The 144,179-nt window shown below is 36.0% G+C and overlaps 3 protein-coding genes across 3 annotated transcripts; 2 read left to right on the plus strand and 1 right to left on the minus strand.

Annotated features, from left to right (window-relative positions):
- Nucleotides 1-4,713: 4,713 nt before the first annotated feature.
- On the minus strand, nucleotides 4,714-6,827 carry LOC134844227 (mannose-P-dolichol utilization defect 1 protein homolog). The gene has a single exon (XM_063860810.1). It carries the CDS (start codon nucleotides 5,630-5,632, stop codon nucleotides 4,940-4,942), a length of 693 nt encoding a protein of 230 aa, XP_063716880.1. The 5' UTR covers nucleotides 5,633-6,827; the 3' UTR covers nucleotides 4,714-4,939.
- A 13,683-nt stretch (nucleotides 6,828-20,510) lies between these two features.
- On the plus strand, nucleotides 20,511-83,319 carry LOC134843544 (E3 ubiquitin-protein ligase MARCHF6-like). The gene is made up of 13 exons (XM_063859652.1): nucleotides 20,511-20,523; nucleotides 48,784-48,928; nucleotides 58,937-59,429; nucleotides 59,797-60,071; nucleotides 60,228-60,586; nucleotides 61,106-61,232; nucleotides 63,442-64,068; nucleotides 70,053-70,208; nucleotides 73,077-73,234; nucleotides 73,554-73,716; nucleotides 78,688-78,802; nucleotides 79,075-79,601; nucleotides 82,245-83,319. Exons 2-13 carry the CDS (start codon nucleotides 48,797-48,799, stop codon nucleotides 82,830-82,832), a joined length of 3,720 nt encoding a protein of 1,239 aa, XP_063715722.1. The 5' UTR covers nucleotides 20,511-20,523; nucleotides 48,784-48,796; the 3' UTR covers nucleotides 82,833-83,319.
- A 13,758-nt stretch (nucleotides 83,320-97,077) lies between these two features.
- LOC134844508 (uncharacterized) lies at nucleotides 97,078-98,440 on the plus strand. The gene is made up of 2 exons (XM_063861219.1): nucleotides 97,078-97,718; nucleotides 98,069-98,440. The coding sequence occupies exons 1-2, from the start codon at nucleotides 97,109-97,111 to the stop codon at nucleotides 98,290-98,292; spliced, it is 834 nt and encodes a 277-aa protein (XP_063717289.1). The 5' UTR covers nucleotides 97,078-97,108; the 3' UTR covers nucleotides 98,293-98,440.
- Nucleotides 98,441-144,179: the final 45,739 nt, after the last annotated feature.

Here is a 144,179-nt window from a genome sequence, read left to right on the forward strand (position 1 = left end):
AAAATTTGGAAACAATTTTGAAAGAACCATAGACTGAAAATTTTGATAAAAATTGTGATAAATTTGTTTTATGCACGCATGGAATCCCATAAAGTTGAAATATTTGTTCAGTGTTTTGATGGATAAATCGCGTGATTGTCAAAAAATACAGACAAAAAATGTGCAAATTTGTTGGTTAATGCGTTTATAGGACAAGTTTTGAAGGTTTCTTTAAGAAAAATTATTTGCCTTCAAATAAAATTTAAAAAGCACTTTTTCTGGTCAAAAACTCATTTTTCTTTTCTCGCTCACAGCAGATAAATACATTGCTACGTAGATAGTGACAAAGAATGCATAAACTTACTTTTTATCTTTGAACAACTTCTTAAAAAATTTTCAGTTAAAAAAATTCCTTCTTATGACAAAGAGGACAGGCAATTTCGATACAAAATATGAAAACCTTAAGCGACGAAATTCGCATTTTTACACTGTTTTGAATCAATATGTATGCAAAAAGATGTCCAGTTTTACCCACTATTTCTTGCAAATAAAACAAAAGCTTGCCTGGAGGAAAGTGCAAAACAACATTGAATGGTAATTCGATACGTGTGAAAACACGTTGCATCAACGTTGTTTGCAATATATTCCCGGGTTGACCTCCATAGACCAAAAATGCTAATCATACAATTCCATAAACTAACTCTATGAAAAAATACTAATCATGCAAATTTCATACATTTTGCTAAAATGGTGTCGTCGAATTTTTGAAAAACTTTTCTCTTGTTTTGGCATAAAATTCGGTGTATCGTACTAAATAAAAAAGAAAAACTTTTTCTCAAAAAAAATGCTGATCATACAATTTCCATATATGGAAAATGAATGACTAGCATTTTTTTGATGGCGACGACAAAAATTTTTCAAAATATTTTTGAAATTGCCCACAAAAATTTTTTTTGTGTTTTTTTTTTCAACCGCAAATTGATTTTCGTACTCAAACAAACACTTTTTAAAAAAAACTTTTGCATTCAAAGTTTAATTTTTTGTGTGTATAACGTAGTCCTGGATATGCTAATATTGGATTTTTTTCCTTTTTTCTTCATAATTTTTTTCAAAAGCGCTTAAAATTTTTCTTTCTTTTGTATGACATGTTTTTGTATGCCTTGATGAATGTCTGGTAAGTAAAAAATTCAAATTTTAGAAACAATCATTTTTGAAAAATTTTGAAAAGCATTTTTGGTCAACCCGGGTATACAGTGCTGATTTAAATTATCCGGGCAAAACGGACAACACGTTTTTCTCAAATTGGACCAATTTAGACAAAAGAGAACAAGATTTGTTAGAAGTTTATCAGAAGTAATGTGGAGCAATTTTTTCTCCGAAATTTTCAAGCATAATTTAACCCCAAAAATGGGTCATTTTGGCTTTTTAATTAATCAAAAATTAAGCTCTACAATGTTCATTGATGCGAAACATATATCACAAAAAGCCTCTTACAGAGCTAACAAAGTTCCTGAAAAATTACATCTTCAAAAACATGAGTGAATTGCTTAAAATTTGTTTTTAAGCAAAGATTTTGGGTTTTATTTTGTAAAAATTACATTTCTTGACTATCAATCAAAATATTTTTTCTTATACGGTTTAACCTTCCCAAAACTTTTTTGGGCTCTGTAGCAAACCTATGTTGATAAAAATTCATCGTATGTTAACAATGTAGTTTCAGCATAATTCTTTGTTAATTGAAGAAAGACAAAATGACCCATTTTTGGTGTAAAATTTTTTGGAGAAAAATTTCGAAAAATTGTGTAGAAAAAATTACAAAATAAAAATTCTGATGAAAATCTAAGCAACTAATGTTCTCTCCACTTTTTGTCTAATCTTAACCCAATTTGAGAAAAATGTGATCGAAATTTCAAGTTTTGTTAGTTTTTTTATCCGGAATAAATTTCGTCCTATTAAAACGTGCAAAATTGGATCATTCAACTGAGTTGAATCAAGCAATTTGTTCTTATCAATACGTAACCAGATGCTAACCCCTGGTTGAACTAACATCGATTTTCATCGCTCATTCATTGTTTTTCATAACTGAAGTTTTCAGAGATGAATCAGCGATGACTCATCGATGATCCAGCGCAGAAAAGTTTAATTTTTATCAGCGCCCAATAGCGATGAATCAGTAATGAGTCAGCGCTTTTGGATAGATGTTTTGGATTACTAATCGCACTGTTAGTTTAAAATTCAAATATATTTTACAACAAAATCTTTTTTTTTTTGATTTCATAGATAAAATATGGTCCTGCTCATGTTATAGAAATCTGAAAAAAATAGCTCAGTGATCAATGTAGCGTGCTTAAAAAGAAATCAAACTTAACCAAACTCAAAAATGTCGCTATTTTTGATAATTTTGTTGATAAACGGCCATTTAGCATAAAAACTAAAAAATCGATAAGAATCACCTTTAGTTTTTATTGTTTGCACCTGCCCGTGCCAAGGTCGGGAATTTTTTTTTCTCTGAGTTCAACCCGGTAAGAGATCAATTTTTTCATGGCTAGGGACAGATAATTAAAAAAAATGCAATAGTTTCAATTTTTTTCTTATAAAAATTTTTCGTACAAAAACTTTTTGTCGAAGTTTAAGGGCAGTCAGAATATTCAAAGTTTTGACCTGATACGAGCAGTCTCGTTCAAGAATATAGAAATGTTTTGTCACTATGTCCGCCAGCGAACAAGGCCTAAGAGCAATGATAATTGGGGACGTTCTTTGATTGATGAGGGAACTAATCGGCCAAATTCCTACGAGTGACTCACAAACGCTACATTCTACCTGAAGGCTAATCTTTTTTGACCCGTAGCTGCTGAAATTAACATTACGCAGTCTAAACCAAATTAATTGGATAATATAAAAGTTTGTTTGATGTTTATTTTGTCAATTCTCCTCGTTGTAGAAACACTTTTCACCTGATCGCGATTTCAGTTATCAAATCAAGCTTAGCTACGTGATGTTCTCGAAGCACTTACTGAAGCTCACCTATCGCTTGTATAACAATTGGCCATGTAGATTAATTATTCTCTGATTATTATTTTGAGCTTGTTAGTTTAACTAACTTGTGTTTATAACTTGGTGCGATTGTAAAATTGGTAATAATGGCTGCTGGCATAATGCAAATTGAGCAATCAGAGAGAGCTCTGATGTGCTTTTGTTGGTTTGTTGGACTGTTCTGCGTTGTGTTGTTTTGTTGTAGTTGGTAAGTGGCTGATATGCTCGCAAGGAGTTGAGATGTGCGGCTGCCGCTAATTGGGCATAATGAATTAGCAATAGAGTGGTGCTCATTATGTTTGTAATCGCATCTCAGAACCAGCAATCATAGAAGCAACATCATCGTCGGCACCAGCTCCTTCACCACACAAGGCGACGAGAATACTGCTCTGGCTGGTAGAATGAAAGAGCTGGCATTTAACTGACGATTACAGCTACAACGACAACAATTACAACTCTGTCTCGCTTAATCTAATTAATGGTCGTCGCCGCGATGCCAGTGGAGATTGACTTGATTGGTGCGGCAGAGCAGTTGATCTGCTAATTGGGCTGCAGAGAATGAGAAAGAAAAGATTAGATGAAAAGAAAAGAAAAGAAAAGAAAAGAAAAGAAACGATCGTTTTGAGTTTTACTGCTGACGATAAAACTAAAATCACAGAGCACTCTGCGAACATGAGTGAGCTGTTGTTTTACATCTTGTCATCTTTACTCTCAACCACTTTCAAACCATGCCTGGGGGGCCACAGAAGACACAAGACACAAGCCAGCAGAAGAGAAGTTGCTGCTGCAAATAAAAATAGTAATAACAAAAACAACAGCTGCCGGCCATGCTCCAATCTAAACACATGCTTTGAAGAACAATCTTCACAAAGGATAATCAGGATAGGATAGCAGACAAAACCAAAAAAAAAAAAACATCAAAACTCACCCTCGCTGAAAACTTGGCTCAGATTCGAGCTAGCTCAAAAAAAATCCAAAAAGTCAAAAGGTTCAGTACATGTGTTTAAAGATACTTCTTGAAGAGATTCAACTGATTAACTTGTTACAAAATCCTCTTAGAAACATGTGCGGGTTTGGGGAGGGGGGGGGGCGCACGCCCCCTTCAGGGATTCGACCCCCTGCCGACCCAATGGGTCCCCCCTTTGTACTATTTTGATATATCCATTTTTGGTGACAGACCAAAAATTTTCTAAAGGCGCCTCTGGCGCCAATATATACTTATTTTGAGGGGGGTGCGCGCGCCGAAAAAACGTGATTTTTGGTGAATTTTTTTTGTGAAAAGTGGCTAAAAACACCTTTTTCGGCTTGTTTTTTCAAAATTTTGCCTGAGCCGCAGTAAATTTGGCCAAAACAGAGTCTTTTCAGTCTTTTTAAGGCTTGGGGAGAGCTCAAAAAATCCATATGGTCGACCTAAAATAACCGACAAAATTTTCGGAAATCTGCCCCCTCCCCCCCTCAAGAAAATCCTAGATCGGTTCCTGCTTAGAAACATGCTTTTCTTGTATAAACATCCAAGAAGTGATAGAAAAAGTACATTCCCCGGAGAAAGCGTAGCAGAATTATTTTGCATGTTATGTTTAGTCTAAGATTTCTGCAGATCTGGAAAACTGTAAGATTGACGCAAAGTTCTTTTAAAATTATTAAGTACATTTGTATCTTTCGTAAGTTTCTGGAGTTCGTATCTTTAAAATATGTCCACAATCTAAATTAAAATTGATAATTCAAAATTTTTAAATTTTTTTCTTTATAAATATTCATAAATTTCATTCGATGTATAGTTTTTCGCTCTTGGAGCTTCTTGTCAATTGCTTGCAAATCCGCTACTTCGTTTTAGGTGAGGTTATATAAGGCGTGATTTGGTTCGCTTTTCCCCAGTAATTTGGAACCAAGGACTTTTCGTGAATGAGTCGGATGAGTTCAGCTCAGATTAGAGGCCTTTCGTGTTTTGGGAACCACTGCTGCTGCGGCTGTGGTTTATTCTTCGCTGAGTGGCGTCCCAGTAGTACAAAACCTGCAGGAAGAGGAGACAGTTGGCAAAGGATGAGATTGCATACGTCACAGTTACCAAAGTGTCTCCGGTCTCTTTAAGTGTTGTGAACACTCTGGCCAGACTTCCGAGCATCAGAATAGAGATGGTGACCAGGGACAGTTGTCCGGTGTGTCCGTTGCGTACGTTGGTCGCCGCCTGGGTCATTTTACCCGAGAGAATGAGAGGCACGTTGCACATCTGGTAAGTGGCCAGAACCCACAGGGGGACGAGTCCGCTGCCGGCCAGGAACCAGAGAACGAGGAGGTACACGGCGACGAACAGGGTTCCCTCCGACATCTGACCTCGGAACAGGAAAATGAGGTAAACTATTGCGACATTTTGCATCCCCACAAAGAACGTGTCCCCCCAGGCTGTGAAGGGATACCCCTGTGCGAAGTTGTAACACACACTGGAGGTCATGGCAAACAGTTCCAGCACGGCGGCTGACAGACTCAGTCCCTCCGCACTCCCGCTCCTGATGATCTTGAGAATTTGAGGGAACTTGACGAGGAACGCGAGACCGATGAGACAGGTTCCGAGCACTTTGCTAACTAATACACCCACGCTTAGCTGCGCATCTGGCGACGACATTGTTGCTGTAATGCAATGAATTATTTAACTATTTATCGGCAAAAATTAAGAATCACAGGAGGGAAGTTCCCCTAGTAAAAATATGGGAGCCCAATTAGTAAATACAAATGGACCCTTTAGGACAGTGATACTAGTTTTTAGAGCAGAACAAGGAAAGTAAATGGACGTTTAGGTCAGCTGAGCAGCGAATACATCTGAGAAGGGAAGTTTCGAGTGGTTTTTAGAAAGAGGAGGTTGCAAAATAGTCAATCAAACAAGGAGTTATGAGGATAAGGGGCTGATTCTCAATCGAATGCAGATTAAGTCGCTCTTTCGAGAGTTGAGGAGGAATTGGAAAGGCTAACCACTCAAAACCACACCACAACTATTACACACTTTCCTACCTCAAATCGAATTGCCAATATGCCATCGCTATAATATTTAGAAAATAAGTATGAAACAACACTTGTGTTTAATAAAGGTACAAGTAACATAAAAGGGGTCCAAGACGTCAATAAATGTAAGTAAATTTTTCGAAAAAGAAGAAAAAAATGATCGGTGGAAAAAGTGGGAATAAGCTAGAAGTAGAAAACGAATCCGTAAATCGGTAAGAAACGAATGAATTTCGATTGACGAATTTCGCTCAGCATTAAGAGACTGTGAAAACAAGTGAAATTATGGTTCTGGACTGAGACTGAAAACACAATAGTGTGACCTCAAACCAGTGGAACTAGACCAGGAATACTTCTGTCTGCACAGCAGTATAGCCCTTAGGATGCATCACTTCCGTGGGGCTGAAAAGTCTGTTTTGTCTACGCTTAGTGTGGCATATATATCGCTTCTACCTATTTGACACATCAATAAAACTAGCGGCCGATCGGAGCTTCGGAAGTGTGTTGTGTGCCTCTGTGTGAAATGAGGCGAAGGTGTCACTCGAACAGAAACTGAAACTTATTCTGTCCAAATAATCAAACTTTTATGCCTTCAGGGTGCAAATTGAACAGAAGTGAGTGAAGGAATGTTTACTGTTGAATTGGTATCTCTGCAAGCAATCTCTGGAAGCAATCTCTGGAAGCAATAATGAAGCAATCTGATTCAAAGGAGCTTTGCCATGATTTTCTATCTTGCTTTCCCAGAAGACAGTCTGTGTTTGAAAAAGCATAGCTGACTTCAGTTCCAACACTTATTTGCACAAAACGTATAGCTGATCTGTAATAGCTACCAATGACTATCAAACAGCTACGGGTTTATGTTCAATCGATCCAACTGGTTCCAATTTACAAGAATTTCCACAAGAACAAAATGAGGTCATTCAAAATGCAATTTTATTGAGACTCTATCCTGTTAAGGCATGTAATGGACATATCTTCATGCTGAATTAATACAAGAGTTCGAACCATGTTTTGTTGTTCCAACTTTCAAACAAGAAGATGAAGTAGCTACCCGGGTTGACCAAAAAGCTTATCAGGTAACTTCATACTATGGAACAATGTTTCTCATACAGTTTCATGCGCAAAAAAAATGAAAATAGCATGGTAAGCATTTTTTCTTTACAATGAAAATTTATAATAATATGTTTTTCACACTTGGGATTTGAAAAGAAAAATTGCCACACTTTTGATCACTCCAAGTGTATGAACTAGCATGAGGTACTTTTTCTATACTATGAAATTGTACGATAATCATTTTCTCCATACTATAAAATTGTATGCCAAGCATTTTTTTCATAAATTTTAATGCTTTTCGTTTTAAGATTTTGTCCAAATAATAAAAAAAAAAACCAAGAATTTTCAATGAGTGACAATTATCGCCTTGATAAACTGCATCTTATGATGATCAATGTACGCTAATGTTTTGACATTCACGCAGAAATTTCTACAAAAAAAATAAGTTTTCATATGGCTAGAAAGCTTATACTTTGATAACTAAGTGATTGAGAAAAGTGGCATTTGTTTCTCAGCTTAATGGTTATCCTAGCATACAAAGCAAAAACACTAAATTTTATTTAAAAAGTTAATTGCATGCAATTTCCTGATTTTTTTTGCAGTGAATATGAACACTCAGCCAGAGCTACATTTTAACATGAAATATCAAATTTGCATGCAATTTTTTTTCCCGTAAAATGTTTATTTGAGATCAGCAAATTGAATAAAAATAGAAAAAATATTGACTTCAATTTTAATTACGTTCTTCGGAAAAACGCATATTTCAACTTTCAAAGTTTAGAAAACATGCTAAGCATTATTTTGCTCAAAAGTTTTTTGAAATACCAAGGTTACTCTAATAGATTGAAAACTGCGAGAAACTTTTAGTTTTGTTCAGACAATCTTGAATTTAAACACATTTCATATAAATTTTGGAAACAAATATACGATTAAAAATTCTATCTTAACTTTTCCTTCTATGGGAGTTGTATGAATTTTTGCTCTCTTATAGAAATTTTTGCGAGTTTCTCTTCAAAACGAAATTTAACTTGCAATTTTGTTTCTAAATTTATAAGGACTCCAACAAAAGTTGATCTAGGCTAGGAAACAACTGGTAAACAGAATACGAGAAACACCCGGTGATCACAACCAGTAGTCAGTGGCAGGTGCAAGCATTTTTTGATAGAAGGGAGGGGCATTTTTTATCAAAAAACTTGTCAAACGTGTTGTTTGCCGTCACAATATTCTTTATTTTGGCAAAACTTTTTTTGAGAGCAAATTTGATTTTTTTAGCATAAACCCCAAAAGAAAACGATTGGAATAAATTTAAGGTCATTAATGCGCGCTATTTACTATTTTTTTGTTAGCATAACAATAATTGGTTGCAAAGCATTGTAATGAGAATACTTTGCTTAGCAAATCATTATGTACGCAAATCCCCTCTAGGTATGGTCATTTGGCTGCTGCATGTTGCAAAATCAATTTATGTCGCATTATTGAAACAATTAATATGAAATTTCTCATCGACAAATTCTCGTCTTTTCAAATGCTACCAAGTGTCGCCTGCGACCAGTTGACGCTTTCGACCAATTGTTGCCTCAAATCAGGAGCGAATCAAAATGGTTCTGGTGCAATAATTCTGCAGTGCTAAGTAAAAACGGCAAATGTTTTTTGTTCCGACTTTCGATACGAAAGTAACGGAATATTTGTGCTCGGGGTGGGTTTTTTTTTCTTCAGACAAATTTCGACTTTTTAACTAGCCATTTTTGACGGAATATTTTTATATCATTCAAAAGGTATTGTTGTCCTGAGCTCAAATTTGAAAAGATATTTCACCTGTGATCATTTTTCGTAAAGTTATGAGGGTTTAAAGATTGCCATTTTGACCAATTTGGGACAATTAACGCGCGATATAATTCGCGCTATTAACGCGTAAGCGGAGAGTTAATCCGTCTTATAAATCGTTCCAAATTGGTTGAACGAAGCTTATTTGCCATATTTGATTTGTTACAAGGAACTAAATCTCTCTTTTTGTACTTTATATGGCGTGTGGGGAAAAGATTTTCATAAAAAATTTCAAATTTTAGAAAAAAAATTTTCGTTTTGTTTTATTTAATTTTTTTATGTTAATACTGTTGCTCCATAAACCTTGAAGGCAGTCGGAACATTCAGGGCTTCGCCCTGATACGAGCAGTCTTGTTCCAATTTGCGTTTCAGGCCAATTCAGTCATTCAAATTTTTTTTACTAAGTGAGAAATTTATAATGATATACTTGGCGAAGATTTACAAGAAATCATTTTTTTTGGATTTAATCATCTTTAACCAAAAAAAAATCTGCTAACCAAATAAAGAGCAGTTCGAACATTCGGGACATTCCAAATCAACAGCAAGAACATCAGCAAAAGTTTTTTCTGGCAATGTTTTCTGACAATTAAACTTTTCAGGCAATTTTTAATCCAAATTTTTCGGGCGAAACTTTATCTTTAATGCAGTTCCGATGAAAAATTTTGCCATTCGATAATTTTAACCAGTTTTTGACCAGAAACACTTGATCAGAAAGTATAAGTACCTGAAAGAGTTGACAAAAACAAATACCAAGTAAGCGAAAAGAGTGTCTTTACTCATTGTGGAACTGTGAATGATTTGCTTGAAACAATCATTACATGCAGCTGAATCGTTTGCTGTTAGGTCGCTCCTTCAGCTCTCTTGCAACTTTTACTAGCCTAGGTCGAAATTACATCGCTTCTCGTCATTCATTTTATGTTGCTTCTTCAATAAATTTTTCAGCGGTAAGTTACTTTTAAGGGCAAGCGGTCGAGATCGCGGTTTTATATTCAGTAGTCTTGATGAGTCTGAATCGATCCGCGTTAGAACTGAAAATTCACAGTCGCTACGCAGTCTAAAGTCTGCAAAATCTAAACAAGTCTGCAAAAAGTTGGTCTGAACATAAAACCAGGACCAAGACCCGGGTACTTACTTAGATGAACTTTTCACTTTCAAAGTCATCCTAAATGTATACTTTTTTTTACCTCTGGAGTACTAACTGGGCCTCTTAAGACAACTAATTTCGTTTTTGTTCCAAAGTTTTGATTAAAATTTGACGTTTCGCATGTGTCTTAGTTCTCCCCATTTTTTCACTGTTACAGCTTTGTTATCAGGAAAACCTCCAGAACTCTGCTTCCAACATTTAGACATCAAAAAGTTCACCCGACTCTTTGGAGTCACACCCAGCAACATGAATTTGGCGCTCGTAGAAATTTTAAATGATGACCTTAAGATATCCCAGTGATGAAAAACCAGGTGGCATAGTAAAAACTTGCGAGGCAAAAAAGATTTTAAACAGAGCGAAATCTAATACTTACGAGCAATGCTATTGAACATGGAAAATGAACTGGTTCGGAAGATGAGCTCAAATGGGCCAAGGGACACTTCGTGTAGGAAAAAAGCTGCGTTTTTATTAGGCCTTTTGCATCGTAGGAAAGTGTGCAACCATGATAATATTTGAACCTCTGATAAAAACAAAATAAATTGAGGTCACAGTACAAACAGTTTTTGAGGATAAATTTCAATAACTGTAAAAAATATTCAGTTAACGTCAACACCATGACTCCCTCCAGTTTTAGGTGAATTCGAATCAGGGGCGGATCTAGGATTTTCTCGAGAGGGGGCGGACTTTCAAAAAATACTAAAGTTCTGATTAAAAACTATTTATAAGAATTCTCTTTTTGCAATATCCCCGCCAGACTAATCCAAATTGTATTGGACAACTAATTTTTAAGGGTCAATCAATGATACAATGCCAGTATAATGAAAGCCTCATGCAGGGTTGCGATTATATAAGAATCATGTAATATCGGCTCCTCCCTCCCCCACTTGTGAATTCTTAAAAATTACTTGAATAAGAATTTTTACCTGCGAAAAAGAGCCGTTATATCTATTGAGGGTTAATTAGAATAAAGATTATGTAATATATCTCAATATCCAGGCAACAGAAAAGCCCACTCCAGGAAGAATGTAATACCACACTTAAAAGTTTATCTCTTGATTCGGATTGAATTTTATGAGAAAAAAAATATAAATTTTTTATTAATGAACAACGGCTTTTTTTATCTGCAGTTGCATAAAACAAGCCTAAATCGGAAAAACGAGTATAATGTTTTTTTACTCAATATCCAGGCAGATATTGAGACGTAAGTATTAGATTTCGCTCTGTTTAAAATCTTTTTTGCCTCGCAAGTTTTTACTATGCCACCTGATTTTTCATCACTGGGATATCTTAAGGACTAAAAAGACTAATTGATTTTTCGAGCTCTCTCAAAGCAGTGTTTTGTCCCTATTTTGGCCAAATTTTCTGCGGCGCAGGCGAAATTTTAAAAAACAGGCCAAAAAAGCGTTTTCAGGCACTTTTTGGAAAATTTTGACCAAAAATCACGTTTTTTCGGCGCGCGCTCCCCCCCTCATAACTAGTATATATTGACGCCAAAGGCGCCTAGAGAAAAATTTTAGGGTCCGTCGCCAAAAATGGATATCTCAAAATAGTACAGAGGTGGGACCCTTTGGGTCGGCAGGGGGTCCAATCACCAAGGGAGGGGTACCCCCCCCTAAATGCGCCCCTGATTCGAATCCTTCAAATTTCCGGAGAACGCAATAAAATATTTTGGGATCTAGTATCACCTCAAGAAGTAGAAGCAAAACTATCCTAAACGTCACGAAAGTCCACTAGGACAGATGAGGTAGTACAGAGGAGAAAACAGCTAGCCAAACATCCTAGCCCTGAAATCAAAACGATCCCGAAGAGGAAGTTTGAATCAAAAAATGAATTATCGAGACAACATGAAAAACCGATAGAAATAATTCTCCAAAATTCACACCGGAATCAGTACTAGTCTGCAAAAAACCACCATTTTGAGCAAGGCGGAGGCAAACAAAAATGTTTTTAAAAAGGAATACATATATTGTACATACAGATCCAAATCTGGTTTTCAGGTGCTTATTTATAAAGCAATGGTCAACGGCATCCATGACTGCAGTTTTTTTATTCAGACATTAAGCACTTAAATGATTATTATGGAGTCCTTTCTTTTCGTACGCAATTGCCTTCAATTTTATGGATGCCAAAACTCAAACAACGAACCTCAACCAACACAACAAAAAACAAATCATAACCAAAAGCTATCAAAACAGCATAAAAATCCTACATACAAACTGCAGATGTTTAGACAAAAAAGAACTAGTCTCGAGGAACTAGTAAAACAATTGGACTGGACATCATTTTTCGGTTCTCCGAGACATGGATTGATGACTCGGATCACATCAACTCATAGTCCACAGGTAGTGATCATTTTATCGCTTTCTGATTTGATAAATTAGCATTGGTAATCAAATGAGCAAAAACAGGAGGTTTAATGATGCTCATTTCCAAGATCTTGAAACCTAAACTACGCACAAAATTAAAGTTACTCCACCAACACTAAGGCATTTTGTGTAGAATTTAAAGCATTAAAAAACAAAACTGAGGAATGAAAATTTTTTCTTATATAATCCAATTAACAAATTTTGTCAAATAATTAGCTTTCACAGCTGATTTCGCGCAATCATAAACTCAAGTATTGTTCCCTCAAAAACCAGCATGCCTTACTGTTTAAATACTGAAGGAGGAGAGTCTTCAGATGCAATTTTAATGCTTTGTGACTTAGAGGTGGCCAATGTACGAGAATTTTGTTAAATACAAAATTAGTTCATTCAAATTGTTTTTGAAACTTTATACTGTTCAAGCATGCAACAGAAATAGATGCAGGCTCGACTCAATTACAACAAGAATTCGAACAATGTTTTGTTTTTACAACTTTAGCTTAAAAAGATGAAGTAGGTACCCGCCGGGTTGACCAAAAAACAATTTACCACAATATTTCATGCTATGAAGAAAATGTTTTTCATATAGTTTCATGCGCAAAAAAAAAATTAAAATTGCTTGATAAGAATTTTTTTATAAACAATGAAACTTGATAATAATATGTCTAACACTCTAATTTTTGAAATTTGAAAGAAGATTGCCATACTTTTGATCGTACCAATTGCATAAAACAGCATAAGCTACTTTTTCTAAACTATGATATTGTACAATAATCAATTTCTCTGATGTATAAAACTGTATGATCCACATTTTTTTTCATAAATTTTTAATGATTTCCTTTTTGGAGTTCTGAGTTTTGTCCAATTTTACTGAAAGAAACAGGTTTTTCTATATGCAAAAAAACGGTGGTTTGAGTTGCAATTATCGCACAGATAAACTGCATCTTGGGATGATCAATGTGGGCTTTTGTTCTGACTTTCAAGCAGAAACATGTGCAAAAAAAAACATAAATTTCAAGCGGCTAGAAAACTTATACTTTGAAATTTTAGTGGTTTAGAAAAGTGGCATGTTGTTTCATAGCTTTAGGTTTATTTAGCATAAAAAGCAAAAATTACAAAAATTCCATTGCGTTTCTTGGAACTTTTTGAGGTAAATACTCCGCCAGGAGTAAGTTTCAACACAAAAAATTAAATTTGAGCGCAACTTTTGCCCGTAAAAGCTTTATTTCAGATCAGAAGCGAATTTCTCTTAAAATAGAAAAAAAATCGACATCAATTTCGATTATGTTGTGAGGAAAAACGCGTATTTAAAAAACTATTCGATTCATTAAACTTTATGGCTTTATTGACTCAAAAACAGCAACTCGTAGGCAATAGTTAGTGATCATTTCATCGGTATCCAATTTATCGGTTTCCGCACAAAATTAAAGTTACTCCACCAATAGTAAGACAGTTTTTGCGTAGAATTTGAAGCATCAAAGAACAAAACCAGAGGATGAAAACTTAAAAAATTTTCTTATAATCCAAGCAAAACCAAAAAAAGATTTCCTTAAAAACTTTGCTTTCACTGCTGATTTGGCGCAACCTTGATCTCAGGTATACTATTTACTACGTAAGTGCAAGTCTTTGGAAACACTTAGGTGTTTGGTTACAAGTTGCCATTATTTTGGCAACTTTTAAGTCACAAGGTCTTACAGTTGTATCCAAATCTCAGTTGTTTCAGTATTTGAACAGTTCAGCAGGTAGTTTCACATAAAGAAACAGAAATTGAGATTATGATTCCGCAAAATCAGCAGTGAAATCAAAGTTTTCAACAAAAACTAATTTTTTCTGTATTTGCTTGGATTATAAGAAAAATATTTATGTATTCATCCTTCGGTTTTTTTCTGCGTTTATTTCTGCGAGTTTATTTCTGCGCGTAGGTTAGCTTTCATGATCTTGGAAGTGAGCATCATTAAACCTCCTGTTTTTGCTCATTTGATTACCAATGATGATTTATCAAATCAGAAAGCGATAAATTGATCACTACTTGTGGGCTATGAGTTGATGTGATTAGAGTTAAACCATGTCCCAGAGAACCGAAAAATGGTGTTCAGTCTACTTTTTTGACTAGTTTTTTGAGACCAGTCCTTTTTCTGTTTACACTTCTGCAGTTTACATGGAGGATTGTTATGCCGTTTTGATATATTTTAGTTATGATTCATTTTGCCGAGTTGGGCGAGTTACGGTTACGCTGTTTGAGTAAAATCGTATGTAAGTTTGAAGGCAGTTGTCCCAGAAAAGGACTCCGTAATATTCAGTGTAAGTCACAAGGCGTTAAAAATGTATCGATAGATTCATTTGCTTCAGTATTTTATCAGTTTAGATTGTAGTTTCTCATACAAACAGTACTGATACCAGCAAAATGAAACGTTGATAGACTAATTTTTCACAAACTTATACTTAACAAAACTGACTAAAAAAGTTTTAAATTTTTCTCTTTCCACTAAAACAGGCCCTTTAGTACCTTTTTGATATCCGACTTGGCATGCCATTTAACTGCATAACCTACGACAAATCAGAAATCTCAGAAAAATATTTTAATACTGTCGTAACAACACTTTGCTCGGTAATTTCCTTGCAGTTACACTAGCACAAAAAAGATCGAAATACACTTCTTTTTTGCTTTGTGAGTGTATTTTCAAAATGATAGAAAATTAATCAATTTTATTGCAAAAAATCTTCCAGTCTTTCTAATACTCCAGCTTGGGTTTAAAAAGATGGATGTAATGAATCATAGTCTCACCTCACTGCTCATTCCATTAAATATATGAAAACAAAGTTGTTCCCAACTAGTCTTCAAAAAGCAGTTGTTATCAAGAATTGACCCTAAAGTAGACGAGAATTATGAAAGTTTAATTATGGGGTTTTCTGAAACATCAATAGAAAAAATTTGCATTCTTACAGGCAAAAGGCAAGAAAAGTTAGTTGTACAAATTAAAGAACTCGATTTGGTCTCACCACATTTTTTTTGTGACACTTGTTGATTGTTTTACAAAATTGACACAAAGGAAAATTCAAACAAAACCTGCAAAGTGGTACAATATGCAGACGATACACTACTATTTCGCTGTGATTATAACGTTAAAAATGCTTAGAGCTATCTATCATAGGAGTTTTGCCAAAAAATGTTTCATTAGCATGCACGTCATTTTGGTAACTACAAAAAAACTGAAGTGGCCGTCCGTATTCAGTAAAAAATATCAAACGAAAGACAATGATAGAAAAATCATTATTTTACTAAAGATAACAAGATAAAAGATAAAACATAAAATAAATTTCAAGAGCATCTCTAGATTAATTTTTTACATTCAAGGAGATGTTAAAAATTTTTGGAGAAAATTGGCCTGCGGAATCGAAACTTCACAATGATAACAGTTGAAACTCGACTAAATAGAGATTGCTTTCGTCGTAATCCATTTGCACAACTCAACAAAATTTTCCAGCGGTATTAAAATGAATATTACATAACTTGGAACGAAATAAGGTGGGCTTTCAAAAATTTGACTTCTCGTCTAATCATACCCTGAAGTATTAAAATCTACCATTCACTTTTTTGGTTGAAATGTAGAAAACAAATCATAAAATACTACCAGCTTACTTGAAAACAAACGAGAACAACACATTTAATGGGACCTGAAAGCATGTAATACCAAAAAATGTTCAGCAGTCATTATATCAGTAACTGTTTTTTTTTCTTCAGAAAATCAGTTTTAGTTTAGAACCAAACTGAAATGCAAAAGAAAATATCACTGAATGCAGACCTGTCAGTTTTGCAATCAAAAAGATCATTTTGTAATTATTTTACATCTTTAAGTATTAAAATATATATCTTTTTGAAAAACGTGATCTTTTGACTTCAATAATTAGAGTGTTAAGTTGAACGTATCAACAAAAACTAACAATAAAATTGACTAAAAAATCATATATCATGTTTTCTTTTATGTTTTTTTTCATTCTGCTTTTTACATTCAAGGAGATGTTAAAAGTATTTTGAGAAAATTGGCCTGCGGAATCAAAACTTCACAATGATAACAGTTGAAACTCGACTAAATAGAGATTGCTTTAGTCGTAATCCATTTGCACAACTCAACAAAATTTTCCAGCGGTATTAAAAAGAATATTACATAACTTGGAACGAAATAAGGTGGGCTTTCAAAAATTTGACTTCTCGTCTAATCATACCCTGAAGTATTAAAATCTACCATTCACTTTTTTGGTTGAAATGTAGAAAACAAATCATAAAATACTACCAGCTTACTTGAAAAAAAACGAGAAAAACACATTTAATGGGACCTGAAAGCATGTAATACCAAAAAATGTTCAGCAGTCATTATATCAGTAACTATTTTTTTTTCTTCAGAAATTCAGTTTTAGTTTAGAACCAAACTGAAATGCAAAAGAAAATATCACTGAACGCAGACCTGTCAATTTTGCAATCAAAAAGATCATTTTGTAATTATTTTACATCTTTAAGTATTAAAATATATATCTTTTTGAAAAACGTGATCTTTTGACTTCAATAATTAGAGTGTTAAGTTGAACGTATCAACAAAAACTAACAATAAAATTGACTAAAAAATCATATATCATGTTTTCTTTTATGTTTTTTTTTCATTCTGCTTTTTACATTCAAGGAGATGTTAAATGTATTTTGAGAAAATTGGCCTGCGGAATCAAAACTTCACAATGATAACAGTTGAAACTCGACTAAATAGAGATTGCTTTAGTCGTAATCCATTTGCACAACTCATCAAAGTTTTGCAGCGGTAGTATAAGGAATATTACATAACTTGGAATGAAATAAGGTGGGCTTTCAAAAATTTGACTGTTCGTCTAATCATACCTTGAAATATTAAGTTCTACCATTCACTTTTTTTGATTGAAGTCTAGAAAACAAAACATAAAATACTACCAGCATACTTCATAATAAAACCCAAGAACAACACAATTGATGGGAACTGAAAAGATGTAATACCAAAAAATGTTCAGCAGTCATTATATCAATAACTGTTTTTTTTTCTTCAGAAAATCAGTTTCAATTTAGAACCAAATTGAAATGCAAATGAAAATATCACTAAACGCAGACCTGTCAATTTTGCAATCAAAATGTTCATTTTGTAATTATTTTAAACCTTTAAATATTAAAGTATAGAACTTTTTGAAAAACGCGACCTTTTGACTTCAATAATTAGTGTGTTAAATCAGGTTAAATCATGTGTGAAATAAGCCATCTCCCCAAACTGAATCTCTACAACTTGGCCCCAATGTAACATTTCCAGTTAATATGCCCGGATTACGCGAAGAAAAAGTCAAGACTCTTTCGAAAAGTTTCGAAAAATAAGCTATGAACCAACGCTGAACCAGCATTTTTTAAAATAAAAATGAGAGTTTTGCTGCAATAAGTTGAGCCAGTGCTGAATTAGGTTTTTTTTGCAGGGATATTTAAGCGAAAGATGAATGCCAGCAAAGTGTTTTATCTGAAGAATGAAAACGACCACTAAAATGAAATCAATAAACAAAAACTAACAAGGGTTTTCATAAACAAACAACAGACGGCTCTATAATTATAGTTAACCTCCATGTAGAAATTTGACTTCCAATAATTAAAAGTAAAATTTGGCATATGAAATTATAACATCAAAATAACCTTTGCTGTCAGTCTAGAAATTTTCTCTTTAAAAAGTTCATAAGTTGAAACTACTTGTTTCATTGCTGAAGTTTTCTATAAATTGATTTTGGCACTGACACTCAGTAAAACATTTAGTTCAATTTGCGATACTTTGGTTACCGTGTATCTGACGCCAATTTTTATTAACCACTCAAGATTTCTAATTTGGTACAGTGAAAACCAAATTTTAAAAATTCAGCTTCGGAAAGGATCAATAATCAGATTCGTTTGGATTCTGATTTGAAAAAAATAAATACAAAAAAAGCTCCGTCAGTATCCGATTTTTAAAAAAGAACGGATTAGACAGCTTAACTCCCAAAACAAGGATTGTGTTGCAAAAACAAACACGATTTTGGCTCAGAAATGAACACACTTTTTGGTGAAGTAGGGTTATGAAATGCGTTTCATGATGTAAAGATACGAGAGACACGGAATGAAGTGTTGCAAAAATGTGTACCTGGGTGTGATTGCAAAATGCGAGCATCCAAAAACATGTGTTTGATCCGAAAGAAATAACTCAAATACTTGAAATTTTTTTCCATGAAAAAGTTGTAAAATAGAAATATTTCGCATCAGCCCATAATTTTAAGAGTTTCATAGTTTCATAGTTTGGAAACCAGCCGACTGCTTCTTGGTTTGATTTCCAGAAGAAAGGCTAAAATAAGAAATAAATCAGAGTAAAAACAGCAACGTTTCTGTGTAACACACGTGCTTACTGAAAAAAAAGAGAAAAAATGGTTGAAAAACCTGTTTAAATGTGTTAGAATCTACCTGTTTTCACAAGTCACCTAACACCTTGCTGTCTTGTTTATTTGTCAGTTATAATGCGTCAATTTTGTCAGTTCTTGTCTCTTTAATTGGCTTACTTCAAATATAAAACTTTCATCAAACCTGAAGTAGGATTTAAAAACTTCCTTACATGCAAAAGTATTCAATTTTTTTGGGCTGAGACATTCCCGGGTTGAGCTCCATAGACCAAAAATACTATTCATACAGTTCCATACACGAAATTACGAAAAATACCAATTATTTAGATTTCATACATTTTGCTGAAATGGTGTCATCGAGTTTTTCTTGTTTTTCTTGTTTTTGGCAAACATGTCGGTGTCACGCGCTAATAAAACAGGAAAATGTTTTGTCAAAAAAATTGCTAATCGTACAATTTCCATATATGAAAATATTATCACTATCATTTATTTTGATGGCGACAAGAAAAATTTTTGAAATAATTTTGAAATTGCATCAAAAAATTGTTAAATTTTTCCAGAAAAGAATCTTTTTGCAGGCAAATTTTTTTGTGCATCATGTAGTCGTGGATACACAAAAATTGATTTTTTTTCCGTTTCTCAGAATAACTATTTTCAAACAAGCTAAAAAATTTTTTATTTTTTCTGTATGGAATGTTTATATATGCCTTGATCAATGTCTGATAATTTGAAAATTCAAATTTTAAAAATATTCAATTCAAAAATTCTTGGCAAACTTTAAAATTTGATGCTTTCAGTAAATGATTTGTGTAAGAAAGAGGTTCATCTACAATTTAGGTCGTTTCCAATTCATTGTAAATGCAAGACAATCAAAACTTTGCTATTTCTAGTTTTGAGTAAATCATGGTTTCTGTCACTTGTGTTTGGTGACAAACACATCTCAAAACTTTTGAGAAATTAATTTATAAAAAGTTATTTTTTTGGTTTATTCTAACATGCTAGTATCATTGAGCAAATTTTTGTGCTTATGGATTGCATGAAAAAATCTGATTACATGAATAATGTATGATATGCATTTTTGGTCAACCCGGGTTGATTAATTTCTTCAATTGATATCAATCTGCTGATGTGGAGTAGAAATGTTCATGTCCTACTAGCTTCGACAACCTTTTACTCAATTCATGAAGATTAAGCTCCTTGCTTAGAAAAAACTTTCTTTTTTTTCTCTGTTAAAAAAAATTCGTGAAAAATTATCAATTTTTGCATACCCACTTTATTTGCTTATCTTTCTAATAGTCTAACTCCACATTACATTACCGGCTCTTCATCTGATTTATAATGTCTAGCAAATTTTTTTTGATAAAGACATTCTGCAGAGATAAAGTTTGGCAATGAGCAAAGAGCAAAGAGAGTTTCTTGTTTACTTGAATTATTTGCTACTTTTAAAAAAAAATTTTTTAACTATAACTAAAAAAAAAATTAAAAACTGGCTCAAGATTTTTAATACTGATACTAGGAAATGGTTGCTTTCTTTCAAAAATAGCAATTTGCATTTTAAAAATTTAATCGTTTTTTTTTTGCTGTTTTCTATCCAGTTTTTAATTTTCTGCACGTCTCTATTCATTTCTAAGCCTGTTAAAAACGAGAATGAATCACTTGTTTTGCTTGCTCAAGTTAACTGTTACTTATTACTATTACTATTCTTCAAACTTATTAAATAGTAAACAAAATTGATTATGCATAACAGCAAAAATGTTTCCTCCAAATACTTGTTCGATAAAGTATACTGTTAAACTGCTGCTCGAGTTATTGAATTTAAGATATTTGTCGATGAATCTTCGATATATGTCTTAGATATTTGTCGAATTTTCTGAGGTCTAGTTCTTTTGTTGTTTCACTTGAATATCTAATTCGTCAAAAAAAAATTTATTCCTCGAAATAAGGAACAATTTCGGACTTACCTTTATCCGACTCTTTTTATGATTTCATTCTCGGCTTGTCAAATTGATTTGTCGACTTCAAGATTGTCTTTCAAAAATCACAATCAGGGAAATAATCAAGATATTCTGAAATAAACTTTTTTTTTGACATTTGAATCTTTAGAAGATCAGACAGTACTCATCATAAGTTTTATTGTTCATCAATACTAAGTGTTTCAACAATCAGAATTTGTTTTGTTTAAGAATTTGTTTTGTAAAATTTCCGAGACTGTTCTTGATTTGTTTGCTTAACTTTTGTTTTGGACAAACATTTTTATGTAGAGAAATATCAAAAAAAATCCAACGAAGGGGAAGCAACTGATTATTGGATTTCGCACCTAATTTTGAAAATTTCGCTATAAAGATTAACACTGTAAGTAAGAACTTGCCAATTTTGCAAGCTGTTTTTACGGCAGTTGAAGGTGGCTTAGAATTTTGTCCGCTTCTCTGCCGGTTGACCCGCTTTCTCATTCTCAGCAATGGGAAGCAAAAATCTACCCAATTTTTTGCTCGGAGCATGAATATGGAACAAACAACTAGGCTTTGTTTTTTTTCAATCCTCTAAAATGTGGAAACTGGATCACAAAAAAATTTTGTCCTCCAGTGCAAAACTTTGAGATTAAAACTGACAAATCAGAAATTCAAACAATTAGCATGCTTTGCAATTCAAATAACTTCAAATTGATTTTCTGAGTACTCCCAACCACTATAAGGACCCTACTTTGACCAATTTTCCTGCGCCGCAGGCGAATTATTTAAAAAAGGCCAAAAAAGACATTTTAAGGCACTGTTTGGAAAATTTCGACCAAAAAATTGCGTTTTTTCGGCGCGCGCTCCCCCCTCAAAATTAGTATATTGGCGCCAAAGGCGCCTTTAGAAAAATTTTAAGGTCAGTCAGCCAAAAATGACTATCTGAAAATAGTACAAAGGGGGGACCCTTTGGGTCGGCAGGGGGTCGAATCCCTAAGGAAAAGACGTCCATACCCCACCCCCCCCCCCTAAATCCGCTACTGGTGTACGTAACTAGGTCACTGAAGATGGAAGGCAAGAAAAGAGCTAAGAAACTAAAACCAAATAAATACTGTCCAACACAATTGACAGGGCACTGAAAGATGAAGCAGTTAGCCTATACTTACCCCTTATGTTTATATTAGGTGACTTTTCGAAAAAATGCCTTTAAAAAAGTTCGCTTAGCCTTTGAAAATCTTTCGTTACTTTTGAAAGTTCAAAACCATTTAGAAACTTATAATGTCAAAATGTCAAATTCTCAAAACAAACTAATAAACAAATGATGAATGCCACTCAACAGACAATCGTGGAAGCAAGACAAAAAATGGTTTTCAAGCACTTTTTCATTTGTAGATGCACAAGCACACCTAATGAACAACTTTGAAACTTGACAGGAACAATTTTTCATATAAAACATGACTAGAACGGCTCGTCTCAATCTTTCTGAAGCATCCACTGGTCACAAAAAATTGACTAAATTAGAAAAATTAAGATTCTAGAAAGTTTCCAACTACGTGAATGAACTCATCGTCACCAACGAAAGTACAATGAATTCAGTGAAACAATTTAAACTGAATTTGTATTGTTTTGTTGCAGGTTGTGACGCAAAATTTCATTCACTGGCATCACTCGTTTGAAAAGTATACTGAAATAATCTGAATCAAAAATTATCAGCCGCGTAGTATTTTTTGATACGTTGAAAATACCTAGTTGAAGATCGAAAAAGAAAGCTGTATACCGATCTGTCTGAAGGCTTGGACTTATGATTGATCAAAATGTTTTTTTTTAAAGAAAAGAATTGAACAATAAGCATTGAGCAATATTTTTAACAGATCTATACAAAGATAGACTACCAAACAACTCGTCGAACAAAACTGTCGAACAAATCAACTCAGCTTCACGCAGCGACATAGAATCACACGTTACGAAACAAAACAAGACTGCTCGTATCAGGGCGAATCTCTCAATGTTCCGACTGCCTTTTAAGGTTTATGGAGCAGTAATAACATAAAAAAGTTAAATGAAATAAAATAAAATGAAAATTTTTTTCTCTTAAATTTGAAATTTTTTATGAAAATCATCCCGCCACACGCCATATAAAGTACAAAAAGATAGATTTCGTTCCTTGTAACAAATCAATTATGGCAAATAAGCTTCGTTCAACCAATTTAGAACGATTTCTAAGACGGATTAAATCTCCACTTACGCGTTAATAGCGCGAATTATATCGCGCGTTAATTGTCCCAAATTGGTCAAAATGGCCAAAATGGCAATCTTTAAACCCTCATTACTTTACGAAACATGATCACAGGTGAAATATTTTTTCAAATTTAAGCTCAAAACAACAATAGCTTTTGAATGATATTAAAAAAATCCGTCAAAAATGGCTAGTTAAAAAGTCGAAATTTGTCTGAAGAAAAAAAACCCACCCCCAGCACAAATATTCCGATAATTTCGTATCAAAAATCGGAACAATCAATTACTTTACGAGTTCCATTCCAAAATGTAGCATTATATGAGAAAATGATGTTAGTCGTAGTGCTCTAAAACACAGTACCAGTGAAGTAAAAAGAAAAACATTTTTTCAAATGTTCTTTTCCTTAAAAGACGTGACCGCTCAAGTATTTTACCTTGTAAGAAAACCATTTTCATTTCGTTTTCTTAATTTCCTCGTATATTCATCAGTATTACCGTCTAAACCCGAAATAAATGTTTGATCATAAGAAAACAAACATGAACACTATAAACCAAATCTCGATTGCAAATAAAAACAAGACTGCTCGTATCAGGGCAAAGCCCTGAAATTTCCGACTGCTTTTTACCGTTTATGGAGCAGTAGTAACATAAACAACATAAAAAATTTAATGAAATAAAATAAATGAAAAACTTTTTTCTAAAATTTGAAAATTTTTCGATGAAAATTATCCCCCCACACGCCATTTAAAGTACAAAACAATAGATTTCGCTCCTTGTAACAAATAAATTATGGCAAATGAGCTTCTTTCAACCAATTTGGAACGATTTCTATGACGGATTAAATCTCCGCTTACGCGTTAATCGCGCGAATTATATCGCGTGTTAATTGTAAATTGGTCAAAATGGCAAAAATGGCAATCTTTAAACCCTCATAACTTTACGAAAAATGATCACAGGTAAAATATCTTTTCAAATTTAAGCTCAGGACAACAATAGCTTTCGACTGATATAAGAAAATTCCATCAAAAATGGCTAGTTAAGAAGTCGAAATTTGTCTGGAGAAAAAAACCCACCCGAGCCCAATTATTCCGTTACTTTCGTATCGCAAGTCGGAACAACAACGAAATAAAACAAATACTTTCACAAGACTTGAAGAGAGTTCAATCACAAAAGACTTTGAAGTATGACTCAAGGTGTATCTGCAATCTACGCGCCAACTGCAGAAAATTGTTTCTTTATACTGAGCAAGAAAGTGTCTCTACAGTGTGTATAGCAGTCTAAGCATGTACCAACTGGTATGGGTCTATCTTTAGACCAAAGAAACTGCAGAACTTCAGATGCTATGACAAAAACTTTTGATTTAAGGGTTCAGTTTTTGAGGTTGTGTCGAGATTACGTTTTTTATTGGAAATTTAGTTTTTTTAACTGTTAACTAATAGATAAAAACTAATCAGAAATCTTCAAAAGTATCATACGCGTCATTCATTCAAAAACTTAACCAAATATTAGTGGCGTTCCATATTATAAAGAGAGACGGGCAAATGAAAAGCGAGATGGGGTTAAAGATAAAGAGCTGACATTTTCTTGGATTGGGGACAAGCAGTGGGTATGAGGATAAGCGTGCTGAGGACTGTCAGCATGGACCCACAAATAATAATCATAGCCGGCTCGAATGATGACCTATGAATCAGAGAGCTGATGACTCGCCGCACGGATGGATCAGTTCCCAGTAATGTGGTCATGGAAGAGGCAAATATAACGCTACTTTCGGCCATGACCGAGGTGGAGACATCAGTGCAGCAACGTTTCACCGAAAATGTAGTGAAGATTATTTTTGTGCTGCAGCCTGAACCATTGCAGTTTGTGTACACGATGGTTACCAGGCTAGCGGAGGGACAATTCAACGTTTAAATTAAATTTTCTTGGCTAAAACCTGAATTGATGAATCCAACTATTGAAAAACTAGCAATAAATAAAAAAAAAATTAAAAAATCTCTCAGGCTAAACTTCGAAAAATTAGATCTTTTTTTCACATATTAGCAAGATTTTCATAAACGGACAATGCAAAAAACGGTTGATACATTTAAAATTTTAACGCCTTCTCAAATTTTTTAGAGGTAAGCTTCTAAAACTCGAAGTTACACTTTTCCTACAGTTTGCTGTGTTGTTAAATTTTTCTTGTTCTCAGTTGTATATTTTTTTGGTTCTTAGATGAATTTTTCTCTAATTTTCCCGGGTTGACCTCCATAGACCGAAAATGCTAATCATACAATTTCAAACACTTAGTCTATGGAAAAATGCTAGTCATACAAATTTCGTACATTTTTGCAAAATGAGTTTAATCGAATTTCAAAGGTATTTTATAGTTGTTTTGGTATCGAAATTGGTATCTCTTCATAAAAAAACAGGAAAAAAATGGTATGAAAAAAATGCTAACCATACAATTTCTATTTATGAAAATTGTATGACTAGCATTTTTTTGATGGCGACGACAAAAATTTTTCGAAGTATTTTTGAAATTGTCCCCAAAAATTTTTTGTTTTTTTTTCAACCGCAAATTGATTTTCGTATTCAAACAAACATTTTTTGAAAAAAAAATTTTGCATGCAAAATTTAATTTTTTGTATGTATAACGTAGTCCTGGATATACTAATATTGGATTTTTTTCCTTTTCTCTTCATAACTTTTTTCAAAAACGCTTAAAACTCCTCTTTCTTTTGTATGACATGTTTTTGTATGCCTTGATCAATGTCTGGTAGTTTAAAAATTCAAATTTTAGAAATAATCATCTTTGAAAATTATTGCCAAAATTTAAAAGTTAATTGCTTTCGTTATATTATTTGTCTGAAACGGAAGTAACACATATCAGGCTGTTTCCAATGCATTTTTAATACGAGACGGCCTAACCGTTGGTTACTACGTTTGAGTAATCAAGGTTTATGTCATTTGTGTTCGGTTACGAACACAACAAAAAAATTTTGAGAAATTAAAATGTAAAAAGTCAATATTTTTGGTTTATGGAAAAATCCTAGTCATACAATTTCCATATATGAGAAAATACAAATCATAGACCTTTCAGGCAATTTTCTGTACGTGTGGAATTGTATGGAAAGTGTATGACTAGCATTTTTCCATATATGAAAATTGTATTACTAGTATTTTTGGTCATCCCGGGTTATCAATAAAAACTGAAATGGTCCTCACTCTAATTGCCAGTTTTCTCCAAAACAACCTGGAACAGGTAAGCAATCCGGGGTAAAACTTCTACCCAAGATATTGGCTAGTCTTATCTCTCACTAAACCCGATCTTACTGAAGCCACAGAAAAATCTTCTCTCACAGGTACCTTAATCAGGAAAACGCCCGTTGATGGTGTGAAACGACATCATTATTAAAACTATCAACAGCCACCTTCACAGTGCAATCACAGAGTGGGCACTACAGAGAAACTGACAGAAATCCTAAAGACATGGACAAATATCAGTGCAATCATTTTATGTCAGAGAAACGGTACCCTAGATATCGGGACCCAGCTACCCATTACTAAGCTTAATACCCATTACTAGGCTTCTGATTTCAAAGGGGAAAGAAGTGCGGAGCTTGAGCTGATAAACGAGCTGGATAGTTCAATTTTGGAGGAATCACAGTCAGGCAAAATATACGGAGAAAGTTCGCAAGATCAAAATTGCACCGATACAATTGACTACACTTATAGTGCTAAACTGGGACCTTGTGTTCCTTATTCAAACTATTTTTCCAAAGAACCCAAAAAACGAAATGGTTCTCATAGGGTAGGAAAATGACTAGGCAGCCATCAATTACGAATCACTTGCATTAGAATAGCTGCACATTAAGAAAAAGGGGCCACAATTTAATACGCGCGCAAGTTTTGAAAACATGGAGCGGACCCAGCTGACGTTGAAATCTTTGTTCTGGAATCGAAAACTTCAAAAAAACAAGTTTTTGAAATATTTCACATTTCAGTGAAGAACTAAAAAATCAAAATTAAAAAAATTGAAAACTTAAAAAGGTAAAAAAAGTTAAATTTAATAAATGGTTGGCTAATAATCGTTGCATTAAATTTCGAATGAATGACGTGTATAACCTTTTTAATGATATTTTTAATTTCTATCTGATGTTTTTGTTCTTATTCGTTGAACTATTCAAAAAAATGCACAAAACTTGCTGGAAAGCTCGTTGGATTTACATTTTCAACGCAATCTCAAACTATTAAGATACAAAACTAATGTTTTAACCTTTGAAGAATGTGATTTAGGCAGAGGAAGTATTTAGATTGTTTAATATGGTGCGTTTGCTTACTTTACAGGGTCACAAAAACTTAACTGTTAATTGACTATTTAAGTCAATATCAAAACATCCAGCTTTTGCAATTCTAAAAAATAAGTTGAAATTATAAGTTTGATAGAGCAACCCTTGTAATTGTAAATATAAGGCGCATTCCGCTCAGTAATTCTGCTCAAATGATGCTCGATGATTCTCATTTAGCCTCTGAATGCAAATTAGCACAGAAATAAACGTTACAAAGTAGCGAAAAAACAAAGAAACTGATCAACAACCCAAATTAGTTCCATAAAATAAATGATATGAAATAGAGGAGCATTTTTCAAAAAAAATTGATTTTGCTTTTTTTTGGTTAAACTTCAACAACTAATTTTTTATTTTTTTTTCTTTGTTGACAATGTTCAATCAAAAATTTTGGTTGTTTTTCGCGGCGATTTTTATTTTTCGAACAAAAAGCTTTCAAAAGACAAAACCGTGATATGGTACTTCAAATCTCCATCAAATAACAATTGCAGCCCAAAGTTTTTTAAAAATAAAAAAACAGCGGCCATCAATTCCACTAACTCATGCCGCCATTTTTGCCGCATTACTCTCGGGAAGTAAGGATGAAAAAGTTAACGCAGGTCTTGTAGAAACAATTTAATTAGTCTTTGAAAATTTTCACAATTCAACCAATCAGCAGTTTCTCAGTACAAACTGTTGTCATTCGAAAGCGCATGCAGGTTAAAAACTTTCCTCACGACATGGGGACTTACAAATCAAAGAATTCTGAACGTGACTCCTAAATATCAGAAGTGTGACCCTCGTACATATGTGATGTTTAGATATGACATACAATGGGCGATGAACAAAAAGATGTTTTTTTTATATATACCAGTTGATTGGCCCCAAAATTGAGAAGCTAATTTAAAGTGCTTCTCAACCAAAATAAAGTCAGCGTGGGTTGAAGAAAAAAAACTTAATTTTGTTGTTTCCAGAAAGAATAAACTGGTCTTTAATTTGTTAGAACTCAATCAGAATGATTTTTTTTCGAGTTTCTTGAACAATTGACTTTGAATATTCATAATCTTGTTTCGAAATTATTTTGAAGAGTGATTACAACGTGAAAGTTTTAACGAATTGGAGATCAAACCTGTGGAATTTAATTTCGTTTCATATGGCTTAATCGAAGTTTTGTCCAAATGATGCAACACGAATCAGTGATTTGGCAAAGTGAAACAAACGGAATTAAAATTTGCTATGATACACCCAATCAAACAGATTTTTTTATTTACGTATTCTGGCAAACATTTAAAAAAAAGAAAAAGCAGTCCAAAAATATTTTAATTCAAAATAATAATAACAAAAATCGGTTTTTTTGCTCCATCCGTTCTTCCTTGGTTTCCTAATTAGACCCAAAAAACTTTGAAAAATGATGTTTTGTGTGATGTTAAATTTATGTTCTTATGCTCTTGCGCACCTTCCAACCAGCCAAAAAAAAATTGAAAGATTCAACACAAAAGAAGAGCGAAATAAGAATTGGTTCAGTCAGAGCGCGAAAAAAAATTGAAAAAAAACATTAAGAACTGAATTTAGATAAAGTAAATCAAAATTCAAAAAAACGTTGGCAAAAACTAATTTTTGCAGTGATTGAATTGGCAAAGTGTGTAATACTCGCCCGGAAATACATACCGACGGAAATTAAAGCTAGGCCCTAAAACGACTGGCTAGCATTTAAACACAGCTTCACATGCTTCTAACCGTCTCTACCAAAGCCAGTTCAATGTGTGGTCCATTAACATTGGGTCGACAAAGTCGTTACTCTTTAAGGTTATCGGCCAGATCGCGCAAACTAACTTAGTTACTTGTAAAAATAGTGAGTTCATGGCTAGGTCTCAGTTTCCCTAGACCACGATGTCACTTCTAAAACAGGGCTACCACTTATTATCATAGTACTATTGCTTGTGTTCAGTAGATAAAAATCATCATATCCATCGGAGATGGATCAACCCTTTCCCTCAACTCCTAGCTTCTCATTGTCTGAAAACGAAATTGAGGTTATTCAATTTATTTCAGGACATTTCAGGAAGCTAAGACTTGTTGTAAAATGAAATTCAGGTCTCTTTCCAAGACCCTTCCGGATTCTTGAATCCGGAAAAAGATTTTTCTTGTTGTTGATCAGGAAGGGTAGCAAAACCCTCCTAATACCCTTCCGAATTCTCGGGAACTACTCCGTAACGATTGTAGCTGCACAGTCGTTAAAATTCGGAATTCTCTTCTGCTAATGTCTCCGACAGTTAATCTTTATCTGCTGTTAGTTTTTCTCCGCGAAAATTGTGGTTCTTATTCCGACCGCCGAAAGTCGATTTTCTAATTTTCGCGCTTTTTCAGCATTGGTGAAAATAAAAATGGTCAGTTGTGTTTACAAACGAATTTTTAAATTTTCACATGTCAATTAAAACCGACTTCTCCCAATTCGTTTATTCTGTCACACAAGACCGTTAACTCTCCGAAACAGCCAATTCTCCCACTCAACTGATACAGATAAAATTTCGATTCTGCCATGCATTTTAGTCGCCATTCTGGTCTAATGTCGCAGTGGTTGTAAGATAAACAAAAAAAATCAGTCATTTCTCTTTTATGCTATTCTTTTCTATGAAAGGATGAATGGAGATGTATTAACCTTATTTGATTCTCCGGTTCAACTAAGTCATATATCACTGCTTTGCGTAATTGTTTTAATGAAATGATCACGAAAGAAAAAATAATTGCCAATCATTTAAACTATGTTTTTCCAATTTAGTGGAATTGTTTACCACCACTTAACCTGTCGTTTTTATTCCATGTAGGCCAGATCAAAATCGTTGCCACCACCACTCCTTTCAATTCAGACTCTTGAGATCTGAGTTAGGCCTGACGAATGCGGATGTTTTTAGTTACCAACTTTTAGTTATCAGCAGGTAACAGTGAAGCAATTACAGATAAACTGCAAGAACTAAACATCAGAAAACATCTTTGTCCTTGTAATCTGAATTGACTACAACTAGAAATGCACTGATAGGCCTTGTTTTAGAAAAGAGCGACTTTTGTTAGAGCAGCAATCTCTAGCCAGCAAGCAGATCATCCCCTGGCACAATGTGCTGAACAACAGCAAAACATCGAATCAAACCAGTAACTATACGGCCAATGAACAACGGGCGTCGCAACGGTCCAACCGACAACAAATAAAAGTCATTGTCTACTGCAGGAGAACGAGCAGTCCTGCTATCTTCAAGGATCTGCGGAAGACAGCGATTATCGTCATAAAAACAACCAGTAACCTTATCTCTACAAGCCAGAGACAGTAGCCTGCCGTCCTCAGAGAGTATCTTCATCTACACCTGTCCAGTGAAATGAAACTGAGGTCACTACGGGTGGTGCTGTCCCATCGAGACAACCTGCCCAGAGTTTTCTCGAATATACGGCACGAACCAAGAGGCCATTGCAGGGACGCCGCGAGTAGGGGCGCGGAGGGTGGAAGCGTTGGCTGTTGAACTCCAGGAGAAGGCGAACGACCAGTAAGTGGTAAGATACTGTCGGGTTTGTTTTTTCTTTGCTGAGTTCCACATGAGTTCAACTGCTCGTGGCCTGCAAAACAGAGATGACCGCAACCTTGCTGCCACCACCACTCCTCAGATTGGTCCTGAAAGTTAAACTCAACTGGAAAATTGTGTTAGACTACCTGAAAAATTTCAATAAATTTAATAGCAGTTTTCTCAGAACTAAATTTCTGAGGAAAGGTCTCGATAACGATGTTTTGCCAGACTTTCTACGGTTTTTTGTTTTTGATAACGGTGTTTTCTTGTATCAAGCGGTGCACAGCTTTCAATTAAAACTCTTGAGATCTGAGTTAGCCAGGCAAATGCGGATATTTTTGATCATCAAGTAACCTAACTAATGCAAGTGAGGTTGGAAGAAGGGGTATAGATCACAAAGGGTTGCCTTCTGTAAAATTCTACCAAAAGCTGCAAGGTTCAATGTCAACAATCTGATAATCTTACACAAGAACAAGAAAAACTGAGCCGACATCAGAACAATGTCAACAACTTGATAGACCGACTTTTGAGAACGGGATAGACCGTTAAAAAATTTGGGTGAAAGATCTGTCAGAACACTAGGCAAAATGATTTTGCCGCAGTGGGTCCTGAAAGTCTTAGGCTTTGGACCAAAACATCCGGTAAGAGAAAAGTTTAGGTAAATTCAATTTCTTGCCGATAGTGTTTTGAGCTTATTTTAAATGAAATACCCGGAGAAAACCATGCCAGGTTGAAGCAGCAGCAAAGAAATGTGATTAGAAGTTGAAACAGACACCCTCTGACGAAAAAAATGAAAAACTATAAAGGCAGTTCCGTTTGATAAGGGAATGAACTTTTGTGTAGTGAAAAAGGAAAATTATAAGAGGAAACTGAACGGTTTAATGCAGGTAAAAAAATTCGTTGAGAGGAAGAATCAGACTGACAGTGCTCTATAAACATTGAAAAAGAGAACAACAAATATTTTTTTGCCATAAAGAAGAAAGGCGAGATCAACCAGGGCGTAGACGGCTAGGCTATGTGGATTAGTAAAAATGCACAAAAAGATACATCAATTTGTCCCGTCTATTCTTTGGTCGCACAATTGTGCATCTAAATGAATTATTATTGGCAGAATTATTGGCATCTATTGAAAAAATTAAGGCGCTAACATAAAAACAAACCCTCAAGGGATATCTTGAGGAAAACAGAAGTAGCTCACCATGGGTAAATTTTGACAGATCATTGTCAAAATCATTGGTCAGACAAAATAGTGCTTGAAAATTTTGACCAGATCAAACAGGAATAAAAATTTTTGAGGCTAGGGCATCAAAACAGAAAAATAAAGAATTATTTGAAGACTCACTCCACTTTTGACGGTGCAATATTGAGGTAATCCATCGCAACTGTTAGCTGCGAATGTGCGACAAATATCCGGGACACAAATAATTTTACAAAAAGAAAAATTAAAACAAGATTGTCATTTCTCAAAACCTTCCTTGGGCGTGAACTAAGATCAAAAGTGGCGTAAAAGCTTACACGTGATGAATGTAACTCCACTCATGTCGACCAGGCAAGGACATTAAACCACGAGCGTTGACGGACACAGCAAAGAGGGTATCATTTTCAACAATTCCGTAAGTAAGAAGCTAGGCGGTACTGCTGAGCTGAAGTCAGAGAATACAGACCAAACAGACAACACTCATAAGCTACTAACGCTAGAGGCTTTGCATATTTGGAGAAAAATGCCAAAAATCAGCACGCGCGATTAATTCACCAACCGGGAAATTGAAGTACAAAAAACGCATTGTTGCCTTGTCAAAAATGCTGGTGAGTCTTTCCACAATTCATCATTTCTCTGTTTTGATGCCGTAGCCTTTAAAAAAATCAATCCTCATTGAACTTGTCAAAAAATTCAAGCAATACCTTGTCCAATCATTGCTCTGGATATCAAATTTCAAACTAATGTTTCCGATTCCTCTCCATTGCTCTGTCAAAGTTTACCCATGGGGTACTTCTGAAAACCTGATTAACCGTTCCTTCAAAAGCGTATCTGTGTGCTGCAAAGGGGCGCAGGCCTAAACTTAAGATTGGTACCGGTATCTGTGAGTTAAAGGAACCACCCATAGCTGACCTGTTTCCGTGAGTCCAATTTTACATTTGAATCCAAAAATGTCAAATTACCTTTTCTATCTAGTTCTTCTAGAGTAAACTGCAAGTTTGGGTTCAAGTTGTTGGTAGCGTCTAGGACTGTCCCATGATCGCCCCTCACAGTCATCCACACATCTTAGAAAAACTTAAATACCATTCTCATTCCGATCTGTTTCCTGCTGTTTTTCGCAATTCCTGCAATACCAGACTGCACTTCAAAGCTGAGTCGCTGGCGTAGAAATGCAAGGCTGCGCGACTCAGCAGAAACTCATTTCATGCGGAGCCCAATCGTGCGCAAGAAACTATAACTGCTTTTCCCAATTCCGCCAAGCGTCTCGATTGCAACGGGCTCGAGAACCGTGTGCTGAGGAAGGGCAGAGTATTGGCCACACTTGCGGTGCTCAGTTTCAGTGGCAATTGCAGGTTCATAACAGGTGGCCAGGCGTGGGTTGCTAATGGCGAGTCTGTGTGTGCATGTGAAGTCCCATGCTACAACACAACCTCGGCACGATGGGAGCAGCGGCACGCCATCGGGGCGTTTTCTGTATCATTTTATTGCAGGTCTAGTGGCGAGCGTGTCTGCTCCTCATGTTGGGGCAGGTGAGTGCCTGGTTACAGGGGCGCCCAACTGCAGACAGGCTGAGATCCGGAAGCAGTCATCAGACATCTCAAGACCCAAGTTTGATGAGGCAGTGCATTCTGCCAGTCACCTGAACCAGTGCATCTGACGCCTTGTACCTTGCCAACTCAGTGTCGCTGGTTCGTTGGAGAAGCCGCATTTTAGTATGGCGATGGATCGGTTCAATCCATGACTTCTGTTTGGAGGTCTGCGTGTCTGGTGGCGTGGCATGCGATCGCTCGAACCATGTTGCTATTGCCGTATCAATCGGGAGCTCATATGCATGGTCATTAAGGAGTCGACCGACCATCAGGCTGTTGGCCTTTTCTGAGGATAGATAGGCAGAGCTGGAGAGGTCAATCATGTTTTGTAAACCAGAGCCACCCATCTTGACTGGCAGAGATATTTGCGCCCATGATATCTCATCCATGGCTACATTCAGAATGTGCTTCTCTGAGGTTGTCAATTTCGAGTCAATCTGTGAAATAACATCTGGTGCAGAGAAAGTAGGGGCGGTACATAAGATGTACATCAATTGGAGTGCCTAGAAACTGTTTTAACGCAGGAAAAAGGCCGTTTGCCGCGAGAGCAAGTCTAGTATTTTGCAGAGATGCTTCACCATATTGCCTTTTTCTGTCAAAACAGATGGTAATGCAGACGAGCCAAGGGCGGATCCTAACAGTGTTGCAACTTCACCAGCCATAAGTTTGACTCAAGGGCACTCATTTGAGAACCGCTTTGAGAACCATTTCCCAAAGTCCGCCCAAAGACACGTCGTCCAGATAAGCTTGTTTGAATGTGGCTTGCAATCTCTCAAAGATATCTTGGATGCACAACGAGAAGCTGATGGATGAGATTGGTTGTCCTTGCTGGAATTCCTCATCAGAGCACAAAAGGTGGTCAATGTATCACAGCAAAGTTGAACTCTTGTAGCATGTTTGATAAAACTTGTATGCTCCTGGAGCCTTCTCGGAAATAACTTCAGCTGCCGTGTCGCGTCTGATCATATTGAACGCGTTTCGGAAGTCCATCTGCAATAATGCAGTGTTATTGCGTGCGTCGGCCAATAAGGCCCTAGCGGCGTAAACGGCTGCTTCAAATCCGCTGCGCCTTCCGGTCCATAATTGAATAGGTTCAAAATGAGACAAGAATCGAGGTGTTTCGTTTTTCGAGACACACTTCCCGGTAAGTCGTGGCAGCGTGTTTCTGACCGCAATGGGACGTATGCCGGCATCTGGCTTTGGAAGCGATAAGAGTTTGGCGCCAGCTGACACGGGTAATTTACCAGTCGCCTACTTAAAGTCACATATGAGGTTAAAAAAAAATGCCCTATAACCATTGGCTCAAGAGTCAGGGACACTATCTCATGTGTTTTTCTATCTCAAGCGGTCGGAGCCAATTCGGTTCACTTGCGACATGAGACCACAAACCGTGTTACAGCTTGAAGGCTACTACCAAATTACCCCCCGCACCCCACTCTAGAAAATAAGAACATCCCCATGCTCAGTTCTCAAAATACCTACAACACGCGAACGCCATTAAAAACAGGGTTGGAACCTTACTTATACCGTTACTTTTTATTAGACAGTGGACCTTTGATCCATTTCAGATGGATCAACCTAAAACTCTCCCTAACTCATCATTATAATGTAAAACACACTCAAGAAATTTAAATTGGATATTTACATACCGACACGACCTCTAGAATTGATTAACTAAATTATAAAGTAAGTCTAGAATTAATCCGGTAAACAAGTTTAAGTCAAGAAGCTTGAAATGAACAAGTTTTATTTCAAGACACAAGTTTTCTATTTGGACTATTGGGCAACTTCAGCTGTCCAACTTTCCGCTCTGTTCCACTCGATCATCTCTATTTGTTCCCGTCACTATTTGTTTCCGCCACTCTCGGTCCGTTTCCAAGAATAGGACAGCTCTACTCTCGTTCGATTTATATGGCAAAACGGCGAATAGCAATTTCACGTTCCTATTTTTTGGACTACTTTCCCGCGATTGCAGTTCAATTCTTCTGATTTTATTTTCTCGTATTTTCAGTTAGCGCGAGAAACTTGAGCATGACAGGTTCAATTCGAATCTTTGAAAAATTGCATTTCACCCCAAAAACAAGACTAAACAAGGTCAAACTCCCAAACCAAGGTTCAAACTTCGAAATCTTTGGTTAGACGGAACATATGACAATGCGCTTAAACGGTGGTTTGAACTTGGAAAAATTGAAATACCTCCGGAAAACGAAATCTAAACAAATTGGACGGAGGCAATTTTTAACAGCGAAACTGCAGACTTGATTTTACGACTCAAACCAACGCACGTAAAAAGATTCAACACGTTCCAAGATAGATTTGGCTCCCAATGGTTGAACGTCATCCCGTGCAAAAATTTAAGGTTAAAACAGTCGAACCAACAACCCAGAATTGCAATAGGACTTCTATTAGGCTCAAGGTTCAAACTCAAGGTTCAAACTTCGAAATCTTTGGTTTGGAGCATGTGGATGGAACCTACGATGATGCGCTTAAACGGTGGTTTGAACTTGAAAAAATTGAAATGGCTCAGAAAATGAAATCCAAAAAAATTGAACGGAGCCAATTTTTGACAGCGAAATTGCAGACTTGATTTTACGACTCGAAACAATGGACGTAAAAAGAAAAACGGAATACACCTAGTCATGGTGTGAAACGACATCATTATTAAAACTATCAACAGCCACCTTCACAGTGCAATTACAGAGTGGGCACTACAGAGAAACTGACAGAAATCCCAAAGACACGGAAAAATATCAGTGCAATCATATTATGTCAGAGAAACGGAGCCCTAGATATTGGGACCCAGCTACCCATTACTAAGCTTAATACCCATTACTAGGCTTCTAATTTCAAAAGAGAAAAAAAGAGCGGAGCTTGAGCTGGTAAACGAGCTGGATAGTTCAACTTTGGAGGAATCACAGTCAGACAAAATATGCGGAGAAAGTTCGCAAGATCAAAATTGCACCGATATAATTGACCACACTTATAGTGCTAAACTGGAACCTTGTGTTCCTTCTTCAAACTAATTTTCCAAAGTATTCAAAAAAACGAAATGGTTCTCAAAGGGTAGGAAAATGACTAGGCAGCCATCAATTACGAATCACTTGCATTAGAATAGCTGCACATTAAGAAAAAGGGGCCACAATTTAATACGCGCACAAGTTTTGAAAACATGGAGCTGACCCAGCTGACATTGAATTCTTAGTTCTGGAATCAAAAACTTCAAAATAAAATTTTTTTGAAATATTTCACATATCAGTAAAGAACCAGAAAAATAAAAATAAAAAAACTGAAAACTTAAAAAGGTAGAAAAAGGCTAAATTTAATAAATGGTTGGCTAAAAAAATGTTGCATTTTATTTCGAATGAATGACTTTTTAAGGATATTTTTAACTTATATCTGATGTTTTTGTTCTTATTCGTTGAACTGTTCAAAAAAAATGCACAAAACTTGCTGGAAAGCTCGTTGGATTTAAATTTTCAACGCAATCTCAAACTATTCAGATACAAAATTAAAGTTTTAGCCTTTGAAGAATGTGATTTAGGCAGAGGAAGTATTTAGATTGTTTAATATGGTGCGTTTGGTTACTTTACAGGGTCACAAAAACTTAACTGTTAATTGACTATTTAAGTCAATATCAAAACATCCAGCTTTTGCAATTCTAAAAAATAAGTTGAAATCATAAGTTTGATAGAGCAACCCTTTTAATTGTAAATATAAGGCACGTTCCGCTCAGTAATTCTGCTCTAATGATGCTCGATGCTTCTCATTTAGCCTCTGAATGCAAATTAGCACAGAAATCAACGTTACAAAGTTGCGAAAAAACAAAGAAACTGATCAACAACCCAAATTAGTTCCATAAAATAAATGATATGAAATAGAGGAACATTTTTCAAAAAAAATTGATTCTGTTTTTTTTTTGGTTAAACTTAAACAACTAATTTTTTATTTCTTTTTCTTTGTTGACAATGTTCAATAAAAAATTTTGGTTGTTTTTTGCGGCGATTTTTATTTCTCGAACAAAAAGTTTTCAAAAGACAAAACCGTGATATGGTACTTCAAATCTCCATCAAATAACAATTGCAGCCCAAAGTTTTTTAAAAATAAAAAAACAGCGGCCATCAATTCCACTAACTCATGCCGCCTTTTTTGCCGCATTACTCTCGGGAAGTAAGGAAGAAAAAGTTAACGCAGGTCTTGTAGAAACAATTTAATTAGTCTTTGAAAATTTTCACATTTCAACCAATCAGCAGTTTCTCAGTACAAACTGTTGTCATTCGAAAGCGCATGCAGGTTAAAAACTTTCCTCACGACATGGGGACTTACAAATCAGAGAATTCTGAACGTGACTCCTAAATATCTGAAGTGTGACCCTCGTACACATGTGATGTTTAGATATGACATACAATGGGCGATGAACAAAAAGATGTTTTTTTTATATATACCAGTTGAATTGGCCCCAAAATTGAGAAGCTAATTTAAAGTGCTTCTCAACCAAAATAAAGTCAGCGTGGGTTGAAGAAAAAAAACCTAATTTTGTTGTTTCCAGAAAGAATAAACTGGTCTTTAATTTGTTAGAACTCAATCAGAATGATTTTTTTTCGAGTTTCTTGAACAATTTACTTTGAATATTCATAATCTTGTTTCGAAATTATTTTGAAGAGTGATTACAACGTGAAAGTTTTAACGAATTGGAGATCAAACCTGTGGAATTTAATTTCGTTTCATATGGCTTAATCGAAGTTTTGTCCAAATGATGCAACACGAATCAGTGATTTAGCAAAGTGAAACAAACGGAATTAAAATTTGCTATGATACACCCAATCAAACAGATTTTTTTATTTACGTATTCTGGCAAACATTTAAAAAAAAGAAAAAGCAGTCCAAAAATATTTTAATTCAAAATAATAATAACAAAAATCGTTTTTTTGCTCCATCCGTTCTTCCTTGGTTTCCTAATTAGACCCAAAAAACTTTGAAAAATGATGTTTTGTGTGATGTTAAATTTATGTTCTTATGCTCTTGCGCAACTTCCAACCAGCCAAAAAAAAATTGAAAGATTCAACACAAAAGAAGAGCGAAATAAGAATTGGTTCAGTCAGAGCGCGATAAAAAATTGAAAAACAACAAGAACTGAATTTAGATAAAGTAACTCAAAATTCAAAAAAACGTTGGCAAAAACTAATTTTTGCAGTGATTGATTTGGCAAAGTGTGTAATACTCGCCCGGAAATACATACCGACGGAAATTAAAGCTAGGCCCTAAAACGACTGGCTAGCATTTAAACACAGCTTCACATGCTTCTAACCGTCTCTACCAAAGCCAGTTCAATGTGTGGTCCATTAACATTGGGTCGACAAAGTCGTTACTCTTTAAGGTTATCGGCCAGATCGCGCAAACTAACTTAGTTACTTGTAAAAATAGTGAGTTCATGGCTAGGTCTCAGTTTCCCTAGACCACGATGTCACTTCTAAAACAGGGCTACCACTTATTATCATAGTACTATTGCTTGTGTTCAGTAGATAAAAATCATCATATCCATCGGAGATGGATCAACCCTTTCCCTCAACTCCTAGCTTCTCATTGTCTGAAAACGAAATTGAGGTTATTCAATTTATTTCAGGACATTTCAGGAAGCTAAGACTTGTTGTAAAATGAAATTCAGGTCTCTTTCCAAGACCCTTCCGGATTCTTGAATCCGGAAAAAGATTTTTCTTGTTGTTGATCAGGAAGGGTAGCAAAACCCTCCTAATACCCTTCCGAATTCTCGGGAACTACTCCGTAACGATTGTAGCTGCACAGTCGTTAAAATTCGGAATTCTCTTCTGCTAATGTCTCCGACAGTTAATCTTTATCTGCTGTTAGTTTTTCTCCGCGAAAATTGTGGTTCTTATTCCGACCGCCGAAAGTCGATTTTCTAATTTTCGCGCTTTTTCAGCATTGGTGAAAATAAAAATGGTCAGTTGTGTTTACAAACGAATTTTTAAATTTTCACATGTCAATTAAAACCGACTTCTCCCAATTCGTTTATTCTGTCACACAAGACCGTTAACTCTCCGAAACAGCCAATTCTCCCACTCAACTGATACAGATAAAATTTCGATTCTGCCATGCATTTTAGTCGCCATTCTGGTCTAATGTCGCAGTGGTTGTAAGATAAACAAAAAAAATCAGTCATTTCTCTTTTATGCTATTCTTTTCTATGAAAGGATGAATGGAGATGTATTAACCTTATTTGATTCTCCGGTTCAACTAAGTCATATATCACTGCTTTGCGTAATTGTTTTAATGAAATGATCACGAAAGAAAAAATAATTGCCAATCATTTAAACTATGTTTTTCCAATTTAGTGGAATTGTTTACCACCACTTAACCTGTCGTTTTTATTCCATGTAGGCCAGATCAAAATCGTTGCCACCACCACTCCTTTCAATTCAGACTCTTGAGATCTGAGTTAGGCCTGACGAATGCGGATGTTTTTAGTTACCAACTTTTAGTTATCAGCAGGTAACAGTGAAGCAATTACAGATAAACTGCAAGAACTAAACATCAGAAAACATCTTTGTCCTTGTAATCTGAATTGACTACAACTAGAAATGCACTGATAGGCCTTGTTTTAGAAAAGAGCGACTTTTGTTAGAGCAGCAATCTCTAGCCAGCAAGCAGATCATCCCCTGGCACGATGTGCTGAACAACAGCAAAACATCGAATCAAACCAGTAACTATACGGCCAATGAACAACGGGCGTCGCAACGGTCCAACCGACAACAAATAAAAGTCATTGTCTACTGCAGGAGAACGAGCAGTCCTGCTATCTTCAAGGATCTGCGGAAGACAGCGATTATCGTCATAAAAACAACCAGTAACCTTATCTCTACAAGCCAGAGACAGTAGCCTGCCGTCCTCAGAGAGTATCTCCATCTGCACCTGTCCAGTGAAATGAAACTGAGGTCACTACGGGTGGTGCTGTCCCATCGAGACAACCTGTCCAGAGTTTTCTCGAATATACGGCACGAACCAAGACGCCATTGCAGGGAAGCCGCCGAGTAGGGGCGCGGAGGGTGGAAGCGTTGGCTGTTGAACTCCAGGAGAAGGCGAACGACCAGTAAGTGGTAAGATACTGTCGGGTTTGTTTTTTCTTTGCTGAGTTCCACATGAGTTCAACTGCTCGTGGCCTGCAAAGCAGAGATGACCGCAACCTTGCTGCCACCACCACTCCTCAGATTGGTCCTGAAATATAAACTCAACTGGAAAATTGTGTTAGACTACCTGAAAATATTCAATACATTTAATAGCAGTTTTCTCAGAACTAAATTTCTGAGGAAGGGCTCGATAACGATGTTTTGCCAGGTTTTCTACGGTTTTTTGTTTCTGATAACGGTGTTTTCTTGTATCAAGCGGTGCACAGCTTTTAATTAAAACTTGAGATCTGAGTCAGGCAAGGCAAATGCGGATTTTTTCAATCATCAAGTAACCTAAGTAATGCAAGTGAGGTTGGAAGAAGGGGTATAAATCACAAAGGGTGGCATTCTGTGAAATTCTACTAAAAGCTGCAAGGTTCAATGTCAACAATCTGATAATCTTACACAAGAACAAGAAAAACTGAGCCGACATCAGAACAATGTCAACAACTTGATAGGCCGATTTTTGAAAAATTTTGAGAAAGACGGAATAGACCGTTAAAAAATTTGGGTGAAAGGTCTGTCAGAACACTAAGCAAAATGATTTTGCCGCAGTGGGTCCTGGAAGTCTTAGGCTTTGGACCAAAACATCCGGTAAGAGACAAGTTTAGGTAATTTTATTTTCTTGCCGATAGTGTTTTGAGCTTTTTTTAAATGAAATACCCGGAAAAAACCATGTCAGGTTGAAGCAGCAGCAAAAAGATGTGATAAGAAGTTGAAACAGACACCCTCTGACAAAAAAAATTGAAAAACCATAAATTGTTTATAGGACAACGGTCTTCTGACAGTTCCGTTTGATAACGGAATGATTTTTTGTGGAGTGAAAAAGGAAAATTATAAGAGGAAACTGAACAGTTTAATGCAGGTAGAAAAAATCGTTGAGAGGAAGAATCAGACTGACAGTGTTGTCATAAACATTGAAAAAGATAACAACAAATAATTTTTGCCATAAAGAAGAAAGGCGAGATCAACCAGGGCGCAGACGGCTAGGTTATTTGGATTAGTAAAATGCACAAAAAGATACATCATTTTGTCCCGTCCATTCCTTGGTCGCACAATTGTGCATCTAATTGAATTATTGGCAAAATGCTTTGAAAAAATTAAGGCGCTAAAATAGAAACGAACCCTCAAATGGCCAGGGATATCATGAGGAAAACTCAATTGGACTCTGATGGGAGTATACTTTCTCCTGATGTAAAGAGTTTGTACACTTAAGTTTCCAACAAGGAAGCTGTTGAAATAGACAGGAGGAGATTGTAAGAGCAAACCAATCCATAGGAACTATCTCGCATAATTAAGAAAAATCTACTAAATTTGGCTGTGAAGAAGGTACACTTAAAATGCGATGGTTTTTGCTAAGTGCAAAAAGACGGTTTAGCAAAGGGAGCCTCCCAACGAATAATACTGGCCAATGTAATGCTCAAATAATACAAACCTGCACTAAAGAAAGAAAAACCAAAAGAGACGTTGCTAAATGAGCTTAACAACGGAGTCTGTCCTGGATGTCAGAAAAAAGAGATACAGGGGTAGAATGCGAAACCTGCTTGAATTGGTTCCACGTAGGTGTGGTAGCAAATTGGAATTCGATTACGCAAACCTCACTGGAACAGTTTGGTATTGCAGGATGTTCAAAAAAGGAGGAAACAGATCGGATAGAAAACGATGTTAAAGTTTTTTTAAGACATGTAGATGACATAGTAAGAACTGAGAGGGCGATCCTGGGGTATTCCTTGAGGCTGCGAATAGATTGCGTCCAAACTTGCAGTTTACTTTAGAAGAACTTGATAGTCAGGGTATTTCGGCACTTTTTTGAATTTAAATGTAAACGTTGACTCACGAAAATAGGTAAAAAATTATGGTCTCAAAAACTCACAGATACCGGTATCATTCTTAGTTTTACAGCCTGCGCATCTTCGCAGAGCAATAGAAAGTTACTGAAGTGACGTTCCATCGTTTTTTCAGAAGTAGCTCACCATGGGTAAATTTTGACAGCTCATTGGAGAAAAATCAAAAATAAGGGATTGAAAATCATAATCATTGGTCAGACAAAATAGTGCTTAAAAATTTTGACCAGATCAAACAGGAATAAAAATTTTTGAGGCTACGGCATCAAAACAGAAAAATAAAGAATTAATGGAAGACTCTCTCCACTTTTGAAGGTGCGAAAAATATCCGGGGCACAAATAATTTTACAAAAAGAAAAATTAAAACAAGATTGTCATCTCTCAAAACCTTCTTTGGACGTGAACTAAGATCCAAAGTGGCGTAAAAGCTTACACGTGTTGAATGTAACTCCACTCTTGTCGACCAGGCAAGGACATTAAGCCACGAGCGTTGATGGACACAGCAAAGAGGGTATCATTTTCAATAATGCCCTAAGTAAGAAGCTAGGCGGTACTACTGAGCTGAAGTCAGAGAATACAGACCAAACAGGCAACACTCATAAGCTACTTACGCTAGAGGCTTTGCATATTTGGAGAAAAACGCCAAAAATCAGCACGCGCGATTAATTCACCAATCGGGAAATTGAAGTACAAAAAACGCATTGTTGCATTGTCAAAAATGCGGGTGAGTCTTTCCACCATTCATCATTTCTCTGTATTGATGCTGTAGCCTTTAAAAAATTCATTCCTCATTGATCTTGTCAAAAATTTCAAGCATTACCCTGTCCAATCATTGTTCTGGATATCAAATTTCAAACTAATGTTTCCGATTTCTCTCCATTGCTCCATCAAAGTTTACCCATGGGGTACTTCTGAAAACCTGATTAACCGTTCCTTCAAAAGCGTTTTTGTGTGCTGCAATAGTGCGAAGGCCTAAACTTAAGATTGGTACCGGTATCTGTGGGTTAAAGGAACCACCCATAGCTGACCTGTTTCCGTGAGTCCAATTTTACATTTGAATCCAAAAATGTCAAATTACCTTTTCTATCTAGTTCTTCTAGAGTAAACTGCAAGTTTGGGTTCAATTTATTGGTAGCCTCTAGAACTGTCCCATGATCGCCCCTCACAGTTCTAACTAGGTTCATAACAGGTGGCCAGGCGTGGGTTGCTAATGGCGAGTCTGTGTATGCATGTGAAGTCCCATGCTACAACACAACCTCGGCACGATGGGAGCAGCGGCACGCCATCGGGGCGTTTTCTGTATCATTTTATTGCAGGTCTAGTGGCGAGCGTGTCTGCTCCTCATGTTGGGGCAGGTGAGTGCCTGGTTACAGGGGCGCCCAACTGCAGACAGGCTGAGATCCGGAATCAGTCATCAGACATCTCAAGACCCAAATTTGATGAGGCAGTGCATTCTGCCAGTCACCTGAACCAGTGCATCTGACGCCTTGTACCTTGCCAACTCAGTGTCGCTGGTTCGTTGGAGAAGCCGCATTTTAGTATGGCGATGGATCGGTTCAATCCATGACTTCTGTTTGGAGGTCTGCGTGTCTGGTGGCGTGGCATGCGATCGCTCGAACCATGTTGCTATTGCCGTATCAATCGGGAGCTCATATGCATGGTCATTAAGGAGTCGACCGACCATCAGGCTGTTGGCCTTTTCTGAGGATAGATAGGCAGAGCTGGAGAGGTCAATCATGTTTTGTAAACCAGAGCCACCCATCTTGACTGGCAGAGATATTTGCGCCCATGATATTTCATCCATGGCTACATTCAGGATGCGCTCCTCTGAGATTGTCCATTTTGAGTCAATCTGTGAAATAACATCTGGTGCAGAGAAAGTAGGGGCGGTGCATAGGTTGTACATCAGTTTGGGTGCCGAGAAACAGTTTTAACGCACGAAAAAGGCCGTTTGCCGCGGGAGTAAGTCTAGTATTTTGCAGAACTGCTTCACCATATTGCCTTTTTCTGCTTGTATGCTCCTGGAGCCTTCTCGGAAATAACTTCAGCTGCCGTATCGCGTCTGATCATTTTGAATGCGTTTCGGAAGTCCATCTGCAATAATGCAGTGTTATTGCGTGCGTCGGCCAATAAGGCCCTAGCGGCGTGAACGGCTGCTTCGCATCCGCTGCGCGTTCCGGTCCCTAATTGGATAGGTTCAAAATGAGACAAGAATCGAGGTGTTTCGTTTTTCGAGACAAACTTCCCGGCTAGTCGTCGCAGCGCGTTTCTGACCGCAATGGGACGCATGCCGACATCTGGCTTTGGAAGCGATAATAGTTTGGCGCCAGCTGAAACGGGTAGTTTAACAGTCGCTTACTTAAGTCACATATGAGGTTTAAGAAAAATATGCCCTATAACCATTGGCTCAAGAGTCAAGGACACTATCTCTTGTGTTTTTCTACCTCAAGCGGTCGGAGCCAATTCGGTTTACTTGCGACATGAGACCGCAAACCGTCTTAAAGCTTGAAGGCTACTACCAAATTACCCCCGCCCCCGCACCCCACTCTAGAAACTAAGAACTTCCCCATGCTCAGGTCTCAAAATACCTAAAACACGCGAACACCATTAAAAACAGGGTCGGAACCTTACGTATACCATTACTTTTTATTAGACAGTGGACCTTTGATCCATTTTAGATGGATCAACCTAAAATTCTCCCTAACTCATCATTATAATGTTAAACACACTGAAGAAATTTAAATTGGGTTTTTACAAACCGACACGACCTCTAGAATTGATTAACTAAATTATAGAATTAATCCAGTAATCAAGTTTAAGTCAAGAAGCTTGAAATGAACAAGTTTTATTTCAAGACACAAGTTTTCTATTTGGACTATTGGGCAACTTCAGCTGTCCACCTTTCCACCGAAGGTTCACTCTGGTCCACTCAATCATCTCTATTTGTTCCCGTCTTTATTTGTTTCCGCCACTCTCGATCCGTTTCCAAGAATAGGACAGCTCTACTCTCGTTCGATTTATATGGCGAAACGGCGAATAGCAATTTCACGTTCCTTTTTTTGGACTACTTTCCCGCGATTGTAGTTCGATTCTTCTGATCTTATTTTATCGTATTTTCAGTTATCGCGAGAAACTTGAGCATGACAGGTTCAATTCGAATCTTTGAAAAATTGCATTTCACCCCAAAATCAAGACTAAACATCGCTCAAGGTCAAACTTCCAAACAAAGGTTCAAACTTCGAAATCTTTGGTTGGATGGAACCTATGATGATGCGCTTAAACGGTGGTTTGATCTTGAAAAATTGAAATAGCTTCGGAAAATGAAATCCAAAAAAATTGGACGGAGGCAATTTTTAACAGCGAAAATGCAGACTTGATTTTACGACTCAAACCAACGCACGTAAAAAGATTCAACACGTTCCAAGATAGATTTGGCTCCCAAGGGTTGAACGTCATCCCGTGCAAAATTTTAAGGTTAAAACAGTCGAACCAACAACCCAGAATTGCAATAGGACTTCGATTAGGCTCAAGGTTCAAACTCAAGGTTCAAACTTCGAAATCTTTTGTTTGGAGCATGTGGATGGAACCTATGATGATGCGCTTAAACGGTGGTTTGAATTTGGAAAAATTGAAATGGCTCCGAAAATGAAATCCAAAAAAATTTGACGGAGCCAATTTTTGAAAGCGAAATTGCAGACTTGATTTTAGGACTCGAACCAATGGACGTAAAAAGATTCAACGCGTTCCAATATATATTTGGCTCCCAATGGTTGAACGTCATAACGTGCCAAAAAATTTAAGGTTAAAACTGTCGAACCAACAACTCAGAATTGCGATAGGAATTCGATTAGGCTCAAAAATATGCGAACGGCATAAATGCGTGTGCGGAAAAGACGTTACCGAGGATGATTGGCATGGTCTTTCTTGCCTCAAAAGTGCAGGGAGATTCTCTAGGCATTCAAACCTGAATGCCCTTATAAAGCAGAGTTAATCTTCTGCTCACATTCCGTCTGTTTTAGAACCACGACACCTCTACAGGACCGATCAGAAGCGACCAGACGGTTTGACGCTCGTTCCATGGGCTGTTGCTAAGCAGCTCTTGTGGGATGTAACGGTAGTAGACTCCTTAGCTCCTTGTAGGATTAATGCCGGGTCTGTTTGTAACCCTAGTACCGCTGCCGCTTAAGCGAAGAGCCAAAAAATGATAAGTATAAAGATCTTGTAGATGATGGATATTTTTTTCAACCGCTAGCTTTTGAGAGTCACAATTTTTTTTGCGGCCCCAGCACATAAATTTTTTTGAGCAAGCTTTGTAAGAACCTAAGCATATGCACTGAGGAACCCAGAGCAGGCAGCTATTTAAAACAGAGAATCTCCCTGGCAATACAAATTGCGAAAGCCGCTTGCGTACTCAGAACAATAATTGACAAAATAGCTTTCGACGATTTTTTTTATTTGTAACACTTGTATATTATATTTTCTCGTGTCGAGTTGCGTGTTCTTATTGAAGAAACGTAACCCGTATCGATTTTAATTGAAAAGGACTTAAACACTTGTCATCTTCTTTTATCATTATTACTTCCATGTCTAGAAAATTCCAAGGATTTTGACTGGAATACGTGATGAAGGGACTCCTGACTGTAACCTCGGTTACTATGATACTTTTGACCTTCTGAGAACTTCCAAATATGACCGACTGGCACATAGAATAAAATTTGGGAACTCCCCAGCAATGAAGCTGTTTGTGAATCTTGTTAGGGAAGTCAACAGTCTGCAACCGGCTTCATTTGGGTCGCGTAAGGTCGCGTCTTTAAGATGTTGCTCCCTGAGGTGGTCCCGTCCAGCTTTCGTTCCAGTTGCAATTGGTTCACTCGGATTGGTTCAGGGTTGCACGATGGGAAGGACCGTCTGTCGACCGGTGCTGTTGGATGTTTAGCCTTGAGCTTCTCAGCTTTCTCGGGAGTCGGTGCAATAACATCGTCACTCCTCTTAATTCGTAGTGCACCCTTGATGTCTCCCTCATTTACTTTCTCGCTTACCAACGTAGCAATGTCTCCTTTCTTGTTTATTGCCCTTCGGACGACTCTCGGTTTGTTGTCCTTGGGCTTATCAATGTGTTCAGCCTGAATAAAAGCAGCATTCTGCTTCTTGACCATTGAGGTGAGATTTCCCTGATGTGCAGAACCTCCTCTTGGCGGAGCTTTGCGACACGCGACGGGGACCATCAGCAGCTTAGCCCAGGCGAATTTGTCTGCGGTATCAGAGTTTACTTGGTCGAGCAGCTTTCGGAATGTATTTCAGAATCTTCGGCTGGTCACCTTTGAACAGCTTTGCGAAGTCATCGACCGAGGAGGCGCATATAACCTGCGCAGCCGTTGCGTGAGTGGGCTCTGATGCCTTCCGTGCATAACGGTTTCCCACAGGGCCATGAGACCCGAGCGTACCATCGGAGAGGATGGCAACCAAGCGATGGCAGAAGGGACAGTTGCGCCTCGTCGTGTCACATTGTTCTTGGGTGGCATATTCATCATGAATGTTCATACCAGCAAAGTCTTGGGTGAGCGTTGAGCTTTCAGCCCTTCCAGCATAGCATCATGGTTATCCTGGTGATGAATTTAGATCTGAGTAGACCAATGGTGGAACTAAATGGGTTCGGGTTTTTCAGGCCGGTGCGATTGCGGGCCTGGATTGGGCCTAGTTTTTTTTAAATACATACCCCTCGGGCCGTTTTCAGGCGTCAGCGTAATCAGAGGGGAAAAGTCAAATGAATGAGTTCTCGCAAAAATGAAAAAGAGAAAGTTGTATTTCTTCAAAATGTTGAACCTAATGATCAAAGTGTCGCCTGATGATCAGAAGTTAACTGAAATCAATTGAACTAAAACTGCCGTCAAAATGGCCGCCAAGCTGGTTTGCTGATTGAGAAAAGAAAACAAATTTTTACCGTTATTTATTTTTTTATTTTTGTTATTTTCGGCCAGCCAAATTTTAATCAACTCATTCGGGCCGGTTTCGAACTTGAAAGTTTTAGCTGGATTCCACCTCTGGGTTAGACCCTTATTTGAAACACTATTTTGCTATATACAAAAACACTTTTGAAAAAGTCATCATATGAATTTGTTTGCATGTTTTTCAGATGCGTAAGAAATGATTGAAAATGAGGGTGAGGTGGACCTGGCCTCGGGTGACTGTTGTCGCTATTGTTATATGGAGGCGGCTGCTACAAAGCCACTTTTCTACCCATGTCATTGTGCTGGATCAATGAGATATGTTCACCAGGTACGAAGCAAAGTGAATTCAAAACCGTGAATCTGGTCCGAAAGCCAAACGAGAAGGTCAATTATAATGATAGTAATCGTAGATGTTTGGGTACTATGTATAAGGGGGTGCAGATCGCTGCGCAAAATTCAATTCATCGACAACTCTATAAGCGCCATTGTAGAGGAAGAATTGGCGGACGGTTAAGAAAAATTAACATTACGACGGTGCCTTTAATGCTGATATATGACTTCATTGATACAATGATAGTTTGCTTATATAAATGCCTTTTTATAACGCTGGTAAGGCCCTATCCAGCTTGTGCACTGACCGTAACTAAAGGGAGGGGCACCTTTTGTAATTTATTTTTTTTGGGTAGGTCAAAGGGGATAAATACACTAGTGGACAAAGTTAAGCGCAAATTTACGCTTTTACTTTCCTAAATGCCTAATTTTAAAGACAGTTTTTAACATTATTCACTTGGGTTGTTGCCAAAATTTATTCGTCGTCCGTCTGCAATTCATCTGAACTACCCTCTCTGATTTATTCGGTTTTTGATTTGAAGCACTGAGTTTGTTTTGAAGTCTGAAAATGCCAGTTGTCATCATTTGTAATAAGTTTTTCCAACGGTGTGAAAGTCTAAGACACAACTGTGATATAGTATCCCTTCGGATGGCTGTGGACAGCTATATCGTCGTTTATTGTAATAGTTGCGAGCTGTTCGAATAGCTCTTAGCGGTACTGGCTATCATTTGTTATTGATTTGTATTCATAATTAATGTCTCGAGCGGTTAAGACTTATCTTACTTTTAAGGATGCAGGATTCGGTTCTTAACTTCTGGAATATCGCTAGTCGATCGGCGCAAGTTAGAGCATGACTGTATTATTTTGTTCAATTCGTTTCTACTCAATTGATTAGTAGCTCCGTCGCAGTCTCTAATGATTGGTACCAATTACCATCAATATTTACATAGTTAAATAAATATAAATGTATGAACTTCATTTCATTAACAAGGTTAATTATGTAATCTATTATAGCATAAGAATGCATGACATCATGCGGAGTTGTCACACTACCTCACAATAAGAAATTTTCCTGGGTGGTTTAAGTTTTTGACTGCTTACAGTTAAAATAATTCAGTTTAAAAAAATTTACAATCAATTTGACAAAATATATACTGCTACGGGAAAATTGTTTTTATCTATCACTTTATCGAAAGAATCATTCACACTCATTGATTTAGAAGCACAGTTTATTACTTCAATTTATAATGTGAAATAAAATTGAATTGAGTTTAAATGGGAAATATTTTAAAGGGGACAGAAAGCCACATTGAGTCGGGTTATGGGAGTTAAGTGCTAGATGATAAGGTCAGTTCGATGATAGAATGATATTTTCAGTTATCAACTGTAAATAATTTTGCACGGCAATTGATGTGGTGTGTAATATTTATTTTCTTTGCTTTCTTTCATTTGTTTTTTGTCGTATCGCTTTCTTCGTTCGTTGTTTTAGGCATGTCCTTCACATTTTTCTCCGTTGATGCTGTAGTTGATTGTTTAAGTTTACATGGGCGGTTTGCTTCTTCTATTAGCCTCATTAGTTGTGAATTGGTTTCCAACAACTTGACAAAGCTCTTTTGTCGAAAAATTCACAATTTTATTTTCGAAGTTGACATCTAGTAAAGCAATTTGTACTTTGGTGTACGTGCTTATTAGTTGTACTGTTGTTTTCAGATATCATCTGATAGTTGAGAAGTGTTGTCATCATCTTCTTTTGGTTGTTCCGTGCCTCTGGTGGCCTGACGCCCTGAAAGGTGACGATAGACTTCCTTTTTTTGTAAAGTCAAAATTCCACTTTTTCAACGAAGTTTTTGCATTTTGTCGCAATCAACGTCTTTGTGCAGAATCTGGCTTTTGTTTTTTGTTTTCAATTCTTCTACAGACGTTGCACTTCTTTCTTACAAGCGTTTCAAGGTATTTGCTGGCTCGCCTGAGCAAAATGTTGCGTCACGATGAATTATTGATGATAAATTCGGATTTTTCATCATTTTTTTTGTTTCCTGTGGCTTTTTGTGCTTTTACTGTTTTAGAGAACTTGTTGAGTATCTCTGAAAGTCTTTAGAGGTTGTCTCAACTATTCCATTGGATGTTTTGGGGCTCATTTGGGAGTTTCCTGTTCGCAATTCTGAAAATATATCCCTCGAAATGTGTTTTTCTTGGTTCTCCTATCCTAATACATGGGAATGTTTCAGTTTGATTTTTATCTCCAAAAAGTGGTTTGCTAGTGGACTCACTTCTTGCCTGTTCCTCATTTGTGGTCTAATGGACGCTGAGCCCAAAAATTTCAGTTTTCCTCCCACTCGTTCTTTAGGGAAGCAAAAAAAAAATTTTCGTAATGCTTAAACATGGGCAACAGGTGGATTTTCCCGGATCTCGTGAAGTTGTGATCTGCTAGTGGACTGACTTCATGCCTGTTCCTGATTGGTGATCTAGTAATCACTGAGCCCAAAATTTTCAGTTTTCCTCCCACTTGTTCTTTAGGGGAGCAGAAATTTTTTATTCGTAATGCTTAAACATGGGCAACAGGTGGATTTTTCGAGATCTCGTGAAGTTGTGGTCTGCTAGTGGACCCCTTTCCTGCCTGTTCCTCATTGGTGGTCTTATAATTGCTGAGTCCAAAACTTTCAATTTTCCTCCAACTCTTTCTTTAGGGGAGCAGAGATTTTTTATTCGTAATGCTTAAACATGGGCAACATGTAGATTTTTCGAGATCTCGTGAAGTTGTGGTCTGCTAGTGGACCCACTTCGTACATTTGTCCAGATAGGCGTTGAAACATGATTTAAGGGTCCGAAACCGTTTTTGTTCGTGTGTAGTGACTATGGTGTCATTTTTTCGGGAAATTTCGAGGTTAAAAATCGATTTTCTCGAAATATCGACTTTTCTTCGTTTCAAAGTCGTTATTCTCGAACTTCGATAGCATCAATTGGCTGCTGTTGGAGCTGGCAATAGTTATAATGAATGCATGAACGGTACTAGGCAATATCGCGACTTTTCTTCAAAGTAAATAAAAATTTAGATATTCGTTTTTTCGAAAATGTCGCTTATTAGGCTGAAAACTACTTTCTTTCAATTTGTCGAGTCCACATCCAATCTTTGGTAGGGCAATCTGTCGTATGCCTTTCTGAAGGAGCTGCTTCTTCATGCAATTGAGACTTCGTGACAAATTGTAGTAGGTTGGTTTTTCGAAAAAATGAGATTTTGTAACTAGATTGAAAAGTGACTTGTTTTCCCAAGGCAAAGAAACTGCAACTCATGATCCGACTATTGGTGTTTCAACGCTTTGTAGGGTTGGTCTCATGCATGGATATGCACTGCTAATTTGGCGTGCTATACCTTTTCTCATTTGAAAGTCACTTAAGACACAGTGCGCTATAGAGCCTGGAAACTGTAACAGGTTTCCGGGTCCGACAAAGATATTTGGTTCATGGTAAATTGAGTTCACCGAATCTTTGCTGCTGCCGGGTCCGTCTTTACGTTTAGTCAGTTTCTTCGCTCGTTTTAAACTGTCTTTCAGTGTTTTCGTTTTCTTATCACGTGCAGGAAAGATTTCAGTCGCTTCTTCTGCCTTCTTTTGTATTTGCGATCGCTTATCCTGCGTTGATCTTTGACTGGGAGGAATAGGAACTGCAATGTGTCCATCTATTGTTCTCAATACGTTTTTTCGTGGTTGCTGCTCGCGTGGTAAAATAAAGTGATATCGCATATCTTTGCTAAATCGCGTGTGGCAAAATATCTTGTCTCGCGCTTCGACTTTGATTTGCGCTTCGTTCGCGATGTTTCTTGGGCCATGTTTTGTCCATCTTTTCCGAGATTAACAGTAGTTGGTACTGGGACCGCTGCATCGTGCATCCGCTCGTTGTTAGTGAGTCCATTGTTGTAATCAAACTCAGGTGGAGCTAATGGATCTGGATCCGGTGGAATTGCTGGTGGCGGCAGTGCTGCTATTGGTGGCGGTACCGGTGGTAATGGCGCAACTATTGGTGCTGCTGTTACTGCTGAAATTGGGACTACTGCCGGAGGAATTGGTGCTGCTGCGGGTCCTCCAATGGGTATTGTCGAATTTGTGAAGGTGCATCGGGAAGGTTGCTTTGTCCACCGTTCTCGGGTTGGATATCGTCTAAGAGTTTAGGCAAAGAATCGTCAAAGAGTCCTGGTTCATCTCGGTACTTGCCAAGTGATAGATTCGTTTCAAATTGACTTGGGTCAAGGGTTTCGAGATCTTCTGGTTGATGCTCTGGAACAACAGGTCTGAGACGAATTCGGTGTACGCATTGTGTGTAATTAGTTCCCGGCTTTACTGAATTTCTAACTAATACGATTAAAAATTGTTTGACGTGTCTGCAACTCAAACAAGCAACGGCAAAGCACCAGATTTCACCATACAACCAATTTCTTCATTACAATGTTTCCCAGGCGACTTGATGCAAATTGATATAGTTGGACCATTGAAATCACCAGTCTACAAGTTTGTTCTCACTGGAATCGATGTATTCTCGAAATACTTGTTTGCAGCACCATTGACGAATGCCAGCGCGGATACTGTTGCAAGAGAACTTACAAAGATGTTTTTTGTTCATAGTTATATCCCGAAAAAAATTCTAGCTGATCTAGGAAAGACATTCACGTCAGAACTTATGCACGATTTGGCGACATTGCTCGAAATTCATTTTAACCATGCGACACTAAAACACCCGCAGACTATCGGCCTTGTTGAACGATCTCATGGACCTCTTAAAAGAATCCTAAAGCTGAACACTAATGAACAATGGTCAGACTGGCACAAATATGTCCCACTGCCAACATTCATCCACAATACTTCATAGTCTTCTTCAATTGGATGCTGCCCAAGCTCAATTTTCCATGGAAGAGAACCGACAAAACCCTTTGATCTCCGCTTCTCAACGAAAGCAATGGAAACAGTGACAGTCGAATCCGATTTTGTTACGGCAATGCAAGATGCGATGTTAATAAAGTTCAAAGAAACAAAAAAGAACTTAATTTCTGCATACCAGAAATACTGAGGATATTATGATCAAAAAGCACTTGCCCAGCCACTGAAACTGCATTCATTTTGTTTATTTTTAAATCCTCTGTTGACAACTCAATCAGATTTTGGAAGCAAATCAATGCAAGCCTGGATACCATTGTACAGAGTAGAAAAAGTATTGACAAATTCAAACTACATCATTCGTAAAAAGTATAAGACACATTCGAGTTTAAGAAAGTTGCCACACTGAAAAATGAAATTTTATTGTGTTAAATTTTTTCTACTCAGTTTTTTTCTAAAAAGTGTTCACCCCGTTAAACAAATTATTACAAATGATAAAAACTGGCATTTTCAGACACGGAATAAACTAGTAAGTGCTTCAAATCAAGAATTGAAACGCCCATTTAGGGCAGATTCGTTCATTTGCTTTTGATCAATGTTTTTTTTTGGTAAATAATATTCAAAACTGTCCTTGAACCTAGACATTTTAGAGAGTAAAACAGTTAGTTTGCGTATAATTTAGTCCACTAGTGTTTAAGGCAAGACTATTTTAGTTTGAGCTAATGTGCGCTTTTTTGTTGTGACTATTTTTAACTGGGAAGGAGTTACAGCGTCAGAACTAGCATAGGAACTTAAGCGTGGGAACTAGTTTTTTGTTGTGACCATTTTTGCACCTTATGGGAAGGAACTGTAGTGTACTAAAGACAAGGAACTAGAAAAATTTTAAAATGATATCAAGTATGCTATCACAGGAAATCCCTAATAGATGTCTTTCGGATTCCTAGAAACTTTTTTAAACAAGTGATTCATTTAGAAATTTCAATGATTGTTGAAATCCAGCTTCAACTGACTCTATAGATTGCCTGTTCTTGGTCAATAAAAAACAAATTTTTCGATTAGGTGATGTTTACCCAGGCGCAGGTCCACCGATGAACTGAAGTAACACCAGAAAATACAAAAAGAATTTCAAAAAATTACATATAAACGGTAGAAGGACCTGGAAACAATGTTCAAGTCACAATTTTTAGTTTCTTGAAAGCTTGGTTCTAGGAGTCAAAGTACTAACTTTGGCGAACTCTTGTTACTAAATACGCTGCTTCTCAATGTTATTGATCTGTTCTTGACGAACTTGCTACTGTGCAATTCTACAAATGCATTTTAAAGGTAAACACAATTTGAATTGTCTCAACGCAGTCGAGAAATAGTCTCTTTTACAATCCTTGTCCCTTTTAATCATGAGTTAACTAACAAAGTAGAACCCACCGATTCCAAACCATATTTGGCTATTTATTTCTGTTTGAGAAATCAATCAAGGCTATTCATGCCATCGATCAAATCAGACCAATAAGCCACAATTTCTTTAGCTGAAATATTGCATCCTGCTAAAACCATATTAATTAAACGCAAAAGCTAAGATGATAATTTTCACAAGACGAATGTAAATCTAAAATCTGTTCAAATCAATGAAAACTTGTTCAGCAAAACGACCCCGAACCATAGTACAACGTTTTCACCAACAACATTGTACAAACTATTAAAAAACTTGCTCCGCAAAAATCAATCTTTTGCGTAACGGTAAACAGAGTAAAATTCCAAGATGAAGCTTTTAAAACACATTTAATCAGTTCAAGAATAACAGAGCGAGAAAATGGACATCCATCAATGATACCAATAACTCGACAAAAAAACGGAATCATGTTTCTTCACGAAAACTTTATAGGAAAAGAAGTAAAAAATTGTTCGAAAGCAAAACTGCGTACCTGAAAATTATCAACATAACGCTGCTTTTTCGAAAAAAAAAATACAACAACCCAGCCCTCTTTTTTTTGATGAAAGATGAAGAAAGATGATATGAAATTTAAAAAGCGATGAAAATAAGAAAGTTGATTTGAAATTGAGAAAAAAACAAAAATGAAGTTTCATTACAGTTGTTACAAGCGCTGAGTGAAGAAAAGTTTTGAAATTCCATTCCAAAAACTCGCACTGTAAGGCTGTTGCAATTATCTTAAAAACACTCTTTCCCCGGAATTTTAAGGACATTTTTACTCCAGTTTACAAAAAAGACGGCCCTGAATTGCCAGAAAGCTGCAGACCATTTTCAATATCTGGTGTTTTATCTAAAGTTTTCGAAGAAAATTATACAAGCAAATAATTGGATATCTTTTATCACAAACCCTAAGCAGCAGTAAAATGGGTTTCAGAACCTATTCAACAATTGGTGCATTTACTCTGCACCGAATCATTTGGAAGATCAGTTGATAGCAATAAGTTGGAGCTTACTCATAAGATCTTTCCAAAGCATTTGATTTAATTGATCATAAGTTTCTCTAATAAAACCTAAAACTTTGAACTGTTTTTAAAAGTGAAATTGAAACATAATAGAAAACGTATCAGTAAACTTTTGACTTCGTTTACTTCTTTCATCAGTATACGTAATAGAAAACGATTGTCAACAAGCGTAAACGTTGAATCAGATTGGATTTCATTGCAACAAGGTGTTCTTCAAGGCACCGTTTTGGGACCTCTGATTTTCAATCTTCATTTCAACGACCTAAACAAGCAGTTACCAAATTCATGCAAACTAGTACAGTAAGCAGATGACACGCTACTCTTTTGCGAAAATCAAAACGCTGATCTAGCGATGAAAGAACTAGAAAAAATGCTAATATTTTTCAAATTACTTTTATAGCCATTATAACTTGTCAAATTCAGCATAAAAACATTCGCAAAACCAAGAAAAAATTATATTCTTTTTTTTTATATAAAAGAACAAAACATCATCCAAGAAAAAACTGAAATCAAATACCTCGGAGTAATATTAGACCAGCTTTTATTGTTCAAAATTGACGATGAAATGATATTAAAAAATGGCCTGCGGAAAAAATACTTCTCTAAAAAAGTCTTTGCCAATCGAAACTGGCCTACTAAGCATGAACGCAATATATACTAGTGATCTACATTATCCAGCCATACGTCTCAGCCAAACATCATCAATTCTAAGGACATCACTCGAAAAACTCACTCGAAGAGCTGAGCCATAAAATTATGCAATCGTGCAAAGTTTGATTCATCATTTCATTTGAAAGTGATAATGTTTGATAATGTGCTGCCCATGCTTGAAAACTCATATGCCATTTTTGGAGAATAAAAGCCTATTATTATACGCTTTTTTCAAAAAATATATGCCACATACTACCATATCGATACAAGTACAAAATGGAAAAAATATATATATTAAGTAAAAATATATATTGGACAATACGTCAAAAACTTGTTTTTTTAAAGATCAGTAACTGTATGCAATTATAATTAGAGATACAAAAGTTAACTTGTGTGTAAGTTGAAGGAAAGTTGACAGTTAGAGGAGTTCATCTCAATCACAAAAGATTGTGGAGCCCCCAATGCCGATAGTTAATAATAAAGATAACCAAATCAACATTTTGCCAGCAGGCGAAGTTTAACCAATCTTCAAATCGTTTTTACCAAAAGGAAACTACAATCATGTTTACCATCGCTGAAGTCAGCATTTTCTTATGTCCTCAAGTCAAGAGTGGTTTACAAACGGTCGTGTAGTAGATGTACTTCCACCTATGTTGGACAAACTGTTCAGCGTTTGACCACTAAAAGTAAAGGACATCAGAAAGCATACTCATCGGTAGGCCTCCACCTGCAGCAATGCAATAATCAGGGAAAAGCGCAAGAAGTTAGTTGGGAAATTATAGACCTGTTAAACCTTGTTTAGAAGTATGGTCGCATTAAAGACCTGGTTTAGAAGTATGGTCCCGTTACAAATCTCGTTTAAAAGTATGTTCCCGTTAATAAACCTCGTTTAAACGTGTGGTCCCGTTTAAAACCTCGTTCAGAAGTATAGTTCCGGTAAAAACTTCGTTTAGAAGTATGCTGCCGGTTGTTAAAAACCTCGTTCAGAAGTATGGTCCCGTTAAAAAAACTAGCTTAGAAGTATGCTGCCGTTCGTTAAAAACCTCGTTTAGAAGTATGGTCCCGTTAAAAACCTCGTTTAGAAGTATGGTCCCGTTGAAAATCTCGTTTAGAAGTATGCTGCCGGTTGTTAAAAACCTCGTTTAGAAGTATGGTCCCGTTAAAAAAACTAGCTTAGAAGTATGCTACCGTTCGTTTAAAACCTCGTTTAGAAGTATGGTCCCGTTAAAAACCTCGTTTAGAAGTATGATCCCGTTAAAAATCTCGTTTGGAAGTTTGCTGCCGATTGTTAAAAACCTCGTTCGGAAGTATGGTCCCGTTTAAAAAAAACTAGCTTAGAAGTATGCTACCGTTCGTTAAAAACCTCGTTTAGAAGTATGGTCCCGTTAAAAAGCCTCGTTTATAAGTATGATCCCGTTGAAAACCTCGTTTAAAGTATGATTCCGTTAAAAACCTCGTTGAGAAGTATGCTCTTGTTCGTTAAAAACCTCGTTTAGAAGTATGATCCCGTTAAAAACTTTGTTTGGAAGTATGGGAAGTATGGTCCCGGACTCTTACTTATGGTCACTTATAAAATTCAGTCAGAAATTTTTCTAAATTTAGTTTCTGATTTTTGCTGTTGAATTGATAATTTGATAATTCGTTTTGTAAAAAACGTAGGTGGTAACATTAAGACTTAAGTTGATTAAAAAAGCTTACAAGTTTCCCTTTTGTTTTCATCCACTTTAAAAATTTCCAATTGAGTAGCCAATAATGCCTTAATTCTGGTGCAACCATGAACTAAAATTCTATATTGTATCATTCACCATATATTTGATTCGTAAGAACCGAAACAAGACTTCCATGGGAACAAAATGTTTTGGTTTAAAACTATGCCGCATTGTTCCATTCTGCAGTCTTATATAATTCTTGGAATGAACATTTGTATGTATTATATTGCAGCAACCATCTTTTTTAACTGATTTGGTTTTTATAGGCAGAACATGGGGTTCTAAATGAGGAATAAGGAAGAAGTAGATAACTATTTGTTGATTGTCCCCAGGAGTGCCTGGACAGATGGTTGTCACACAACGACAGGCCCCCCAACTGCGAGGTGTGTGGGCATCGGTTCCAGTTCCAGCCCATCTACAAAGAGGACATGCCCAAACACGTGCCAGTGCGCATCCTCCTCAGTGGGCTGGGAAGAACGGTGACACGGGGCGTGTGTGACTGGCTGCACTACACACTCGTGGCTGTGGCGTGGCTGCTGGTGGTGCCCCTGTCAGCATACAGGATCTACAAGTTCATTTTCAGCACTGCAGCTATCGCTGTGCCTGGGGTGGGGGGAGGGGGAGGAGTTGGAGCAGGAGTGGGTAGTAGCATGGGGTCCCTTCTCTCCCTCACCTGGTCCCTCCTTAGTCCCCACAATCTCCTCTCAGACGTGTTCTATGGTGCCTTCATTGTGTCCGCCAGCATTGCAGCCTTTGTGGCACTGGTGTGGCTGCGCGAACAGATCATCAATGGAGCTGCGCCGGATTGGATGGAGTTGCATTTGGGTAAGACACCAACTGTTAACATAGCACCATTTAGCCACCAGGGAAGGCAAAGGGTCAGTGCATGAGGGTTCACATTACTAGGGACAAACTGCTGTAGTACTAGCAGCCACTTTTTTTGGTTGTTTCACGGGGCTGAATTGAGATCAATTGAACCTGTATTGCTTTGCCTGTGAGAGTAATATTGAAGCAACTCAACGACACTTTTCACGATTTTGGGGCATTGTTCAATTGACAGTTGCTATTATTGTCAATGAAAGCGAGACAAGTGTTCCCACTTTTGTTACGATGATGGTTGAAATTAACAACTGGAGGGGGGGGGGGGTGAGAGATGATGGCTGATGGTTTCTGTCTTGCTCTGTTTGTTCAGCAGGTAGACGCAATGTGGGTGTACAGGCTAACCATCCTCCTGCTCGTCGTGAAGCAAACAACAACCCCAATAACAACAACAACAACAATGTGCCCAACGTGAATGAGGGGAATCAACCTGTGCCTCCTGTTCAGAATGAGGAACTAAATAATAACAATAACAACAACAACAATAATCATAATAATAATAATAATAATAATGACAATGTGGAGACAGAGGAGGAGCCACGTGACCAGAGGGAAGAAGAAGAGAGTGGAGGCAGAGACAGAAGTGAGGTTAGAGAACACTCACACCTAATTATACAATACATAGAATAGAGGCTGTAATTGAGCTAATTGTATTGCAACAGTTTTTGATTGCCAACTTTATTGAAAGCAGTGTTTAACTGAATGTAAACTCGTGTCAGGTAGTAAGTATCTTTTTGTGTGCAGTCGAATGAGGAATTGAGACAAGAAAAAGAAGTGGACCGTGATAGAGGGGGAGACCCAACAGAAGGTGAGAAGTCTCCCGAGAGTGACACACGTGCAGATGGAGCAGGACCATCTAGTGGTAGCAACAGCACTGTTGTGGAAAGTGAGCCTCCTAGAGCGAGTAATGCTGTCATAAGTAGTGCTCAGTCTGGCACATCTGACACAGATACTGGGGTGGACAGTCACCAAAGGATCGACAATAGTAGTGAAGAGGAGGGAAGAGTGGAGCTCAATGCAGTGACTGATGGTCGAGACGGAGAGGGGCAAGCGGATGTTGAAGTTGAACGGAGGAGAACTGAAGTCGAGCAACGTTCTAACAGGTGCGACCCAGAGAACATACCAGGAGTAATTACACTCGCGAGAACCAGTGTATTGCTACCGGCTGATAGACCCCCCCCCCTCCCCCGTGAACAGCTTTGCTCACCAGATTCACCTCCTCGCAGCTGGCAAAATCCGTTGTCAAAAAGCAAAAGTGGACAGGTCACGAAAACCCCGATCGACGTTTGTTTCGAAAGTGGATTTTCACTTTCAGATTTCCCAGCGGAATAAAATCTTATCTATTGATCCAGTGTTCTCAAATTGAGCTTAGTTCATCAAAGAAGGGACAATCATAAATTGTCATAGAAATTCGAAGAGCTCTAAAGGCATTTTTTTCTTGAAATTCGAAAGTTGAGTTTTTTTGTTTCTGTTAAGTTGCGTTCATTGCTTTTTTCCAACTGTCTGTTGGCTGTTTTTTTAAAGAGTAATGAACGTGTTGAATGCTCCTATATAGATCTTGTTATTTTTTGTTTTTCTTCAGGAAACAGTACCATTAAATATTTGAAATTTGATGTTTTGAGATTGGACGAGCCGCCGGTTCTGGATGACATCGATGCTGATGATGATGCAGACGGTGGTTCGGAAAACAACAATGGGGATCAACACGAGGAGGAGGCTGCAGTTGCTGAAGATGAACCTGAACCAGAGGTGAGTCAACAAGGTTTTTTGTCTCGTCATTTATTACTTCTGTATATAATCGTCTGCTATTATTTGCCTGCTACTGTATTCAAGTGTCTCCGGTTAAAAAGAGTTTATTGTTTGAAGTTCTCGAAATTCAAAGAGGTTTAAGGTTGTTCATTTCTTCCTTGGAAATTTTTTTTAAAAAAAATCAGTTGTTTCCTAAGAGTCATGAATAAGAGTCAATATTCTTACATAGGTCAAGGTGATTTTTTTTAGGAAAGTCTTAGAATCTGTTCAGTCGTAAATTTGATTTTTCGCTGTTTGCACTTGCGAGAGTTAGTGTATTAGAACCAACCTGTTTTTTTTAACTTAGCTCGCAAATAAAAGTGTTAACTTATTTGGTGGCACTTTTGCTATAATCTTAATATGTAGCATCGAAAGTTTCATAGCATCTGTTCTCTGCTTTATTTGTGGCTAGTGTTTGTGATTCATTAAGACTCCGTGGCTGAGTGGTTAGTGTGTGAAACCCATAGTACAGAACGGTAGGCTGCTGGAACTGTATAATGTCATATGTGCTTTAACATTTGATTAGTAAAAAGTTAATACAGTTGATGCATTTTCAATTCATCAAATGAACCGAAAAAAGCTATTTGTTTCAAACAGCAGTAAAATGATAAAAAGCTCGATTTCAGAAGTTTTCCTAACACTATGTATCTTGTAATTTTTTTGAAATGAATAATTTATTCATTAATTTGGCTTTACGCTTTCCAATTTAATACATGCAAAATTGTGTCTTTTTGTATTTGGTGCCCCTTTTGCGGCGTCGAATTGGCAATTTATTAGCACATGTAGCTTTGTTATTATTGGCTACTTTTCGGTGAATTTAAGCATCCGTGGCTGAGTGGTTAGTGTGTGAGACTCCAAAAAGCAAGGTCGCAGATTCGAATCCTACACGTAGCCGAGTTTTTGCTAAATCGAGGCTTATTTCAACTTTTTCTTATTTCACTTGATAGAGCTGCTTTTTGGTCGTGTTCTCGCAAGTATTTGCGAAGCACAGCTTCGCCTCTGTGTAAAAGGAAGGCAATTTCTTTATCGAGCATTAAATTGTAAAGGTCACAAAAAAGTGATAGAATTTTAGTTTCGAGAGTTGTTCTTAATTTTCGGTTTTCACCGCGGAAAAAATTATCTATTGATCCAGTTTTTTTTTCACATTAGGTTAGTTCTATCGAAAAAAACGTCAATTAAAATTTGATTTGAAGTTCGAAGAGCCGAAAGCACAATTTTTTTAAATTCGATAGTTTTTTTTTTTTCCTTGCGTTCATTGTCTTACTTCCAACTGTCTGTTGGCTATGCTCGAGTGTTGGTGAACGAAGTGAAGACACTTACTTGGGTTTTGTGGTTTAATTTTTTTTTCAGGAAAAAGTCTTTCGAGTTGTTCACGCTCAAGTTTGGTTTTCATCAGTTTGACGTTTTTATTTATACAAGCAAAGCTTGTGTGATTGTATGAAATCTCTTTTTTCCCCAACCTAAGTCGCAAATATTATTGTTAATTTTGAAAGTCTTCTTTTATTGCAGTATGTGCATAAAATCAATAACCAAATATTAAATACAGCTGATGCTAAGGAAATTAACACAGAGTATTATATTACAAATAGCACTTTAGCTTCAAGGTATCATGGATCTGTAGCGACGAGGTAGAGAAGGAGACCCGCAACAAAATAAGGGGGTTTGAACATGGGGAGTGTCGGATGTTTTGAATGAGCTTTTTCGTATATTAGCTACAATGCGTCCGCTCAATAATTTAAGACATGTTAATTGGTAAATTTCTTTTTTTTTCTAAAATTGACTCGTACTGCTAATGCGTCATAATTGTCTTGCGTCACTTAGCAACTATGTAGACTCATAATTGGCGTGCGTCATTTAAGAAATTTTGTAGACTCAAAGTTTTACTCATTCAGTTTTTCCCAGTAGCGTTATCGGTCATATTTTTGCTCGTGCATGCGAAGTGCAACTTCGCCTGTGTATAATTTGTTTTTAAGTTAATTTCAAAATTATTTGCTGACAGGAGGGCCAATCAAGCTCTCAAATACGTACAAAAGCGAAATGGCGCAAAATTTTTCGAGCTTTTTGAGCAAATTGCGACTTTTTCTACAGTTTTTAAGAACTTTGTACAGCCGGACTTTTGATATCTGAATTTGTATTTGGATGTAAATGTTACAAGAGTGGCTGAGTTTAGGAGGTGGATGGAGCGGAAGTAGCAGAGGCTGGCGGGGACATGTTCGAACAGGCTGCGGAGGAGCTGACGTGGGACCGGATGTTGGGTCTGGACGGGAGTCTGGTGTTTGTGGAACATGTGTTCTGGGTCATATCTCTCAATGGAATCTTTGTGTTCCTCTTCGCCTATTGCCCCTACCATCTGGGCAGAGCTCTGTCCATTCTTCTTTTGTTACTATCCCATTTCTCGGTCCCGCTTCACTCTCACAATACACAGTCTAACCAGGCGATGGCGACCACTCCAGTTAGCGCTAACATTCCACCAGTGCCAGACACAGTTCTCTTGTCAGGACTCATCGCGGCCTCATCCGAAGCCACAACGTCGTCTCAATCCTTTGTAGCTCACACCACAACTACCACAAGCACACGTGCTATTACATCTACCAGTACAATGGCTGCAACAAGTGGCAGTGGTGGCACTACTTCTAGTGAGGGTGGGGGCGAGGGTGGTCCAGTGGAGGCGGTGCTGTTCCTTCTGCTGGGATATGTGGCAATAGCTCTGGGATCCCTGCTCATGTATCTGGCCTGTTCCATTCTGAACAAACCACAGCTGTCCAATATATTCGGAATCATGTACATCACCATGAAGGTATTGCCAATCACACATTCACCATGAAGGTATTGCCAATCACACATTCACCATCTTTCAAATCAAAACCTGTTTTTTTTGCTCGCCCGAATTAGAGAACCACTAACAACCACTCACATAAAGCGTTGACCTGTTTATTACCACCATGTTAATTAACGGTATTTTTAACTTTACAACTTGTAAATTTTTAACACTTCAACGCCTCTTATTTTTTTAAAAGTCGATGAACGTAGTTCAGACTCTTGATATTTTTTTTTGCTTTTTTCAGGAAAAGTCATAGAATTTGTTCAGGCTCAATTTTGATTTTTCTTGGTTTGACTTCAGTTTTTTGTAAGTTCAGTTGATTTTCTTTGTTAAAAGGAAGGCAAAAACCACCATCGAACAGCAAAAGTGTAAATGTCACGAAAAACGTGATCGGCTGCTAGTTTCGAAAGAAGGTGGAATTTCATTTTCAGATTTCCCAGTGGAATAAAAGTTTATTTATTGATCCAGTTTTTTTTTCAAAATGGGTTAGTTTTATCAAACTATTGCCAATCAATAAATGTTCTAGAAATTCAGAGCCTTAAGTGCATCTATTTTTTTTCTTGGAAAGTCAGAAGTTGAGGTTTTTCAAAAAAAACAAGTAACTATTTTTTTTGTTTACTTGCGTTCATTGCCTCTTTTCCAACAGTCTGTTGGCTCTGTGTATTCTGAAAAGCAACTGTTTTTCTGCAACATTGACCATTTTCGAACTTTCGATTGTTTTTATGTGAGCAGTCAGTGGATGATTCGTGCAGTTTTATCCATCTTATGTTTTCTTGTAGGTGCTTGTAGGTTCTTGCAGTTTCCTCCCTCTTTACACAAGCAAAGCTTGTGTTATAGTATGAACTCACTTTTTTTCCAACCTAAGTCGCAATTATTGTTGCGACGCAAATGTTGTTGCGAAAAATGTGTTCATTTTGAAAGTATTCGTTTTGATCAATAACCAGCTATCAAGTACAGCCAATGCCAAGGATAATAACACTGACTATTTTATTACAAATAGCACTTTAGCTTCACGAATAATGAAAACAAATACAAAATTTTTACTTAGAGATAACTTCAGATATATGAACTAATCAAAACATTAGCATAAGTATTGAGAAAAGAAGACACCATTGACGGTATTAACGGTTGTTTACATCTGGATGAACTTGAGCCCTGCTTTTTAGGAACTAAGAGGAACAAAGGATTTAAGGCGAAGGCAAAAGCCGATACCTATCAAAACAGAACAAATAGCTTCAGGATTAGAAAACTTTTTAGATTTCTTGATAAAGTTCGATAGCTTCAGGATTAGAAAACTTTTTAGATTTCTTGATAAAGTTCGATAAATCATTTTTAGTGGACTTAAGAACAGCAGCGACCCAAAACAAAATTAGAAAAAAAATATTTCATCAGTCTCGAGATCATTACATAATAGATAACAAAATTTTTTTGGAATTATTCTGGTAAGTGGTGTTTCTTTTCTTTTTCGCTTTCTCCAATCAACCCGGTAATTAAACAAAATGTATTTTGAGGGCTGCTTTTTTGGATTTGGAAAGGAATTTTGTGTGATAAAATAATCATAAATTTATTGATTAGCATAATTATCTCAGCTCTTGTTGTGTCACTCGACAAGCTAAACACCTTTGACGATCTCCCAAGTGTAATTTGTTTGCATATACTTGGAAACTAATTTATTATGATTATTATGTCCGCCCTGTGATACCCTAGCAAGATTGTGTCAAGAAAACACATTAAAGCTTCTTTGTGTATCTTCATTTGCAACAGATGATTATTTTTTTTTATAAAATAACTGTGTGGTTTTGCTTGTTTTGATTTTTTTCAAGATTGTTTTTAGCGTTATTTACTCTTGTGCGATTAGCAAGGATATTTTTTCGTCATGTTTAGCCATGCGAGCATTGTGTTTTAAACTATTCATTTTTTCCAATCCAACTCGCATAAAATAGTATTCGGTGGACGATTTAGGATTAGCATTTTAATAGCATGTGTTCTCCGTTCCGTTTTATAACTGGCTGGTGTTTTGGCCCTGTAAGCGTCATTGGCAAAGTTGAGCAGGGATGCATACTTATATGCTTGAGGTATGTGGTTTGATTCACTTGAAAGGCATTCGTTTTTCAAAATTTTCTTTTCCCCACATTTTACAGCAATTTTGTGGCATTTTGTCGCTTGCTTAGCCGCTGTGACTTATCTTAACCCCTTATTGTGATTCCTAATACATCGTTACTTTAGCTAAAATTGAGTTAAATTTACTAGAGCTAAAGTTGTAAAATATAATTTTCACAACTGAGTTTGGTTAGTGTCGACTCTGCTTGGATTAGTGTCGACAAAGACTCGGAGTTTATCGCTGCTTATCTCGGCTGAATTGTTTTTTCATTTTGATTTTTAGCTTCGTAAATACAGTATCATAGATTGTGGTTTCTACAGTCACTAAAAATTTCGTTTTTGTTGAAACATTTCAAATGGCTACCGATTTTTTTTTTCGTTTTAATGTGTGCCAACATATGTCTGCTTTTTCGTTCGTTTTTTTTTTCGATGAATGAAATCATGATGGTAGCACAGAAAATGTTTTTTGATATGATTATTTTCGAGTGAAAATCTAACACAGAGGCGAAGCTGAGCTTAGCACCACTTGCGATACAAATTTGAATAAAATGAAACGGAAAAACTTCAAAAAAAAATCGAAAAATCGTTTTTGTCAATAAAAAATTGTCAAAAAGTGGTCTCAAGCAGTCTCCGGATAGTCGATTGAATTTGAATTTATAATTACCATGTGGTAACAAAGCCGAAAATACCTGAGCAGAAACCCTTCATGTCAAAAAAATTCTAAACTGATAAAAAAATTTATGTCCCTTTTCCCTTCGGAGCACACGCACGCACACACACTTTTTTCGATCCCCGAACGACGCAATAAGAGGCCACTAGGTCGATATAAGTTCAGCCGAAACTTATTAACACGTTAAAAAAGACAAAGGAATAAAAAGAAAATTTGACAAATCGAGTTGGTAAAATTACAACCAATATTTAAAACAAATTTCGGTTCCGGATTTTTTTTTTAAATTCTAAAACACTCACAGTGAAAATTGTTTGCAGCAAAATAAAAACGAGTTTTAGATCTGGAAATTCGGCCGACGAAACAAAAGCAGACAAATATTAAGCCAAATTTTTTTGAACCGGAATATTTACTGTTAAAAAAAACAGGTCCTTGTAAAATTCGAACCCTATACCTTTGGCGTACCAGGTGTATTCGTTACCTCCAGGCTGTGTGCAGGAGCAAATAAGAAATTTGAATTCATTATGAACCAAGGTACCACGAGTCCAGATTAGTCCTGTGGACAAAGTTGCTTACGGGAAAAAAGTCTAGTACCCGATAGCAATACCCTTGCTTATCGCTAGGGTAATAATTTTATATATTTTTTCGATTTTGACTTTTTTTCAACATTTTTCAGATTTGTCTTTGTTTGTTGTCTTTTGTCTATGGGTTGTTTTCTTTTCCAGCATAATCATAATAATCTTGTAATTTTTATAATTCATTTGATTTCACATTTTTTTTGAGTTTTTGAAGAATTGTTATTTGGTAGTTTGATTTTTTAAAGTTTTTTAACACTCGCTATAAGCAACGGCAATGCAATCGGGTACAATACTTTTCCCGTAAATAACTGTATTTACAGGACTCAACTCACTACTGGACTCATTTACCTCTTCGTTCTAGTTGCAAATCCTACTACTCTCTGTTGAAATTATTTGGCATGTTTTGAGTTAAGTTTTTATTCCGACCCTTGAAAATGGGGAGGAACTTTGTATTCGGGCGTGTTTAGTTTTTTTCACTAGTAGTTTAGTGACATATCGTATCAAAGACCTTTCAGTCATAATTCAATCGACATTTAAAAATTTTGTAATTTTTTCAGTGTCGAGAAAAACCGGTTTGAGTTTCGCGATTTTTGGCCTAATTTCGAGCTAATAAGGTGATCGTGTAGGCTTCCAAAGCTTATTTTAAGCCGTGAAAACTTAGTTTTACTAAAGAAAAGGTAGCTTTTGGAGTTTTTAGCGCAATTTTTATGATTTTTTTTTTCGTTTTTCTAATCAATTTTGTTCAAAAACTGTTTTCCAATTGACCTAGTTTACTATGACTCTCAAATACGCCTAATTTTTTTTTCGTTCAGACCGATTTATAAATGTCGTGGCCTCACATTACGCCGTTTGATTAGCGTCTGTGTGTTTTAAGGAAGTGGGGAACTTGAATTTTTGATAGGTTTCAAATTTTTGTGAGTTCTTTTGGCTTGAAGGGTTTCTGATCAGATATTTTTGGCTTTGTTATTGCTTGGTAAGTTTTCTTCCGATGCTAGTTTCGCGTTCTTTTTCCGGGTATGTTTCTTTCAGACTTATTCTCATAATTTTTGATAGCATACATTTTTGATGGTAGCGCAGTTGGTTAAGTTCCCAGCGTTTCTGCAGTTCTGGAAATTTAGTTTTCTAAACAAAATTGTATGTTTTTTGTTTTATTTCCTTTTTCTATGAAATTTATTTAAGGGAGTTTGATGAGCAATCTAATATCTCAATTGTGTTTGGCATCAATTTTAAGATGGCATTTTTTCAGTGAAGTTTTTTTTTATGTACTTCTATGTTGTTGTGTAAGCAAGCAATGAATGGAGACTTAGTATAAATGAATAATCCAATATAAATGAGCTCAACAACTACAGGGCTGCTGAGCTGGCTTAGAAAAACTATCTTTTTGAGACCCGATTCGCCCAGTAAATAACTAGAGCTATTTCAAAGTTTCTTGAAACTTTTGTTTTTACCAATTGATTGGCGCCATCAAAAAACTTGGCATTTCATTGTTTCATCGCTCTGAGCTTCCATTGGAAAGTTTTTGATTTTTCTATTCTAATTTTTTGAAGTTTCATTGCTTGATGAGCTTACTTGGAAAAATTTCGTTTTTCTACTAACCGATTCAGACTGAAAAGTACTGTGAACTAAAGTTTCATTGCTTGATGTGCTTGCTTTAAAAACTAAATTTTTGCGAATGTATTCCAGCTTTAAAGTAATTTAAACTCTTGATAGTTTTGATTCAAAAACTTTTAACGCTATGAAATTGAAAGAATTAAAGTTTCATTGCTGGATAGTTTACATGAATTAAATGGCTTTTGCCCATCACAGCGCGCCATTATAATAGCTGATTTATTTAGAAGTTTCAATGATAAGAGAAACTCCCTTTTCTTGTGAAACGTTTTGTGATATGAAAAAACTTGGATTATTTCAAAACTTCAATGCTCATTGAGCTTTCTTAAGAAGACATATTATGTTTTCGAACCAGTAAGCGCTATGAAATTACAAAAAACGAAGTTTCATTGCTTCATAATTTAAATGCGAAAAGCTAGTTTTTGCTAACGGAATTATGATACGAAGTAACTCGCTTGATAATTAGAAGTATCATCGCTTAATAAATGGATTAATAAACTCTATTTTTTGCACACCGGTTCGTACGTCGAAATGACATGAAATATTTCAAAGTTTCATTGCCTGAAAAGCTTGCTTAGATTTTTTCTGTGAACCGATTTGTTTTAAAAAGCTTTACAATTCGACTTAATGCTTTGCGCTATCGACAAAATTGAAACATTTTATATTTCAATCGCTCCATGATTTTGCTTAAGAAAGTTATTGATTTTACGAACAGTTCCGCGCCATCAAAAACCTTTAATTGTTTCAAACGCTTGATGAGCTTGCTAGAGAAATTTTTTGCAAGCACAGTCTTGCTATAAAATTATGGAAGATAGCCCTTTCTAAAAAGTCCATATTTGCCGTTGTGTAGAAGAAGACTTGTTGCTAAATGATGTTTTTATAGTTCAGAAATCCACCCGCTAGTCCCTCTTTATTTGAGGGACCCTAAGAATGATAGGTGTTGTAGATAGTAGTGCAGTGTATCTGCGACAGCCGGGGTTATATGTTTTGTTTTGTTTTGTTTGCAGGTGGTGCTTCTCATGGTGGTGGAGATTGGTCTGTTTCCCCTGCTGGCTGGAGTGTGGATTGACATGTGTACTCTGGCTCTGTTCGACGTCCAGTGGGCCCAGAGAGCGGAGGGGTTCACCCATGCTCCACTCACATCCCTCTTCATTCACTGGATGGTAAGATATCTCTTATCCTCAACAGAGACTAGTTTCAAACTCATCTTTTCTTACTCAAAGTATCCTCTGCGTCCTGGTTGTTACAGGTGATATGAGCAATACATGTTATTAACTTTGTGTATTCCTTCATTGTTACATGGCAAAAGATCCATTCAAAAAGCTCGCTCGTGACAAAATGGCGCAGGTCAACAGATCTCCTGTTAAACAATAGGCCCAATTTAGTGTCGTTTATTTCGGAACCCATGTCATTCTATTACTATGTGGTTGCCTTAAGAATACCATGTAAACCAATTTATGTTGCAACTTTGGTCAATGAAACTAAGTTTATCGCGTAGATTTAGGGCGAATGTTTTATTTCAGAGGCAAAGCTGTTTAATAGGACATTAAACGGAAATAAGTGAGCTAAGTTGAAAAAAAAATAGATCAAAAAATGATTTTTTACACGAGTGTTGCATAGTGTGATAGTACGCTGCAATTTTGTTTCCAACATAGGTCGTAAATAAAAGTGTTACTTTTAGTGCCGTCCTGCATCACTGTGCTGCATTAGCCTTATAATACCATGGGCTCTGTTATTTGATTAGTATTAAGTTAAGACCGTTGATGCTTTTTAATTCATCAACTGAACAGAAAAAAACTGTTTGTTTTATAATAGAACAGTATAATAATTAAAATCCCATTTGAGAAATTTTGCAACTCGAAATACTTCGCGAGATTTTTGAAATGCATAATTTATGCGCAACTTGGTTGAATACGTTCGAGTTTTTAACAAAATTAGTGTTGTTTCCATAAGATTATTACATTTCAAATAATTATATGCGAAATTTGAGTTCTCTGTGAAAAGCTCCTGAATCTTTGCCGCTTTTTCGCTCGTGTTTGCACAGTTGCCTCCTTGTGAAAATGGAAATTTCGAATTCGGAAAAACAGTCGAGAAACCCAATCACTAGTTTTAAATCAGCTTTAAGTATTTATTGAGCGGCGACTCAGCCGAAAATAGTTAGGTACCGTGGTTAGGTACCCATTATGCTGAAAACAATATAAGTTAGCAGTTTTCTTTGTTAGCAGTTTTCTTTGTTTTCAGTTATCTTAAAATTGGACCTTTTTCACACCATAACCAACCTGCATTAAAAAAATTTAAAATTTTTGCCCTCAAACGACACAAAATAAATTGAATCCGATAAAAACAAGCCGTATAAAGCTTTAAAGCGAAAAAAATATTTACTAAGTCAGCGCTAGCAAATTCACAAGCTACAGAAGAAAATCAAATAAAATTGCTGAAAGAACAAGAAAATTGCTGAAAGAACAAGAAAATTCCGTGATGTGGCAACTAAGCCAACAAAGCATAAACAGACAAACGAATGTCCGACCGTTCAATTTTTCCAGGGCAAAGATTTAATTTCATGCAAAAAACAAGGTCCCACCGGGAGTCGGACCCCAGATCTCAGGATGCAAAGGCAACCGCGTTGCCATCAGAAAAGTGCGAAGGAGCCTGGAAGTTGATATTATTCAATAAAAAAGCAATATTGTTCAATAAAAAAGTTCATTTTTGCAGATTTGTAAGAAAAGTTGTTTACGCGAAAAAAAAACAGTCTAGTTTCCGATTACAATACATCTGCTCTCGCAATTGTAGTCTTACCCTTTGATTAAAAGTCAATGAATGCAAGACCTTGTTTTTTTCGTGATGATTTTTTTTTCAGGAAAAGTAAATATTGTTTTTCCCGAAAAAGCAATATTTTATACTTTCTGGCTCAAAATTGATTTTTCGCGGTTTGACTTTTGATTTCTTTTTAAGTCCAGTTTTTTTTTGTTGAAGCGAAGGCAAAGTCCACTAAAGAACAGCGAAAGTGTAACGGTCATGAAAAGCCTTATCAACATCGAATTTCGAAAATGGATTTTAAATTACCTATTTCCCAGCCGAGTAAAAAAAAACTTTACCTTTTGGTCCAGTTTTTATTTCAAATTGAGTAAATTTTCAAAAAAGTCTCAATAATAAGTTGTTCGAAGAATCCAATGAGCCATAAACCAAAGAGCTTTAAGGCCATCTGTTTTTTCTTTTAACAAGCGTCAGCTTAGTGTGTTTTTACGAACCTTCTTTTTTTCTAACCGAACTCGCAAATAAAAGTTCATTAAAAGTGATCATTTATTTGAAGTTTCACTGTAGCATTGGAAATTGCATATCATCTGTTCTCTGCTTTATTTGTGGCTTGTCCTTAATGTTCTATCTTCATTATGCTGTCAACCCTCCGTGGCTGAGTGGTTAGATTGTGTGACTCTTAATTTCAAGGTCGCAGGTCGAATCTGACGTAGCCGATTCGTTGCTTGTTCGAGGCTTATTTCTAATTTTTTTGTTGCACTTTATAGAACTGCTTTTTGTAGTGTCCTATCAAGTGTTTGCGAAGCGAAGATCGCCTCTGTGTAAGTAAATACATGGAAACGCTTGTGATAACACCACTTCGCTTTTTTCAACTCAACTCGCATAAATTATAGCGCAATATATCAGTACAGGCGTACTGTTTTGATGATATCTGGGAATTCAAAGGTGGCGTTTTCTCCACCTAATTTGTGAAAGACAATTAGGTGCTGTGGCAGAGTTGTGAAGACATTATACTCTAGACAATATACTCCATGATATTTCTAATTGATAAGGGATCTTATGGCAGAGGATATTTTGACGTGGGATCTTTTTGTATAGGGATCTATTGGCTCCGGAGCGGAATATTCTGTTTGCGGATAAATTTGTTCAAATGTAAATGGTATTATGCATTTTAAAAATAAATTGATGGAGAGTATCATGGTGGTCATGGAGCGACTGGTTTAGCCGAGCATGAATTGTGGGAGGCGTGAAAAGGTGTGTTCTGTGTTGTGTTGTAGGTGGGCATGGTGTTTGTGTTTTACTACGCCTCCTTCATCATCACTCTGCGGGAGATGTTGCGGCCAGGGGTGTTGTGGTTCCTCAGGAACTTCACCGATCCAGAGTTCAACCCAGTCCACGAGATGATCCGACTGCCAATACTCTCACACGTCAGAAGGTAATGTCTGGCTAAATCTAACGGAGGTGTTTTCAGTGACAAATGCGCATATTATTAGAGTTGGTTGTGAAAGAAGTGGAACACTTTTGTGAGAATAGAAATAACTTGCCATTGCAGAAGTTTAAATTATCAACACCTCATAAGCACGTCATTGCGAAAATTGAGAGAAGTAGAGCTTTATATTTGTTGGAAGGACAAGAATAGATGTCATGGTGTAAAATGGAGGGAATTTAGTAATATGTCCACATGTGCTGCTGTTGGCTGCAGCTGATGTTGGTATGAATGTGAGTAATTGTGTGCTTATTGTCTGCTGTGGTAGGTTCTTGCTGTCTGGCACTGTGTTTGGCACGACCTGTCTGCTGTCTCTACTACTGCCAGTGCTCACTATTAGACGTGTGCTGCCCCACTTCCTCCCCTACCAGATATCTCTCGTCACTGACGCCCCTGTCAGCGAACTCTCCATGGAACTGCTACTCCTCCAGGTTACACCAATCTGCACTCTCTTTTCCAATCATGTATTACCTCAGCAGCCAATACAGACTAGTTACGCTATAAACTTGTCATAACAATTTTTGAATGGTCGAATATCATCATACAGTGGTTTATTACACAAGCAAGCTAGCTAGCGTAGTGTAATAGTTTGATTCTACTTTTTTTTCAACCAAACTAACATGCGGCCACTGGTGCACGTTTTTCAATATCTGTATTTTTGGAAATTTCATAGCATCGGTTCTCTGCTTTGTTAGAGGCTAGTGTTTCCCGTTCTTCAATCAACAGTGGCACAGAGGTAAGGGAATGAAATCCCTAATCTACTGGTCGGAGGTTCAATGCCGACCATATTTTTCTATTTAGTGGCATTTGTGTTGCATAGCATTGGCATCAGTAGCTGCTTTATTGGTAGCTAGTGTTAGCAAAATTTCAACGGCCCGTGGCGCAGATGCAAGGACGTGAGACACGCAACACGAGGGCACAGATGAAATCTGACGCCTTGCAAAAGTTGATTAGTTCGAGGCGTAATTTTATCCTTGCATTAATCAAGGGTATTACAATCGGGTACTTTTTTTCCCGTAAACATTTTTGTCCACAGGACTCATTGGACATCTGATGTACCTTGCTTCATGGTGAATTCAAATTTTGTAGTGTATCTTGCACACTTAGCCTAGTAATAATCTGACCAGGATCAGTGTTTTTCAAACGGTAAATTCCTGTTTGATCACAGGTATTATGAAAATGTATGGAATCCAATTTTTTATTTTTTAATTATTCTTTTTTTGAGACGCTTTGGATAAATTTTTCGCGTTTTTCAAAAATTTAGTTTTTCTCAAAAACTACTCTACCGGTTTTCAAAAAAGTGATACCAATGGGAATCCCGCCCACTCCCTGTGTGTCTGCATACTCCCCCAATCTCTTTTTATCTTACCCCATTTTCTACAGCCTGCGTAAAAGTGTGGGTGGAATTTTTTACCCAATTTTTTAGATTTTTTCTTTACCTTTTCTCAAAAACTACCCTCCAAATCTGAGATTTTGGGTTCAACCGATGGACCAGGTTGTAAGAAGCTCCCCTTCATAAGGAGCTAAGCCTACATTTTTTGACACAAAATTATGCTCCTCAGAAAAGTCAATATTTCGATTTTTTGACGGTTTTTTAAAACGTTTTGATTTTTCTCAAACTACTCTACCAAATCTGAGATTTTAGTTTCAGTAGCTGGAACGGATTGTGGGAAGCTCCCCCGCTTAATCGGTTACATGCAATTTTATTTCACACATAAAGTTATGACCCTCAGAAAAATCAAATTTTCGTTTTTTTGACCGTTCTTTGAAACTTTTCGACTTATCTCGAAAACTACTCTTCCAAATCTGAGTCTTTGGTTTTAATGAGGAGAAGGGGTTGTGGGAAGCTCCGCTGCATAAGCAGTTACGCCTAAACTTTTATACAAGAAGTTATGACCCTAGGAAAATTCAAATTTTCCATTTCTTGAAACTTTTGGCTTTTTCTTGAAAACTACCCACCCAAATTTAATGAGCAGCAACGTTTTATGCGGCTAAGCCAAGTTTTTTTTCACAAAAAGTAAAGGCCCTCAGAAAAAAATTGTTATGGCCGTTTTGAATTATCTTGATTTTCTCGAAGTTTATCCTGCCAAATCGAAATCCTAGTTATTTTATAAGAGAACCAACTAAGGTTTTTGGTTGACGCCCAGTTTTTGAAATTACCATTGTTCCTTAGCATCAGTACAAAAAATTCAAAATTTATCAAACAGATATTTCCAGTTTAGCTGGCCTCTAGTATTCCGGATCAAAAAAGTTTCGGCCTATTATTTTTCTGCTTGTTTTGTCGGCTTAGTTGCCGATAAAAAAGACATCTAAGAATCGTTTATTTTAGCTGTAAACAATTCTCACTGCAGTTGCTTTAAGCATTTTAAAACTCCTACGACTCGAAATTTGCTTTTCACTTCGGTTGTAATTTTACCAGCTCGCTTCGTTTAAAATTTTGTTTCCTTTTTTTTTTCGTTTGTCTTTTTTATCGGCTCAATTAATATCGACTTAGTGGCCTCTTATTGCGTCGTTACGACCGCTTTTTTTAATGCGCGTGTGTACGCACTGTGCGAGGAAAAGGGACTTAGCATTTTATATTTAAAGTTTAGATTTCTTTCGGCATGAAGGGTTTCTGCTAAGGTATTTTCGGCTTTGTTACCGCTTGGTAATTATAAGTTCAAATCCAATCAAACATCTTGCGTAGAGGTAAAACAACAGCTTTAGATTGCAAAGGTTGGGGATTCGAATCCAGTCGGGCCCTTTTTTTGAAACCTAGAATTTTTGTGCTTTTTCGGACTATGGTCCGTCTGTTACACAAGCATAGCTTGTGTTATCGTATGAACTATCTTTTTTCCAACCTAAGTCGCAAATATTGTTGCGGCAAAATGTGTCAATTTGATCGAAAACCAGCTATTAAAAACAGCCAATGCTCAGGATATTAACACAGATCATTATATTACAAATTCCTGTTTGATAAAAAAGGTTTCATGAGAATGAATGCGATCGGTTTTTTGAGACGCTTTGGAAAGTTTTCGTTTTTCTCAAAAACTACTCTACCGAATTTCAAAAAAGTAATACTAATGATGAGTCCGGCCACTCCCCTGTTTGCTTGCATACTCCGCTAGTCGCTTTCTACCTTACCCCACTTTCTACAGCCGTAGAAAAAGTGTGTGGGGAATTTTTGACTCCAATTTTTGGATTTATTGTTTTTTCTCGAAAACTACCCACTCAAATCTGAGATTTCGGGTTCAATGGATGGAACAAGTTTTGCTCCCCTGCATAAGCGGCTAAGCACAAATTTTTTCACACAAATTGTCATGGCCCTCAAAATAGTCAATTTTTCGATTTCTTTACCATGTTTTGAAAATTTTACTGTTTTCTCAGAAACTACCCTCCCAAATCTGAGATTTTAGTTTCAATCGAATGGAAGGGTTGTGGGGAGCTCCACTGCACTAGCGCTTACGCTCAAATTTTTTCACACAAAAAACTATGACCCTCAGACGATTTTTTGACCATTTTTTCAAACTGTTCGAATTTCTCGAAAACTACCCTCCTAAATCTGAGGTTTTGGTTTCAATGGGTAGATTGGGTTGTAAGAAGCTCCGCTGCATAAACTATTACACCTATTTTTTTTATACAAAAAGTTATGACTCTCCGAAAAACCAAATTTTAGATTTTTTTGACCGTTTTTTCAAACTTTTCGATTTTTCTCGACAACTACCCTCCCAAACCTGAGGTTTTGGTTTCAATGAAAGTGAATGGGTTGTGGGAAGCTCCACTGCATAAACAATTACGCTTAAGTTTTTTCACACAGAAGTTATGACCCTCCGAAAAGTCGAATTTTCGATTTTGTTGACCGGTTTTTCAAACTTTTTGACTTTTCTCGAAAGTACCCTCCCAAGTCTGAGGTTTTGGTTTTTATTGGTATAAAGGATTACGCCTATCTTCTTTCACACGGAAAGTTAAGACCCTCGAACTATGGAAAAATTGAATTTTTGACTGTTTTTTGAAAGTTGTTGACTTCTCTCAAAAAATACCCTCCCGAATCTGAGATATTGGTTTCAATGAAGAGAGAAAAGGCTGATTGTGTAAGCGCTCACGTTCAATTTTTCTAACACAAAAATCTTATGATTTTCAGAAAAGTCAATATTTTGATTTCTTGTCCGTTTTGAACTTTTGACTTCTCAAAAACAACTCAATCTGATATCAAAGGTTCAATCAAGGCAATCTAAGCATTAAAGTTTGAGCAATAAACATTTTTTGGGAAAATTCCAGAATTGCAAAATTTTTCACTCATTTTTTAATAGAGCATCAACCAAGGTTTTGAGTGAAGCTCAATGCATAATTTTTTTTAAATAACCTACTTCAACCCGCATCAGTACAGCAAATTCAAAAATAATCAAACAGGTACCTCAAGCTTCAGCTGGGCCTCTAGTAGCTTTTTAGCTTTAAGGTATCATGGATCTGTAGTGCAGAGGTAGGGAAGGAGACCCGCAACAAAATAAGAGGGTGAGAATGTTTTTTTTGAAATTTTTCGTATACTAGTTAAAATGCGTCCGCTCTATAAAATGAGGCATCTTAGTTGGTAAGTTTCTTTTTTTTTCAAACTGACTGGTACTGCTAATCCGTCATAATTGGCTTGCGTCGCTTAGCAATTATGGAGACTCATAAATGGCGTGTGTCACTCGAGAAATTTTGTAGCCTCAAAGTTTAACTCATTCAGTTTTCAGGTTTTACCAGTTGTGGTATCGGTCATATTTTTGCTTGTGTACGTGCAACTTCGCCTCTGTATTATTTTTGTCGGCTTGTTATCCGTGGCTCGATGGTTCAGCTTTATTCTAAGTAACTGTAATCACCATGCTTGAGACGACAAAGCGGGGAATTCGATTCCAGTTGAGATCTATGTTTTTTGGCAAATTGAATATTTTTTAAATTGGACATCCGCTGGTATATCTGAAATTAAAATCCACGTTAGAAACGCAATGTAATTTTTCAGTTGCATTTTTGTTCTATGCGAGCCGAAATTGCCTTCCATCTAGCAAATGGATATCAGCTGACGCTCTTAGATAAAAATCAAAAACAAACGGCGAAAAATCAAATTGAACAAAGACTTCAAACTGAAAAAATACCATGACGACCTATATGAACGCTAGAAGATTACAAACGAGGTAAATAATCAACATTCGAGCTGTTCAGCTCTTTAGGGAGATCAGCTCGCTTATGAATTAAATTCAATGTGTTTACTTTACTCTGTGAGGTGATGTTGCCTCGCCTTGAAGCAAGGAGCACGGACGCTCGGACGACCTTTCGATTGAGAAGCGGATGCTTAGCCATTTTGTGGCTCACACAGTTCCTAATATTGAATACATTGAAAAAGATTGAAGGTTCGTTTGTCAACTGTCCGTTGTCTCTTTCTCTAGGTCATTCTACCGGCACTGCTGGACCAGGGTCACATCCAGGGTGCTGTGAAGTCCTCCATCCTCTTGTGGACTAAACTGGTCGGATCACTCCTCGGACTCAGATCATACTTGCTAGGTATTATTGTTACACCACTTTTAACTCTAGCTAGATTTTAAACAGACCCATTAGGTAAATACAAAGGCCTAGACTATTTTGATTTATTCCTTTCTAGTAGGTCTATAAGAAAATTACATAAATGTCGCATATTTTGTCAATAGCGTTGTTTGTCCTTTCCACGAATGACAAGTGAAAGTTTGAGCTATTTATCCGACTGCTAAGTTTTGTTTGAAAAATGCATTTTTAGATTTTTGGGTTGCTTTATTTGAAAACTTAATTGTTTTGTGCAGGAGACAATGACAGTCCAATCTTTACATGGAACCAGCGCAGACGCAATAACAACAACAGAGCCAATATAGATGCGAATGAACAGGACGCCAACATCAACAACAACAACAACAATGAAGCGGCGGACAATAACGCAGCTGCAGCTGCAGGAGGGGGTGGGGGTCTTCAGGCGGCTCATCTGGCTCTGCTGCAAGTGAGTGTGACGACTGGAGAGGACGAGGAGCAGATCTACCACAGACCTGCTCTGTTCCCACTGCGCATTGTGGGACTGCTTGGAATGAGTATGCTGACTGTGTATCTGCTCAGTTGTGTGGGCCTCCTCCTGCCCACTGCACTGGGACGATGCATCATGTCCTTGTGGTTTGGGTCTCTGAGGGTGCATGAGTTGTACACTTGTGCAGTGGGCGTCTACTGCTGCTGGGCCTTGTTGAGGGGCGTGGCCTGTGTCGTCTCCTGGATGTCTGCCGGAGGAGTGAGGTTGCAAGTCCTCACTCACAAGATGTGCAATCTGTTCTACATTCTAGCCAAGGTTTTCATCTTCACTGCTCCTTCAACAAATTCTCATACATCAAACAAAAAGCTAGAAATGTTTGATATAACTTTGGTAATAGTTTACTTTGCGAAAGCAAAATTTACGCGACCTCAAATTTGGTATCAGGTCTTGGTATCAGGTTCATGAAGTTAAATATTTAGGCGTCCTTATTCAGCATATTATCCTTATCAGCATTTTAAAATCAAGTTAAAAACATGCTAAAAAATGGAGCAGGGTATCAAAACCATCTACACGCTCCGTGAAATTGCACCATTCAGTCTAAACAAATGCTATTTAGTTGTCTAGTACTCGGCCATATAAGATTTATACAACATTCAGCTGTGATTTAGAGTTCGATATCTGAAAATCTAATTGTTTTGCTTGTGTGTGTCCATATTTCGATCTTCGGCAAATTTGGAACAAAAACATAAAATTCTACCTGTTCGTTTTTCGCTTGAGTACAGATCATTACAAGACATCCAGCTATTTCTAAAGGTCAAAAACCAGCGTATATGCTTGCTGAAGGTGGGCTCGATATACCAACAGCAAAATATTAGCATGAGAGAACAAATAAATTTGTTCACACCGTTTTCTTCAATAGCCAATACGCGCAAAAGCATTTAGAGAAGGTATTTTGTGATATGATGATTTTTTATCAATTTTTTTTATCAACATCTAAAAAAAGTACAAAACCTGTTTTTCTGAACCAATTTGAAGGATCCAAGCCAAGTGTCGTGCGGAAAATCATCATGGAAAGCATTTAAGTTTTCTTAGATTATTCTCTTTTCATTATTTACACAAGGAAAATTTGTGTGATAGTATGAACTCACTTTTTTTCCAATTTAAGTCGCAAATATTAGTGTTCAAAAAAATTACTGCAACAAAATTTTACGATTAGTTTTTTCGTTTTTTTTAGACATTTCTCTAAAAAAACTGATTTCTAATTGACCTATTTTACTATGACTGTCGAGTATGCATAAGTTCTATTTTTTTGTAAGAATCTTTATATCAAATCGCGCTGAATTGTGTTTTCTTAAGATTATAAACGGAACATTCGGCTACTTGTTTTTGAATAAAATTTATTAAATATCTAGATTAAGTAAATTCAGTATTTTTTATCAGTTGTACCAAATTATCTATGAACTATGTTTTTCTGATATATTAACACTAGCGTCAGCTTAGTGTATTGTTATGGACCTTTTTTCTTACCTAGCTCGCAAATAAAAAAAGTTTATTAAAAGTGTTCACTTATTTGGAAATTCCCCTGTAGCATTGGAAATTGCATGGCATTTGTTCTTTGCTTAATTTGTGACGCGTCTTTGGCTATCACCTATTAGGATTCCGTGGTTAGGGCGTGACTCTTAATCTTTAGGTCACAGGTTCGAATCTTGGACGTAGCCGGATTTCGAGGCTTATTTCTACTTGGATTTCGATGCTTATTTCTACTTTTTATTGCGTTTTGTAGAGTTGCTTTCTATTTATGTTCTCTCCAGTGTTTGCGAAGCGAAGCTTCACCTATGTTTTTAATTTCTGCGGCTTGTTTCAACACTTGTATCTTCGGTGATTTTGATAGTGTTATTCTGGGTAGAACTTTGCGGAGGTACTACCAAAAAAAGTCCGACGGTAGAGTAATAGTTCGTGTTTCCTTTTAAGAGTGAATGGATGTACTGAAGACAATTATAAAGGTCGCGTTGATTTTTTGGATCAAGTTAACATCCTCTCCCCTAACTAGACCAAGGTAAGATCTTCCTTCTTAGCATTTAATTTGGAATAAAATTGCTCAGTGCTGCATTAAATTGCTCGATCCTGATTAACTGAAATATCTAGCTTTGAACCAACTTAAAATCCTCCCGGTAAACCACTTTTGGGGGTTAACTTGGAGCAAAACTGGATATTGCAGTCAATCAGAATCGAGCATTATACAAGTAGCGCTGAGCGATTTACACTTTGGTTCAGTTTTCTCAAATTGAGTGAGTCAATTTTATCAAAGAAGTCACTCATCAATTGATAAATTGTTTTGGAAATTCAAAGAGCTATATATTTTTTCGAAAGTAGCAGAATGTTCCGTTTATAATCTTAAGAAAACACAATTCAGCGCGATTTGATATAAAGATTCTAACGAAAAAAATAGAACTTATGCATACTCGACAATCATAGAAATTCGGAAGCTGAAGTTTTTCCCCTAAAGACGTCATTTTTTCTTTTGCGCTCATTGACTTTTTTCCAACAGCTTCTTGGCTATGGTTAAGTGTTTTTGAACGTAGTGATTAGGTGACGTGTTATTATTATTTTTTAAAAAATCTGAAAAATTGGTCTCTCAGATTTGATTTTTGGCGGCTTGATTTTCACTTTTTCATCATATTTTTTGGTTTTTATCGGTTTGATCTAATTTTTTAATCAGCCCGGTTTTGTATAATTTGCGAAAAAAAGTATCAATCGTAACATGTTCTTGGAGGTCAAGGGGCGCTAACGTGATATAATTGCGACGTGGCTTGTTTGTTTCGCAGTAGAAGCGCATTTTCTTGTAGATAGTCGCAGGAAAGTGGGATTGTTAAAGTTAATGTGAATGCACGAGAAAATGGAATTTTCTAGTATAGCTCAGTGATGCACTTGTGTTATGCTCAAGTGAACTTGTTTCAGCTGAGTGTGGCGGCCGTTTTCTGCCTGGGTCTCATTCCGCTGCTGCTGGGTCTGTTCTTCGACCTGCTGGTGGTGATGCCACTGCGACTCCACCCGGATCAGACTCCCATCCTATTCCTGTGGCAGAGCTGGGCGCTAGGCATTCTGCACGCCAAGATATTCTGTGCTGTCACCCTCATAGGACCCGACTGGTGGCTGAAGAGTGCGATGGAACGAGTGGGCAACAGCGCCTTGGCCAATCTGGACGTCGCATTCCTTCTGAGACGAATCGTGATGCCTGTGGTGGGCGCACTCCTCGTCCTTCTAAGTGTTCCCTACTGCACAGCGTATGTTGTGGTGCCCCTGGTGCTGAGATGGTCGTCATCGGATGCTCTGCTGCAGAGTCTGATCTACAGACGCTTCTACCATTGCCTCCTGCTAGTGTGTTCAGTGGCCCTCTTCTTTCTCTTGCAGCTGAATCAGATGAGAAGAGTGTATACGCGAATAAAGGACGAGAGATACCTGATCGGACAGAGACTGCAGAATCTGGAGAAACATAATGCAACCAACTCCTCCTCCTCTTCCCAACCACAAACCACTCTAAGTTGACCACGCCTAACAGACCTTATTTTGAACCAGTCTCCATATTTTCTCCCTCAATTTGCAGTAGTCCACAACTAGTGAAACATTGTTATCAATTTGTGCTAGCCACGTAGTAGCGATTGGCTCACCAGAGTCCAGGCATCTTTACAAAGAACACTTGACACCAAAACTTGACTTTTATTGGGGTTTCCAGTGATGCCCGTTTGTATTCAGTCCTTATCAATCTTCAATTTAAAAAAAACTCAAAATTCCCCTGAAAAAGCAGGATTGAAATTATATGTATATGCTTAAATCCATACAAGCTCTGATATCATGCAAATTAGCTCTTATATCAATGATATTTGAGCAACCCAATTAACAGATCAGAGCTCCTGCCAAGCATGTTCATTCTCGCTATTTTTAGCTATAATTTATTATCCCATACAAAGAGCTACGAATTAATTGTATTAATTAATGTTTCCTAACTGAGGGAATTGCAATTTTCTTTCCTTCACTGTTTCTTCACAAAGCTTTGGCAATTAAAATAAAGTGGCCAAAAAATACACGCGTTGATGCAGTAGTAAAACAACCGAAAAGTTGTTATGGTTTTTCAACGACAAATGAAGCTCACAATACTGCACCTCGTTACAGAAGTTAAGCAACATGCATTGTGCATAAAATCATTCGATAGATGTTCAGACTTTTAAGTGTAAAAGAACGAAGTGATTTTCACGTATCTAGGTCTTGATCATTGTTTGTTTTTCAGGAAGAAATATTAATGCAATTATGAATGCTTCAAGGTATATACGCACTTTTTAAAGAGTAATTAACGTAGTGAGTACGCTTATATGGGTCTTGTGGAGTTTTCGTGATTTGTCTTTTGATGTCTTGAATTTTAGTTCATTTCTTTTGTTAAAAGAAATACAGACTCCACTATCGACCGCAAAAACGTGATCGACTTCTAGTTCAGAGTCTATGAACGTAGTTCAGACTCTTATATGATTGTGATGATTTTTTTAAAGGAAAAATCTTAAATTTTGTCACGCTCAATTTTGATTTTTCGCGGTTTGACTTTTGATTTCTTTTCAAGTTTACTTCATTTCCTTTGTTTACACTTGCGAAGCAAAGTGTGTTTGTACGAACTTCCTTTTTTCCAACCTATGTCGCAAATCTTGGTGCCACTTTTTGGGCATCTTTACAGCTTTCTGATAGCATGGGCTATGACATTTGATTAGTAAAAATTTAACACAGCTGATGCAATTTTAATTCACCAAATGAGCCGAAAAAAGATTTGTTTCAAACAGTAGTACAATTTTTCAGCAAGCATTCCAATTTATAACATGCAAAATTGTGTCTTTTTGTATTTGGTGATACTTTTGCTGCATCGAATTGGCAATTTATTTGCATATGTAGCTGAGTTGCTGGCGGCTAGTTTTTGGGGATTTTAAGCATCCGTGGCTGAGTGTTTAATGTCCGAGACTCAACTTTGCTAAGTCGCAGATTCGAATCCGACACCTAGCCGAGTTTTTGCTAATTCGAGGCTTATTTCTATTTTTTCTCATTTCACTCAATAGAGCTGCTTTTTGGTTGTGGTCTTGCAAGTGTTTGCGAAGCGCAGCTTCGTTTCTGTGTAAAAGGAAGGCAAACTACACTATCGAAGAGCAAAAGTGTGAAGGTCACGAAGAGCTTTTAGGCCATAAATTTTTTCTTTGAAATTCGAAGTTAAAGATTATTCAAAAAGCAAGTTATTTTTTTTTCTGTTTCCTTGCGTTCATTACTCTTTTCTAATTGCGATTTCCAATTGAGGAAGCGAAAAATTGCGCACAGAAACCGGAACGACATGTTAATTTCAAAAATACACGTAATAGAACTAGTTACTTAGTAGGGAGAAAAGGCATTTCTGAAAAATAATTGATTGATTTAAATGGTGTTAGTTTTTGATGCGTGTCATTTCAGATCCATTATGGTTTTTGTTACTGCTTAATTTAGTTGCAAACAAAATACACTGTTTATTCGAAAATAGAGAAATTTTCTAGAAAAGTATAAATAGTTTAATTTACTTCTATCGAAAACCTATAGCTTTTTAAAAAGGTATTATTTGCATAAGTTTTTATACCACTGTTACCAAATAGATCTGATTCACAGGCGATGAGCGTAGTTCAGACTCTTATATAGGTTCTGATGATGCTTTTTTCATTTTTTTTTTTTCAGGAAATGTCTTAATGCTCTTATAAGTGAGTGACATTAGGTGTAAATAGACTTTTTGAGTGCATTTTAAATTCATTTACTAGAAGTCAGGCAGTTTGCGTTCTCCGATTTTGAAAGATGGAATGCGAAAAAGCGTGATCGATTTCTATTTTCGGAAGTGGAATTTAGTTTCCAACCGTAATAAAAACTTTTATCCAGTTTTCTCAAATTGGTTTAGATTTTTTCCTGATAATCCAGTTTTCTCAAGTTGGGTTAAAAAATGTAAATTGCTATTGAAACTCTAAGAGCTTTTAGGGCGTATAGTTTCATTTGAAATTCGAAAGTTGAAGTGTTTTTTAAAAAAACAAGTCAATTTTTTTCTGTTTCTTTGCGTTCATTGACTCTACTCCAACTGTCTGTTGGATATGTTTTAATCGATCCAGGGCTATCAGTTAATCGCTTCTAGCCTTCTGCTGTGCGACATGTCTCCTATTATGAGCTTACTATTTTTGTTCCTTCAATTTTTTTTTGGGTCAAAATTGATCGTGTTTATCAGATTATTTTCTTTTTTATTATTATTTTTTCAGAGACATGGGAAAGTGTGTTTTCGGACCGTCGGTGATTTCTGTTCTGTTTCTAAAGCTATATTCCAACTATTCTTGCAATGTTTTATGATTTTCCAATCGTTGAAGGTACACAGAAAAACTTTGCAAGTCTTTTGAGTGTTTCTCATGGTGATATTTGGGGGCAATGTAGAGTAGGTGGTGCATTTTCAAATGTAACTTCTTGCATGCACTTTATTTTTTTGTTAAGTGTGAATAATTTTTTCCAGAAATTGACGAAATAAGTAGCGTCTATTACATAGGTCGTTATGATTGTTTTGTTTTTAAGAGTCGCTGAACGTAGTTCATACTCGTACAAAGGTCGTGATATTTTTGTTATTGTTTCTTTTTCAGGAAAAGTCTTGAAATGCTCCAAAAACAAAAGAAGCGCATTCGAAGTTTAAAGTGCACAAATGCATGCTCTTAGGTGTATACGTACCTTTTTAACAGTCGATAAACAAAGTTCAGACGCAGTTTATTTTTTTGCGGTTTGACTGATTTCAAAGCTGTTGCTGGTATTAAGACGAGCGCTTTTATTGATACGGCTAGAGTTCATAGATTTATGAACGTAGGGAAAACTTAAATATAGGTCTTGGGGATTTTTTTATGTTTGTTTTTTTAAGGAAAGTATTTAAATTTGTTTACGCTAAAATATGAGTTTTCGCGGTTTGACTTTAAAATTTTTGAGGTCACTATATTTTCTTTGTGACAAGGAAGGCAAACTCTACTATCGCACAGTAAAAGTCTAGAGGTCAAAATTAACTAGAGGTCAAATCAAATTCTAGTTTCGAAAGTTGATTTTTTTTTCAGACTTTTTAGCGGAATATAAAGTTTATTGATCCATGTTTCTCAAATCGGTTTACTTTCATCAGAAAAGTGCCAATCATAAATTCTTCTTGAAATTCAAAGCGCTTTATAACCTTATTGGCTACGTGTTTGTTGGCTACGTTTGTTCAATTCAAGTTCATTTGCTAGAAGGTAGGAAGAATGCACGCTCCAATTATAAAAGTTACGCGATAAAATTGGCGCGAAAAAGCGTGATCGATTTTAGGAGTTTTTAGATTTCCCTGCGAATTTAACTTTTTTCTTAATAATCCAGCTTTTACAAATTGAGTTCATTTTATCAAAAAGGTGCTGTTCAAAAATTGCTCTTGAAATTCAAAGAGCGTTAAGGCCACATAATGTTTTTTTATTGGAAATTTTAAAGATGAAGATTTTTCAAAAAACAAGTCAGGTTTTTTTGTTTCTTAGCGTTCATTTTGTAAAAAAAAGCGCTCAAAAGTTTCAATTAATTTCAATTAAAATTTCAATTAAGTTTTTCTAATTTAAGAGTTTTAGTGCAGTGGCACTTGCTATAGAGATCACTTTAATTTCAGAATCACTTTAATTTTATTGTCGGCATAACGGGTTCCGTCCCAATTTCTGTCTGCTTACTTGCTTTCAGAATCACTTTTATTTTTTGTCGGCATAACGGGTTCCGTCCCAATTTCCTTCTGCCTACTTGCTGGGTGTTTCATTTAAAATTTTGAGGAAGCTGGATATAATTCGTAGGTTCGGTTTTTTTTACAAAATTTTTTTCGGTTTATTATTTCTATCTTCGGCTGCAAATTTTCTGATTTTTTTTCTGTTGAAGTTGTACGTCTTCTCAAGCAACTTAGTTTTACAACTCGGTTTGACCAATTAATTATAAATAGATTCAAGGTGATGGCACATAGTGTTATAAATGGCAATAAGTTTTCGAAAAAAAATAGAAGTACAGAATTTTTTCTATTTTGACCTGGCTGTTTGTTTGAAGTCTTGTTGTTGTTGTTGTTGTTGTTGTTGTTGTTGTTTAAGCTCGGAGTCGGGTTATGCTCATCCGTCTCCAGGTCTTGGAACTACAAGCGGCCAAAGCCACACGTCTGCCGGCGTAAATCGAGAAGGTTTTGGGGGCAGTTAAGAAGGTGGCAAGTAGGGATGGAAGAGAGCAGGTTGGGTATAGAGGGCAAAGGGAGATGTCTAGTCGGGAAAGGTAAGTGTTTAAAAGCCGGACCAGAACTGGGAGAGCTTAGTGCGGATATTTTGGGAAAGGGATTGTTCTGAGGGTTCAATTGTAGGTGAATGGATAACCGTAGAGGGTGAAACCTAGGCAAAGTTTCAAAACAAAGAAAGAATTTTCGTCTCGGTTTTGAACATATACAGGGGGTTCGTTTAACGAGTAGATTAAAAGAAGTTCAGTGGTTTCATCTTTGTAGCAGTTCAATATTGAAGGGAGTATTTGGCGAATGCAAAGGGAGTTAGTGTGGAAAATCTGTTGGGATGATGGGAACGTTTTGTAGAGCTAACAACTGAGTTAAGTGTGTGGTCCTGAGCAAAGAATTGATATAGGCCTGTACGATGTTGATAGCTTTAAGTCTTTATCTGGTTTGGATAAGGGTACCTTTTTCGAGATTTTTTAACATCTGAGATTGTTCTCAGTCATCGAGGAATTTAAAAAAAAAAAGAGGCAAGGCTAAATTACCGAAATGTTTTAAGAGGATGTTGCAAAAGCTATTCGGGCTCAGTGCTCGGGAAGTTTTGCTGTCAGCGATGGCTTGTTTAGCCTATTTTGAGGAGACCGTTGAGCTAGTAGAAAGAAGGAGCTTGATTATTTCGCGTCTCGTACGAAGTAGTTGTCTTAAGTGTGGCTCCTTGCGTTGCTGAATTGTTTGTTCAAAGCTTCTTCTGTCTAATGGCAACTATGATCCAAACGACACCGTCTTCACGTGAAGGATCTGACTGCTGGTTTGCCAGGATGCAAATTCTGTCAAGCTCCCCCACCCACGAGCAAGGGGGAAAGCTCAGAAGTCTCAGATTTTTTGGTTACGGAGCATCTAAAACCGGGCAGGCTGCTCCGTCTGCCCATCTTCATACTACTACTACGCTCCCGCATGAATCAACCCAGGTCCAAATAAAGTGTCCTCTTGTACCCTTCCCATGAAGCGAACCCAAGCCAGTATTTGGGGCCACGAATGTGGCTGAATACATTTTAAAAGCAATGGCCCTACTTTTTCAAGCGAACACCACAAACTCCTAGCATCTCGAACTTCTCTAAACCCAGCCAAATAGTTTTTAAGAATCTAGAAGTTAAATTGTTGTGAGATATTCAAGGCAGCGCCCAAAACTGCTGCCTTTTTAGCGGAAAACTAAATCCAGATCACCTGTTTTTCACGAATTTGAACAGAGAAAAAAAAAGCTGAATCCCTTTCATGACCCCCGCAAACACAAGGCTAAAGTATGTGGTGGCTTACTAATTGCAATACGAAGTCATAAATTTCTACAATACGAAGAAATAAACATCCCTTGTGACAGAAATAGGGAGGCTATGTGTATATCAGTGGTAGCCAGTACGTCTAAACTCCGTATATGTAACTTTTAACATCCCCCAGATCCAGCTCTCCCTCCAGTTACTCCGCATCTCTTACTGATCTAGTGGAACCTGGGGACGCACTTGTACCACGGGACGCAAACGCACACTCAAACCTATGACACTTCAACATAGAAGAAGATCAATGCGGTTAGACTCTCGGTAATGAAAGAACTGAATTCTTTTTTGTGCCACTAAACGATGGAAAGCAAACCAGAACACCTTAATGCCGAAATTGAAAAATCCTCACCCGATATTTCACTTTTGTCATAATCAATTATTCTACGCATCCTAAACCGTTTAAATACCTAGAATCAGACCACCTCCCATATCCAGTAAACTCCACCTGAATGAACAGCTGATTTTTACTGCCAAAAGACATACATTGTCTGTTAAGCTGACAGGAAAGGCTTACTTACCGGAGAGATTGAGTTGGGCGGTTCAGTGGTTTCATCTTCGTAGCAGTTCAATATTGAAGGGAGTATTTGGCGAATGCAAAGGGAGTTAGTGTGGAAAATCTGTTGGGATGATGGGAACGTTTTGTAGAGCTAACAACTGAGTTAAGTGTGTGGTCCTGAGCAAAGAATTGATATAGGCCTGTACGATGTTGATAGCTTTAAGTCTTTATCTGGTTTGGATAAGGGTACCTTTTTCGAGATTTTTTAACATCTGAGATTGTTCTCAGTCATCGAGGAATTTAAAAAAAAAAGAGGCAAGGCTAAATTACCGAAATGTTTTAAGAGGATGTTGCAAAAGCTATTCGGGCTCAGTGCTCGGGAAGTTTTGCTGTCAGCGATGGCTTGTTTAGCCTATTTTGAGGAGACCGTTGAGCTAGTAGAAAGAAGGAGCTTGATTATTTCGCGTCTCGTACGAAGTAGTTGTCTTAAGTGTGGCTCCTTGCGTTGCTGAATTGTTTGTTCAAAGCTTCTTCTGTCTAATGGCAACTATGATCCAAACGACACCGTCTTCACGTGAAGGATCTGACTGCTGGTTTGCCAGGATGCAAATTCTGTCAAGCTCCCCCACCCACGAGCAAGGGGGAAAGCTCAGAAGTCTCAGATTTTTTGGTTAAGGAGCATCTAAAACCGGGCAGGCTGCTCCGTCTGCCCATCTTCATACTACTACTACGCTCCCGCATGAATCAACCCAGGTCCAAATAAAGTGTCCTCTTGTACCCTTCCCATGAAGCGAACCCAAGCCAGTATTTGGGGCCACGAATGTGGCTGAATACATTTTAAAAGCAATGGCCCTACTTTTTCAAGCGAACACCACAAACTCCTAGCATCTCGAACTTCTCTAAACCCAGCCAAATAGTTTTTAAGAATCTAGAAATTAAATTGTTGTGAGATATTCAAGGCAGCGCCCAAAACTGCTGCCTTTTTAGCGGAAAACTAAATCCAGATCACCTGTTTTTCACGAATTTGAACAGAGAAAAAAAAAGCGGAATCCCTTTCATGACCCCCGCAAACTCAAGGCTAAAGTATGTGGTGGCTTACTAATTGCAATACGAAGTCATAAATTTCTACAATACGAAGAAATAAACATCCCTTGTGACAGAAATAGGGAGGCTATGTGTATATCAGTGGTAGCCAGTACGTCTAAACTCCGTATATGTAACTTTTAACATCCCCCAGATCCAGCTCTCCCTCCAGTTACTCCGCATCTCTTACTGATCTAGTGGAACCTGGGGACGCACTTGTACCACGGGACGCAAACGCACACTCAAACCTATGACACTTCAACATAGAAGAAGATCAATGCGGTTAGACTCTCGGTAATGAAAGAACTGAATTCTTTTTTGTGCCACTAAACGATGGAAAGCAAACCAGAACACCTTAATGCCGAAATTGAAAAATCCTCACCCGAAATTTCACTTTTGTCATAATCAATTATTCTACGCATCCTAAACCGTTTAAATACCTAGAATCAGACCACCTCCCATATCCAGTAAACTCCACCTGAATGAACAGCTGATTTTTACTGCCAAAAGACATACATTGTCTGTTAAGCTGACAGGAAAGGCTTACTTACCGGAGAGATTGAGTTGGGCCTCTCTGAAACAGCGCCAGGTTTAACTGTCAACACAAGCTAGAGATTTCTCTCGGATCTAGTCCTCAGTGCAGCATGCCATCATATCCCCGCTGGCATCCAACCCGCCCCGTCTCTCTCGAAGTCTCGCGTCACACGGAGATTTTAATGATCATTTTAACCATCCCAAAGACCGTGAACAATTAAACCATCTGAATGGAATCTTTTTAAAAAATTTATTCTGAGTTTTGTTTTTATTTCACTTTTTGCACAAGTTGTTCTCTATAGTGTCAAAAAAACTTAGAATCAGTACTTCAACTGATACAGAATCTAGACCCTAAAAATTCCGATTTTTTGCAATTTGTTTTTTATCCACATTGGTTGAATTATCGGTTTATTTTTAATGCGCTAATTTTAAGGTTTTTTGTCGAACGATCTTTCATAATTTGAAAAATTGAATTTTTTGGGAAATTTGGAAAAATGCTGCGGTGTTTTCAAGTGGTCATGTTTCTTAAATTCATTAATTCTCATCGTGTAAAGTGTTAATCGCAAGTGGTATGGCCTGCCTCTGTATTTTTCTTTTGATATAATTTATCTTAAATTGATGTAAAATCGGTGACGTTGAGCATCATATTTGATCAAAAAACATAATGCGTCCCTGGTTATTTCGATTTGTGACAAGATTTCTGCTTTCTGTAATGAGTGAAAATGTAAGATTGTTATTCTAAAAGAGCCACTTTAGTATAATTAGTTTCGTTCAGATTCGATGACTGCGAAGAATATTGTCAAAAAGTTGTAATAACTACTAGAACAAATTAGTGCGTCAAAAGTACAAGTTGTGCTTCAATTTTTGTCGTTTCTTATTGATTTAAACAGTGGCGGACCGGAGATTTTCCCAATTGCGATGCCACATAACATTATACGGCAGCAATATAAACAAAGCACTGTAAGCTATTAGATAGAAAATATGAATCAAGCTACTGTTTCGTTAAAAACGTTTGAAAAAAAAAACCAAAGTTTCATTTAAGTGTCTGGCAAGAATTCAATTTGATGAAGACAGAAATATCAAGATTCACAGACTTCAGCATTAAAATTAGATTCAGAAAGTTAATTGGCAACTAAGTCGAAATAATTAGTTTGACGAAAGCTAAAAAGAAAAAGTTGTTGTCATGAAAAAATCTTGAGCTAGTTTTGAAAATCAAATTTCATATTTCATATACCCCCCCCCCCCGTCCATTCTGGAGAAGCACAAGAAGTTTCAAATAGTTTTTCTTTCAAACGGCGCAGTATTAACTGATTAATCTAGAGGCATGAGTAGAGGCCGAACCCATTTAAGACAATTAAAGCTTTAAAGGGAAAAAAATAGAAAATAACAAGAAACATAAAAGGGAAGCTAAATAGAATCAGGGATGATGAATATACAAGTTACAGGAATACGTGAATAAGTCAAAAGAGTTTTAATTGTAGTGAAAATTACTCAAGTTGGAAAAAAATCCGCTTTGTGGCAGTTAAGCCGACAATAGCAATCATTCAAACGATATAAACGAAATACAAACGAAACGTACACAGAAACGAAAATACAAACGAAACGTACCAAAAGGAAATTTTTTTCAGTTTGAAAAGAAACACATCTTGACCGGAATCGAACTCAGGATGTTTGTCGTCCCAGGCATAGACTTTATCTCTAGACCAAGTGTACCCCAGAAGATGTTGAATCAAAGTTTGTAGGGGAACTAAGCCGACCGATTTGGATTGCCGAATATCCAAAAAGCCGAAAAACTGATTTATAATTAATTTTACTTTTTGATTCAAAGTTTTCTAAGTTCTTTTATACGCTTTTTGCATAAAAACAGACACCGACATAAATCCAATGAAAAAAACTGGGAAACTGAACCGACAGTGCTTGAGTTACATTGTTTGTTAAGCTGACAGGAAAGGCTCACTTACCGGAGAGATTGAGTAGGGCTCTCTGAAACAGCGCCAGGTTTAACTGTCAACACAGGCTAGAGATTTCTCTCGGATCTAGTCCTCAGTGCAGCATGCCATCATATCCCCGCTGGCATCCAACCCGCCCCGTCTCTCTCGGAAGTCTCGCGTCACACGGAGATTTTAATGATCATTTTAACCATCCCAAAGACCGTGAACAATTAAACCATCTGAATGGAATCTTTTTTAAAAAATTTATTCTGAGTATTGTTTTTATTTCACTTTTTGCACAAGTTGTTCTCTATAGTGTCAAAAAAACTCAGAATCAGTACTTCAACTGATACAGAATCTAGACCCTAAAAATTCCGATTTTTTGCAATTTGTTTTTTATCCACATTGGTTGAATTATCGGTTTATTTTTAATGCGCTATTTTAAAGGTTTTTTGTCGAACGATCTTTCATAATTTGAAAAATTGAATTTTTTGGGAAATTTGGAAATATGCTGCGGTGTTTTCAAGTGGTCATGTTTCTTAAATTCAATAATTCTCATCGTGTAAACTGTTAATCGCAAGTGGTATGGCCTGCCTCTGTATTTTTTTTTTGATACAATTTATCTTAAATTGATGTAAAATCGGTGACCTTGAGCAACATATTTGATCAAAAAACATAATGCGTCCCTGGTTATTTCGATTTGTGACACGATTTCTGTTTTCTGTAATGAGTGAAAATGTAAGTTTGTTATTCTAAAAGAGCCACTTTAGTATAATTAGTTTCGTTCAGATTCGATGACTGCGAAGAATATTGTCAAAAAGTTGTAATAACTACTAGAACAAATTAGTGCGTCAAAAGTACAAGTTGTGCTTCAATTTTTGTCGTTTCTTATTGATTTAAACAGTGGCGGACCGGAGATTTTCCCAATTGCGATGCCACATAACATTATACGGCAGCAATATAAACAAAGCACTGTAAGCTATTAGATAGAAAATGTGAATCAAGCTACTGTTTCGTTAAAAACGTTTGAAAATTAAAACCAAAGTTTCATTTAAGTGTCTGGCAAGGATTCAATTTGATGAAAACAGAAATATCAAGATTCACAGACTTCAGCATTAAAATTAGATTCAGAAAGTTAATTGGCAACTAAGTCGAAATAATTAGTTTGACGAAAGCTAAAAAGAAAAAGTTGTTGTCATGAAAAAATCTTGAGCTAGTTTTGAAAATCAAATTTCATATTTCATATACCCCCCCCCCCGTCCATTCTGGAGAAGCACAAGAAGTTTCAAATAGTTTTTCTTTCAAACGGCGCAGTATTAACTGATTAATCTAGAGGCATGAGTAGAGGCCGAACCCATTTAAGACAATTAAAGCTTTAAAGGGAAAAAAATAGAAAATAACAAGAAACATAAAAGGGAAGCTAAATAGAATCAGGGATGATGAATATACAAGTTACAGGAATACGTGAATAAGTCAAAAGAGTTTTAATTGTAGTGAAAATTACTCAAGTTGGAAAAAAATCCGCTTTGTGGCAGTTAAGCCGACAATAGCAATCATTCAAACGATATAAACGAAATACAAACGAAACGTACACAGAAACGAAAATACAAACGAAACGTACCAAAAGGAAATTTTTTTCAGTTTGAAAAGAAACACATCTTGACCGGAATCGAACTCAGGATGTTTGTCGTCCCAGGCATAGACTTTATCTCTAGACCAAGTGTACCCCAGAAGATGTTGAATCAAAGTTTGTAGGGGAACTAAGCCGACCGATTTGGATTGCCGAATATCCAAAAAGCCGAAAAACTGATTTATAATTAATTTTACTTTTTGATTCAAAGTTTTCTAAGTTCTTTTATACGCTTTTTGCATAAAAACAGACACCGACATAAATCCAATGAAAAAAACTGGGAAACTGAACCGACAGTGCTTGAGTTACATTGTTTGTTAAGCTGACAGGAAAGGCTCACTTACCGGAGAGATTGAGTAGGGCTCTCTGAAACAGCGCCAGGTTTAACTGTCAACACAGGCTAGAGATTTCTCTCGGATCTAGTCCTCAGTGCAGCATGCCATCATATCCCCGCTGGCATCCAACCCGCCCCGTCTCTCTCGGAAGTCTCGCGTCACACGGAGATTTTAATGATCATTTTAACCATCCCAAAGACCGTGAACAATTAAACCATCTGAATGGAATCTTTTCAAAAAAATTTATTCTGAGTTTTGTTTTTATTTCACTTTTTGCACAAGTTGTTCTCTATAGTGTCAAAAAAACTCAGAATCAGTACTTCAACTGATACAGAATCTAGACCCTAAAAATTCCGATTTTTTGCAATTTGTTTTTTATCCACATTGGTTGAATTATCGGTTTATTTTTAATGCGCTATTTTAAAGGTTTTTTGTCGAACGATCTTTCATAATTTGAAAAATTGAATTTTTTGGGAAATTTGGAAATATGCTGCGGTGTTTTCAAGTGGTCATGTTTCTTAAATTCAATAATTCTCATCGTGTAAAGTTTTAATCGCAAGTGGTATGGCCTGCCTCTGTATTTTTCTTTTGATACAATTTATCAATTTTCTTTTGATACAATTTGATGCAACATATTTGATCAAAAAACATAATGCGTCCCTGGTTATTTCGATTTGTGACACGATTTCTGCTTTCTGTAATGAGTGAAAATGTAAGTTTGTTATTCTAAAAGAGCCACTTTAGTATAATTAGTTTCGTTCAGATTCGATGACTGCGAAGAATATTGTCAAAAAGTTGTAATAACTACTAGAACAAATTAGTGCGTCAAAAGTAGAAGTTGTGCTTCAATTTTTGTCGTTTCTTATTGATTTAAACAGTGGCGGACCGGAGATTTTCCCAATTGCGATGCCACATAACATTATACGGCAGCAATATAAACAAAGCACTGTAAGCTATTAGATAGAAAATGTGAATCAAGCTACTGTTTCGTTAAAAACGTTTGAAAATAAAATCCAAACTTTCATTTAAAGTGTCTGGCAAGGATTCAATTTGATGAAAACAGAAATATCAAGATTCACAGACTTCAGCATTAAAATTAGATTCAGAAAGTTAATTGGCAACTAAGTCGAAATAATTAGTTTGACGAAAGCTAAAAAGAAAAAGTTGTTGTCATGAAAAAATCTTGAGCTAGTTTTGAAAATCAAATTTCATATTTCATATACCCCCCCCCCCGTCCATTCTGGAGAAGCACAAGAAATTTCAAATAGTTTTTCTTTCAAACGGCGCAGTATTAACTGATTAATCTAGAGGCATGAGTAGAGGCCGAACCCATTTAAGACAATTAAAGCTTTAAAGGGAAAAAAATTGAAAATAACAAGAAACATAAAAGGGAAGCTAAATAGAATCAGGGATGATGAATATACAAGTTACAGGAATACGTGAATAAGTCAAAAGAGTTTTAATTGTAGTGAAAATTACTCAAGTTGGAAAAAAATCCGCTTTGTGGCAGTTAAGCGGACAATAGCAATCATTCAAACGATATAAACGAAATACAAACGAAAATACAAACGAAACGTACCAAAAGGAAATTTTTTTCAGTTTGAAAAGAAACACATCTTGACCGGAATCGAACTCAGGATGTTTGTCGTCCCAGGCATAGACTTTATCTCTAGACCAAGTGTACCCCAGAAGATGTTGAATCAAAGTTTGTAGGGAACTAAGCCGACCGATTTGGATTGCCGAATATCCAAAAAGCCGAAAAACTGATTTATAATTGTTTTTACTTTTTCATTCAAAGTTTTCTTTTGAAGTTCTTTTATACGCTTTTGCATAAAAACAGACACCGACATAAATCCAATGAAAAAAATTGGGAAACTGAACCGACAGTGCTTGAGTTGACAACTATGACGTCGAAAAACCATCACCTGAAGAAATGATATCGAAATCGTAGATATAGTTTTTATCAGTAGTTACTGAGAAGCAGCGGGTAATGCAGCAGTAAGAATTAATATCCATTATTTAAATTCAACCTTTCAAGAAATTGAGTATCTCAGCTGCACAAATGCTAGCGGCACAAGTTATTCAGTATTTTTGAAAGTCGCTGTTAGCCCGAAAAGAGTGTAACAATGTAGTGGAAGCAAATGTCTGGTAAATTTTCTCGTGTTATTTTTCTGGTGTCATTTTTTAGTCCACCGTCTGGTATCTTCAGATTGTCGCCCATGACCAACGGTGCTTCAAAGATGGCAGCTGCCTCAGCAGGCTGTGGCTGGTCAGTGCTTAAATGGGCCACAGGAACCAACTTCGCCATCCAGCTGGCCGGCTTCTCAATTGCCAACTGGTTCAAAACTGAGAAGTTCTTCGACCTGACTGGAGCCATGACCAACATTGTGGTGCCTTCCATGTGTTTCTTCATGGGCAGAAATAATCGCAGCTCCAGGCTGTTGGTTTGTAAAATCCAATACGCTTGTGTAGTGCTCTGGGCTGCCAGGCTGGGCTCTTTCCTGTTCTACCGCGTGATGAAAGATGACGGCGACCGCAGATTCGACAAAATCAAAAAGAGCACCGCTAGCTTCTTCGCCGCTTGGATGGTGCAAGGCGTCTGGGTTTCCCTGATTTCACTTCCCACATGCTGTATGTTTCTCATGCAGAAGAATATTCCAGTGCGACCAGCCCCTGCACACATACTTGGATGGTCAATGTTCGCCGTCGGATTCCTTCTAGAAGCTGTCGCCGACCAGCAGAAATTGTCGTTCAACTCAAACAAAGAGAATGAGAAAGAGTTCATGAGGTCTGGGCTGTGGAGTTTGAGTAGACATCCGAACTACTTAGGTACATAAGCAACATCAAGTCACTTTCAAGAAACATGCAACTGCGTACATCATCTCGTGAATAAATGATAGTAAGCGTGTGTGCTGCTGAGTGGCGAACGTTTTTACTAGCTACTATTGTTTTTTTTTTATCAGAAATAGGCTCGAATGATATTTTTGAAGGTTAAATTCATTTTAACTAAACTAAAAATAATTGTATGTGGAAAGCGTGTTTTGTATTCGCCAAAAATTAAATTTAGATCATTCAGTCAACATCATAAAGTATCCAACCAGACCCAAATACATTCTTCCGGGTTGTTAGTGTAGATGTCCTGGAATAAGTGGTGAAGCTTTGTTGTATGTTCCTCTCAGGCGAAGTGATTCTGTGGTGGGGTCTGTACCTCTCGGCTGTGGCCTCCACTCGCTGCAGATTTTACCGCAGCTCCATGCTCATCAGTCCCCTCTTCGTCACCTACTTGCTGGGCGTCTTCTCCCTCAACATGCTGGAGAGATCGAGTGAAAAGAAGTACGGATCTCACCCGGACTACCAGTCCTACAAGGACACAACACGCAAGCTCATCCCCTTCCTGTACTAGCAGGCCAACTATAGATTTCAACTTCCTGTACAAGCAACAGCACAGAAAACAACTCATCTACTGACGTCTCGTCTGAACTTTATTTTTTGTGATAATAATTTTATAAGCTGATCTCTTATCTTCACTTTCATTAATATGAATTCGATATTGCCAGAGTTTTGTGGAAAAAAGTTTACAGATTGACTGTAGAGTAGTCGTCTCTTGCGGTTTCTGGTTGTTTAGCAGCAATACTGATAACGAGGTCCGGTGGTGTATCACGCAAGTTACGTTTACATGTGCCTTTGGTCAGTGTCTTTGGTCAGCCATCTTCTCTTCGATCTCAAATTATAAGGTTTATTAAATAACTAATTGAAGAATTTGCATGAAATGGCAAGCAAGTATTGTGGTTCCGGAAACCACTTTTTTCCTTTTTGCGGAAAAGTTCTAGCTGCCCAAATTGAAGAAAACCATTCAAGAAACCCTGGATGGAAAATTACTTTCCTGATTTGTCCCGGTGAGTTCCGAGCACCGTCGGTATTTAAAGAAAATATCTAACATGGATTGCTGTAATATTTGATGGGTTTGTAAATTCCGCCTCAATTCTAATCGGCTTTGTCTGCAGTTCATGTTTTAATTATATTGATAAGTAAAGCATGAAAGAATTTATTTCTTATTGTTAATGGTAAATATGCATTCAACGAGAATTTAAACCTGAAGCACCAGAAACAGTGAGGGGACAGTTAACGACCCAATTGAGTTACAGAGCAATGCCCGTTTTATCAAATGAAATACGAAATTTGAGATCTGAAAACAAAAGAAAAAAAAAATTTAAGTTTAAATAAACATAAGCAGCAGATTTATGGCTTTGTCTAGACAAGTTAATGACAAAGCCCAAGCTTTGCATCAATATTTAAAATCATTGTTCAATCATAGTCGGTATAAAACCAAGATAAATAAAAAAAGTTTAAATTCACTTATAGCTTCTGAAACTAGCTTGTCGTAGGCACCCCTATTCGGTTTCAAAAACAAAACTTTAACTTGTTCACTTTATGGTTACTGCTTCTACTATCTGTGTCGCATCCCTTGTAGCCTCTCAGTCATCAGTACAACTGATTGGGGGCTGAACGGTCAGTAGACTCCTAACTGAGCCCATGAGGCAGTAACCAACGATCAAGCACAAGTGTGGTTTTCAAAATGCCGAAGACGCCTTGAAAACCATATATAATAGTATATTTTAAAAAACTTGAAATATGCAGGCACTCCACATCTCTCATTCTCCGGCATTATCCTTGCATCCAAAAAATTGTCAACTAAAGCCAATTTGATTAGCTTTTCATTGATTAATAAACAAATCGTTGAATATCTGAATTGAACTTGATCAAAAATTTTTGGAATTAAGGAAATTTGTCTTAAGTATCCAACCAGACCCAAATACATTCTTCCGGGTTGTTAGTGTAGATGTCCTGGAATAAGTGGTGAAGCTTTGTTGTATGTTCCTCTCAGGCGAAGTGATTCTGTGGTGGGGTCTGTACCTCTCGGCTGTGGCCTCCACTCGCTGCAGATTTTACCGCAGCTCCATGCTCATCAGTCCCCTCTTCGTCACCTACTTGCTGGGCGTCTTCTCCCTCAACATGCTGGAGAGATCGAGTGAAAAGAAGTACGGATCTCACCCGGACTACCAGTCCTACAAGGACACAACACGCAAGCTCATCCCCTTCCTGTACTAGCAGGCCAACTATAGATTTCAACTTCCTGTACAAGCAACAGCACAGAAAACAACTCATCTACTGACGTCTCGTCTGAACTTTATTTTTTGTGATAATAATTTTATAAGCTGATCTCTTATCTTCACTTTCATTAATATGAATTCGATATTGCCAGAGTTTTGTGGAAAAAAAATTACAGATTGACTGTAGAGTAGTCGTCTCTTGCGGTTTCTGGTTGTTTAGCAGCAATACTGATAACGAGGTCCGGTGGTGTATCACGCAAGTTACGTTTACATGTGCCTTTGGTCAGTGTCTTTGGTCAGCCATCTTCTCTTCGATCTCAAATTATAAGGTTTATTAAATAACTAATTGAAGAATTTGCATGAAATGGCAAGCAAGTATTGTGGTTCCGGAAACCACTTTTTTCCTTTTTGCGGAAAAGTTCTAGCTGCCCAAATTGAAGAAAACCATTCAAGAAACCCTGGATGGAAAATTACTTTCCTGATTTGTCCCGGTGAGTTCCGAGCACCGTCGGTATTTAAAGAAAATATCTAACATGGATTGCTGTAATATTTGATGGGTTTGTAAATTCCGCCTCAATTCTAATCGGCTTTGTCTGCAGTTCATGTTTTAATTATATTGATAAGTAAAGCATGAAAGAATTTATTTCTTATTGTTAATGGTAAATATGCATTCAACGAGAATTTAAACCTGAAGCACCAGAAACAGTGAGGGGACAGTTAACGACCCAATTGAGTTACAGAGCAATGCCCGTTTTATCAAATGAAATACGAAATTTGAGATCTGAAAACAAAAGAAAAAAAAAATTAAGTTTAAATAAACATAAGCAGCAGATTTATGGCTTTGTCTAGACAAGTTAATGACAAAGCCCAAGCTTTGCATCAATATTTAAAATCATTGTTCAATCATAGTCGGTATAAAACCAAGATAAATAAAAAAAGTTTAAATTCACTTATAGCTTCTGAAACTAGCTTGTCGTAGGCACCCCTATTCGGTTTCAAAAACAAAACTTTAACTTGTTCACTTTATGGTTACTGCTTCTACTATCTGTGTCGCATCCCTTGTAGCCTCTCAGTCATCAGTACAACTGATTGGGGGCTGAACGGTCAGTAGACTCCTAACTGAGCCCATGAGGCAGTAACCAACGATCAAGCACAAGTGTGGTTTTCAAAATGCCGAAGACGCCTTGAAAACCATATATAATAGTATATTTTAAAAAACTTGAAATATGCAGGCACTCCACATCTCTCATTCTCCGGCATTATCCTTGCATCCAAAAAATTGTCAACTAAAGCCAATTTGATTAGCTTTTCATTGATTAATAAACAAATCGTTGAATATCTGAATTGAACTTGATCAAAAATTTTTGGAATTAAGGAAATTTGTCTTAGTATATTTTAAAAAATTAGCTCCTCTGTAACTAAGTGAAGCTCTTTGAAATTTGCTATTGAAGTTTGGAGTTTTCATAAAGTTAAAAGTTGGCCATATACGACGGTTTATCAAATACAAAGCTCATGAAAAAGTTTCATTTAACAAGCTCATTTAAAAGAGTGTCGTCCTGCTATTGATCGCAAGACAAGTTTGAGGAGTTCATACACATGCAGCTCGTGAATTGTTAGAAATTTTCCATCATTAAAAACTTGTCGAATGATTTCATGTTTTATTTTGAAAAAAAATCAATCGAATATTTTATTTTTAGATAAAAAAGGGGTAAACAGTTTGTGTAGGAAGTGCAACCATACACCAATATTCACTATTGAAAAATGGGCCTAATATTAGAGCCATAATATTCAATCATAAGCTTAGGTCTTATGAAATTAATGTGAGAATTAAATGATAATTTAGCATCTACATAAACACCAGTGATTGTAGTACATAAAGTCAGTGATTGTAGTACATAAAGTCCAGTGATGTTTGTGTCGTCGGCAAATAGAAAAACTTCGCTAATTTTGCAGAATTTTGGTATGTCGTTCAAATATAAGAAACAGCAGATCCCAAAGTGTACCCCTGTGGGACACCACCTTCCAGATATCGCCACTTTGATCGCGTTTCACCAATTTGGACAACTTGTTTGCGGTGCTTCAAGTAACTTCTAAACCAAAGTAATTTTTTTCCACTGACACCATACATATCTAACTTATCAAAAAGAATACCGTGATCCAGTGTGCTTTTTTAATCAAGAAAAACTGTTCTCTTGGATGATTTAGTTTTTTCTAAGCGACATTTCTCTGTTAATTCGGCAATAGCATCAATAGTACTGTGCTTTTTTTCGAAAACCAAATTGTTTGATAAAAAAAGTGATTTTTTTCAAGATAGCTGTACACTCGCTTTCACATTGCTCGTTCAAATACCCTACTCTAGGTTACAAGAAGTGATATTGGTCAATAGTTACTGACATCCAGTTTCGATCCTGCTTTATATAAAGAATATACTACCGCTTGAGCCAGAGCGGTAGGAAAACATCCTGATTTAAAGGATATTTCAATGAGTTTTTTCAAGTACAAGTTAATAGGTAATGAGTTTTTTCAAGTACAAGTTGAATAGAATTTTGCCCTGCGAAATACAAAGTAATAATTCACCATTTTTGCAGTTTTTTGCTAAATGAAGCACCATTTTTCGCCGTCAAATAGAACAAGAATTTTCCGTTTAAAAACGTAGATCGGACGAAGTCATTATGGTTGAGATAATTTATTCTGAAAGTAAAAACAACTTGAGAGCTGTTCTGGGGTAGACAGCTGAAGTTTTGATGATTACTGTTTTTGAATATTTCCAAATGTTATATAACTTTTCTTACTTTGTTGTGAGCGAGCGTTGTGTATTTTTTAGTACGACTCTGCTTTTCTTCCAGCCTTATTCGCAAATAAAAGTGCGCATGTGGTGGCTGTCATCACAATTTTTAGTATTGGAAATTTCATAGATTCTGTTATCTACTTTATGCATGGCTAGTGTTTGATATGAGTCCGTGGCTGAGAGGTAAAAACATAAGATTCTAAATCTCGAGGTGGCATATTCGAATCCAGCCGAATGCATCATTGTTGCCAGTGCGAGGCTTAAGTCTACGTTTTCACTTTATAGAGCTGCTTTTTTGTCGTTTTATCGCTAGTTATTGCGAAATGCAGCTTTGCTTAAGTTGTTATTTTCTTTTTTTTTTCGAAGGAACAGTGAAGATGGGATGGTAAATTTTAGATTCTGCGTATATGCCTGCAATGAGCTTATATATTATATAATTTAATTTTTTGGTAATGGTTTCTGGTAGTTCTTCAAAAATAGAGGAATAATTGTTCGGATGAATTAATTTTTTTTGGGTCCCAGACATTAACGGTTTTTTTTGTCAGCTCATAAAGATAAACATTTGGTGAACATGGTTCGTCAATTATAAATAAACTAAAATTGAACAAAATGGCAGAATCAGAACAAGGACAGTTTTGTCTCGGACACAAATGTCTCATAAAATTTCAAATAATTGGATTATTTTGTCTGGGAGACAATTGTCTATGCATCAATTTTTCTTAAGTTAATTAATCCTGATTTCAAAGTTCCTGATTGAATTAGAACAGCCAGTTGTGTGCAAATAGCGCAAAATGTTGACCACTTTTTATTAAAAAGCTTAGGCCTTTTTTATGCGCGGTAGGATAAAAAGAAAGAAGGCAGTTTAGAGCGCTAGAACAACAATCATAAGAATTTACAGTTGTCTTCAGAAAAACAAATAACCAACACTAAATTTTTTCTCATTTTTTGCTGTTTTCAATTACTTAAACCCAAAATTGTTATTGCCCAGCGCTAAGTGAAGCTTTAATTAATAGATTTTCCTGAGCTCAGAAAAGTGTTTTCTTGTAACAAAAGTTACTCGCTGGCTTTACTCCTGCAAATTACAAGAAAAACTGAAAATTCAAATCATTTTTTTTTCGTTGAAATTAATATTTCGCTATTTTTCAAGGTTCAAATGATATAATTCTAAAAACAATTTGCTGTTTTTTGGCACCTGATTTTTGTGAGCAAAAAACAAACTAATAGGAAAAACATAGTTCCTTGCCATTTTTTGGGTCGAAAAAAACTAAATTTGCTAGCTAAAAAAAGTTCATTAATGACCAAGTGAATTGCAGAATACAGCTGTCTTCAGAGGTACGAAGGTATTTTCGGTCAAAGGGCTTTTTGTATATTACATGGTTTGCTTTATCTTTTGTAGCGACCACGAAAGCGTGGAAAAAATTTCTCTCACGAAACGAGACTTACCAAAAAAATTGTTAAGCACCATGCTTGGCTTCCTTTTTAGTTCTAAAGTTCTTTTTCGAGTAAACTGGGCTGATTAATTTTGCTTGTCAAACCGATTTGCAAATCGATGTTCTAGCAGATTGTCATTTCATGTTCTCTCGCAAATTGCTTTCAGACCACTAACTAGAACTGGAAGACATTTCACTCCCGTTTCTCAAACCATACAAAAGTTGACAATTTCTGTCAATTTTTAATGATAATCTTTTTTTCATCTTTTTTTTCCTTCAAATAAACGCTCCTTTTGATACGAGATCGTTTTTTACATTCTTAGTTGCTCATTTTTGTGTTCAGTTCACCTGTTTAATTTTGTTGCACCATATACATAACAACAGGGCTAAAGTCCAATTACTGCTGAATGTTATAAAACAGGCTTTTGCGGTTGTAGTCATTTTCGAAGAAAGTGATGGAATACTTGTCCTCGGCCTAGGTTTTTTCTTCAAGAGGGTTTGTTTCGACTTCAGTAATTCGTTTTAAACAACTATTTACAATTATCTGTCGTTTGAAAAAGATCTATTTTCTGAGTTAAATCATATAAATATTTCAACTTTATAAAACAACTTTATATTTCAAATTCCAATTCAATGGAGGACATCTACTTGCTAGGGCTGTGTGAAGAATTGAAATACCTAATCGGTTGATTTTAGATTATTAAATTGAACTGTACTAAAAATTAACTGATTTTGAAGTTTCAACACAGAAGTGAAGCTGAGCTTCGCACTACTCGCAATGCAAAAATGAACTATTATGGTTAAAAACGCATAATAGACAAATCAAAAATTAAAAAAAAAACAAAAAAAAAGTTCTTTTGTCAAAAAAAAAGTTTAAAAATTTCCAAAAACCTTTAAAAAAATCCGAAAAGCTAAATTGAAAAACCGAACTTTCAAAATCCTTTCTGAGAGTACTAAGCCGACACATTGAGCATTCAGACAAACACAGCCGAAAATTTTCAGTTAGAAAAAAAAGACAATTCACGACTAGATTCGAACTACTGGGCATAGTTGTCTCTAACAAGGGTGTTACCGCTAAGCCACATGCGCAGAGTTGTACGTGAATTTGAGTTTAAAGTTGCAAAGCCGCTGACAATTTCTTTTGCTCGCCAAATGCATCAAAATCAGGTGACAGGCGATAAAAAATAAACCGAAAGTTCTTAAGCCGATTGAAGGAAAGAGAAAAAACCAAACAAAAACAGATATTTTGAAACAAGAGTATTTTTGAAACAGATACATTGAAACAAGTAATTTTACAACCAACATAAAAAAACAATGGTTGCGAATTCACAGAATCGGATATGACCACCAATTCGAGACATCCTGTGAAAAGATGACTTGTGAATGAGTCATCCCGTGAAAAAGCCTAGTACCCGGTTGCAACACTCTTGCTAATCGCAAGGGTAATTATTAGGGTATCTATTAAAAAAATCTGCGTATCAGGGAGTATAAGAGTATCAAAATCTGCCACTATTATGCTTTCAGAAAAACTTTTGGGCCAATGCGGGAATTATCCTGAGCAGTGCCTTACACAAATTGTCGCGCCTGAATGTCAGGATGTTCCTTTTTCTATGAGAAAACCTAAACAAACTCGAAAAGTCTCGATGTTTTCGAAAAAAGAAATTGAAATGATGATAGCCCGCATTGACTTGAAATAGAAGTTGAACGTCTATGAATCCCATTTTTCTACTATTTGATACTTTCGTTGCGTTGCTGGTCGACAAACTTATCACTTCATTCTAAAACACAGAGGCGAAGCAGAGTTTGGCATCACTTGTGATACAACAAAAGAAAAAAAAATCAAAAATGTCAAATAACTAAATTTATCGTAATGATTTAGGTAAGTTTTGAAACAAAAACATTCCAAAACAATAGAATGTGAAATTAGCATCGGTAGATGACTTATCCAGCGGTAACAAAGCTGAAATCACCTTGACAGAAAACTTTTCAGCCGAAAAAAGTCAACAAGACTCATGAAAAGTTAATAAGTCCCCTTCACCCTCAAAACACTCTATTTCACCCTCAAAACACTCTATAACAACTTTATTTGCTCATCAAACGAAACAATATGAGACAACTAAGCCAATATAAAATAGACCAAAGCCTGCTAAGCCCAACAAAATGAAAAAAAAAATCCCAAGAAATATAAGACCAATAAAAAGATATAGGCCCCCCTCACCCTCAAAACACAGACACGCACACCCACCCACAAACACACACACACACACACACACGTTTTTTTCGCAATATGAGCCCGATAAGCCGATATAATATTGGCCGAAACCTGTCAGGCCGAAAAAGGAAAAAAAATCCGAAAACAAAATTCTTGTCATGAAAAACTTGAAATATAATTTCTATTAAAATTTTTTAACATTTTGTGCAATCCAGGGTTGAGCATAATAAAAAAATTGTGTTTTAATTGAAATGATTTGAAATTAGGTCACTTAGTCAATAAAAAATAGGCCGAAAATATTTGGGCAGAATAAAATTTTTAAGCGAAAAAAAAGAATTACATACGATAGAGGTTTTAAAAATTACAAACAAACGAAAGCAGAGTGTGTGTGTGTTTGTTTGTGTGTGTGTGTGTGTGTGCGTGTGTGTGCGCGTGTGTGTGTGTGTGTGTGTGTGTGTGTGTATTTAAGTAGTTTATCCCCTAATTGTTGCGAGAAACTTATTAAATAGTTTCATGTGATGTGATACGCTCATAATGGTACGCTTGTAAGAAGAAGGCCCGGTACGGGATTTTAGAGACAAGCTCGTCAAGCCGCGATACACCCCCTCTACCCGGACATCCCCGCCGGAACCTCCACCCGTGAAAAACCAGGTTGCAATCGCTTTAATTTTTTTTAATGTGTTTTTTAAATCTATTTCTCTACAATCCATTTAACAATCTATTCTTTCTCTTGTTTTGTCTCTTTTGTACCCTGTTTAGTGAATGTCCGTGCCAAAGTACAGGCCCAAGTGTTTACCCAAGTGGAGCAGGAAATTGGTAATAGGAACCTCAAGGACCAAGAACTGCAGCCCCAAAGATGTCGGAGCCACAGTTCACTCGTACAGAGTTGCAAAAATAGCCGACCTTGCCGCTATTGTCTCGCGGTACCCCTCGTAGAAACTGAACTGTGTTACTATAGTAGCAGGCTTTAATGATAACTCATCTACGGTTTCAGACTTTGCTAATGATTGGAGATTTTTAATAAATTTGATAATTCATAAGTTTAACCCAAATGTGCTTATTATCCCCGAAACCATCCTCTCTGCAAACAATCACTTCATGAACAGAAAACTTGGTGCTTTAAATAACTCTTTGTTTTGCTTTATTAATACAGTTTACCACTCAAGAGTTCGAATCTTTTCCTCCAATCTAAACGTAATTTTTAGTGCTAATATGTTTTGTAAACAGACCGGAAACTTGTATATATTCACCATAAATTTACCCTCCTCGCTGCCAAATTATGGCCGATCAAACGCACTGGCCTATTTGCAAACCCCACCTCCGAAAAGGAGGCATATGGTGTGTCATTTGCAAAGCATACATCCATGTCTCATCTAGCGAAGTGCAACCATACACCAATATTCACTATTGAAAAATGGGCCTAATAATAGAGCCATAATATTCAATCATAAGCTTAGGTCTTATGAAATTAATGTGAGAATTAAATGATAATTTAGCATCTACATAAACACCAGTGATTGTAGTACATAAAGTCAGTGATTGTAGTACATAAAGTCCAGTGATGTTTGTGTCGTCGGCAAATAAAAAAACTTCGCTAATTTTGCAGAATTTTGGTATGTCGTTCAAATATAAGAAACAGCAGATCCCAAAGTGTACCCCTGTGGGACGCCACCTTCCAGATATCGCCACTTTGATCGCGTTTCACCAATTTGGACAACTTGTTTGCGTTGCTTCAAGTAACTTCTAAACCAAAGTAAATTTTTTCCACTGACACCATACATATCTAACTTATAAAAAAGAATACCGTGATCCAGTGTGCTTTTTTAATCAAGAAAAACTGTTCTCTTGGATGATTTAGTTTTTTCTAAGCGAAATTTCTCTGTTAATTCGGCAATAGCATCAATAGTACTGTGCTTTTTTTCGAAAACCAAATTGTTTGATAAAAAAAGTGAGTTTTTTCAAGATAGCTGTACACTCGCTTTCACATTGCTCGTTCAAATACCCTACTCTAGGTTACAAGAAGTGATATTGGTCAATAGTTACTGATATCCAGTTTCGATCCTGCTTTATATAAAGAATATACTACCGCTTGAGCCAGAGCGGTAGGAAAACATCCTGATGTAAAGGATATTTCAATGAGTTTTTTCAAGTACATGTTAATAGGTAATGAGTTTTTTCAAGTACAAGTTGAATAGAATTTTGCCCTGCGAAATACAAAGTAAAAATTCACCATTTTTGCTGTTTTTTTGCTAAATGAAGCACCATTTTTTGCCGTCAAATAGAACACAAGAATTTTCCGTTTAAAAACATAGATCGGACGAAGTCATTATGGTTGAGATAATTTATTCTGAAAGTAAAAACAACTTGAGAGCTGTTATAGAGAACTATAACAGAGAACTATAGAGATTTAAATGTTATATAACTTTTCTTACTTTGTTGTGAGCGAGCGTTGTGTATTTTTAGTACGACTCTGCTTTTCTTCCAGCCTTATTCGCAAATAAAAGTGCGCATGTGGTGGCTGTCATCACAATTTTTAGTATTGGAAATTTCATAGATTCTGTTATCTACTTTATGCATGGCTAGTGTTTGATATGAGTCCGTGGCTGAGAGGTAAAAACATTAGATTCTAAATCTCGAGGTGGCATATTCGAATCCAGCCGAATGCATCATTGTTGCCAGTGCGAGGCTTAAGTCTACGTTTTCACTTTATAGAGCTGCTTTTTTGTCGTTTTATCGCTAGTTATTGCGAAATGCAGCTTTGCTTAAGTTGTTATTTTCTTTTTTTTTCGAAGGAACAGTGAAGATGGGATGGTAAATTTTAGATTCTGCGTATATGCCTGCAATGAGCTTATATATTATATAATTTATTTTTTTTGGTAATGGTTTCTGGTAGTTCTTCAGAAATAGAGGAATAATTGTTCGGACGAATTAATTTTTTTTGGGTCCCAGACATTGACGGTTTTTTTGTCAGCTCATAAAGATAAACATTTGGTGAACATGGTTCGTCAATTATAAATAAACTAAAATTGAACAAAATGGCAGAATCAGAACTAGGACAGTTTTGTCTCGGACACAAATGTCTCATAAAATTTCAAATAATTGGATTATTTTGTCTGGGAGACAATTGTCTATGCATCAATTTTTCTTAAGTTAATTAATCCTGATTTCAAAGTTCCTGATTGAATTAGAATAGCCAGTTGTGTGCAAATAGCGCAAAATGTTGACCACTTTTTATTAAAAAGCTTAGGCCTTTTTTATGCGCGGCAGGATAAAAAGAAAGAAGGCAGTTTAGAGCGCTAGAACAACAATCATAAGAATTTACAGTTGTCTTCAGAAAAACAAATAACCAACACTAAATTTTTTTCTCATTTTTTGCTGTTTTCAATTACTTAAAGCCAAAATTGTTATTGCCCAGCGCTAAGTGAAGCTTTAATTAATAGATTTTCCTGAGCTCAGAAAAGTGTTTTCTTGTAACAAAAGTTACTCGATGGCTTTACTCCTGCAAATTACAAGAAAAACAGAAAATTCAAATCATTTTTTTTTCGTTGAAATTAATATTTCGCTATTTTTCAAGGTTCAAATGATATAATTCTAAAAACAATTTGCTGTTTTTTGGCACCTGATTTTTGTGAGCAAAAAACAAACTAATAGGAACCCGGGTTGACCTCCATAGACCGAAAATGCTTATCATACAATTTCATACACTTAGTCTATGGAAAAATGCTAGTCATACAAATTTCATACATTTCTGCAAAATGAGTTTAATCAAATTTCAAAGGTGTTTTTTAGTTGTTTCGGTATCGAAATTGGTATCTTTTCATAAAAAAAAGGAAAAAAATGGTATGAAAAAAAAATGCTACTCATACAATTTCCATATATGGAAATTGTATGATTAGAATTTTTTTAAAATTTTTTTTATGAAAAAAAAGCTTTGAACAATCAATTCAACTGCTGGCAAAACATTTAAGCGTTTTTTGGGCTGCTACGACTGAAAACGTTGACTTTTCTTTATTTTTGTTTTCTGAAAAAAAAACACTAGTCATACAATTTCCATATATGGAAATTGTATGACTAGCATTTTTTTGAAGGCGACGACAAAAATTATGGTTGAGATCATTTATTCTGAAAGTAAAAACAACTTGAGAGCTGTTATAGAGAACTATAACAGAGAACTATAGAGATTTAAATGTTATATAACTTTTCTTACTTTGTTGTGAGCGAGCGTTGTGTATTTTTTAGTACGACTCTGCTTTTCTTCCAGCCTTATTCGCAAATAAAAGTGCGCATGTGGTGGCTGTCATCACAATTTTTAGTATTGGAAATTTCATAGATTCTGTTATCTACTTTATGCATGGCTAGTGTTTGATATGAGTCCGTGGCTGAGAGGTAAAAACATTAGATTCTAAATCTCGAGGTGGCATATTCGAATCCAGCCGAATGCATCATTGTTGCCAGTGCGAGGCTTAAGTCTACGTTTTCACTTTATAGAGCTGCTTTTTTGTCGTTTTATCGCTAGTTATTGCGAAATGCAGCTTTGCTTAAGTTGTTATTTTCTTTTTTTTTTCGAAGGAACAGTGAAGATGGGATGGTAAATTTTAGATTCTGCGTATATGCCTGCAATGAGCTTATATATTATATAATTTATTTTTTTTGGTAATGGTTTCTGGTAGTTCTTCAAAAATAGAGGAATAATTGTTCGGACGAATTAATTTTTTTTGGGTCCCAGACATTGACGGTTTTTTTTGTCAGCTCATAAAGATAAACATTTGGTGAACATGGTTCGTCAATTATAAATAAATTAAATTTAACAAAATGGCAGAATCAGAACTAGGACAGTTTTGTCTCGGACACAAATGTCTCATAAAATTTCAAATAATTGGATTATTTTGTCTGGGAGACAATTGTCTATGCATCAATTTTTCTTAAGTTAATTAATCCTGATTTCAAAGTTCCTGATTGAATTAGAATAGCCAATTGTGTGCAAATAGCGCAAAATGTTGACCACTTTTATTAAAAAGCTTAGGCCTTTTTTATGCGCGGCAGGATAAAAAGAAAGAAGGCAGTTTAGAGCGCTAGAACAACAATCATAAGAATTTACAGTTGTCTTCAGAAAAACAAATAACCAACACTAAATTTTTTTCTCATTTTTTGCTGTTTTCAATTACTTAAAGCCAAAATTGTTATTGCCCAGCGCTAAGTGAAGCTTTAATTAATAGATTTTCCTGAGCTCAGAAAAGTGTTTTCTTGTAACAAAAGTTACTCGCTGGCTTTACTCCTGCAAATTACAAGAAAAACAGAAAATTCAAATCATTTTTTTTTCGTTGAAATTAATATTTCGCTATTTTTCAAGGTTCAAATGATATAATTCTAAAAATAATTTGCTGTTTTTTGGCACCTGATTTTTGTGAGCAAAAAACAAACTAATAGGAACCCGGGTTGACCTCCATAGACCGAAAATGCTCATCATACAATTTCATACACTTAGTCTATGGAAAAATGCTAGTCATACAAATTTCATACATTTCTGCAAAATGAGTTTAATCAAATTTCAAAGGTGTTTTTTAGTTGTTTCGGTATCGAAATTGGTATCTTTTCATAAAAAAAAGGAAAAAAATGGTATGAAAAAAAAATGCTACTCATACAATTTCCATATATGGAAATTGTATGATTAGAATTTTTTTAAAATTTTTTTTGTGAAAAAAAAGCTTTGAACAATCAATTCAACTGCTGACAAAACATTTAAGCGTTTTTTGGGCTGCTACGACTGAAAACTTTGACTTTTCTTTATTTTTGTTTTCTGAAAAAAAAAAACACTAGTCATACAATTTCCTTACATCAGATATTTTGAAACAAGAGTATTTTTGAAACAGATACATTGAAACAAGTAATTTTACAACCAACATAAAAAACAATGGTTGCGAATTCACAGAATCGGATATGACCACCAATTCGAGTCATCCTGTGAAAAGATGACTTGTGAATGAGTCATCCCGTGAAAAAGCCTAGTACCCGGTTGCAACACTCTTGCTAATCGCAAGGGTAATTATTAGGGTATCCATTAAAAAAATCTGCGTATCAGGGAGTATAAGAGTATCAAAATCTGCCACTATTATGCTTTCAGAAAAACTTTTGGGCCAATGCGGGAATTATCCTGAGCAGTGCCTTACACAAATTATCGCGCCTGAATGTCAGGATGTTCCTTTTTCTATGAGAAAACCTAAACAAACTCGAAAAGTCTCGATGTTTTCGAAAAAAGAAATTGAAATGATGATAGCCCGCATTGACTTGAAATAGAAGTTGAACGTCTATGAATCCCATATTTCTACTATTTGATACTTTCGTTTCGATACTCAAGTTTTTTTGAAACTGCCCCCAAAAAATTTTTGTGTTTTCTTTTCAACTGCAAAATGATTTTCGTATTCAAACAAACATTTTTTTTAAAAAAAAAATTTGCATGCAAAATTTAATTTTTTGTGTGTATAACGTAGTCCTGGATATACTAATATTGGATTTTTTTTCCTTTTCTATTCGTAACTTTTTTCAAAAACGCTTAAAACTCCTCTTTCTTTTGTATGAAATGTTTTTGTATGCCTTGATCAATGTCTGGTAATTGAAACATTCAAATTTTAGAAATAATCATCTTTGAAAATTATTGCCAAAATTTAAAAGTTCACTACTTTCGTTATGTTAATTGTCTGAGACAGAAGTAACACATATCAGGCTGTTTCCAATGCATTGTTAATGCGAGACGCCCAAACCGTTGGTTACTACGTTTGACTAATCAAGGTTCATGTCATTTGTGTTCGGTTACGAACACAGCCAAAAAATATTGAGAAATTAAAATTTAAAAAATCAATATTTTTGGTTTATGGAAAAATGCTAGTTATACAATTTCCATATATGAAAAAAATACTAATCATAGACCTTTCATGCAATTTTTGTACGTATGGAATTATATGGAAAGTGTATGAATAGCATTTTTCCATATATGGAAATTGTATGACTAGTATTTTTGGTCATCCCGGGAAAACATAGTTCCTTGCCATTTTTTGGGTCGAAAAAAAACTAAATTTGCTGGCTAAAAAAAGTTCATTAATGACCAAGTGAATTGCAGCAGAATACAGCTGTCTTCAGAGGTACGAAGGTATTTTCGGTCAAAGGGCTTTTTGTATACTACATGGTTTGCTTTATCTTTTGTAGCGACCACGAAAGCGTGGAAAAAAATTTCTCTCACGAAACGAGACTTTACCAAAAAAAATTGTTAAGCACCATGCTTGGCTTCCTTTTTAGTTCTAAAGTTCTTTTTCGAGTAAACTGGGCTGATTAATTTTGCTTGTCAAACCGATTTGCAAATCGATGTTCTAGCAGATTGTCATTTCATGTTCTCTCGCAAATTGCTTTCAGACCACTAACTAGAACTGGAAGACATTTCACTCCCGTTTCTCAAACCATACAAAAGTTGACAATTTCTGTCAATTTTTAATGATAATCTTTTTTTCATCTTTTTTTTCCTTCAAATAAACGCTCCTTTTGATACGAGATCGTTTTTTACATTCTTAGTTGCTCATTTTTGTGTTCAGTTCACCTGTTTAATTTTGTTGCACCATATACATAACAACAGGGTTAAAGTCCAATTACTGCTGAATGTTATAAAACAGGCTTTTGCGGTTGTAGTCATTTTCGAAGAAAGTGATGGAATACTTGTCCTCGGCCTAGGTTTTTTCTTCAAGAGGGTTTGTTTCGACTTCAGTAATTCGTTTTAAACAACTATTTACAATTATCTGTCGTTTGAAAAAGATCTATTTTCTGAGTTAAATCATATAAATATTTCAACTTTATAAAACAACTTTATATTTCAAATTCCAATTCAATGGAGGACATCTACTTGCTAGGGCTGTGTGAAGAATTGAAATACCTAATCGGTTGATTTTAGATTATTAAATTGAACTGTACTAAAAATTAACTGATTTTGAAGTTTCAACACAGAAGTGAAGCTGAGCTTCGCACTACTCGCAATGCAAAAATGAACTATTATGGTTAAAAACGCATAATAGACAAATCAAAAATTAAAAAAAAAACAAAAAAAAAGTTCTTTTGTCAAAAAAAAAGTTTAAAAATTTCCAAAAACCTTTAAAAAAATCCGAAAAGCTAAATTGAAAAACCGAACTTTCAAAATCCTTTCTGAGAGTACTAAGCCGACAAATTGAGCATTCAGACAAACACAGCCGAAAATTTTCAGTTAGAAAAAAAGACAATTCACGACTAGATTCGAACTACTGGGCATAGTTGTCTCTAACAAGGGTGTTACCGCTAAGCCACATGCGCAGAGTTGTACTTGAATTTGAGTTTAAAGTTGCAAAGCCGCTAACAATTTCTTTTGCTCGCCAAATGCATCAAAATCAGGTGACAGCCGATAAAAAATAAACCGAAAGTTCTTAAGCCGATTGAAGGAAAGAGAAAAAACCAAACAAAAACAGATATTTTGAAACAAGAGTATTTTTGAAACAGATACATTGAAACAAGTAATTTTACAACCAACATAAAAAACAATGGTTGCGAATTCACAGAATCGGATATGACCACCAATTCGAGTCATCCTGTGAAAAGATGACTTGTGAATGAGTCATCCCGTGAAAAAGCCTAGTACCCGGTTGCAACACTCTTGCTAATCGCAAGGGTAATTATTAGGGTATCTATTAAAAAAATCTGTGTATCAGGGAGTATAAGAGTATCAAAATCTGCCATTATTATGCTTTCAGAAAAACTTTTGGGCCAATGCGGGAATTATCCTGAGCAGTGCCTTACACAAATTATCGCGCCTGAATGTCAGGATGTTCCTTTTTCTATGAGAAAACCTAAACAAACTTGAAAAGTCTCGATGTTTTCGAAAAAAGAAATTGAAATGATGATAGCCCGCATTGACTTGAAATAGAAGTTGAACGTCTATGAATCCCATATTTCTACTATTTGATACTTTCGTTTCGATACTCAAGTTTTTTTGAAACTGCCCCCAAAAAATTTTTGTGTTTTCTTTTCAACTGCAAAATGATTTTCGTATTCAAACAAACATTTTTAAAAAAAAAAAAATTTGCATGCAAAATTTAATTTTTTGTGTGTATAACGTAGTCCTGGATATACTAATATTGATTTTTTTTTCCTTTTCTATTCGTAACTTTTTTCAAAAACGCTTAAAACTCCTCTTTCTTTTGTATGAAATGTTTTTGTGTGCCTTGATCAATGTCTGGTAATTGAAACATTCAAATTTTAGAAATAATCATCTTTGAAAATTATTGCCAAAATTTAAAAGTTCACTACTTTCGTTATGTTAATTGTCTGAGACAGAAGTAACACATATCAGGCTGTTTCCAATGCATTGTTAATGCGAGACGCCCAAACCGTTGGTTACTACGTTTGACTAATCAAGGTTCATGTCATTTGTGTTCGGTTACGAACACAGCCAAAAAATATTGAGAAATTAAAATTTAAAAAATCAATATTTTTGGTTTATGAAAAAATGCTAGTTATACAATTTCCATATATGAAAAAAATACTAATCATAGACCTTTCATGCAATTTTTGTACGTATGGAATTATATGGAAAGTGTATGAATAGCATTTTTCCATATATGGAAATTGTATGACTAGTATTTTTGGTCATCCCGGGAAAACATAGTTCCTTGCCATTTTTTGGGTCGAAAAAAAACTAAATTTGCTGGCTAAAAAAAGTTCATTAATGACCAAGTGAATTGCAGAATACAGCTGTCTTCAGAGGTACGAAGGTATTTTCGGTCAAAGGGCTTTTTGTATATTACATGGTTTGCTTTATCTTTTGTAGCGACCACGAAAGCGTGGAAAAAAATTTCTCTCACGAAACGAGACTTTACCAAAAAAATTGTTAAGCACCATGCTTGGCTTCCTTTTTAGTTCTAAAGTTCTTTTTCGAGTAAACTGGGCTGATTAATTTTGCTTGTCAAACCGATTTGCAAATCGATGTTCTAGCAGATTGTCATTTCATGTTCTCTCGCAAATTGCTTTCAGACCACTAACTAGAACTGGAAGACATTTCACTCCCGTTTCTCAAACCATACAAAAGTTGACAATTTCTGTCAATTTTTAATGATAATCTTTTTTTCATTTTTTTTTCCTTCAAATAAACGCTCTTTTTGATACGAGATCGTTTTTTACATTCTTAGTTGCTCATTTTTGTGTTCAGTTCACCTGTTTAATTTTGTTGCACCATATACATAACAACAGGGCTAAAGTCCAATTACTGCTGAATGTTATAAAACAGGCTTTTGCGGTTGTAGTCATTTTCGAAGAAAGTGATGGAATACTTGTCCTCGGCCTAGGTTTTTTCTTCAAGAGGGTTTGTTTCGACTTCAGTAATTCGTTTTAAACAACTATTTACAATTATCTGTCGTTTGAAAAAGATCTATTTTCTGAGTTAAATCATATAAATATTTCAACTTTATAAAACAACTTTATATTTCAAATTCCAATTCAATGGAGGACATCTACTTGCTAGGGCTGTGTGAAGAATTGAAATACCTAATCGGTTGATTTTAGATTATTAAATTGAACTGTACTAAAAATTAACTGATTTTGAAGTTTCAACACAGAAGTGAAGCTGAGCTTCGCACTACTCGCAATGCAAAAATGAACTATTATGGTTAAAAACGCATAATAGACAAATCAAAAATTAAAAAAAAAAACAAAAAAAAAGTTCTTTTGTCAAAAAAAAAGTTTAAAAATTTCCAAAAACCTTTAAAAAAATCCGAAAAGCTAAATTGAAAAACCGAACTTTCAAAATCCTTTCTGAGAGTACTAAGCCGACAAATTGAGCATTCAGACAAACACAGCCGAAAATTTTTAGTTAGAAAAAAAGACAATTCACGACTAGATTCGAACTACTGGGCATAGTTGTCTCTAACAAGGGTGTTACCGCTAAGCCACATGCGCAGAGTTGTACTTGAATTTGAGTTTAAAGTTGCAAAGCCGCTAACAATTTCTTTTGCTCGCCAAATGCATCAAAATTAGGTGACAGCCGATAAAAAATAAACCGAAAGTTCTTAAGCCGATTGAAGGAAAGAGAAAAAACCAAACAAAAACAGATATTTTGAAACAAGAGTATTTTTGAAACAGATACATTGAAACAAGTAATTTTACAACCAACATAAAAAACAATGGTTGCGAATTCACAGAATCGGATATGACCACCAATTCGAGTCATCCTGTGAAAAGATGACTTGTGAATGAGTCATCCCGTGAAAAAGCCTAGTACCCGGTTGCAACACTCTTGCTAATCGCAAGGGTAATTATTAGGGTATCTATTAAAAAAATCTGCGTATCAGGGAGTATAAGAGTATCAAAATCTGCCACTATTATGCTTTCAGAAAAACTTTTGGGCCAATGCGGGAATTATCCTGAGCAGTGCCTTACACAAATTATCGCGCCTGAATGTCAGGATGTTCCTTTTTCTATGAGAAAACCTAAACAAACTCGAAAAGTCTCGATGTTTTCGAAAAAAGAAATTGAAATGATGATAGCCCGCATTGACTTGAAATAGAAGTTGAACGTCTATGAATCCCATATTTCTACTATTTGATACTTTCGTTGCGTTGCTGGTCGACAAACTTATCACTTCATTCTAAAACACAGAGGCGAAGCAGAGTTTGGCAAAACAACAAAAGAAAAAATCAAAAAAAAAAATCAAAAATGTCAAACAACTAAATTTATCGTAATGATTTAGATAAGTTTTGAAACAAAAACATGCCAAGACAATAGAATGTGAAATTAGCATCGGTAGATGATTTATCCAGCGGTAACAAAGCTGAAATCACCTTGACAGAAAACTTTTCAGCCGAAAAAATCAACAAGACTCATGAAAAGTTAATAAGTCCCCTTCACCCTCAAAACACTCTATTTCACCCTCAAAACACTCTATAACAACTTTATTTGCTCATCAAACGAAGCAATATGAGACAACTAAGCCAATATAAAATAGACCAAAGCCTACTAAGCCCAACAAAATGAAAAAAAAAATCCCAAGAAATATAAGACCAATAAAAAGATATAGGCCCCCCTCACCCTCAAAACACAGACACGCACACCCACCCACAAACACACACACACACACACACACACACACACGTTTTTTTTCAATATGAGCCCGATAAGCCGATATAATATTGGCCGAAACCTGTCAGGCCGAAAAAGGAAAAAAAATACGAAAACAAAATTCTTGTCATGAAAAACTTGAAATATAATTTCTATTAAAATTTTTTAACATTTTGTGCAATCCAGGGTTGAGCATAATAAAAAAATTGTGTTTTTATTGAAATGATTTGAAATAAGGTCACTTAGTCAATAAAAAATAGGCCGAAAATATTTGGGCAGAATAAAATTTTTAAGCGAAAAAAAAAGAATTATATACGATAGAGGTTTTAAAAATTACAAACAAACGAAAGCAGAGTGTGTGTGTGTGTTTGTGTGTGTGTGTGTGTGTGTGTGTGTGTGTGCGTGTGTGTGTGTGTGTGTGTGTATGTGTGTGTGTGTGTGTGTGTGTGTATTTAAGTAGTTTATCCCCTAATTGTTGTGAGAAACTTATTAAATAGTTTCATGTGATATGATACGCTCATAATGGTACGCGCTTGTAAGAAGAAGACCCGGTACGGGATTTTAGAGACAAGCTCGTCAAGCCGCGATACACCCCCTCTACCCGGACATCCCCGCCGGAACCTCCACCCGTGAAAAACCAGGTTGCAATCGCTTTAATTTTTTTTAATGTGTTTTTTAAATCAATTTCTCTACAATCCATTTAACAATCTATTCTTTCTCTTGTTTTGTCTCTTTTGTACCCTGTTTAGTGAATGTCCGTGCCAAAGTACAGGCCCAAGTGGCTACCCAAGTGGAGCAGGAAATTGGTAATAGGAACCTCAAGGACCAAGAACTGCAGCCCCAAAGATGTCGGAGCCACAGTTCACTCGTACAGAGTTGCAAAAATAGCCGACCTTGCCGCTATTGTCTCGCGGTACCCCTCGTAGAAACTGAACTGTGTTATTATAGTAGCAGGCTTTAATGATAACTCATCTACGGTTTCAGACTTTGCTAATGATTGGAGATTTTTAATAAATTTGATAATTCATAAGTTTAACCCAAATGTGCTTATTATCCCCAAAACCATCCTCTCTGCAAATAATCACTTCATGAACAGAAAACTTGGTGCTTTAAATAACTCTTTGTTTCGCCTTATTAATACAGTTTACCACTCAAGAGTTCGAATCTTTTCCTCCAATCTAAACGTAATTTTTAGTGCTAATATGTTTTGTAAACAGACCGGAAACTTGTATATATTCACCATAAATTTACCCTCCTCGCTCCCAAATTATGGCCGATCAAACGCACTGGCCTATTTGCAAACGCCACCTCCGAAAAGGAGGCATATGGTGTGTCATTTGCAAAGCATACATCCATGTCTCATCTAGCGGGCTACAGAGCAGCAAATTTTATTACGATGGGTTCTCCTGCATGAAATGCCTTCCCGAGAACTTTGCAAAAGGGCCTACTTCCACAAACAGACCAACAAGCACAGCCCCCATCACAACTCAAAAAGAAACATCACCGGCAACACCTGAAACAAACGCACTGCCCAACGCAACACAATCTGATCCATCGCCCCCAGCAATCACTACAGCCCCCTTCGACCCCTGGAAACTTATCGATCAAGAACTTGAAATTAATATAAATAACATTTACAAAAATGTCGTTAACTGGAAACCGCGCTTCATAGTTCTAAGCAAGAACAAGCCCGGGTTCCAATTCATAGAATTACTGAACCAGCAGCTGTTGTCATTAGTAGAAGAAACACCAATCTCTAACGTCGCAATCAAAGCAGCAATGATTCTCCCACATCTGCTGCTCCCCAAAACTAAATCAGAAACAATCGGATCAAATTCCAAAACACTGAGCTGCCGCATAATTTTATGGAAGCAAGGCCTATTAGACGAAATTTTCACTGAAGCGAAAACTCTCCAAATTAGACATCCAAAACAGAAGAAGTCCGAAGTAAACGAGGAAGCTAAGCATTTTGATAAACTAATGAATACAGGCAAAATATCCGCCGCCCTTGGCTGCCTTTTAGACAAGAAAACAAAAAGAGTACTTCCCCTAAACGAAGTCATTGAAGGAAAAACAGTCCTCAGTATCCTGAAAGAAAAACACCCCCCAGCCAAAACAGCGAACACTAACTATATAACTGAATTGATTGAAGACACAATGCCATACCACCCCTCTATATTCGAACAAAACACGCTGAGACAGTTCGAAAATCAACCCTGAAAACGCACGGAAGCCACGGTCCCTCAGGTCTAGATGCGTGCGAATGGAGAAGGATAATAACTCACTTCAACCAGACATCCATTGAGCTTTGCAAAATAATTGTTAAACTATCCTATACAAAAGCAAGTAAAGTTGTCCCCCATGAAAACTTAACAGCTTACAACTCGTGTCGCCTGATACCTCTGGACAAAAATCCAGGGGACGGCTCATTGGTATAGGCGAGGTTCTGAGAAGAATAATTGGCAAAACAATCGCCCAATGTATAAAATCAGACCTTAAAAATCTCGGAAAAAAATTCCCAACTCTGCTTAAGCCAGAAGTGTGGAATCGAAAATGCTATCCACAGCTTGAGGAAGGAGTTTGAGAAACCGGAAACGGAAGCCATACTACTTATTGATGCAGAAAACGCCTTCAACTCGCTCAATAGAGAACTTGCTCTGAAAAATGTAGAAATCCTTTGTCCGGTACTACATCATGCGCTGGCCAACTCATATAAACATCCCTCAAATTTATTTGTCAATAACACGGTTTTGACATCTACCGAAGGCACAACGCAAGGTGATTCTCTCGCAATGGCTATGTACGGAATTGGAATAATCCCACTGATTGAGCTCCTGCAAAAGCCAAATGCCACCCAAAAATGGTACGCAGATGATGGAAGCGCTGCAGGTGACCTTAAGAGTCTCCGCGAAATACTGGACAACCTAGATGTGCACGGAAAGGCTTTCGGGTACAATGTGAAGCCCTCAAAGTGTCAACTCATAGTAAAAGAAAACTGTCGTGAAAGCGCCATAAAAGTTCCGAAGGCGCAAATATTACAATGGTAGACGGTTTTAGAGTCCTTGGATCGGTCATAGGAACACCATCAGCATGCGATAAGTACATGGAAAGCGAAATTGAAAAGACAGCTACCCTAACTGAAAAGCTTTTCAAAGTAACTAAAACATCACCACAAAATGCGTACTCCTGCTACACAAAAGGAGTTCAGAGTAAATTAAGCTTTCTAACCAGAACAACTCCGGAAGCATTTAAGAAAATGGCTGAAATTGAGAAAAACGTAAAACAGCAGCTGCTTCCTTGTATAACTGGTAAAAACCATATAACCGATGAAGATCGCAACCTTTTTGCACTACCACTAAGAATACTAAGAATGGGAGGATTAGACCTCCTCAGTAACACGGACTTTTCCAAAAACTATGAGTGGTCACGAGCCATTTGTGATCCGTTAGAAAGCAGTGATACAGAAATAGTTGAAACGGAACAAACTGAAAAATAGAAACATCAAAACTGAGAAACAGAACATCACACTCTCAAAAAAGGCTAAAATTGTGGAAATTTGCTCATCAGAGAAAAAACTGACAATAAATCTAGCGTCACAGAAAGGAGCATCGAATTGGCTAAGCGTGCTCCCCCTAAAAAATACAATTTCTCTCTCAACAAATCAGAGTTTAAAGATGGATTACATCTTAGATATGGATGGGAACCACCAAACACCTCACATACATGCCCGTGTGGACAACCGTTCACACTGACCCACTCCCTACACTGTCCCAAAGGTGAATACACTCACCTAAGACATAATGAAATTCGCGGTACCCTTGCGACACTCCTGGACGAAGTATGCCATGATGCTGAAATAGAGCCGAAACTTCAATCGTTGGAAGGCGAAAGCTTTCACAACAAAACAACCACTACTGAAGATGACGCTCGACTTGACATCAAGGCAAATGGACTCTGGGGAGGCCGATTCAGCCGAACTTTTTTCGATGTAAAAATTTTCAACCCCTATGCTATATCTGACGCCTACAAATATCATGAGAGTGTCAAAACATTAAAATACCAACGAAGAATTCTGGACATCGAACACAGCGGCTTTGTTCCACTAATTTTTGCGTGTATCAGAGGAGCAGCACCGGGCTCTACAAAAACTGTCCTGAAACTAGCAGAGAAACTAAGCGAAAAACGGAATGAATTATACTCGGACACAATTAACTATATAAGAACAAAAATAAGTTTTTCACTTCTGAGGAGTGCAATCCTCTGCTTTAGGGGGTGCAAAAACTTGAAAATACATCCAACATAGACAACTCTATCTGTGTTGTAATCGAGGAGGGTAGATTTTAATTGACGATTCTCTTGATGCATTAAACAAGACTTGATTTATTCATAAAAGTTTGTCGATGTATTTATATAGCGTTGGTATGGCCCTATCCAACCTGTGTACGTACCGTCGCATGACGGAAGGGCCCATTTCAATTGAACCCCCTCCTTTTTAACAATTGAAAGCAGAACAACAAAGCAGAAACTAAGTCAACAAAAAATGAACCGAAAGCGACAAAGTCAAAAAATCAAAAAATATCAAATAAATGTGTAACGCACGCATGCTGAATTCTGCAAACAAAGTTGTTTACGGGAAAAAAGTCAGTCACACGATTGCAATACCCTTGCTTTTCGCAAGGGTAAATATTAACCGTGAGAATATTTTTTTAAACAAAAATTCAAAACGTTTTATCGAATACTTGGGCGAAAAATAAGAACAAGTTGTGAAAACACACGAACTTTTGGTTTCCACTAGCTTTATATGTGATATTTCAGGTTGTGTGTGCCCAACATTAAATATCACATATAACGTTAGTGGAAACCAATTTTTCGTATTTTCACAACTCGCTTCATATTTTTTTAACCAAAATTCACTTCACCTCGGAGTTGCGCACTAATTGCCGTGGTCGAAACGCTAGCATTATAATTTCAATGACATTGAAAACTGACTGTTTCAGTAGTTTGTTTCACATCTTTGCTATATGTGTAGAACATCAAACGTGAAAACGCTAACTCATTTTGTAAAAAGACAATTTTATTTTTCATTACATTTTCTTCATTACACTAGAAATCACCTTAATGTATTGTTACGAATCTTCTTTTTTTCTAACGTAACTCGCAAACAAAAGTGTTCAATTAAAAGTTCACTTATTTGGAAATTTCACTTTAGCTTTGAATTTTTATAGCAGCTGTTCTCTGCTGTATTTTTGGCAAGTGCTTAGTGATATTAAGCTTCTGTGGCTGAGTGGTTAAGGCGTGAGTCTCATAATAACTTGCGCGCAGATTCGAATCTCAGACGTTGCCGAATTTAGGCTGATTTGAGGCTTATTTCTACTTTTTTTTGCAATTTATAGTCGTGCTAGTTTTTGTCGTGTTCTCGCAAGTTTTGCCTGTGTGTAAAAATTTGTGGCGTTTTTTGTGCGCTGTAGAATGAGGGAAAATAAAACAGCTTGGAGTATTTGTAAAAAATCATTAGAATTTACAGTTGTCTTCAAGAAAAACAGATTACGAAACGAGAATCTTGGCTTTGCTGTTTTAATTTTCTTTGAAAATTGTTTTAATGCTGAGAGATCGCTAAATGAATTTTCTATGAATAGTTTTTTTGGTAATACTGGATTTTCTAGTTATCTCCAAAAACCGTTTTTTAAACTAAAATTATTTTGCTTACTTTACTCACTCGATAGATCAAGAAAAACAATAGTTTCAAATCGTTTTTCTTATTTTGAAATAATTTTTGTGGGTTTCCAATGTCGTTTGGATTAAGATTGGAAGAATTTTAATGATAGATTACTCGACACTTTCTGATAATTACTTGTGACACCTGAATCTGTACAGGAAAAGGTTTAAAAAAAAACTCACGCGCAGACAGTTCCATGCCAGTTTCACTGGTCGAAAAAAGAAGAATGCCTTAACAAAAATGAAATTTGATGCTCATTAGTTGCTTGTGCGGCGGCCTATGTATAAAAACAAAATACAACTTGATGACGTTAACCCATTTTTGTAATACACCCGGGTTGACCGAAAATGCTAATCATACAATTTTCATATATGGAAAAAAGCTAGTCATACAATTTTCATGCAATTCCATAACAACAGAAAATTGCATGAAAGGTCTGTGATTAGTGATTTTTCTTATCTGAAAATTGTATGACTAGCATTTTCTATAAACCAATAATGATTTTTTTACATTTCATTTTCTCAAAAATTTTTGGTTGTTTTCGTAACCGAACACAAAAGATAAAAACCTTGGTTACTCAAACGTAGAGTAACCAAAGGTTTGACCGTCTCGCATTGAAAATGCGTTGGAAACGGCCTGAAGATTCACAAGTAATTTAACAAAATTATCAAACTTTTATATTTTGGCAAAAATTCTCAACGATGATTTTTTTTAAATTTGAATTTTTAAGTTATCAGACCTTGATCAAGGCATATTTAAACATATCATACAGGAGAAGAATGAATTTTTAGCGTTTTTGAAAAAAGTTAAAAAACGAAAAGAAAAAAATTCAATACTAGTGTATCCAGGACTACGTTGTGCACACAAAAAGTTAAGTTTTGCAAGCAAATTTTTTTTGAAAAGTGTTTTTAGTGCAAAAATTGATTTGTTGTCATCAAAAAAACTATGCTAGTCATACAATTTCCATACCTTGACGAAAAAATCTTTTTCATTCGGTAGGATACACTGAAATTTCTGCCAAAACAAGAAAAAAGTTCTTCGAAAAATCGATGACACCATTTTATCAAAAAGTACAAAATTTGTATGATTGGTATTTTTTCATAAACTTAATTTATGGAACTTTATGATTAGCTTTTTTGAACTATGGTGCTCAACCCCAGCAAATTGTTCTGAGACTGCGCCATTTCGACTTGACTTGACAATTTTTAGAAAAAAAGGCAGAAAAACAACTTCAACCAAAGTCTGGTCGCAGAAAAAAAAATAGACTTGTAATCAAGTAAGGCAATTTGAAAAAATTGAAGGCAAATAATTGAAGACAAACAAATATTTGACAAAAATTGATACTTTGTTAGTAAAATTGAAAACCGGAGCTTCATAACTCTTGCGATACAATTTATGTATCATTATTACAGCATAAAAACTTATGTAACTTAATTCAGATATTTCAAAGAAGTCATAATATTTCAAACATAGATACAATCTTTCCAACCTTCAGACCTCTGCTGACGACAGACAAATAACCAATTGTGAATGAGAAAAAAATTGAAACATTATTGCATGTTGTAGGGCTGGCATATATTTTTTCACTTGCTATCAGCAAGGACATTGTAATCGTGTACTAGACTATTTTCCCGTAAACAACTTTGGTCAATATTGGGGCTTTTTTTCCTTTTCCCCCCACCCCACTCAAACATGAAGTTTGTGTTCTAGCGAGTGGTTTTACAAGGTTAATTATGAAGACCAAATATGTTCGTGATGGCCTACTCAGTCTGCATGTCAAATTTCACGGGACATGGAACTTTATGGAACTTTTTTAGATGCAAAGTTTTTGATTTATTTTTTCAGCTAAAATAGCGTGGAAAAAATTTGTGTTTTTGGTTAGCTTAAAAAATGAATTTTAATTAAAATCATTTTGATTTGAAAGCAATTCAAGAAATTATTGTGTTCTTTTGCGAGATTTTGAAAAAACATTCATGAAAATTCCAACATTTTAATCTGTAACTTTGACTGGACTGTCTACGAAGATAAACGGCGGTTGTCGCTCGGTATTCAGGAGTGTTGATTTTTTTCGTCTTTTTATTGTTAACTTTTTTGTGATCTTGCGTTTGGAGTTAAAATTCAATCAGTTTGATGTAATTCGTTTCCTTTAATGAGGTTTGACCGTTTTTCAGCTTTTCTCCTAGTTCTTTTCGCGCTAATTGTTTGAAACTTTAGCTTTAAATGATTTTGTTTTTTTTTCCAATTTTTTACAATTTGATCTTAGTTTTTAGCAAATGTTCCCCGCCATATTTTCGGTAGGATGTGCAGGTTGTGAAGTTGCAACATTTTAAGCAAAGTTTTGGATCACGATTTTCTCAAGAAACTTTTTTTCTTAGTATTGCGATGAAGTTTCAAGAAGTGTACATCCTACGCAAACTTTTCATCCGTCTGGATATATAATTCCGACTGTCTAATTTTTTCTTTTTTTGATTTATATGCTGCATTGTACATCCAGAGTTATTTGACGTAAAGTTTATTTTCCTTCCTTGACTAACAAGATTCAAGACCTTATCCCTCCTATAGATTCAATATAAACCTTTTGTTCCTAGCAGATATCTTTGACAACTTTTTTGAGTTTTCCATTAGTGTTCACCTGGGTTTTCCACAAAAAAACTTAAAAGGTTTGCTGCAAAGCAAATGTCGAGCCTGCTTGAAAAAATTCAGTGCCTGAACAAAAATCGATACTTTGTAAGTAAAATTGAAAAGTGGAGCTTCGTAACACATTGCGTTACAATTTATGTGTCATTATTATAGCATAAAAACTTATGTAACTTAATTCAGATGTTTCAAAGAAGTCAAAATATTGCAAAAAAAATGAAACAATCTTGCCAATCTCTAGACCTCTGCTGACGCCAGACATAACAACCAATTGTGAATTTAAAAAAATTGAAACGTTATTGCATCTTGTAGGGCTGGCATATATTCTTTCACTTGCTTTCACCAAGGATATTACAATCGTAGAATATATTACTTTCCCGTAAATAACTTTGTTCACAATGGTTAACATTACGGCTCTTTTTACTTCCCCCCACCTCACTGAAATATGAATTTTATGGTCTAACGAGTGGTTTTACAAGAATTATTATTAAGACCAGATATGTTTGCTTTAGCCTAATCAGTCTGCATGTCGAATTTCACGACAATCGGACAAAAAGAACAGTATTTTCAAATATAAAAATTTGCAGGTGGGGGGAAAAGAAAATGAGTCAACATTAGAAATGGTAAATTTGGGTTCAATGCATGTTGAATTTAATTTTTTTTTGCGTCTGATGCACATTTGGCCTGGCGATAGCAAATCAATTGCTATAGCAAAGGCCCTGGGTTCGATTATGACAGGACCTAATAACCCTTTTTGTTTGCTTATGCTTTTTTGGCATTGTTGCCCTATCGTAGAAGTATTTTTTTGCTGTTCGCAATTTGCGCTGTAGTTTCTGTTTGCAATTTGCGCTGGTGTTTGCAGTGTTACTAACCCTGACTTTGTATGTTTTCTTTTGTATGTTATTTTTCCTTGCTTGAATACCTTTTTCTGCTCAAATGATTTCGCTTTTTACATTATTGACTTAGCAACCCAATTTGATTCGTTTTATGGAAAAAATAAAATTTATGCTCCCCCTAGTTTGCAAAAAAAATTACATTTATAAATTGAATTTTTTGTCGACTGAATGATTCCGTCCCATTTTTTATCATCGGCTTACTGGCCGGATATTTTATTCTGAATTGTTTTGGTAAATTTGAAGTATTTCCAAGAAGGTTTACAGTATGTATTTCCAAGTATTTGAAGTATTTCCAAGTTGGTAAATATAGTTGGCTGGTTTTTATACGCACAAAGTTATTCAGATGCAAAGTTTTGATTTATTTTTTCATCTAAAAAAGCGTGGCTTGAAAAATGATTTTTAATTGAAATCAATTTGATTTGAATGAAATCAATTCAAGCTGATGACAAAACGTATTGTGTTCTAATGTGAATTTTCAAAAAAAATTCATAAAAATTCCAACATTTTATTCTGCAATTTTGACTGGACTGTCTTCGAAGATAAACCGGCGGTTGTCGCTCGATATTCAGTAGTGTTGTTTCTTTTTCGTCTTTTTTTTGTTAATTTTTTTTGTAATTTTGCTCAAATAACGTAGCATATGGAGTTAAAATTCACTCAATTTGATGTGATTGGTTTCCTTTTATGAGGTTTGTTTGTTTTCCAGATTTTCTCCAAGTTCTTTTTGTGCTAATTGTTTGAAACTTTGGTTTTAATTCAATTTGTTTTTTTTCCAATTTTCTCTTTCATTTTGATATTAGTTTACAGCAGATATTAATGTTTATGTTCCCCGCCCAATTTCCTGTAGGATGTGCAGGTTGTGAAGTTGCAACATTCCAAGCAGAGTTTTTGGTGTACATGTATGAACTTTTGGATCACGATTTTCTCAAGAAACTTTTTTTCTTTGTGTTTCGATTATTTTTCGAGAAGTGTACATCCTACGCAATCTTTTCATCCGTCTGGATATATAACTCCGACTGTCTAATTTTTTCTTTTCTTTTCTTTATATGCTGCATTGTGCATCCAGAGTTATTTGACGTAAAGTTTATTGTCCTTTCTTGACTAACAAGATTCAAGACCTAATCCCTCCTATAGATTCAATATAAACTTTTTGTTCCTAGCAGATATCTTTGACACTTTTTCCAGCTTTCCAATAGTGTTCACCTGGGTTTTCTAAAAAAAAGAACTCAAAAGGTTTGCTGCAAAGCAAATGTCGGGCCTAATTGAAAAAATCCAGTGATTTAAGCAATCACCAAGTCCTAGATAGTCAAACGTTTTCCTACTTTTTTTGTTCTATGCTACCTTCTGAAGGACAAAATTATTCGTCAATTTTTTGTTCTAACCTAAAAGGCTTGTTATTGGTTTTTCTTCCTTTTAAATCTTGATAACAATTTTTCAGTGTATTTCTCCTGACTTAACATGATTTTGTTTTCCGAAAAATCAATTTTGATTCCTATGAACCATTAAAGATCACTTGTCTCAATTATCTCAAAAGTTTCAGATAATTTTCCTCAAACCAGCTACAAAAAGTTTGCTTGTTCAACAAGACTCTATATCATCTACCCACAAGCAAATTAAATATTGAACAAAAATCGATACTTTGTTATTAAAATTGAAAACCGGAGCTTCGTAACTCTTGCGATACAATTTATGTATAATTATTACAGCATAAAAACTTATGTAACTTAATTCAGATGTTTCAAAGAAGTCATAATATTTCAAACATAAAAACAATCTTTCCAACCTTAAGACCTCTGCTGACGCCAGACAAATAACCAATTGTGAATGAGAAAAAAATTGAAACATTATTGCATGTTGTATATATTCTTCCACTTGCTATCAGCAAGGATATTGTAATCGTGTACTAGACTATTTTCCCGTAAATAATTTTGTTCACATAATGGTCAATATTGGGGCTCTTTTTCCTTTTCCCCCCACCCCACTCAAACATGAAGTTTGTGGTCTAGCGAGTGGTTTTACAAGGTTAATTATGAAGAACAAATATGTTCGTGATGGCCTACTCAGTCCGCATGTCAAATTTCATGACAATTGGACAAAGTGAACAGAAGATTCAAATAAAAAACTTGCAGGTGGGGGAAAAGGAAAAAGAGTCAACATTAGAAATGGTAACTTTTCGCGCTATTTTTTATCATCGGCTTTCTGGCCAGATATTTTATTCTGAATTGTTTTGGTAAATTTGAAGTATTTCCCAGAAGGTTCAAAGTATGTATTTCCAAGTATTTGAAGTATTCCCAAGTTGGTAAATATAGTTGGCTGGTTTTTATACGCACAAAGTTATTCAGATGCAAAGTTTTGATTTATTTTTTCATCTAAAAAAGCGTGGAAAAATTTTTTTTTCAACTTTTTGGTAGGCTTGAAAAATGATTTTCAATTGAAATCAAATTGATTTGAATGAAATCAATTCAAGCTGATGACAAAACGTATTGTGTTCTAATGTGGGGTATGCCCGGTTTTTATATGCGCAAACTTTTTTAAATGCAAAGTTTTTGATTTATTTTTTCAGCTAAAAAAGTGTGGAAAAAAATTGTGTTTCATTTTTTTGGTTAGCTTAAAAAATGAATTTTAATTGAAATCAGTTTGATTTGAAAGCAATTCAAGAACTTATTGTGTTCTTATGCGAGATTTTGAAAAAAAATTTATGAAAATTCCAACATTTCAATCTGTAATTTTGACTGGACTGTCTACGAAGATAAACGGCGGTTGTCGCTCAGTATTCAGGAGTGTTGATTTTTTTCGTCTTTTTATTGTTAACTTTTTTGTGATCTTGCGTTTGGAGTTAAAATTCAATCAGTTTGATGTAATTCGTTTCCTTTAATGAGGTTTGACCGTTTTTCAGCTTTTCTCCTAGTTCTTTTCGCGCTAATTGTTTGAAACTTTAGCTTTAAATGATTTTGTTTTTTTTTCCAAATTTTTACAATTTGATCTTAGTTTTTAGCAAATGTTCCCCGCCATATTTTCGGTAGGATGTGCAGGTTGTGAAGTTGCAACATTTTAAGCAAAGTTTTTGTGAACATTTAGGAACTTTTGGATCACGAATTTCTCAAGATGTTTTTTAAAATAATTTGATTTAATTTTCAAGAAGTGTACATCCTACGCAATCTTTTCATCCGTCTGGATATAAAACTCCGACTGTCTAAATTTTTTTTGATTTATATGCTGCATTGTACATCCAGAGTTATTTGACGTAAAGTTTTTTCTCCTTGCTTGACTCACAAGATTCAAGACCTTATCCCTCCTATAGATTCAATATAAACCTTTTGTTCCTAGCAGATATCTTTGACAACTTTTTTCAGTTATCCATTAGTGTTCACCTGGGTTTTCCACAAAAGAACTTAAAAGGTTTGCTGCAAAGCAAATGTCGAGCCTGATTGGAAAAAATTAGTGCTTGAACAAAAATCGATACTTTGTTAGTAAAATTGAAAAGCGGAGCTTCGTAACACATTGCGATACAGTTTATGTGTCGTTATTATAGCATAAAAACTTATGTAACTTAATTCAGATGTTTCAAAGAAGACAAAATATTGCAAAAAATGAAACAATCTTGCCAATCTCTAGACCTCTGCTAACGCCAGACAAAAAAACCAATTGTGAATTTGAAAAAATTGAAACGGTATTGCATCTTGTAGGGCTGGCATATATTCTTTCACTTGCTTTCACAAAGGATATTACAATGGTGTAATATATTATCTTCCCGTAACTAACTTAGTTCACAATGGTTAACATTAGGACTCTTTTTCCTTCACCCCACCTCACTGAAACATGAATTTTATGGCCTAACGAGTGGTTTTACAACGTTAATTATTAAGACCAAATATGTTCGTGACGGCCTACTCAGTCTGCATGTCAAATTTCACGGGACATGGAACTTTATGGAACTTTTTTAGATGCAAAGTTTTTGATTTATTTTTTCAGCTAAAATAGCGTGGAAAAAATTTGTGTTTTTGGTTAGCTTAAAAAATGAATTTTAATTTAAATCATTTTGATTTGAAAGCAATTCAAGAACTTATTGTGTTCTTTTGCGAGATTTTGAAAAAAAAATCATGAAAATTCCAACATTTTAATCTGTAACTTTGACTGGACTGTCTACGAAGATAAACGGCGGTTATCGCTCGGTATTCAGGAGTGTTGACTTTTTTCGTCTTTTTATTGTTAACTTTTTTGTGATCATGCGTTTGGAGTTAAAATTCAATCAGTTTGATGTAATTCGTTTCCTTTAATGAGGTTTGACCGTTTTTCAGCTTTTCTCCTAGTTCTTTTCGCGCTAATTGTTTGAAACTTTAGCTTTAAATGATTTTGTTTTTTTTTCCAAATTTTTACAATTTGATCTTAGTTTTTAGCAAATGTTCCCCGCCATATTTTCGGTAGGATGTGCAGGTTGTGAAGTTGCAACATTTTAAGCAAAGTTTTGGATCACGATTTTCTCAAGAAACTTTTTTTCTTAGTATTGCGATGAAGTTTCAAGAAGTGTACATCCTATGCAAACTTTTCATCCGTCTGGATATATAATTCCGACTGTCTAATTTTTTCTTTTTTTGATTTATATGCTGCATTGTACATCCAGAGTTATTTGACGTAAAGTTTATTTTCCTTCCTTGACTAACAAGATTCAAGACCTTATCCCTCCTATAGATTCAATATAAACCTTTTGTTCCTAGCAGATATCTTTGACAACTTTTTTGAGTTTTCCATTAGTGTTCACCTGGGTTTTCCACAAAAAAACTTAAAAGGTTTGCTGCAAAGCAAATGTCGAGCCTGCTTGAAAAAATTCAGTGCCTGAACAAAAATCGATACTTTGTAAGTAAAATTGAAAAGTGGAGCTTCGTAACACATTGCGTTACAATTTATGTGTCATTATTATAGCATAAAAACTTATGTAACTTAATTCAGATGTTTCAAAGAAGTCAAAATATTGCAAAAAAATAAAACAATCTTGCCAATCTCTAGACCTCTGCTGACGCCAGACATAACAACCAATTGTGAATTTAAAAAAATTGAAACGTTATCGCATCTTGTAGGGCTGGCATATATTCTTTCACTTGCTTTCACCAAGGATATTACAATCGTAGAATATATTACTTTCCCGTAAATAACTTTGTTCACAATGGTTAACATTACGGCTCTTTTTCCTTCCCCCCACCTCACTGAAATATGAATTTTATGGTCTAACGAGTGGTTTTACAAGAATTATTATTAAGACCAGATATGTTTGCTTTAGCCTAATCAGTCTGCATGTCGAATTTCACGACAATCGGACAAAGTGAACAGTATTTTCAAATATAAAAATTTGCAGGTGGGGGGAAAAGAAAATGAGTCAACTTTAGAAATGGTAAATTTGAGTTCAATGCATGTTGAACTCAATTTTTTTTTGCGTCTGATGCACATTTGGCCTGGAGATAGCAAAAACAATAGCTATAGCAAAGGCCCTGGGTTCGATTATGGCAGGACCTAATAACCCTTTTTGTTTGCTTATGCTTCTTTGGCATTGTTGCCCTATCGTAGAAGTATTTTTTTGCTGTTCGCAATTTGCGCTGTAGTTTCTTATAGTGTTGTGATTTCAATCTGGTGTTTGCAGTGTTACTAGCCCTGACTTTGTTTGTTTTCTTTTGTTTTGTTATTTTTCCTTGCTTGAATACCTTTTTCTGCTCAAATGATTTCGCTTTTTACATTATTGACTTAGCAACCCAATTTGATTCGTTTTATGGAAAAATAAAATTTATGCTCCCCCCTAGTTCGAACAAAATTTCAAATAAAATTTGCATTTTTTGTCGACAGAATGATTCCGTCCCATTTTTTAAAATCGGTTTACTGGCCGGATATTTTATTCTGAATTGTTTTGGTAAATTTGAAGTTTTTCCAAGAAGGTTTACAGTATGTATTTCCAAGTATTTGAGGTATTTCCAAGTGGGTAAATATAGTTGGCTGGTTTTTATACGCACAAAGTTTTTCAGATGCAAAGTTTTGATTTATTTTTTCATCTAAAAAGCGTGGCAAATTTTTTTTTTCAATTTTTTGGTAGGCTTGAAAAATGATTTTTAATTGAAATCAATTTGATTTGAAAACAATTCAAGCTGATGAAAAAACGTTTTGTGTTCTAATGTGAATATTCTAAAAAAAATTCATGAAAATTCCAACATTTTGTTCTGCAATTTTGACTGGACTGTCTTCGAAGATAAACCGGCGGTTGTCGCTCGATATTCAGTAGTGTTGTTATTTTTCGTCTTTTTATTGTTAACCTTTTTGCAATCTTGCTCAAATAACGTTGCGTATGGAGTTAAAACTCATTCAGTTTGATGTAATTGGTTTCCTTTTATGAGGTTTGACTGTTTTTCAGATTTTCTTTTAGTTCTTTTTGCGCTAATTGTTTGAAACTTTGGTTTTAATTCAATTTGTCTTTTTTTCTCCAATTTTCTCTTTCTTTTTGATATTAGCTTACAGCAGATGTTCCTGTTTATGTTCCCCGCCCGATTTCCTGTAGGATGTGCAGGTTATGAAGTTCACGACAATCGGACAAAGTGAACAGTATTTTCAAATATAAAAATTTGCAGGTGGGGGGAAAAGAAAATGAGTCAACATTAGAAATGGTAAATTTGAGTTCAATGCATGTTGAACTCAATTTTTTTTTGCGTCTGATGCACATTTGGCCTGGAGATAGCAAAAACAATAGCTATAGCAAAGGCCCTGGGTTCGATTATGGCAGGACCTAATAACCCTTTTTGTTTGCTTATGCTTCTTTGGCATTGTTGCCCTATCGTAGAAGTATTTTTTTGCTGTTCGCAATTTGCGCTGTAGTTTCTTATAGTGTTGTGATTTCAATCTGGTGTTTGCAGTGTTACTAGCCCTGACTTTGTTTGTTTTCTTTTGTTTTGTTATTTTTCCTTGCTTGAATACCTTTTTCTGCTCAAATGATTTCGCTTTTTACATTATTGACTTAGCAACCCAATTTGATTCGTTTTATGGAAAAAATAAAATTTATGCTCCCCCCTAGTTCGAACAAAATTTCAAATAAAATTTGCATTTTTTGTCGACAGAATGATTCCGTCCCATTTTTTAAAATCGGTTTACTGGCCGGATATTTTATTTTGAATTGTTTTGGTAAATTTGAAGTTTTTCCAAGAAGGTTTACAGTATGTATTTCCAAGTATTTGAGGTATTTCCAAGTGGGTAAATATAGTTGGCTGGTTTTTATACGCACAAAGTTTTTCAGATGCAAAGTTTTGATTTATTTTTTCATCTAAAAAGCGTGGCAAATTTTTTTTTTCAATTTTTTGGTAGGCTTGAAAAATGTTTTTTAATTGAAATCAATTTGATTTGAAAACAATTCAAGCTGATGAAAAAACGTTTTGTGTTCTAATGTGAATATTCTAAAAAAAATTCATGAAAATTCCAACATTTTGTTCTGCAATTTTGACTGGACTGTCTTCGAAGATAAACCGGCGGTTGCCGCTCGATATTCAGTAGTGTTGTTATTTTTCGTCTTTTTATTGTTAACCTTTTTGCAATCTTGCTCAAATAACGTTGCGTATGGAGTTAAAACTCATTCAGTTTGATGTAATTGGTTTCCTTTTATGAGGTTTGACTGTTTTTCAGATTTTCTTTTAGTTCTTTTTGCGCTAATTGTTTGAAACTTTGGTTTTAATTCAATTTGTCTTTTTTTCTCCAATTTTCTCTTTCTTTTTGATATTAGCTTACAGCAGATGTTCCTGTTTATGTTCCCCGCCCGATTTCCTGTAGGATGTGCAGGTTATGAAGTTGCAACATTTTAAGCAGAGTTTTGTGTACATGTAAGAACTTTTGGATCACGATTTTCTCAAGAAACTTTTTTTCTTAGTATTGCGATGAAGTTTCAAGAAGTGTACATCCTACGCAAACTTTTCATCCGTCTGGATATATAATTCCGACTGTCTAATTTTTTATTTTTTTGATTTATATGCTGCATTGTACATCCAGAGTTATTTGACGTAAAGTTTATTGTCCTTCCTTGACTAACAAGATTCAAGACCTCATCCCTTTTATAGATTCAATATAAACCTTTTGTTCCTAGCAGATATCTGTGACACTTTTTTCCAGCTTTCCAATAGTGTTCAACTGGGTTTTCCAAAAAAGAACTTAAAAGGTTGCTGCAAATCAAATGTCGGGCCTAATTGAAAAAACTCAGTAATTTTAGCAATCACCAAGTCCTAGATAGTCACACGTTTTCACACTTTTTTGTTCTATGCTACCTTCTGAAGGACAATATTATTTCGTCACTTTTTTGTTCTAACCTAAAGGGCTTGTTATTGGTTTTTCTTCCTTTTAAATCTTGATAACAATTTTTCAGTGTATATTTCCTGACTTAACATGATTTTGTTTTCCGAAAAATCAATTTTGATTCCTCTGAACCATTAAAGATCACTTGTCTCGTTTATCTCAAAGGTTTCAGATAATTTTCTTCAAACCAGCTACAAAAAGTTTGCTTGTTCAACAAGACTCTATATCATCTACCCACAAGCAAATTAAAGATTATTTTTTCCTACATTCCTCTTATAAAGTACTCGTCAAAAACTGAATTTTCAAAGGCTATTACTTTTAGAGTCCTCAGCCAATTTCTACCGGACTGTTTTAGCCCATAAATACTTTTCTTCAACGCAAACTTAAAGTTTTCTATCTTCACCAAACTGCTCGAATCCTTCAAATTGCTTCATGAAGACATCTTCATCCCGTTTGGTCTTTAAATATGCAATTTAAATGTCTAACTGTCTCAACTAGTACTTATTTCGAACTTATAAGCTTGGAACTATTCTTAAAGTCGATATCTTAGTGGTACGTGAATAAGTTTTGTGAAAAATCCGCTCCCTCAACTTGGTTGAAGCCTTTAGCAAAAAATCCAGCCTTAAACCTAGAAACTTCGCCATTAGGTCCGTACTTCGAAGCAAAGTGCCATCTGCTGCCTATAGGTTTCTCTTCTCTATTTCTAACTAGTTCCAAAACTGAAAAAAAAACTCTTTTTTGCTTCTTGCCAGTCAGGGTCTGCAAAGCTTTCATCACAGTTTTGGCGAATTTTCGAGTACTTCTCTAAAAAATATTGCATCCATTTTTGCTTCTTCGTCACTTTCTATCTTGATTTCAAAAAAGACCTTAGACCCGTCAAAAATAAAGTTTCTAGACTTTTGTACTTTGAGTTTTCTTAATATTCTTATTTCCTTTTTGATGAATTTTTCTACTTTCCGATGTCCAAGAAAATTCCAGTTTTCACAAATTTCACATTGAGTTTTTCTCCATATAAAGACTCGTAGGGTGTTTTGCCTATAGCAAAATGAAAGCACATGTTCTTGAGATAGCCATATTAAGAGAATAAAGTCAGTTAGTTTTCGATAAATTGGCATCAAAAATCATGCAGCGAGCCATGGGAGTAATCTTTCCTCACACTCTTTCTATCATACCGTTCTCTCGAAGGGTATAAGAGCCGACGTTTTTAGTCTTATTGTCTGTTTCTTATCTGAAAATAAAGTCTGAGGCACTCCTAATTCTGCTATAAGTTTTTTCAGCTTTTCTATTGCCTCATCTCCCGTCTTCACAAATAATTTTTTACCTATCTAGAAAAACTGTCTACAAAACCTTTAGCATATCCATAACCATTCACTGCTATAGAGTCAATACGGTCTAAAACTTAGGGTGTGAGCAGTATCTAGTGTACGGTTTGGCCTGGTGTAATAACCTTTCGGGACTGTCTTCTTTTTTGCTTTAATCAACTCACAAGTTTCACAATTCCCAACCTAAAATCAGTTTTATAGTTGCAGTGAATCAAGTCTTTGTAGTTGCTTTGACCTATCCTACATTGCCACTGTTTCAATGAGCTAACCAAAAAACACTCGTTTTTTCCTTCAAAAGTTTCCCACAAAAAAGAAACCACTCCCCTCTTTTTATGGGTAAGTTGAACCGTTTCCCTTTCAGAAAAATGAGTTCGCACCAAAAGCAACTTTTGATCCTGCTTCTTCATTTTGGATACATTTATCAACGTTCGTCTATTTTCAGAGCGTGCAAAGTATCTTTCAGCTCAATAACCCTAAATTTGTTTTTCTCGTCTTTTACTCTGAATCTAATTCACTCTTCCCTTGTATTCTTGAATCAGAGAAATTTGCATTGCTAACTGATCCTTTGAAGTTATCATCTAACCTAAAAACTATATCTCGATCTTTAATCATTTTACTGTTGGCTCTAGCGTCTGCGACTAAGTCCTCGCCCAGAGATATTCCACTAAACTTTCTATGCACTATTTCGACACCCATCCTTTCTTTTGACACTTAAAGCAAACTCTAAGTTCGCTATTAAAGGCATGCTCTTTTTCTTTGCATTGCTTCTCGCAATTAAAATTGGCTTAACCTCTTTTCACCTCATCTAAATTTTTCTCATCTCTACTAAATTTTTCTGTAGTGGAAAAAGTTTCAAATTGATTTTGAAGCCCTTTCAATTTAAATGAAATTTACTTTTTCCACTCACTCCTTCATTCGTTTGTTCTAAGTTATACTGATTCGCCTCTGCTCGAGTCTAATAGTCTATCACTGTTTCATTGCTTTTTTTCAAAGTTGTAAAATCAAAGATTAGTTTTTGCAGTCTGGTTCTTTCAAAACTTGAATCTCTTCCGTAAAAGATTCCAAGCTCTGCTACCATTGCCCTTGTAAGGTCTTGAAAACAGAACCGACTTTTTATCTAGAGCCTGTACGAGTTGGTATCAGGTATGCAACTGTTTTTCCTCACAATTCTTTTTCTTTATTTTTTGCAGCCTGTTTCTGATTGCATTCGGTCTTAAGCTTGGCATAGAGTTTCTATAATCAACTGTCTCATCAATGATTCTATTTGATCGCAAGTGAAAAACTCGTGCCTCGAAGTGCTCTTCAAAGTAAGAAAATCATCTTCCTTTCCCGAAAAAATAACGTATCAGTTTCGACATTTCATTTCCAGATCTAAGTTCTTATTTCCTACTTAAAACTTACACAGTGATTAAGCTCGTATCAAAACTAAATACGCTAACTACTGCCCAGCGTAAAATTCAAAGTCCCCGTTTTCTCTTGCATAAAAAATATGTTATAACCAACATAATCGCCCGCAAATATATCTAGAAAGTATTTTTGATGACGTAAGTCTGATTCGGAACCTCACGGTCGGCGTACCGAATAACACATCAGCAAAGCTAAGGTCCCTCTTCAGATTTCATACTTGTGAATTTATTTTAGCAATATAGAAGTTTGTCTTTTTTTTTCTGGGTATCAGTTTTTTCTCTTTTTTGAGGCATTGCTTTCGATTTTATTTCTGTCAGATTCGAGCAACTGCGCACGGAGGTAATTTTTCCTCAGCAAAAATAATGAGTATAAATCAACAATTTTTACAAATGTTACATGAAATTTATCAGTTTGTTTCAATCTTTCTTTTACTTTTAATCTATACTCGAGCAACTGCGTTCGGAAGAAATGGTTGCTCAGCAAAAAAATGAGTATAAATCAGCAACTTTTACAAATGTTACATGTAGTTTATCAGTTTGTTTCACTTTTTCTTTTACTATTAATCTATTTTCGAGCAACTGCGTTCGGAACAAATGGTTCCTCAGCAAAAAATGAGTATAACTCAGCAACTTTTACAAATGTTGCATGTAATTTATCATCTTGTTTCAGTTTATTTATCCAGTTTCAGTTTGTTTCTTTTATTTTATGCGCTGTGCTTCTTTTAGCGCTGTGCTCACTCAGTGCCCCTTGGTGCTGCTTTTGACTACTATTCTTCCAACTTTTTGTAGTGGATTATTCTACTCAAAGCCCTGTTTTCGCTTCCAGTTGTGTTGCCCTGCTTCTATCGTCTGACTTGTTTTCTTGAAGTTGTATTGCACTGCTTCTATCTTTGCGCAGTTTACTAACTAAAGTTGTGTTTCTTATTTCTGTCACAGCTCCAAAGCCAATCTCAGTTTATTCGATTGAATAAACAGTCAATCTTGACTCGTATTTAGGCACTGGGACCATAACCTATCAAGTTTAATGCAGCGACAAACGGTTGATTGAAAAAGGAGTGATTTAATGAGATTGGAGTGATAATTCCAGTTGTAATTCATTTGGTAAATCACCCGCACAAAGTTGCTCGAACCAATGACTAAGGTTAATTCACCGGCTAATTTAAACGATCAAATGGGGAAAATGATCTTTCAATTTGAACCGAATAAGAAAGATCATTTCCAGTTCAGTTAGGAAAAATTACCAATTTTTATAGTGTTCTGGGAGTGCTCGGAAAATCAATTTTGTCTACCTAAAAAACAAAAAAGGGGCGAAAAGAGTTCGTTTTTTGTTCGTTGTGTGATGAGAGGATGAACCCTAAAGCTAAAGCATGCTCAATAGTTAAACTAAATTAGGCCTATATGACAACAGTTATGTTCCTACATAATTCTTTTAAGCCTGCACGTCCGCTTTACTAGTCAAAATTAAAGTAAAAACTAAAAAGCTCTATGGAGTATTACTCGTTTTGGAACTTTTTATTCAATTCGAATGACGACTGAAGGGCTTTTTTTACGATAATTCAATGGACCGATTTCGATGATTGCTTGTAGTGCCGGAATTTGCGTCGTAAAAAAAACCAAAAAGACACCTGGAGAAAAAACCTACCCCTTTCGACGGTCGGAACATTTTCTATTGCCGTCTCAGCAAAGCAAAGGGATGTTTTCTAAGTACGCTTCACATAAAATATACAAATAACCATGGGAATTTTGTATTAATTCTTTCTTTATCTAAATTTTTCAATAATTTGAAACGATCCACATCTGCTAAGAAGTGTAAGTCGTTAAACTTGTCGCGCACTGGGTGTTTCGGACCCAACGATAAGTAGTCAAGCACTAGATCTGGCACTTTGATGTCTCCCACAATCCTGACAGTATTCTTTAAATCGTGGAGGGGTTTTTCTTGTTCGCTGAAAAGACTCTCAAGCTTTCTGCGGTGCCGATCTTTTATTTCAGACACTAGTTCGCGCATGTATTTTCTAGTATGGAACTTTTTGGAAGGGAGAGTGGCCTCAGATGTGTATTGGAGAAACTCTTTGCGTGCGTTATCAAGTTCCTCTTTGACTTCTAGGACTCGAGCACTGGTAGTGCTTATCTCTTTCTTCGATAGTTTCCTGTGGAAGTTATGAACGATGGTAGGCTCAAAACAACCATCGCTGGGAATGCGGAACTTGAGAAATCGTGGGGTCGAATCGTTTCTCAGACAAGAATGAAGGAAGTCAACACGGTACTTGTTATGTATGTGGTTACGCAAGCTACGTTGATATCGCACAAAGAATCTCCAAGTGTCGTTTTTCTTCCAGATTCTCGCCAAGTATGGTAGAGGGACAAGTAAATGGACCATAGTCAGAGAAGCAAAAACACTGATGAAGAACCAGACAAGAACGGGACAGAGAACACGACGGGCGCAAACAACGAGCCTGGGCGCCTCCGAGGAGCTGAGCCCCTCTGGAGTCAACAAAGGCACGAAAGAAAAAACCGCCTAACCTCTACTGTGACCCTGCTTTCTTTTTGTTTCGATGTTTCTTAGATAGTTTTCGTTTCTTCGACCTCGACTTTTTCACCAGTTGTTCTATTTTGGACTGAAAACTTAATATAAGGGATATAAATGTTAATTCAATATGCTGTTTTGGGTGAAGTAATTTCAGTTCCTCTTTGTAGTCAGGCTTCCCCAGATTCCTTTTTGATGACAAGTGTCGTTCTGTGTGCGAAACTAAAATACCAGTTGTCACCAGCGCTTCGAAGATGTCTTGCGTTCCACACCGTCTCGTGCATATAATACACTTGATCCTGTTCTTGAACTGCAAGAGTATCTGAAGCAACTTGTTTACGTCAAATGCAGTGTTGTTATTGCTGCGGTGTTTAGAAATCGAATTGTTAATTACGTCGTGCCAAATAACGATATTAGACACTTCCTTCAACTTTCCTTTCACCAGCATTTTCTGCAATACTTTCAACTGGTTCCTTGTTTGGTTGTTGAAACTCAGGCCAGGGATAGCGGTCGCACAACTCAGCAGCATCTTTCTTTTGCAATAATTTTCTGAATATATCGCTCTCGAGAGCGAACTTGCACCAATAAAATATATGCTTCTACCAAAGTTACCGTCAACTTGGAATTTACAACAACTTGGAAATTACTATCGAAAGGTTGATTGTCCCTTCAAAGATGGCTTAAAGATATCTATATATATATTTTTTTAGATCTCTCGGTGCTATTTTTATACTGTTTTTATGTTATTCAATTTTGATTTTATTCTGTTTGTACACTTTGGTTTGTATGTTTATTGTTTTTCCTTTTTTTTTAGACTGATAATGATTGTAATAAATCGAAAATGTTCTCTTAAACGTTGATTTTTTTCCTGAGCAAATAATAAATGACATCTTTGCAAATTAATGCCTCTCCAATTAATTATTTCTCCTCTCTAATTAATTCTTTTTTTTAAAATAATTCACTCTTTCTTACATTCTTTTTGCTCCTTACATGATTTGTGCTCGCTGCTCCTTACATGATTTGTGCTTGCTACTCCTTACATGATTTGTGCTTGCCGCTTAACTTAAGTACTCACCGAAAAATTCTCAATGTGCCCCGTTTGTGTTGTTGAAGACAATCTCAACCTCTGTAGAAAATTGCGGGCAACGAACGTGTACAAATTCACAAGTAATTTTGATGGCCTAAGTCTGATTCGGAACCTCACGGTCGGCGTACCGAAAAACACATCAGCAAAGCTAAGGTCCCTCTTCAAATTTCATACTAGTGAATTTATTTTAGCAATATAGAAGTTTGTCTTTTTTTTCTGGGTATCAGTATCTTTTTTTTGAGGCAATGCTTTCGATTTTATTTCTGTCAGATTCGAGCAACTGCGCACGGAGGAAATTTTTCCTCAGCAAAAATAATGTGTATAAATCAGCAACTTTTACAAATGTTACATGAAGTTTATCAGTTTGTTTCAGTTTTTCTTTTACTATTAATCTATTTTCGAGCAACTGCGTTCGGAAGAAATGGTTCCTCAGTAAAAAAAATGAGTATAAATCAGCAACTCTTATAAATGTTACATGTAGTTTATCAGTTGGTTTCAGTTTTTTTCTTTTATTTTATGCGCTGTGCTCACTCAGTGCCACCTTGGTGCTGCTTTTGACTACTATTCTTCCAACTTTTTGTAGTGGATTATTCTACTCAAAGCCCTGTTTTCGCTTCTAGTTGTGTTGCCCTGCTTCTATCGTCTGACTTGTTTTCTTGAAGTTGTATTGCCCTGCTTCTATCTTTGCGCAGTTTTCTATCTAAAGTTGTGTTTCTTATTTCTGTCACAGCTCCAAAGCCAATCTCAGTTTATTCGATTGAATAAACAGTCAATCTTGACTCGTATTTAGGCACTGTGACCATAACCTATCAAGTTTAATGCAGCGACAAACGGTTGATTAATAAGGAGTGATTTAATGAGATTGGAGTGATAATTCCAGTTGTAATTCATATGGTAAATCACCCGCACAAAGTTGCTCGAACCAATGACTAAGGTTAATTCACCGGCGAATTTAAACGATCAAATGGGGAAAATGATCTTTCAATTTGAACCGAATAAGAAAGATCATTTCCAGTTCAGTTAGGAAAAATTACCAATTTTTATAGTGTTCTGGGAGTGCTCGGAAAATCAATTTGGTCGACCTAAAAAACAAAAAGGGGCGATAAGAGTTCGTTTTTTGTTCGTTGTGTGATGAGAGGATGAACCCTAAAGCTAAAGCATGCTCAATAGTTAAACTAACTTAGGCCTATATGACAACAGTTATCTTCCTACATAATTCTTTTAAGCCTGCACATCCGCTTTACTAGTCAAAATTAAAGTAAAAACTAAAAAACTCTAAGGAGTATTACCCGTTTTGGAACTTTTTATTCAATTCGAACGACGACTGAAGGGCTTTTTTTACGATAATTCAATAGACCCATTTCGATGATTGCTTGTAGTACCGGAATTTGCGTCGTAAAAAAAACCAAAAAGACACCTGGAGAAAAAGCCCACCCCTTTCGACGGTCGGAACATTTTCTATTGCCGTCTCAGCAAAGCAAAAGGATGTTTTCTAAGTACGCTTCACATAAAATATACAAATAACCATGGAAATTTTGTATTAATTCTTTTATTTATCTTAATTTTTCAATAATTTATTCGATATTTCTGCTTTATGCTGTTGTTTTCAACTTTCTTAGAACTATATTTTAGGAAATTAATTTTCGAATCAGAGTTTTAAGACTACTATATAACATTTTCACGCTGTTTAAATTCAGCTTGATTTACAATTGATTTTGTAAAAATTGACCCGATGCGATG

This window comes from Symsagittifera roscoffensis, chromosome 4 (assembly GCF_963678635.1).
Source record: "Symsagittifera roscoffensis chromosome 4, txSymRosc1.1, whole genome shotgun sequence".
In the NCBI taxonomy this organism is placed as follows: Eukaryota; Metazoa; Xenacoelomorpha; order Acoela; family Convolutidae; genus Symsagittifera; species Symsagittifera roscoffensis.

What these genes read in the sequence shown, in the direction of transcription:
- LOC134843544 (XM_063859652.1), top strand. Translation starts at nt 48,797, where the DNA reads ATGATTGAAAATGAGGGTGAGGTGGACCTGGCCTCGGGTGACTGTTGT. An exon ending in GAGGCAGAGACAGAAGTGAG is followed by an intron (nt 60,072 to 60,227) that starts GTTAGAGAACAC and finishes TTTTGTGTGCAG; the next exon opens with TCGAATGAGGAATTGAGACA. An exon ending in CCCTCTTCATTCACTGGATG is followed by an intron (nt 70,209 to 73,076) that starts GTAAGATATCTC and finishes GTTGTGTTGTAG; the next exon opens with GTGGGCATGGTGTTTGTGTT.
- LOC134844227 (XM_063860810.1), bottom strand. Translation starts at nt 5,632, where the DNA reads ATGTCGTCGCCAGATGCGCAGCTAAGCGTGGGTGTATTAGTTAGCAAA.
- LOC134844508 (XM_063861219.1), top strand. Translation starts at nt 97,109, where the DNA reads ATGACCAACGGTGCTTCAAAGATGGCAGCTGCCTCAGCAGGCTGTGGC. An exon ending in TAGACATCCGAACTACTTAG is followed by an intron (nt 97,719 to 98,068) that starts GTACATAAGCAA and finishes TGTTCCTCTCAG; the next exon opens with GCGAAGTGATTCTGTGGTGG.